The sequence below is a fragment of the Bos indicus x Bos taurus genome, chromosome 25 (genome assembly GCF_003369695.1).
Source record: "Bos indicus x Bos taurus breed Angus x Brahman F1 hybrid chromosome 25, Bos_hybrid_MaternalHap_v2.0, whole genome shotgun sequence".
Taxonomy (NCBI): domain Eukaryota; kingdom Metazoa; phylum Chordata; class Mammalia; order Artiodactyla; family Bovidae; genus Bos; species Bos indicus x Bos taurus.
In genome coordinates, this window is record NC_040100.1 from 500,169 (window position 1) to 632,085 (window position 131,917).

Sequence of the window (131,917 nt, forward strand, 5' to 3'; positions counted from 1 at the left end):
ACCCCCCGCCCCCTTCTCACCCCGCGCCCCCTCCTCCGTCCCCTGCCCCTCCCCACCACCCCCACTCACCAAGTCTGTCCAGGCTGAAGGGCCACCACAGGTCCTTTTGCCCGGCAGCCCCTCCCGCCGCCCCACACGGCCCCTGCCCTCCACACACAGCAGCCCCCTAAGCCGCGGACAGAGCACACCCTGAGGGTTCCAACCCAGCCTGGCTCAGGTTCAGACCTTGACTCTGCCAATTACCGGATGTGAGGCACGTTCCAGACGGAACCCTCCTGTAAAACAGCTTGCTGGGGGCCCTTATCCTAGGGCAGCTATGAGGATTAAAATATAAATCATCTCTCCCAGCGTCAGGATCCTGCAACACAGCCACTGCTTCATTTTCCCTGCAGGCCCCCACTTCAGTCCACGATTGTGAGTGTGTGTGTGTGTGTGTGAGCAATGCCTGACTCTTCCCCTAATGATCAGCTCCACAAAGGCAAATATCCCTGGTGCCCAGCACAGTGACAAGCCCTGGTAGATGCTGAAGAAATATCTATTGGATGGATGGATGGGTGGGTGGTGTTTAGAAGAATAAATGGGTGGGTGGACGTATGGATACGTGGGTGGGTGAGTGGATACGTGGGTGGGTGAGTGGATACGTGGGTGGACAGTGTTGAGGAGAATCAATGGACGGGCGGGTGAGGACACGTGGATTGATCAACGGATTAACTGTGGCCGAGGCCGGTGCTCTCTCCCTTGCTGTGGAACGCGAGCTGACCCGGGAGCCTAGGTGCAGAGCAGGGCTGCAGGGAGAGTGTCTTGGGTCTCCCAAGGGCCGTCCCGCCTCTTCCTGCCCTGTGCCCACTGCTCAGGGGAGGAACACGGGGCACAGGTGTCGGCCCGCAGGGGGCTGGGAGAGTCAGGTGCCCAGTGTAGGGGTGGCCCTGCACCCACTGTATGCTCAGCATGGAGGGTGAGAGCTGGCCGCTCCGTGCAAGGCTTCCTTGTTGACCCCTGCCAGGCCTGCCCAGCGCCTCCCCCGAGTGCCCCCCAGACTGCCTAGCGGCCAGTGCAGATGGAGTCACTGTCCGCTTTTCTCTGAGAAATCCATTTACTGTCTGCATTGCCTGGGAAGTTATCATCTCGAGACTGCAGCTTCCTAAGGCGTTGCCATGGAGACGAATTTTCTGTCATAAATAAAAGTATTCTGGGGTCAGGAGATCTCAAGCATAACTAGGACAGATTTTGAGGGGAAAACGCCAGAATTTTTTAAACACGAGACGATGATTGGGCTGCTTTTTTCCAGAGGGTGTTTCTCAGGCTGTTATGAATTTGGACAGGAGCCCAGCGCCTCGGGAAGCGGGTCTGTCCCCCCATGGTCCCCCCTTCCCCGGTCAGTGCCGGGCCCCCAGCGGCCACGTGCTGCTGGGGGAGGTCGGGGCTCCGAGATGGGGGGTTCCGGGGGCCCCGCAGCCGTGAGAGGAGACTGCGCGCTGCTGCATGTGCCCAGACAGGCTGCTGCTCCTCTCTGGGCCTGGACCAGCCAGCTCGCCCTGAGGGCTCAGCGCACGCCCCATGCCCCTCTAAGGAGCGGAGCCGTGTGACTTCCCAGGAGGCCCCGGCCAGGCCCCACATGCAGCCCGCGGACGTCGGCGTCAGGGAGTTCCTTTGTTCGGGGTCACTGCAGGTCAGCAGTGAGGAGGTGGGGGAGGAAGGTATGCAGGCCGAGGCCCCCGATGGACGCCACCCAGGCCGGAGCCGGAGCCCGGGGCTGTTTGCCAACCCCCCACCATGCTGGGCAAACAGAGCCCTCCGTCCCCAGGGGCCTGAGCTGGGACAGCGGCCCCCTGAGGCCCGCAGCTTGGGAGGGAGCAGGGCTGAGCCCTGGGGGTCTTCCGCAAGTAGGGCAACCCCAGGACCAGATGGAGTCAGTCCACAGTGAATTCTAGCAAACAGTTCTCAAAAGAATTCACATCGATGCTTTACAAACTCTTCCCAAAAACATCAGAGAAAGGAACTCACTCTCCCAGAATCATTACTTTTACATGTTGATACCAAAACCGAGGACGTCACAGAAAAGGAAACACAGACCACTGCCTTTATGCACAGATGTAAAAGCTTCGACAGAACATCAGCAAAACAGATCCAGCAGCGCGTGAAGATGGTGATCGCGCCCCATGACAAGGTAGGTTCATCCCGGGAACACAAGTGTGGTGCAACAAACAAATCCAGTCAGCACGGGGGTGTGTGTGTGTGTATGTGTGTGTGTGTAAATGTGTGTGTATGTGTATGTGTGTAAATGTGTGTGTGTGTGTAAATGTGTGTGTATATGTGTATGTGTGTACATTGTGTGTAACTGTGTATAAGTGTGTGTGTGCGTAAATGTGTGTGTATATGTATGTGTGTGTATATGTATGTGTGTATATGTGTGTATGTGTGTAAGTGTGTGTAAATGTGTTTGTATATGTGTGTGTGTAAGTGTGTGTATATGTATGTGTGTGCATGTGTGTGTATATATATAGTGTATATGTATATGTGTATATGTGTGAATGTGTGTGTATGCCTGCTGCCAAGTCGCTTCAGTCGTGTCTGACTCTGTGCGACCCCATGGACTGCAGCCTACCAGGCTTCTCCGTCCATGGGATTCTCTAGGCAAGACCACTGGAGTGGGTTGCCATTTCCTTCTCCATGTGTGTGTATGTGTGTGTAAATGTGTGTGTATATGTATGTGTGTATATATATGTGTGCATGTGTGTGTGTGTAAATGTATGTATGTGTGTATATATGTGTATATGTATGTGTGTATATGTGCGTAAATGTATGGGTATATGTGTGTGTTTATATGTGCGTATGTACATGTGTGTGTGTGTGTGTAAGTGTGTGTGTGCGTGCATGTGTGTATATGTGTGTGTAAATGTGTGTGTGTGTGTGTATACACACACAATATACATGCATTATGTTCACAGGATAAAAAAAATACAAATGATCTTCTCAATTACTGTGGAAAAAGCATCACCCAGAAAAAATCCAACACCTTTTCATGCTAAACACTCAGAAAACTAGAAACAGGAGGGAACTCCCTTACCCTGGAAGGAACCCACACCTGGCACCATATTTAAGGCAGAAAAAACGTAAAACTTTCCCCCCATCAGGAGCAATGATGTCTGCTCCGCCGGCTTCTCCCCACTATCCCAGAGGTTCTCACCCTGGCGATTAAAGAAGAAAAGAGAAACAGACCGAGAAGAAAGGAGTCAGCTACTCCTATTGGAAGGTGACACAACCTTGTACATGGAAAATGCCAAGAAACCCAGACACACACAGACGTCAGAGCTAAAAACGAGGCCACAGGACTGTGGGACAGTATACAAACACAGCTGCGCGGGTCAACACGCACCAGCAAAGACCCAAACGTTCAATCAAGAAAACAGCTTCACTGACAACAGCCCAGCAACAGGGAGGCCTTGTGAGGTCCCTGAGCTCCTGTCTGATACCTGGGGCAGCCCGGAGGGCGTCTGCGGGGACAGGAATGAACGAAGGAGCACATCTCCAGGGGCCAGTGGCGACGACCACCACCCTCTGCATTTAAACCCGGGCTTTGGCTTTTCCACGACCTGCCCCGAGGAAGTCTGGGTGGTGGGGGACCCGGGCTCCTGGTCTCCACTGTGCTGGGGACTGGGGCAGATGAGGGACGGGGCTCTGGGGTCAGGGGTCCGCGGCGGCCGCGGGCTGAGCTGAGCCTCCGTCTTGACGCGGCAGCAGGCCTCCCCCACAGGTGCCGGCGACCCCGGGAGCGCAGGTCCAGACAAGCCCACAGCCGCCCCTCTCCTTCCGGAAATGCAGCCTCCTCGGAGCAGCTGGCGGCCCGGCGGGCAGGGGGCTCTGCCCGCTCCCCCTCCCTGAGGCCCTGCAGGAAGGACGCCGGGGACACCAGACAGAAAGGCAGGGACCCAGCTCCTAGTACCAGCCAGCCCCAAGGGAGGCCCAGCCCACAAAGCACCCAGGGAGGCACCAGACACCCCGCGCTGCCCAGGTTGACATCCCCCAAGCCCGCGAGGCCTGCACCCTGGAGGGGCAGCAGGAAGAGCGAGGGCCGGGCTGTGAGCCCACCTGCGAGGGCAGAGGGTGTGGCTGCCCAGAGTTTAGAGGTGCAAAGAGGGCAGGCCGGGGCCCAGGGGCCTGCTAGTGACTCCGGGCTCCTCGTCCCCAGACGGGCAGCCTGAGGCCCAGGGGCCGCATGAGGGCTGTGAGTGCCGGGGCTGGGCTGCCTGCCTGGGGCCTGCACTGCGTCCCCACCTGGAGAAGTCTCCGTCCGTCTACCCTGCACACTAGAACCACACGCGGCCTTCGGGACAGCGCAGCGCCTGGTGGAGCCTGAGGTGGCCAGCCCTGCAGAGGCAGGTGCCAGCGCAGGCCGCGGGGCCAGAGTGGTGGGATGGGGTGCTTCACCCACAGAGTGCCAGGCAGGGGCCTCGGCCGGGGGCACAGGGCCAGGGTCTGGTTGGCGGGCCGGGGGCAGACGGCGAACACTCCACATTTTTGGCAGCTGAAGGGCCTGGTCTGAATAGTCGCTTTTCTATTCTGCAGAAGCCACCAGCTTTGCATTGCAGGGCCCTGCAGCAGGCAGGGGTGGATTCCAGCTGATGCTGGAGGGGTGCTGCGGGCACTGTTGGGTGACAGCCAGGCCCCGCCTGTGCTGCAGACCCCCGAGGCCAGGCTGGGTTGGTCTCCAGCCTAGGGGTGACCCTGGGTTCCTCTCTCAAGAGCAGCCCCAGGGACACAGGGACACGCTCTGAGCAAACAGCTTCCTGGCCACTTGACCCTCAGGTCTCCCTTGGGGGCCCAGAAAAGACTCAAACCCTGGCCCTGTCTCCCAGGGACCCAGGCTGGTGAGGAGACACCCAGAAAGGAGCCGTGAGCAGGCAGGCAGCCCCAATGGGAGGAAGCTCCGGGGAGGCCCTGCTCTCATGCTCAGCCCAGCCCCACTGGGGAAGCGGGCCTGGCGGGCCGTCATCAGGGGTCCCGGGGTCCATCGGCCCACAGCCCCAGCAGACGCTCCCCCATCTGAGACTAGCTCCTCTTGCTCCCGTTCAGGGTCGGGAGCCCCATGAGTCCATCTGGAGCGTCCGCTCTGGGACAAGCTCTTACATTCACTACGGAGACCAGCACAGCTGTCCAATCAAGAGCAGGGAAACCACCTGCCAAGGTCACACACAAGGTCACCCAAGGTCACAGGGCCAGGTGGTCCTGGCAGGGAAGAGCCTGGCAGAGCCATATTCCCACACTCCACGCTCAGCGGCCCCCAGCACGTGAGCCGGGGTCTGCAGATGGACCTCTGGGCAAACAGCCCTCCCCAGCCTGGGTAGCGCAGGGCACCAGCTCGCCTATTCAGGCCAGGGGCCCACAGGGGGACAGCTGTCCACCGGGCTCCAAAAATGCTGGCTCCTTCACCTGGGCCGCCCACTTAGCCTGAGCCCCGAGACTCAGCTGTAATTGGTACCCCACGGAATAGACAGAACTGGCGAGGCCAGTGTGAGGGGTCACGAGACCAGGATGGGGGGTCACGAGGCCAGCAGAAAGCACAGAGGTTGGGGGTACTTCCCAGCCAGGTAGGGCCCAAAGCCCACCCCAGGTTTCAGACTGCACTCTCAGAGAGGGCTGGGGTGGGAGGCCGGCAGGCGGCCGCAGTGCCTCCAGGGCTGAGCGTGGCCCTGCACTCCTGCTTTTGCCAGGGCTGCTGTGGGCAGCGCCCAGAGCATCCTCCCGCTGACAAACTCAGAACCACAGTGGGGTCCCCGGCTTCCTGCCCACCTCCCCCAAAGCCAAGAGAAAGGCCCTGAAGGAGCTGTGTTCACAGGTGCACAACCCAGGCAGACGGCTCTGATGGGCACTTCCAAGGCCCCCGGGATGGAGCCCAACTCCCTGCTTCACCATTTGACCCCTGGACGCCCCCTACAACAAGCGTTCTGCTCCCCAGCCCTTCACAGGCTCCGTTTTGGAGGCCCAGCACCCCACTGTATGGCCACATCTTCCTTAGGGGGCCTGTTCTCCCCATTTCTGTCTAGAGCTTCCAGGGAAGTTCACAACAGATGGGGGACAAGGGAGCTAAGCCAGCTGAGCGCGCCACCTGGACCCCTCGGGGGTCGATGACGCGGCCTCCCAGGAGTCCTGGAGCTGGACGGGCACTGGGCAGGGGCCAGCGTTCAGGGCCTAGTGCCTTTATCAGGGAACGGAGAGCAGGCCGAGACCCTCAGTCCCGTGACACGTGGTGGCCGCTCCCCACCAACATCCTCCCGGCTGCCGCTGGGGGCCCCACCCCTTCCTGGGCGTTCCTCTCCCCCAAGAGCACACCAAGCCTTTCTGCGCCATTGCTTTAATGGACAGACCATCAGACGCATTTGCCCAAAGAAAGAATAACTGAGCAGGGTTCTGGGCATCTCACCGGACGTAAATACACAGATCACGTTTGTACATCTCACATCAGACACGTATCCACAGCACAGGATCGCGCAGAGCGCCGCTGCGGGACACCCCTCCTGGGAGGGGCGGTCCCCCATGGGGCGGGGCCACGGCCCGCGACCACGCCCCCATGCGCTAGCTCAAAGGCGTCCTACAGCCGCGCGTGGAGGAAGCTCCTTAACGGACAGGTGAGTCCCGGGACGGGACGCTCCCTGTCACCGGAGACGGCCCCAGGGCAACAGAAGGGTCCCGACGGTCACTCGAGCTCCGAGGCGAGGACAGGGGCGGCAGGCCGCGGGCAATACGGGGCTGACCCAGTTCGCAGGCGCAGCAGACACTGCTGTCCACGCACTCCGAGGGATCAAATCTTCCTCATCCACTTGGCGTCTGACAGGGCGCGCCGCCGCGTCTCTGTGAGGTCACGATGCCGGTGCAGCTGTTCGGCCCAGTCGTCCAGAATCCCGGAGGCAGGCCCAGGACACCGAGACTTCCCGGTCACCACCTGGAGCTCCAGCACCACAGGCCACAGGCCATGTGGCGCTGATGGGCCGCGGCCACAAATGCTTTTCACCGTGAATGCATTTTGGTGGGTTTGTTTTTTTCCTTTTGGTTCAAAAAAAAAAAAAAATACCATGGCAGGCTCTCAGGTATATAAAACTTGGTAATATTAGACAAAAATACAAACTTCACCTTTACAAAAAAAACAAAATCAAACAACAACACACAGAATTTCCGTTGAATACACGTAAAGCGTAACATTTTACCAAAAATAAGAGTTTAGTTTCTGTCCAAACACGGCAGCAGCAGGGAGCAACCCCGGGCTGCAGCTCGGGAAAGCCGGGTCCTCAGGCCCGGCCACGCAGGCAGGAGGCTGGGGAACGGCATGTGATTGCTTCACGCAGTTCTCTCGAAATGGCTTAAATTAAAAGGCGGGTGAGACGGGGCAAGAAGAAACACGTACAGCCAGAAACATTTAGGAAATGATGCACGGGTGGGCATACCACGTTTATTTTAATACAGCTCATTCGCTTGCATCCTGCTAGGAAAGGTACCGTCCCCTGTACTGACTGTCACAGCAGCCTGGTGTTATCGGTGTAAATGTCTTCCAAAGAGATAATTAAAAAAAAAAAAGCTAGGCCAAGAGTAAAAAGGAAAGCTTAATAATCACTTTATGATGTAAAAAAAAAAAATCCACTTAAGGCTCTCAGGGAAGTTTCTGGATAAGACTCAAACACTACGGCAAGGAGATGTGGTTCCCCAGTCTTGGCTCCTGCGTGCGCCTGCAGAGCCCGCGGCCTCCGATCGCAGCCTTCAGAAAGCAGGCTCTGCATCCTCGGCAGAAGCACCTGTGACCACCCTGGACAGAGATCCAGTCCGCTGAGACGTCAGTCCTTCCGTCCCTCGGGGCGTCCCTCCATTCCGGCAACTGTTCAGATATTTCTGTGAGTGAGTTTGTTTGTCGTGTTCCGTGGGTTTGTTTGCTCTCTTTTTTTTTGACAAGGAAGCGTCTTATTGTTTCACCGAGTGCTACAATACTTGCTTTGATGTCACATGAACGACGTATACTGTCTCTTTGTTCTCCAAAGCGTGCATGGAGACAGTTTTCACGGAGGAGAACAAAGACCACGCTGGCAGTAAGCACCGTACATAGTAGGTTCAGGAATGTAACACGCCATGTACATCCGTGTCCCGGGAGAGGGCTGCTGGCTGATCTTCACCTCACATCTGCAGGCAGGAGAGAGACAGACACTGAGAGGCCACGAACTCACAAGAGCCATGACGGCACGCACACGCACGCATACACGCTGCGTGGTAGCTCGCAAGATTTAAAGCCTTTGTTAAATTTTCCAAATCAAATATGCCCCATTACCCTTTCTGTAACATCCTGACCAGAACTGGCACTCGGCTCTTGGGATCTCATAGAACACAGCTTCAGAGCAAGCCCCATTCTCCCATTGTACAGATGGGGAAAACTGAGGCCCAGAAGGGTTCTTCTGCTTTTCTCCTCACCTTTCTCTTTCTTCTGGCCTACAGCTTGGTATGATTTCTGGTGTTCCGGCAGCCATTCTGGGCCATGAGGCAATCCTGTCACCGGATGCCATCAGTGAGACACGGGTCTCTGTGACCAGGCGGGGCACATGGGTCTGAGCATGCAGCAGCTCTTCCCTGCCCTACACTGCCCGTCTGTTGCTCATCCGAACATTCACACCACACGCCCAGAGACCGAATGCTAGCAGGGAGGCAGGGACGGCACTCTCCCTTTAGGGTCTCTGTCATCAGCTGGCCCGTGGAGGCTTAGCCCGGTGGCTGCAGACTGGGAAGCACAGGCAGGTACTGATCAGCCCCTGCACACCCTCAGGACCCGAAGCCAAGGCTCGGCAGCTGGGGGCTGCTTCAGGATCTGTCTACGTGGACCCTTCCTCCCAGAGGAGCCTCCCGAGTGGACCTGGCCCACAGGCCTGAGAAGCTCCTGGCCTGGTCAGGTTCTACAGTTACACATCACTCAGCTGGGCCCTGGGTTCCCAGGCACCTGTCGCCAAGAGTTTCTCTCACAACTGTTTGTCTTGGATGCCATGGGCTCCACATACCCAGGAGCAAGGACCAGGCTCTCCAGAGGCAGACAGTCCAACAGGAAGGACCAGGAAGACTTAGCACTGCCTCCCTCCATGACAACCGCAGTTGCCCACACCCACCTCCCCTGGGAAGCCCCTCGAAAAGACCACTTTTCCCAGGCCCCCTCAGAGTGGAGGGGTGGCCAGTGAGATTAAAGCAAAAGTCACTGGGTCCTTTCACTGTTCTCCCCACCATAACCTTTCTTCCAGCCTGGAGTGTAACACGATTTCTGGAGCTGGGGCAGCCATGTCAGGCCACGAGGCTGAGCACGGACATCACCAATCCTGAAGTGGGTGTCTGATGATACTTTGAGACTGCCGTACCTGCTCTGGTCTCTACCTTATCTTGCCCTTATTTCTGGTGTGTTGTTAGCAGCCAAACACAATTTCCAGTACAGCAACCAACAGCCCTACATGTTTACAAAGCATTTCAGACAGGATCTATCCAGCCTTCAACGTCTCATCTGTGATCCTGGTAAGCCTCAGTTTTTCCATCTGTCGAAGGAGTGGGTAAGCTGTCTGTGTGATCCCAGCAATTAAACACGGGAGCTACTCCACTGCTGCTCAGGGAGCCCAGATCACCCCGCTCCTATGATCTCTGCCTCCCGATCAACGAGGGCCAAAGCCAGAGCGGGCACCCCAGAGCAGGAGGGGCTGGGGCCAGGCGTCCCGAGCGGCAGGAGAAGGGGCGGAGGACAGGAGCGTGGAGACCCGCAGCCCGGCCGGACAGACAGCGGAAGCTCGCGGACGGATCAAGGCCAATCAGGGCGCGTCCTCGCCTGTGGGTGATTCGCCGAGTGAGCGGGCGCTGCGCCTCCCACCCCAGGATGGCGGCGCGGCTGGCGGGTGGCTCCTACCTGGTTGGCCACGTTAGGTGGGTTTTAACCTTTTTCTTTTCCGTTTTTTACCTGACTCCCTACGCCTTCCTGTTGACAGAAGGGCAGGAAGGGTGAGTGGGCCTGAGGGAGGGTGTGGGGTGGAAACTGAAGCAATAAATACCTGGGGTGTTTGTCTTTCTGTAAAACAGCTCGATGGCGCTGGCAGGGAGACACTTCCTGGTCCCATGAGCCGGCCCGGCGCGGCGGTCACGACGCCGGGCTGCTCTGGGCAGAGTCTGGCCGAGAAGGCCAGGTCCCCGATCGCCAACACTGTGGCCAGCACCTGCCACCCGCCAGGGACGGGCCGCATCTCTCCAGCTCACCGCTCGGGCCGGGGCGGGAGACGGGACCCCACGGCGGCCTGACCCCTCCCTCCAGGCGCGTGGCCATGTCCCCGCGATGCTCTCGGGGGCAGCACACCCCCCGCCACAGCAGGTCCCGGGTCGCACGGGCCGCGCAGTGAACGCACAGTGACCGCAGGCCTGAGCCACAGGGCTCCGCCCCCGCCCCCCATGCCCCAGCCGCCCCCCAAGGCCACAGGCGCCGGCCCCGCCCCGCGCCCCTCCCACAGGCCACAGGTGCCGCCCCCCGCCCCGCCGCCGGCCCCGCCCCCCGGCTGGGACTCACCCGCCTCCTCCTCGCGGTGGTCGGGGCTCGGGCTGGCGCTCGTGCACGTGCACTCCAGGTGCTCCTCCAGCCGCACCTGCACCTCTTTTAACTTCGCCTTCTTCCTGAAGTACTCCACCTTGGCCACCTGTCGGGACAGCAGCGCGGCCGTGGACGAGCGGCACACGAGCCTGGGCGCCGGGACGACCCTTGACCCCTGACCTCCTCCCAGTGGGAAAAGCAGGGGCACCAGTGAGGAAGCAGTGAGACCCAGCAGTGAGGTGCAGCGTTTGTGGTTTGGTCCCATTTTAACTTGAGCCCAGAGGCTTGTGCCCGCCAGGAGAGGCCCTGAAGGATGCCCTGGAGGGGGAGGCTCTGGGTGACGAAAGGGGTTTGCTTCCACGCTTCAGGGATACGTGGAACAGCCACAGAGGTCGGCAAAGGTGCGCCTGACCATCAGCAGCCAGGGACCGGGGCTGCTGCTCGAGGCCCGGGACCATCCGCCCTCCGGCCCAACCCCGAGCCGCAAGGAGGAGCAGGAGGCATGGGCCCACCTGGGGCTCCAGACAAGGACCCCTCAGCCACCTGACGTGCAGCCGGCCCCAGCCCTGCAGCCTCACCCAGCTCCCAGAACAGCCCCCAGGGACACTCTCTCCATCCCTCGCTCTTCACCCAGGGACATGGGTGCGGGGCGGGGAGCAGGGCTTGGCCAAGGCCCACCTCCGGCACTTGGAGGCCTTGGGGAAGCCTGGCTCATGGGCCACAGCTGACCAGGGCAAATGGGACCCCAGGCCACAAACAGAAGCCTCCAGCCTGGGGACCCCGGGCAGGGGGTTACCCTGCACTCTGGTGGCCAGGCTGCCCACGTCATAGGCGAGCAGGCCTGGAGGCCCGTCCAGACCTGGAACGGCCACCTGGCCGCGTGAATTAACCAAGCAGAACAGAGCCGGTGGCCTGCCGGCCGTGTGAAGAGGCCGTGGCTCAGACGGGTCAGGAGCTGGGCCGGGTTTGGGGCCAGGCCCAAGGGTTTCCCAAGTCGAGACCTCGAGACCGGGTAGAGAGGAGGCCTCGGGTGGGAGCTCCTGCAGGCCTGGGGCCCGGCTGCCCCTGCCCCTTTCCCCGGGGAGAGTCCGAGAGGTGGGCAGCCAGCCTCCACCTTCCCATCTGTAAAGTGGGGACATAAGTCACATGCACCGGGGGTCACGGTGAAGGACAAACGGCCTCACGCACACATAAGCACCTGGAACTTGGGTCACTGTCCAGAGACCACTGAAGTCGGCACCTTTGCACAGAGCCTATCTAAGGCCCCCATCCAGACAGGCCAGCTTGCCGGCCCAAGCAGCCTTGTCCACTCCCCTGGGGCTCAGGCAGCAGGCACACAGGCCAGCGCCTCACCCCGCCCTGGACCCTGCTCTGAGTGCCCACACGCTTCCCACCACCCTGGCCTCTCCTGGGGGACACAGGCCACCCGAGGGCTTGGCCCTCTGGATGGCACGCCTCTGGCCAGTGGGCGCCTCCCCTGGTATCCTCTGCAGGGCAGGACGAGGACCCAGGCCCCCACGGCCGGCATGGGTGTGGGGGAGGGGGACGCTCGCCAGCCACCAGACAGGCCGCCCGGGGACCAGCGCTGGGCCCAGCAGCGCTGCCCCAGCGGGCCCCTCAGTGAAGGGTGCGCAACAGCGGCCACTTGAGTCTTTAGAGAAAAATCTTGTTTTTCTTATCACAGAAAAACAAACAGGGATTCATAGCCGCACCTGCAAGTATCCGGGCTGGTCCACCACCTCCATCTGGCCAGGAAATGGCTACATTTTTCCCCCAAGAATGCGCTGTGAATATTAAATTCTCAAAAGCGTCCTCCGCCCTAGCCAAGGCCACGATGAAGATGCTGACGTCCTTGGCGCCCCACCCCCTGGCGCCCCACCCCCAGACCTACCTACGCTGCAGCCTCTCGGAGCCCACACCCCATGCTCTCCCCGCCGTTTGTCTCGGCTGCTCCTGAAAAACCAGACACTCGGACTCCCCGCCATGGAGCTGCCCCACCTGCGGGGTCCCAGGCCAGACCCACCCGAGCACACCACCCCATGACGCCATCAGCCTTCTGAGCCAGGCCTTGGGTCCCTGTGCCCGCCAGCCCCCATGAAGCAGGACACCCCCAGGAGGGCCAGGGACAGCCGCGCCCTGCAGGGCCCCCTGACGCAGGTGGGAGGTGGGGTGTGGCATTGCGGAGGCCAGAGGCCCCCCGAGAGGTCCCAGGTCCAGAATAAACAGCAGCATCTCCCGAATCCCACGGGCCAGGCCCATGACTCTCACAGCAGCCTCGAGAGGGCACGACCGTGGCCCGCTTCACAGACTGAGAAACAGGCTGCACGGACAGGGCCTGGTTCACAGGGAGGGGTCCCGGACTTGCAACCAGCAGGGCCCCTGAGCGTGCCTCTCAGCCAGGGGACATCCTGAGTCCGCCAGGCAGGGTCACTGGGGCCCTGCAGCCCCAAGTCCACTCAGAACTGAGTCCGGCTCCCGGGGTCACGATGGACAGACCGACCTGGCTCCCAGGTGGGTGGCGGGAGGCCTTCTCCAGGCTCGGTCTAGAGGCCACAGTGGCCGGAGAAGAGAACCCAGCCCCAGGGCCTGCGGCCGATGGGGTCTGCCCTCCCTGACCGACTAGGGCTCAAGTCGGGCAAGCAACGGGCGCCTCGCTGCACAGGGCAGGGACTCAGGAGCCCGGCACGGAGGCATGCTGCCAGAGCTGCTGCCTCACCCTCACGGCCCGACCTGGCTCCCGGAACAGCAACGGCTGATGCGGCCCTGTGGGGACCCCCACCCAAAGCACAGGGCCCCTGTCCACGAGGGGTGCAGAAGCCCATCCTGGACTTCCCCGGGTAGACACGCCAGGCCCACCTCCCAGAGGCCGGAGGTCTGGCGAAGTCAGACTGCAGTTAACTGCCCAACATGGCCGCAGAGCTGAGCCCGCAGCTGCCCTGAAAGCAGGGCCGCCCCAAACTCCCAGCACCCGTGAGGCTGGAGGCCCACCCGGCGGCGGGGAGCCGCTCCTTCCGCCTGACCCGCCGCCGCCCACGCCCAGCTCCACCTGTCCCGGCCACAGAGGCTCAGGTCTAGGGGCGGGACCCGCATGTCAGCCCGCACCGGGGGGGCAGATGCCAGGCGCTGGCCTTGCTGAGCGGGGTGCCGGGGAGTGGCTGGGACCCCTGCCCACGTGGCAATACGGCAGGTCTGCAGGGGCTCCAGGGTCCACGAGCCGCCCCCAGGGCAGGCCCCGGAGGTCTCAGGCCGCCCTCCATGGAGGTCACAGCAGGGCTCTAGGGGCCAGGCCACCGACCTGGGCGTGTCCTGACCCCGGGCCCGGAGCCCCCTGCAGCTGAGGGTACCTACCTGGTTCAGTCACCCGGGAGACCGTCCCGGCCTCCCCGCCCTCTCCTCCCAATGAGGGGCCTCGGGCTGTGCGTCACCCTATGACCCCCAGCACCCACCCCATGTTCAGTCTGGGCCTTGAGGGCCGCTCTCTGCTCGGCCTCAACCCCAAATGGAACAGGGACGGCCCCTGGCCAGGCTGGGGGGTGGGCATGCTACAATGGGCCTCCTGTTCCCACTGACCTCTGTCTCCTCCCGCCAGGACCCCGGGGTCTGGGGCCGGATGTCTCCTTGCCGACCTCCTGATGGCAGGGCGGGAGGGGCCCTCCCCGGGAGAGGCGGGTGGGCGAAGGCGTGCGGGGTGCCGGATGCGGAGCTGGGTGGTCAGGCCCCCCGCGGCAGGCTGACCCCACTCTGGGCAGATGGAACTCGGCTCTCCCGCTCACTGGTCAGGCCGCTCCGGCAGACGGAGCACCTGCTCTCACCCACTGAGACCCCCGAGGAGCTGTGGACCACCCGCCCACCCTTAGGATGGACCAGGGGAGACAGAGGGTCACTGCCCAGCCTGGGACCAGACATGGCCTTGCCCTCACACCATGGGAAGCAAGAGTGGGAGCCGTGGGGGACCCCAAAGGCTGGAGCCACGGGCAGAGAGCCCGCTCCATTTCCACTCCCCTGTACCTCCAGGCCCCTGCTGCTGGCCCAACAGACAGGCTCCAGCATCCGTAAGCAGGACCATCTAATCTAGGGCACCCCACCCCCAGGCCCAAGAGACAAAGACCTCAGTTCCCTGGACTCCTGGGGCTCCTAAGACCCCTCAACACACCACAAGGAGGGACCCCCAGACCCAACGGAAGCCCAGGAGGCTGGGCTGAGAGCCAGGGCCACCGCTGAGCCCACAGGCAGGCATCAGGCCTGCTTCCTCCTTGAACCAAGGAGGACACAGCAGTGGGGCCCGCGGGGTGCCCAGGGCAGACGACCCCCCACCCGGAGCCTGAGGCCTGAGGCAGGAGCCAGCACGCCGGGCAGGCACTCCAGGGCACCTTGGCCCCAGGGGAGTGTCCACCTGAGACCACAGGCAGCCAGCCGTGGAATCCACTTACTCAATCTCCAAAGCACGCAGAGGACCAAGTCGCGAGGTCAAGTCAAGTCCCAGTTAGAGTCTAAAGTGCTTCTCGCGTGCCAGCTACAGGGTCCTTAACTCCACACCTCACTCTGGGGCCAGAAGCCTGGACTCAGGCTCGCAGGTGATCGGAAATAAATCCCAGTGGAGAAAAGAGTTCTACTGCACCCCCAGAGCAGAAGTCCACATTCCAGGAAAACTGGAGGCCCGGCTGAGTGGGGTGGGGCGGGGGGCGAGGGGGTGGGTGGCAGGGGCTCCTCCATGACACGGTGCCAAGTCCACGCCCAGGGCCACAGGGACCACAACCCACCCGGAGACAGACCTTCCGTGGGGGCAAGCAGTCCCCATGTCCCAGACCCACTCCCCCGAAGAGGCAGGTGCAGCCAGAGGGGAGCAAGCCCAGGCTAAGAAAGGCTTCCAGACATAGGGCCAGAAGCCAGGCCCGAGTTGAGCTGCCCAGTGACCTGAGGATGCAGAATTTCCCCCAGATTCAGAGGACAAGCCCCAGTATGTGTCCTAGGAACCTGCCCTGCTGCAAGACCCCGTGATGCACTTAGCGGTCAAACCAGCCAGCCTCCCGCCTGGGAGAAGGCCTCATAGTGAGCACTGGCCATGTACTGGTTCCCAGGAGCCCAACACGGGAGCAGAGACATCTGACCCAAGCCGCAGGGCCTGTGGTTCTCCACGCAGAGCACACCTTCCTGAAACAGGGGGCAACCTGGCCCCCAAAAGGACCCCCCTGGCTGGCGCCCCATCAACAGCACGTCCAGTGGAGAGGGACTCCCTCCCAGGTTTCACAGGGGCCAGAGGTCTAGCATGACAGGCGGTGCCTGGCCCTGCAGCCTGAGTTCTGAGCCAAGTTCTGAGCCATGGTGGGAGTCAGCCTCCCCACCCAGCCCCAGCCTGGGGCTCCCTTCCAGTCTCGGTGGGGAGAGGCTCTCAGGGGACGCCCAGCCCCCTTGCCACCACCAGAGCCCCCACTAAAGTGCCCAAGAGACCCTTCCAGAGCCTGGAGGAGACACGAGGCAGCTCTCAGCTAAATGGCTGGACACCATGCGAAACCCGTCGGCAAAGCCAACCACTTTTCTTGTGGATCTTAGGATCTCGTCGTCCTAAGACCCACGAGAGGCCCTTGGAGAGGGGACCAGACACCACCCCTAAACTACCCACCAGGACCCAAGCCCCAGTCCCGCCCCCGGGCCTCAGTGTGCCAGTCAGAGAAATGGCCGCATCCTCCGGCTCACCAGCCACAGCTGGCCGCCGCAGGCCAGGGATGCGCAGGCTCACCTTGACGTTCCGGTGGTGGACACGCGACGGCTGGCACTTGACGCTGCTCGTGTTGCAGCAGCCGGTGCAGCGCTTCACCTCCACGCACGGCGGCCAGATTAGGAAGTTAGCGGACGTGGGGTCCACCTGGCTCCGAGGTATCTCGTAAATGACAGTCCTGGTCTTGCAGACCGCTGGGATGGCCTCCTCTGCAGACGTGAGAGGCGGGTGAACGTGCCGGAAGCCCCAGGGCTGCAGCAGCTCCCAGGGGTCCAGGCAGGAGTGACCCACAGCCCATGGCTTCCGCCCACGGGACATGTCACCCAGCCCCTGGTCCAGCACAGGCAGAAAGACCCCCCAGCAGGGCGCCGCTGACTGGCCCGAAGGTGAGCGGTAACCTGAGGGCTGGGAGGGGAGACCCCAGAGGGGCAGGGTGCTGCAGAGAGCCTCCCTTGGGGTGTGGGGGCTGAAAAGGGGCTCACACAGCCCCTGAGGCCAGCTTGGAGCTGGGACACCACCTTCACTCAGGACCGGGGGCGGGGGGGCAGCTCTCACCTGCCCCCCCTCCCAAGGGCCCCGCCTCCCACAAGCACATTTCCAGTGGCCCCCAAATCAAGAGGGCAGGGTGCTGGTGACCCAGCCACCCCAGTGCGGGAGGGGGCCCCACTCACAGTGCCCAACCCAGCGCCCACCAGCAGGAAGGATCTGGGGAATCTAGCCAGGCAGGGCCACAGCCTTCAGTCTAGCCCCAGTTCCGTTCAAGGGCAGGCCCCCGGTTTGGAGCAGGACAGGCCCCCATCAGGCCCGAAGACTCGAGGCAGCACACGTCACCCGGGAGGGCCTGCTGGCCTCAACCAGGAATCGTCTACCCACACACCACGCCCAAAGGCAGAAGCTATAAAATTCATATTCTTGGAAAGACAGCTCAGACAGAGAGAGTCACATGCCCAAGGTCACAAGGAGGACGGACAGCTGTCAGGATCCCCAGGTGGCACGGGACTGGGTGGTCACACCCCCCAACTGCACCCCTGGGGCAAGGTCTCCCCTCAAAGCTGAGCCCAAGGCCCCAGGAGACCTCCATCAGCCAGTCACTCCTGAAGGGGCCAGGCAGACCCCAGATGCTCAGAGTGGGGCCAAGGGGCCAGGCCTGCAGGAGGTGGGGACCCCGGAAAGGGCCCCCCAGGCCCAGCATGGCTGCACCCACCCCTCCGCGGGGCGGCGGGGAGCACTCTGTGCTTGATGTTATGAACTGCAAATTAAACACAACCATCCTCCAGCGAGGCTGCCTCCAGCACAGGCCCCAACAAGACCGGGCACCTCAGGAATTTATGGCGGCTCCCCGCTTCTGGAAACTCTTGGCCCAGGCCAGGCCTGCAGCAGGGAATGGGGAGGGGGGCGCGGGGCCTGCACAGCAGAGAAGAGACGGACCCCGCGTCCTGGTCGGGGGGGAGGACGTGTCCCCGGAGCCCCTCCACAGCCCCCCAGCACAGGGACTCACCGATGCTCCTCTTCCTCCGGATGGGCACTGGCCGCTTCTCCAGGGCATGCTTGGCGCCGTGGCCCCCGTGGGCTCTCAGACTGGTTTCCAAAGGCTCCTCAGCTCCTACAGGAAAAAGAGGAGATGCCAACCGTCTGCCCACACCTGGGCCCCTGGGGCCTGCGCAGCAGCACACCCCACCGCCCTCCTCGTTACAGAGGGGGTCCCTCTGTACCCACAAGGGGGGGCCTCCAGACGTGTGCAGGATGAGACTCCCAATGCGGCCGGCACGAGGCTCCTGCCTGCCCTGCACCCCACCGTGAAGCTGCAGGCCAGTGGGGAAGGGCCTGCAGCCAGCCCGCCCGGGGCGCCTCCTCAGGGAAGCTGGATGAGGGCTGACCCAGGGGAGGTGCCTGAAGCCAGCCCGCCCTGCCCGCAAGGCTGAGCTGACAGGCCTTCTGCTGCTTGCTGGACAGCGCACCTTGGACAGCGGGCTGGACGGCAGACCCGCACAGGCTGCAGCCGCAACTTTTCCACCACCTCTGCTGCCTCCTCTGCTGCCCTCATTGACCCAATCCTGGCTGAGCATCCCGGCCTTGCAGGGGCATCAGGAGCAAGGCCAGACGGGGCCTCGGTCAGACCCCCCTAGTCCCTGAACGTCAGCCTGCCATGATGGCGAGTCCGCTAGAACCGGAGCGGCGCGTCCGGAGCCCAGCGCCCCGTGGGGGACACGGCTCTCAGGAAGGAAAGAGCTTTGAGTGGCCCCAGAGCCAAGGTCACCGCTGGGCCTAGCGCCCCAGGCTGGCTATAGCCCCCTCGGTACACACACCACCACCCGCTCTGCTCCCAGGGCCCCCAGACAGGGCTCGGAAGGGACACACACCTGCCGTCTGGGCGGACCCCGCCCAAGGACAGCACCTGCACCAGGGTAATGGGCCCTCAGACCTGGTGGGGCATCTCCCCGCCTCTCCCCTCCGTCACTGCTTCCCCCACTGTTAACCAGAGGCAGCGGGCTCTGAGAAGGCACGCCTCCAGGGCCACAGCTGCCCAGGGAGCCCGTTCTCACCACCTCCCCTCCCCAAGAAGCTCCAGTGGTATCCCAGCCATGAGCCCAGACCTGAGGACCCCCGTCCCCGATGTGCAGCACACAGAGGCCGTGGAGACTGTCCACATGCCGGCAGTCTGAACCTGCACTCACTAGAAACGAAGTGCAAACACAGAGAACGCAGCGGGAGCACAAGATGCGCCACCGTGCACCCCGCCGTCCAGGGGAACCCAGCTCTTCCCTCAAATGACTCAACGTTCCACTGCCGCTAATTTTTTCTGAGACCCAAAATAAGATCAGAACAGAACTACTCATGCAGTAAGAATTTCCCATCTACCAACTGTTACAAGAAGCATTTTTTCACGAAAAAAGTGACATTATGAGTCACGTCCTGGTGGTGGCCATCTTGCCATCGCCAAGCCCAGGAGCAGGTGGTCAATCCTGAGCTTCTAGGAGACAACGCAACGGCAGCAACGCAGGCCGCACCCCACCCCGCGCTCCAGCCAGGCAACAGCGGCCTTCCGCGACATCGTGGTGCCGTGCACACAGTAGGGGCTGCCGCCTCCCCACCTCAGAAGAAACTGAGGCCAAAGCTCAGAAGAGCAAGCAAGGCCGATGGCCGGCAGGAGGCCCCCGACTGCCTGCCCCACACCCAGGTCTCTTGCCCCTGAAGAAGCAGAGAAGACAAAGCCTCCTCCTGGTCAATCAACTGTTCTGCAACCTGAACCCAGGACTCAATCCCCAGCAAGAGTAGCAAGAGCTCCCAGTCAGACAAGCTCATCCACTACCCTATGGAGACGGGTGGTCCGGAAACTCAGCCCAGACATCGCTGATGGGGAGGCAGCCCTCTGATTCATGTGGGTGGAGATGCAACAGGCAGGGATCCCCTTCCCAAGAGAAGGCCACACATGAATCACACCCGAAAATGGCTCTCAGGACAGTTCATCAACTGGTTTTCCCTTCTGCCTCTTCTGCACAGATGTCCGAAGGATAGAGAGCCGTCTTCCAGCCGTCAGTCCTGGAGGAGCATTAATGGCCTAATGGGATGATATTTATGTATCCTTACTCAATGGCCACGGGCGCCCAGCCAGGCTTCAGAGAACAAAGCTCCCGCGCGGCTGAATGCTCTGCTCTCAGCACGCCCGACACACAGGCCGCAAACTCCATGCTACTGGTCATTAAAAGACCACATGTTGGCCCCTGCACCCAAAGGTCACACGTGAAAAACCAACTGTCCGGTCCGTGAGCGCGCTCGGAGCTCGCGGGCGCGGGCAAGGAATCCACCGCCTGCGGGCCTGGGCGCAGCGACTCACCTGGGAGACGGGAACGGCCCGGCCCTGGAGGCCACGCCCACCTGCCAGTCACGAGGCCCCGCCCTGGGGAGGAGCCACTGCAAACCCGAGTCTCCTTTCCCGCTCCCAGGCGTAAGTCTGCAAGAGCTCCACTCGGAGCTGTAAGAGGAAGGACGGACACCCAGGCTAGCGGGTCTTCTCTGCACCCAGCCGCCCCCTCACTGATCCCACCTCTGGCTGACCCTGCTGGGGAGTCCTGGGCCTGGAGAAGTAACCTCACAGCAGTTTACAACCTTTCCTAGCAGCGGGATCCATTTCTACTCATTTGGGGCAGAAACAGAAGGTGGGGAAAAGACACCCACACCCCCCAGCCCACTCCTTCTGCAAAACAAGCTACAGAAGCAACCAGCTCAGGTCAGAGCTGAGAGGGGGACCACCCAGAGCTCTGATGAAGGAGCCGGCCCGGGGGTCTGTGTCACAAAGGGTCCCGGAGGGACACAGCTACTGAACAAAGGAGACCCTGGGGCCCCTCGAGTGTTCTCAGCCCAAAGCTCACCAGGCACTAGGAGCTCCCTCTCAGACCCCAGCTACCCTAACAGGTGGGGGAGGGAATGAGGCGGTCCACTCTGTCCACTCCCTGGGGCAGGAGGGAGCAGGCTCCCAGGGCTTTTATAAGGGGGCAATTTGAAACCAGCCCGGAGAACCGGCTGCTGCACCCTTGCTTCTTCTGTTTGGACCCTCCAAGGAGGCCATGGACCCAGAAGTCCGCAGGTCAGGAATGCTATCAGCATGACCCCAGAGCTGCAATGCTAAAAGCATTAATGGGGGGGGGGGGGGGGAGGCGGGGCTGCAGAAAACAGAATAAGAATGGTCCCAGCAGAAAGTGAATGGCCCATTTCCCCAACACAACCCAAAGCCGGTACTGCGGGAGGCCCAGCCTTTCCCAGGGAAAAAAACTCTGGGAAGCCAGTCCCCCCCTTGCCCAAGTCCATCAGGGAGCAGCAGAATGCAGGCAAGTGTTCTCCTCGGCTAACCAAAGCCAAACCCTTCTCCCCAGGGTTACACATCAAGGAACCAGATCAAAATCCCCCCCTGGCCCCACTCTGATCTCCAAGTGAAATTCTACCCCCTTCCTGATAAGGATCAGCCAAAGGATTTCCTGGGTCAAGAAACTACAGAAACCATCGCCCTTGCTAGAAAATGGTTTTGGCATGAAATGAAAATAGTTCAGGCCTTTCCACCACCATAATTAGGTACAAATTTCCAAATGACTAGACCATGTGATTTTACTTAATTCCTCCACTGCCCCCCTTTTTAGAGTAGTTTGCAGCGAAAGAAAAATCTTCATTTCACTTAAAATTCTCCCAGCCAACCCCTGGCTAATTTTGGTTGCCCTGTTTGACAAGCTCATCTGGGGCTCCTTTTTGTCCAGTCAACAGTAAGTTTTCTGACATGAGTATCCCCCTAGCTAACTCACAGTGGAGTTCCTGCCACAGAAATGCGGGCCAGAACCCTTGTCCTCTAGGAAGAGCTTCCTCTGGTCCACAGGCAAGCACAGCCACCCAGCACCACCGGCTCCCAGCCAGGCCAATATGGGTCGTCAGCACCTCTGCCCACCTGGGGCCAGTCCAACTCTGCAGCCGACACTCAAGAGCTTCAGAAGTCTGCTTGACACTGTTTCCTAAAGCGGCTCAGCTCCAGAGCCTGAGGGGGAGCCCCAAAATAGTCCCCAAACAGCAGAGTGTCCAAGGCGCGCCTTTTTTATTGGCTCATGAAAACAGAAAAACACAGGACTCACAACCACAAGGCCCAGCCCGGCAGCAGGAGCAGAGCAAATGCGCACCGATGACAAAGGGGCCCTCGGTGGGGCGGTGGGGGGCGGCACCGCGTACCAGCTTGCGCCCAGGTCGGGGCTCAGCGCCCAAGGTCTGGGCTGGCTCCTCCTGGCCGGAGGGCAGGCCCCGGACCGCACACCTGGCCGGGACGCCGGCGCCCTCTATGCGGCTTAACTTTCTGAGACACATTCGGCATTTTCCTTAAAGCAAAAAAACAATCCCTGGGCGAGTGAGCAGCCCCGGCCGCCGCCGGGAGAGAAAGTGGTGATTGGAAGAGAAACTCCTGACTCATCCGCCTGGGCTTTTATGGCCCGGGATTGGATTCTGACCTTTCGGTGCGCTCCTGCGCGGCGCCCGGCCCGGCCCGAACACGGGAGGCGGCACAGGGCGCACATACAGCCTGCCCGCCCGCCCGCGCCCTCCCCGCGCGCCGAGGGAAGGGGCGCGATTTACCTACGGAGTCTATCTCCAGGAGTCGCTGGAGGTCCCGGATGCTGTGGATCTGACTGTGCGCCAGCCTCTCAATGACCTCGCGGGGGATCTCGGCTTCCTGCAAGCATAGCAACACGGTCAGCGCCCGTGGCTGCCCAGAGCGCCTGGTCTCCCACCCGGCCCGCGCGGGCGCCTTGCAGGAAGGCCGCCGGACCCCCAGCCCGGGCCCTGGAGCCTAAGGCCCAGGGTGGGGCTGGATGAGACCCCCAATACAATTCTCCGTCCCCATTCGTGTCTGCCCTTTACAAAAAGAAACGGGTCCCCACGTTTAAATTAAAACACACACACACACACACACACACAAAACCCACGGGGCCCCTCTGCCCAGGGGTGTCCGTTACAGGTCTAGGGGTGGCGAGGGGCCCGGGGAGCTGCTGGTCTAATAGTGAAATCAACATCGAGAAAGATCAAGTTGAAATGCGTCACGGACCGGCGACGAAAGTCACGGCAGCCCTAACACTTTAATCTACCCGAGGTTTAAATTTCACACCCGGAATCCCGACCGAACCTGCGGGGGAGAGGGTCTGCAAACACGCGCGCGCACACTCACACTCGCCCCACCCCGGGCTCCGGCCCAGCTGCGGCCCTAGCGCCGACGAAGACGCCCCAAATCCAGCCGCGACTGGGAGGGGCTGCCAGGGAACGTGAGGGTTAAATATCTATCTCTCGCAGCTCCGGGTCCCAACCCAGACCACCCCCCACCTCTCGGCCTCCCCCTACTCTTTTCAGGTTTTTAAAGGGAGTAGGGGGTCGTGGGGGTCTCAAGCACTAAGTCCCCACGACGGGGGAGTAGAAAGTCATTTATCACAGCACAGCTCACGAGGATTCGAGATTGGGGGTGGGGGTGGGGACGCGGGTGGTGGGAGGGCGAGGGCTCCCGGCCCGGCCCCGGCTCGCCTAGCTCAGCCACCTGTAAGCAGGCCCCGCGCGGGCGGGACTGCGCCGGCCCACCCGCCGCTCCGGGCGTGGGGACCGGGACCCGGGGTCTGCGGCTCTGCGCTGCTCACCCTGCCTTCCGGGGGCTCCCGCTGCAACCGCCCCTACCAGTTTGTCGGGGGCTCTTCCCTCTTCCCCGGCTCCGCGAGCTCACACACACGCACACACACACACACACACACACACACACACCCCCTTCCGCGCTCCCGCACCCCAATGCTGCATTGTCCGCCGCGCCCTAGGTCTCCCTCCTCGGAGAGGAGCCCGCGGCCCCCGAAGTTTCTCCCCACTCGTCCACCCAGCCGCCACTCCGTCCCTCCGCGGCGGAGCGACGCAACACGCTGGAAACTCACCAGACACACTTAGGCATGGCAGAAAATAGAACCCAGTTAGGAAAATTTAAAAACCGACCACCCTAGCAGAAATCAAAACGCGCCCTGCAGAGCCCCGGAGCCCGGGCTCTCGGGCCCGCGGGCGGCCTCAGGGGGCGTGCGCAGGGGGAGTCGGAGAAAGGACAGGGCGCGGGGGTGGCACCCACCTCGGCCAGGGCATTGGCGAGGTACCCGCAGCCGAGGAGCAGCAGACAAGCCCAGGTCCTCATCGCGTCCCGAGGCACCGGTGGCTCGGCGGGGAGGCGAGGCCGCGGGGCGGGCGCTCCAGCCGGGCTCCTGTGACGGCGAAATTCAGTACCATCCCTCAGGGAACGCGGCCCGAAGGAGGGTGGCGCGGAGAGCAGGGAGCCGACGGAGCGCGCCCGGCGCGAGCAGCGAGTGCGGAGAGGCAGGCAGCGCCAGAGAGGAGGAGGAGCAGGGAGTGCGCGCTTGCCGCGCCCGCCGCGCCGGGAGCCTCCTGGGCCGCCGGGTAGGGGGTGGGGACGGAAGGGGCGGAGGGCGGGGGCTGGGCCTCTTCCTTGGTGCGTTCCCGGTGCTGGCCGCCGCCGCGCTCGTTCCCCGGCGCTGGCTCTAGGAGCGACCAGGCCGGTAATTCTGCATATTTGCGGGCGTCAGCCCCGAAAGGGACCCCCGAGCGAGGCTGGAGCCGCTGCCGCCGCACCACCCATCACCTGTCTGGACGCCCGGCCAGGCCCGGCGCGGGCTCGCGCTCTCCCTGCGGGCTGCGGGCGGCCCTGCGCGCCCACCAGCGGCCCCGCGCTCGCCTCCGGCCTCCTCTCGCCGCCGCCGCCGCCGCCCGGCCGGGCACGGCGCGGCCCAGCACGGCGCGGCCCGGCGGCCTGCGTGCGCCCCTCCGCGGCGCGCCCTCGGCTCCGGCGCCGCGCTCCGCCCTCCGCCGGCCCGAGCCGGGCAGCGCCCGCGGCCGCTCCGCCTGGCAGCCGCCGCCCGCCCGGGGCCTCGCCGCGCGGGCCTGAGGGCCGAGCCGGCGCCGCCGCCGCCGCCGGCAGAGAAGGAGGAGGAGGAGGCGGCGCGGGCAGGCCCGGCTCGCCGGAGTTGTGCGGGCTCCGTGGGGCGCGCGTGTGGAGCCGGCCGGCGGCGGGGAGGGGGTTATAGCGCAGCGCAGCGCCCCTCCCCCGCCCCCTCCCCCTCGCCTCCCCCGGATTCCGGGCCCCGGACCCGCACCTCGGAAGCGCGTGGGGGCCGAACGGGCCGGGCAGGGCCCCGCCGCGGCCGCAGTGAGCACACACACGCGCTCGCGCAGGCAGTAAAACCCATCAAGGCCCCGGGCCTGGCCCCGAGCACAGCCGCCGGGGCTCCGCGCGCTGCCCGGGGCTCCCCGGGCGCCCCTCCCTAGAGTTTGCCCACCCCCCAGTGCCAGCTGCAGCCCTGCAGCACCGGACGGGGAGGGGAGGAGGCGGCCGCAGAAGCGCCGCCGTCGCCGGCTCGCCTCTCTCGGGCCCCAGCGGCGGCAGAGGGCAGCGCCCAGAGCTGCTACGCCAAAAAGGGCAAAAGCGAGCCGGCCCCCGCCTCCCGCCCCCCGCCCTGGAGCTCCGGCCTCTGCACGGTTTGGATCCCGGGCCCCCGGCTCCCCCGCCATAAAAGGAGGGGGAGTGAGGCTCTGGTGAGAGGTGGGGCGGGTTTAGGGGCGCGTCTGGGACACTCACCTGGCGGCTGCCACGCGCCCCCGCCCGGAATCCGATGCCTGGGGCGTCTGAACGAGGAACCTCCACCCACATTCCGGGAGACGAGGGCGCCCCGGTCGGAGGAGGGGGCTGCCGCGGACCTCGTCCCCGCCCTGGGGTCCCGCACCCCCAAGTCCCCGCGCCCTCGTGGAAGGCCTGGCGGCGGTCTGAGCCAGAAACTCGAGGGCTGGAAGGGAGGAAAAGAAAAGAGCCGCTCGAGAGGAGCCCGGGCGTCTCAGCCTCCCGCGCCGGGATCCTACAGAGCGCCACCTCCGGCCACGGCGCCGCACAGAGCGATGCGGGGGAGCGACGCGAGGGAGGCCGAGGCCTGAGCGGGGCTGGACGGCGCCCCCGCCACCGAAGGGCGGTGCGCCGAGCTGGGTCCCTCCCGCCTGCCTAGGCAGGTGGGACCGCACCCTGGCGACGGGTCTCTAGAGGGGCGGAGAAGCCCCGGGATCAGGGCTAGATGGGTAACGAGCCAAGTGACCCCGCAGCTAGACGGAAGGCCATTAAAGGCTAGGGACTGCAAGTGGCTGGGTGGGCTGAGGAAACAGAACCCCGCCGGCCCGAGCCCTCCATCCCACACCCCCATCCTCCGGGCTAGGTCCCTGCCCCCACCCTGGCTGCCCTCCGGCCAAAGGCAGTGAAGGCGCAACCCTCCAGGCGTTCTTTCATCCTCGGCTCCTCGGGCTCCAGCATTTCAAAGGCCGAGTCTAGTGGGCCCTCGGTGGGGGGCGGGGGGGCCCTCAGCTTCCCCCAGATTCCGGGGAGGAGGGGTGGGCCCCTCCTGGGATTCCCAGGGGGCAGGGTCTCCCAGCGTTCAGCCCCCCAGCGCACCTGCCTCTCTCCCCTGCTAGCCTCACCTGCAGCCTCCCCCTCCCCCCAAAGCACGCACTCGGGGCTCAGAATGAAGGAGGGCTGAGGCAGAGCTCGGGAAGCCTTGGTACTGTCCGTGTCCACCCAAGTAGACTTTCCATTGCACTGGAGGGAGTCCGCTGGATGGTTTCCAGAAGGCAGCAAAGAGCACACTGCTTGGACTCAGGCTGGACCCCTGGCGGAGCCCAGAGACTTCCTGAGAGTTGACTGCATCACACCTGCTTGAGCATCGAGTTCCTCACAGGCAGAGGGGACCTGAGGACCCCCACGTCTTTGGGGCTGAAGGACTTGGTTTGATAGCCGGTGTTCGAATGAGGAAAGGTCGCATTGTATTGTAAGGGCTGGGGTGGGGGCTCTTCTGGCTCCAACCTCTGTACAGAGGCTCGCTAGTTCCTGGGGAGGGGGGTTCCACCAGCTTTGAGCAAGTGATTCACTCTGTGCCCCATCCCAGCCTGGAAATTCAGTGGCTCCCAGTTTGAGTTTGGGACAGAAATGTGGGTTTGGGGCAGAAGAGAAGAGATCTGGGAACATGGAATGGGGGCATCTTCTACGGGAGCCCAGACCAAAGTTAGAGAGCAGGCGAGATGGGGGTGGGGGGCCCGACGGAGGCATCCTTCTAATCGCTAGCGGCTATTAAAAATAAAACCTCGGCTCGTTGTCATAGCGACCACGACAACAGCCGCTGCCCAGGGTGGCACAAACTTGTGCAGCCGGTGACAGCCGCTTTTGGGGGAGACTCAGGGCAGACTCACACTGGGCCACCAAGGACAGCCCGCCCCCACCCTCCCCCCTCCTCCGGAAAAGCCGGCAGAAGGAGATCCCTAGGCGCTGTTTCCTAGACCTTGAATCGACTTGAGCAAGAATCACCAACCAGGACGGGAACCCACGCGTGCGGGGACTCCCCGGCCCTGGCGCCTCTCTCCAAGGCCCCTTCCCCTTTCAAATCCCGGCGTCTTCATCTCTGGGGAAGGGGCTGAGTGGGGAGGCGGTTTCAGATGGAGGCTCGGCTGCGGGAGAGGGGACCCTGGGTCCCGAAGCCAGGCACGTTGGGGGCTCCGGCACCTGCCCAGCCCGCCTGTCTTGCGATCCTGGCGGCTCAGGTGTGGTCACGTGCTCCTTTCTGCCCAGGAATCGAGTTTCATTTCCAGCCGCTATTAGGCGGTTCACACGGTTCACTGCAAACATTTGATAAAGAGGCTAAATATACATTGGAGTCGGAGGAGGCGTGGGCGGCCTCGCAGAGCGCAAAGGCGGGGCTCCGCGGGGCATCCCCGCCCAGGCCGAGAGTCCGGCTCGACCCCGACCAGTTCCAGGTTCCCGGTGCTCCCACCCCAACCGCCCCCCGACACACACACACAGTTGGGAGCCCAGGCCCAGGACACGCGGCCCTGGCAGGCTGTGGGCGCCCCTTGGCAACCAAAGGCCCCGAGGCGGAAGAAGGGGGCGCTGGGGGGGAGCTCCAGGGAGGGTAAGTGCTGGTGGGAGGTGAAGGCGCACCTGGCAGCCCGGGATGTCCGGTCGCCCCCGGAGCCGGTGCTTCCGGGCTATCTCCAGCGTCCCGGCGGCGCGCCCCGACGTGCAGCGGACCCATAATTAAGGTGAGTCAGGCGCTACAAATAGGTGCAGAGAGGGACTCCCGGTGCAGCTGGGTGACTGCGCGTCTGCCCCTCTCTGGTTCCTCTGGGCACCGCCCATGACCCCCCCCCCCCCCCACCCACGAAGGAGCGGGAAGGGCCTGGCCACTCCTGGAGAGGGGGGCTCCTTTATTAAGGACCTGAGGCCAGCCCAGGACCCTTCACCCCACAGCCCGCCTCGCCACGTGTGCAGTGCTGGCCTGGGGCCTGGCACCCGTTGGCACTCCATTGTTGCTGTCACCCTTTTACCATCCTTTTTTTTTTTTTTGCAGTGGGAGTCATGACTAACGTCCACTGGACACCTCGGTTTCTGAGTGGCCCCTGGGGGAGGAGAGCTGCCCCACCACCCCTCTTATAGATGCCAGGAAGTTGGGCACTGCCCGCAGCCCCAGAGTGCAGCCCCGGACAGCCACTCCTGGGCCAGCTCTCCCAGTGCTGGGGGTGGGCGCCGTCTCAGGCCTTCTGGCCCTGCAGGTTTCAGGGGGGCACGAAGAATGGTGGGGCCTCCTGGCAGTGAGGGCCTCAGGGCTGGAGCCCACACCTGCTCAATCCCCATCCCGAGGGGCGCTAGCTGCCTTCTGCCCCGTGACCTTGGCTTTGCTGGAGCGCTTTGTCCCTGCCCTGCCTTGCATCTGAAGAGTAGGGGCCGGCAACCTTGCTGTGCACGGCTGTCTCCCACCACCCAGCCTCCTGCCCAGGGAGGCGATCCCCACGCACCACCTGCAGGTCCTGGCACCCCAGGCTCGGGCACAGCTGCCTCCTCCTGGGTGGCCAGCTGGGCGTCCAGACCCAGGTCTCTGCCCACTGCCAAAGCAGATCTCAAAACAATTTGTCATGACGAAACACCACATCTCCCTTTATCTCTGGGCAAGGATTTCTTGGTTCAGGGCAATTAATCCAGGAGCGGCCTCAGCTGAGTGGGCAGCTCTCCTTGAAGATCAAAAGTGCCAGGCGGGTGTTAATTAAGTCATCATCTCAGCCGCCCCAGGCCCCGGTTCAGGATCAGGCCTTTCCAGTCTGCCCTCCCTATGCTCAGTGCTGGTTTTAACTCCCTATTAAATATTTTCCTTTTAAACACACAAACCGCAATGAAGTTTTACATAGCATATGGGCCTACAATCATTCTATGAATATTTTGTGAATGAAGACCTCTGGGAAGGGGCACTTGGGGGCTTCAGGAATCGAGGCCAGACCTAGTCTGGCTAGGATGGGAGCCCCCTGCCACGAGAGGCCCCTGGGCATTTGAAACGTGGCTGGTGTGTGCTGTTCATGTAAAATACACACAGCCTCCAAGACTTGGTATGAAGATAAAGAGTGCAAAATTTTTCATTAGTAAGTTTTACATTAGTTACCCGCAGAAATGATAACATTTTTGATATATGAATTCAATAAACTGTATTATTGCAATTAATTTCACACATTTGTTTTTCCTGTGTTTAATGTGGTGGCTAGAAAATTTAAAATACTGTGTGTGGCTTTAGTGACATTTCTACTGGACACAGCTGGTCTGGGCATCTGGAGTTCGTATCTCCTCAGTGGAGCCAAGCCAGTGAGTATGAGTAGGGCAGGGGCGGGGCGGAAGTCCTGCCCTGGGAAGCCCAAAGTCCCCGGAGACCAGAACAGCCCGGGGCCTGCTCTGCCCACCACACGGGCTTGCTTCGTCTGCCGTATGACCCTGAGCAAACTCTTCAGCATCTTGGAGCCTCAGCTCCCGCCTCTGGTCATAGCCAGCCCAGGGGGGCTGCTTTCGGAAATCCTCATTCACACAACAGGTATTTCTGTGCCGGGCACAGGAATGCAGCACTAACACGATGCCCTCACGGAGCCTACAGTCTCTCCAGGGAACAGTAAACGAGTGGCTAGTGTCCACGCTTCCAGGTCAGGAAGGCCTGTTTCTAAAGGAGTCAGTGCTGAGATCAGGATGGAACCTTCTAGGCAAAGCTCACAGCAGCCTACAGCAGCCTGTGCCAAGGCCTGGAAGCAGGAACCGGCTAGGCGTGTTGAGGGCCAGCAGGAGGGCATGAGCTGGGACCGGTGGGCAGTGGGCAGGTCCCACAGACCTCGAGGCCGTGTCAGGGGTGTGCACTTGTTCTAGGGGGACAGAGCCGACTGGTGGGCTATGGATTCGGACACATGCGGGGACAGAAAGAGAAACCGATCCCCCAGGGCCGCCTGCCAACTGGCCAGGCCCCAGTGGCAGACCTCACCCCACAGTTGTCTTCAGGATTTATAGCCGAGTTTGCATCTTAGGTGTGAATTCCAAGGTTCAAGTCTGGTGGGCACCTGGCTTGAGCCCAGAGCCAGTGCACACCTCCTTCCCCGGGGGCTCCCGGCAGGCCCCGTCCCTCTGTCCTGGCTGTGGATGGGGTGAGGGGGGTCGACAGTCTCCCTTGGCCTTCAGATTTGATGGGACTCAGCCTCCAGAGGGAGGCAGGAGTCTGGGGCTCACAGGTTGGTTGGGGAGAGGCATTGCTGGCTTCCCAGGCCTCCCAGAGGAAAGATGGTGAGAGCGTGTCCTCCAGAGAGAGGGACTCACTGGATGGAAAGGCTTCCCATGCAGGGAGGGCAGCACCTCCCTGAGTAAAGGCACAAGCCAGACCAGAGCCCGTGGGGTCAGCAGGGAGGTGACCTTGGCTCACAGGCGGGGGAGGGGGGTGGGGAGGACATCAGAGTGCCCTGAAGAGGCGGGGCTGCAGGGTGAGCACCCACGCTCCCAAAACAAAGAGGTGCACGGGCTCTGAGCGTGAAGAGGAAGGCAGGGTGCTGGGGTCATCAGAACAGCATGGAGCTCGGGACAAATGGGCCAGGACACGCAGAGCCCGGAAAAGCTAAAGGGACTCCAGAGGAGGAAACGAGAGACGTTGAAAGAGTCCTTCACTCAGTGCCACTGGGGCAGGTTAGAGAAACTACCTGATTAAATCCTCACTTCTCCTTGCCGCGAAGTACATTTCAAGGAATAAGAAACTAAGTTGGTAAGCAAACATTTTGGAACAAACTTCACCATGTATGTCTTGGGGGAGGCCCCCGCCCTCCACTGCAGCGTTCTCACCAAAACCATTCTTGAGGAGGGGAGGACACACCCAGGTTCAGAGAGACTCCAGCAGATACCTGCTCCTGACCCCTCGGAAACATCACCGCCGTGAACAGAACACGGAGAGAGCTGGAGGTCACCGCAGCTCCCAGTCCTGGACTGACTCCTCCGTCTAGACCGGCAAGTAGCTCGCGGGACGCAGCTGGGTCCGTGGGACCAACATTAGGTGACTGTATCCAGGAAAAACTCCTGGGTGTGGTGACGGTGTCACAGTGACATGGGCGGACTCTGTTGTCCTTGGAGACCATGGTATTACTGCAGGTGAAAGGTCAGGATGCCAAAGCTGGTTCTCACGTGGCTCGGGGAGTGGGCAGTGTCGCTGGCAGCTGATGGACAGATGCACATGTGCACGCACAGGAGGACGGCACACGCATCCCTGGGTGGAGACCGGGAGATGACAGACGGGTGACGGTGGCTGGCTGGCGGTGCGCACACGGGGAGGCGGGCGGGCGCTGGATGCGGCTGAAGGGCGTCTGGCCGCTCGTTGGACTCTTCTTACCACTTTTCCGAAAGGTCGAAATGTTTCAAAATGAAAGTTATGAAAAACTGCCAATTCCTATTTTCTAGCTTTCCCATGGTTGATCAAACTTCTAGGACACAGAGAACTTTCAGAGCTCTAGAAGACACAGGACAAATTATATTTGCTATGCGTCACATTTTCAGACTTCAAAACAGACTGTCAGATTTAGAAATTGAAAACAAGTAAAAACATTTTAAAACCTGAACAAAGGGAATCCTTTCGTTGTGTGTTATAATCACGTTTCTGCTGTCCCTGTGTATTTTCATCTGCACAGAGTAAGTGTATTAAGCCAACACTTTCAAACATATCTGCCAGGGTCTTTGCTCATGTTTTCTCACGAGAAAACCAGGAAAGATGCACAGAAGCGACATGGGGACACCTCACTGCCAGCCGACACCTCAGACACAGCCCTGGGGGTTTGCTGTTTCCCGTGCAGGGAGGGTGCCAGGCGCCAGCCCGAGAGGGCTGCTTTCTCAGCGGGGGCCAGTCGCAGTCAAAGCCAGTGGCTACTTGGATCAGGAGCCATGAAAGTGGCCACGGCCCCTGACCCCGTCATCCCACGGCTGGGCACTTAGTCCACGAAAATGACCCAGATACAGAACGACCACAGACTAAACGGTTCAGGGCAGCACAACTTGAAATAGCAAACACTGGAAACAACCGAAAAACCCAGGTGTGAACCGACTGTTTCCCTGACCCTTCCCCTGCGGTGGGAAACGGGGGAGGATGGCTTCCTGCCGTGGAAACTCCAGCAATGTGTCCAGCAGTCTCACCTCTGTTTTCTCCACCGGGTTTGGGGCGCCCTGCTCTTCTCAGTGTTGGCAGAGACAGGGCACTGTCCGTGAGGGGCGCTTGCGGGGGGAGGCTTGTCTGGCATCGTTTTCTCTCAGTCCTGCAATGAGTTAATCTTCTTGTTGAAGAAACTCAGTCGCTTCTATTTGGAACGAGCCATGTGAGATCAGAAACCGGGGTTCTGGGCTGGGAGCAGCCGTTCTAACCTCCCTGGGCCTCGAGTTCAGTGAACAGAGCTTCGCCAGCTGGCCCTCCTCCTCCAGGAAGCCATCCCAGGGCTGGCTTCAGACCCAGCCTCTTGCTCACCCTATGACGGGGCAAATCATATCACAGCTCCAAGCCTCAGTTTCCCCATCAGGGAAAACAGGACGCCAGTACCTCGGTTCCAGGACTGCTGTGGAAAGAAAAGGCAGAAGTGATGGAAAGACCCTGAGAGCATCGTGGCCTCCTCCCCGTGGCTGTGTCGTCAACCCGGCACGTTCCCGCCTGCTTGTGACCTGCGTCGGAGGACAGGGCCGTCTTGTGGCAGCGTCGGCAGCCTGGTGGGCTGGCATCTGGGGGAGGCACCAGGCTGGTCTGGGTCAGGGGGGCTCTGTGAATCCTCCTGGGGGCAGGCGTCCTGCCCTCTGGGGCCAAGTAAGGTCCGGGGCACAGGACTTCCTTGTAAAAGAGGCTTCCTCACACCAGCCTGGCCCACTGGGCACACCCCAGGGGACGTGGAAGGCAGCTCTCCTGAGGCCAGAAGGCCTGGGAGGAGAGGAGGGGTAAGGAAGAGGGGTCAGGGGAGCGGGAGAGGAGGACAGAAGCAGAGGAATGAGGGGTGAGGTGACGCGGAGCGGGAGGCAGGACGGAGCACCCTCCCCGCCTTGCCCGCATCTGCGGTCACAGGACGCTCTCCTGCGTCAGCCTGAGCAGGATGGCGGTGCCAGTCACTGTCACGATGGCGTCCCCTCTGCAGGGGGCCCGTGTGTGCCTGTGGGACATGAAGATCCCACCCTTCTCGGCAGCCACACAGGGACACGGCTGCACACATCGGACCCCAATCACAGGGGGCCCCCGAACACCTTCATGCATGAACACCCCCGTGCACGGAGATCCGGCCTGGGGGCTCAGAGGGGAAGGGTGGGTGGGCAGGCTGCCTTTGTCCTTGTCAGTCAAGTCCTGGGTCAGAGAACTGACAGGAGGCCTCCCATTCCCTGTCATCTCCCAGAACGTGACAGCTTCCAGACAGGAAGAGCAGTCAGCCCAGCCCCACAATCCGGTTTTTGGATCAGAACTCTTGTGACAAGGACCCAGCTCACGGTGCCCAAGGAGACAGGGGACGGCTGAGCCAGGGTGAGCGGCGTCAGGTACAGCTGGATCAGGGCCTCGTCTCAAACTCGCTCTGCAGTGGGAGGCAGCGCCCAGCAGCCCAGCCTGACCCCCGTGCAGCCCTGGACTTCTCAGGACTCTGTCTCACTGCCACGCCTGGGGCTGACTGTGTCCGGGGGGTGCGGACCCAGTGCCCAGAACTCCTTGGGTTGCCCTCAGCCCCCAGGTTGATGAGACCACACAGCCCCTCCTTGCACCCAGCCTCCCTGAGAGGCTGCCCTGCCCTGACTGGGCAGCCTCTGATCCCAGCCCCCTGGAGCACCCTGGAATTCGGGGCTCACACCTGTATCCCTGGGGACTCTTAGCTGCCCTTTGGAGGAGTGAGCTGAGGCCCGGGTGTGACTGCCAGAGACAGCCTCTGCCTCCAAGTTGTTTTTCTCAGCAGGAGAGAGCAAAGTGCGTCAGATAGTCTTATCCCTGTCCTGCTGTGACCTGCAGGCACCCCTGGGGCAAGAGAGGCCCTGCAACCTCTGGACACCTCCGCGCGTCCCTGTGGGGGCTCAGGGGCCCACCCCAGCGTGGGCAGGACAGGGCCCGGGCCCGAGGAGCCAGTCCTGGGTTTAAGGGCATTTCCGCTCCCGCCGGTTGTACAGCCTTTAGCAAATGCTTCCTTCACTGGCCTCAAGACAGAGTGGGCAAGGCAGCGGAAGTAGAGTCGTGATGTTTGTAGTAATGCCCGAGAGGTAAGTGCTCAGTGCAGAGCTGGGTATGTGTCTGAATACAGCTGGTGTTCTGTGGCCGGTGACGGACAGGTTGCACAGGGTGCTATCTGCAGAGACGCCAAGCCTGGTAAACAGCAGGTGCTCAGTAACAGCACAGAGTGCCCCACCCCCGGCTCAGCAGCCCTGCGAAAGGAGCCCTGGGCTTGGGGACAGCGGCAGCCTCTTGGTTCCCTCTGGGCTGGGGCCACTGAGCTCACGTTTACCTGGACAGGAGCCCCCTTCCTGTGTCCTCCGGCGGGAGACCAGGCCGGTCCTGGGATGGCCATCCTCCCTGGAGGCCGAGTCTCAGCGTCTGCACGCTGCTGGGTCCACGGCTGTTCCCGTCTCCCCTCCCTGGACGGTCTGCCACCCCCAGCCTTGCAGGCTCCCACATGGCCTCCACGCTGACCATCCTGCAGTGGGGTCTCCAGCCCAGAGCTCCCTTCTGAACCCCAGGGCCCTTCAGGCCAGCACCTCCCCAACCAAGACGAACCCCGAGACCTACCTCTGAGTTCTGGGGACACCATCACCCCACCCCTACTGCTAGGCCCAGGAGTCTCAGAGCCAACCGTGAACTCTCTCTTACTCTGTACCTCTGAGCGGGCAGGAAGCCTTGTCAACTGACTCTCTGAAACTTGACCAGTCTCCAGTCCTCGCCTGCGAGCCAGCCGCAGCCCCACCCCTTCCCTTTATCCCATGCACCCCCAGACTGCACAGTCAGTGATCCTTTCAGAGGCGAATCCGCCCAGGTCACTTCTGCTCCGACGTTACCCTAATAAACTCTGGGCTGGAGAAACCCACCAGGAGATGCTTAAATGACGCCCACCCTCGTGCGAGATGAGAGCAGGGTCAGGCTGCAGGCGAGTCCAGCCTTGATGATGGAGAGAGGGCTCTGCCAGCAGGCTCCCTCACCACCACCAGGGCCCTCCCCGGAACTACAAAGCGCTTTCCCCGGCAGATAACAGGTTATAGATAAGTCTGTACTCCCCACCAGCTCCCTCTGCCAAAGCTGACGGGCAGAGGCAGATGCAGGCCATGAGAAAGCCTCCCCTGGAGTCCAGCAACGTGCTCCATCTGCAGACGTCAGAGTCCGGCCCAGCCTGGCCCCGCTCTGTCTCCCGAGAGACCCCGGGAGTCAGGACCACCCGGATTCTGAAGGCAGCCTGACTTCCCCACCGCACACAGCTCTTCCACACAGCTCAGGGAGCCTCACGCCTTCTGACCACGACTAGGCCGCTGGGCCCCACGTGGCCGGGAAGAGGCCTCCAATGTCACCGAGGGTCTGACTAGGACCCTGAACTCCAGAGCAGCTGTGGGGTCCTGGGCAAGGGCAGCTCAGCCCCCGGGAGACCCTGCCCAAATCCGGCCTGACTCTTCCTAGTGTGTGCGGGGTGTGAGTCAGGTCTCCCCGGCCCTGGTCTCAGTATCCCAGGAGGATAGTCTGCTGTAGCTCCCTATTCCCACAAAGCGAGTGATCCCAAGACAGACAGTGAAGCCACAGCCCAGAGAGGTGAGCTCCTGGAGGTCAGGGCTCTGAGCACCGGGCTGGTGGTTCTGTCCACCAGCCTGACAGGGAGTGGGGGCTCCTTCACCCACCAGCCTGACAGGAAGTGGGGGCTCCTCCCGTCCATCAGCCTGACAGTGAGTAGGGGCTCCTTCATCCATCAGCCTGACAGCAAGTGGGGGCTCCTCCCGTCCATCAGCCTGACAGCGAGTGGGGGCTCTTACTGTCCGTCAGCCTGACAGTGAGTGGGGGCTCCTTCATCCATCAGCCTGACAGGAAGAAGGGGCTCCTCCCGTCCGTCAGCCTGCCAGGAACTGGGGGCTCCTCCTGTCCATCAGCCTGACAGAACTGGGGGCTCCTCCTGTCCATCAGCCTGACAGCGAGTGGGGGCTCCTACTGTCCGTCAGCCTGACAGGAAGTGGGGGCTCCTCCTGTCGGTCAGCCTGACAGGAACTGGGGGCTCCTCCTGTCGGTCAGCCTGACAGGAAGTGGGGGCTCCTTCATCCACCAGCCTGACAGGAAGTCAGGGCTCCTTCTGTCCGTCAGCCTGACAGGAAGTGGGGGCTCCTACTGTCCGTCAGCCTGACAGGAAGTGGGGGCTCCTCCTGTCGGTCAGCCTGACAGGAAGTCGGGGCTCTTCATCCATCAGCCTGAGAGGAACTGGGGGCTCCTCCTGTCCGTCAGCCTGACAGGAAGTCGGGGGTCCTTCATCCACCAGCCTGACAGGAAGTGGGGGCTCCTCCTGTCCGTCGGCCTGACAGCGAGTGGGGGCTCCTTCATCCATCAGCCTGACAGGAAGTGGGGGCTCTGCGGCTGTGAGCTGGAGGCCTCGGTTCCGCTTCCTCCAGAGCGAGTGACCGCAGCTGGGCAGGGCTGAGGCAGCCCCCACGGCTGATCCTGGGAAGTCCCTGCCACTGTTGGCACTGGTGACTCAGGCCAGCCCTACTCCACCCAAAGGGGATCACCAGGCCCCCCTTGACTCAGAGGTGCCCACTGGCTCTGGCACATGGGGGAGCCCCAGCACTGGGCCCCCTCAGCCTCTCAGGAGAAGCACCGGAGTTACAAACACCAGGCCTGAGAAGTGGGCAACTCATCTTCCAGACCAAGGGAAGCAGTGACCAGCAGTCTGGCTGAGGTGGGCAGGCTAATATCCAGAGGGAGAGCTGGCTTATACTCTCCTGAAGTTCCCCCAAGATGCCCACCCACCCACCTCTGATCCCCTGGTTACCTGTAGGTTTGAGGCGGGAGCGGCCCACACATCTGTCCTGCCTGCCATCTGCCTGGGACAGGACTCCTGCAAGGAGGAGACTGAGGGACATGCAAACATCCAAGGGTGTGGGCGGTATGAGTTGGGTGCCGGCAGGCACTGAAATAGCCAGTGCTCCTCAGGCTCTGGGCAGCAGCTCCCAGCCCAGGGTGTCCCCAGGGGCCCCGAAGGCCGTCCTTGACAGTCGACACCCCAGCCAGGCTGCTTCTGGCACTCAGCCACCGTGAGGGCCAGAGAAGAGCAGCCTGCACGTGACCCCGAGCTCCCCACCAGCCCAGGTCTATTAGCAGGAGGATGTAGCCAGGCTCCCCAGGAGCGCCTCTTGATCCAGGGAGCCCAGGATGAATCCAAGAAGGCTTTAAGGAGGAGGTGGCATTTGAGTGGAGCCTTGAAGGATGGCAGCCAGTAGCAGGGCGCCTCTGCCAGGAATTCTGCTTCCAGCCATGCTCCACCCATCTTATCTTCCTCTCAGGGGAGCTGGATCCCAGGGACCTTCCTGTGAAGGGCAGCAGAGCCGCCGCCTCTCTGCCCCACACTGCAGAGCTGTGTGTCACCCGTCTGGAATGTGCTCTCCATTCCTCCGCCTCCCCCGCCCCCTGTGCCGCCTCCCCTCCCCTTCTCCTCAGCTCCCTTTCTCCCCCGGCTCCCCCCTCCCCTCCCCCATCCCCCCACCTGCCCCTCCCCCTCCACCCCCCCATCACCTGACCCAGCCGTGCCAGGGCGGCCACCTGGCCCAGAGACTGGGTCTGGGGGTCTGCAGACCACAGCCCCACCCCAACCAGGTACCGGGCAGAGGGAGGGGCACCTTCCCAGTCAGGGGAGATTTCCCCACAGGCCTCCCTCCAGCCTGAAGGGCAGAGTCAGCACCCTCTATTAGCCTGGGCCCAATGCAAGGCCACTCACTCAGCTCAGCCAGCCAGGCAGAAGACCCCACGGCCCCTGCACCTCCGGTCCTCTTTCTTCATGGGATTCCGGCTCCCATGGAGGAGACTGTACCTGTGGGGGGCTCTTCATGAAGGAGAGGAGACTGTACCTGCAGGGGGTCCTTACAGGGGAGAGGAGACTGTACCTGTGGGGGGTCCTCATGGAGGAGAGGAGACTGTACCTGTGGGGGGTCCTTACAGGGGAGAGGAGACTGTACCTGTGGGGGGTCCTTACAGGGGAGAGGAGACTGTACCTGTGGGGGGTCCTCATGGAGGAGAGGAGACTGTACCTGTGGGGGGTCCTCTCTGGAAGAAGGGTGACCGTACCTGTGGGGGGTCCTCATTGAGGAGGGGTGACTGCACCTCTGGAGGGTTCTCATGGGGAAGAGGTGACTGTACCTGTGGGGGGTCCTCTCTGGAGGAGGGGTGACTGCACCTGCGGGGGGTCCTCATGGAGGAGAGGAGACTGTACCTGTGGGGGGTCCTCACAGGGGAGAGGAGACTGTACCTGTGGGGGGTCCTCATGGGGGAGCCAGGTCGGCAGAGAGGAGGGCTTGCAGGCCTGGGAGGTCCTTGCCTGCTGCCCACTACCACCCAGCCTCCCTGCTCAGCATGTGACCTGCATGGTGGCAAGGGGTTCCCCAAGGGGGCCTGGGCGGCTGTCCTAGGTGGGAGCCGGCCCAGAACAGGATGGTCGGTGACCAGGGGCAGGAAGTTGGAGGGGCACAGGTCCGGATCCCACTTCAGGCTCCTGTGGGGGAGATCACACCTGGGAGGCTCCCCCCGAGCCATCTGACTCCCCAAGGCCTCACCTGGCCCAACAGCTGGTCCCTAGTGGGTCAGCGCTCACTGCTGAGCAGCCGCCCTTACTTCCTTCTCTGAGCGGCTCCCTCGTGTGGGGAGCTGGGGGGTTCAGGGCAGCAGGCAGGGCCTTAGGGGCTCAGCACATGGGCTGCTGCACTCAGGTGGCCATTCTGTGCCGACATTCTGCCCCCTCGAGACCAGACTCCCTGAGAGGAAGGACACTTCTGAGAGGCCCCTGGGCCTGCGGGGCGGAAGTCAGGCAGTGGGAGTGGGGAGCGGTCCACTCCAGAGACCCTCTCAACCCTGGCCAGGCCCTGGGGTGCTCACTAATGGCTGAGAGAGGGGATCGGCTAGTGAGTGAAGCAGTGAAGGCACCAGCCTGCCCTCCCGGTGGCCTCCTGGGAGCTGGGTTCTGACAGGTCCACTGAGCCCCTCAGCGCTAGTCCAAGGGCAACCCTGCCAGGACACAGAGGCAGACGCCTGAGGGGCCCAGAGGGGCCCAGGGCCCCGCACTAGGGCGCTGGCTCCCCATCAGGGGTAATCAGACCCTCCTCCTCGCTGGACCAGGAGTCCAGACCCAGGGTCCCCTGCCCTGGCACCCGCAGCCTGGGTCACGGGGACAGTGCATGTCCAGGACTGGGGCCGGTGACCCTGGCCCCCTCCCAGCACCGCAGACACTCAGTGTCTTCAGGACGGCCCACCTCACGACCTCAGCGTGACCGCCTGTGAAGGTTCTGTGCGGGATGGCGTCCACACCAACAGGCGAGGCATCCGCTTCCAGAAGGCTGTGGGCCCACGGTTCCATTCTGGGCTCTGAGTCCCTGGAGCTCCCTCTGCAGCCCCAGCCGCTAGGACACCATGCAGGAAGCCCCCTGCAGAGGCCACAGAAGCTTGAGACCCGCCCCCCACTCCCACCAGTGGTCCTGGGCTCACCCCCACCAGGAAGGCCCGACACCCCCCACTTTGGGAGGCAGGGATCCAGGGAGCGGGAGGAGCTGGGATTCCCCAGCCTGGGGGTCCAGGACCCGGGAGGCTGCATTGGGCACAGAGGGGCAGGGCTGTAGGCTCCCTGGGGTGGGGCTCTAGGGAGGGAAGCGGGGACCAGGAGACAGCGGGAAGCCAGTGACCAGCGACCACGGGGCCTGGACTCTGGGAGGGCGCAGAGGGGAGAGCAGGGAGGCAGAGCCAGCCAGTCTGGGGCCAGCACCCATGGGGGCCGTGAGCAGAGAGGCCTGGGCTTCTCCGCACAGTGAGAGAGGACATGACCTCCAGAAAACCCCTCTCCAGCCCAGGATGGCCAGACTCTGGCCACTGCTCCCGGGGCCCCACCTCCCAAACAGCCCTCAGGCCAAGTCTCTTGGCCCAGGGCATCCCTGACCCAGACCCCAGGGAGCGGCCGTGGCCTTGGGCGGGGGTGGGGGGACCAGGCTCTGCCCCTGCCCGCGGTGACTCCTCCAGGCAGGTGCTACAGAGACTTGGGCGGGAATCCATGGACTCTGGCTAATTGGAGCATTTACACTGGGATTATCTAAATTCGTGAAGTTTTCCTGTCACGGTTTATTTAGTCTACAGAAAAAATGAAGCAGGAGTTCCTAGGAGTTCCCATGCACACTCAGGGGCTTTTCCTTCTGAAGCATGAAAAATTCAGCTGGAGTGTGTTTGGAAACGATGAAAATCTTACCAAAAGCAAAATAACAAGTTTTCTTCTGACTGGAGCAGCTTGGAGGAGTTGCAGGGGACAGGGGGCCTCCAATCTGGGCTCAGGCCTCCCCACCCAACCTCTGCCTCTGGGTCTCAGTATTGCGACCCCGTCTAAGGTTCCTGGGCTCCCTAGTGAGCAATCCAGTTCATTCTGCTCTTTGCAAGGGCTTTTGTGCAGGTTTAGTTAATCACACCTCCATTCAACAAACGTTTGTGTGCCTGCTGTATGTCTGGGGCTGGGGGACAGCGTGGAACAGAGTCCACAGGGGAGACACACCTCCTGGAGGAGCTGGGCCAGGCCTGGACCAGAAGGGATCCCAGCCAGCAGGACGCAGAGACAAGGTTCATCATCACATGCTCGACCAACGCGAACTGAAGCCTGTTCGGGTGGGGACGGAGTTCTGGAAACTGGGAGATGGCGGCAATTTCACAACAAGGCTGCCAGTTCTCTGATGACTCTCCTGTGGGGTGGTGGGGTCTACATCCCCTCCCTGAGTTCAGGTAGGCTGGTGGAGGTGATCCTGGGTGACTTGGGATGCCAGGTACCAGGAGGGAGCGGCCCGCTCCCGCTTGGTTGGAAGAGCTGCTCCCAGAGGCTTCAGGGCCCTGTAGAGGGTCTTACTGCTGAGGCTACCACTCGGTGCGGAAACCCAGCCACGTGGAGGGACCTGGGCTTCCAGGGAACGTGGCGTGTCAGTGCTGAGCCACTCCCAGCGCTCAGTGTTTGTAGCCGGAGCCCTGGCTCTGGAGCTGGGAGGAGCCCCCTCCCCACCTGCAGGGGCCAGAGCAGTCGTCTCAAGCTCCAGGATTTGGGGTGACTTCACAGAGCAACTGCAAACGGCCCAGGGCAAGCCGCACATGCTGGAGAAGACACGCTCATCGCCTGCACAGAACTGAAGCCCGGCCCCAGGGGCGGGAAGAGGGGGCGCGGGGGCTCACCACCCGCTGGCTTATTGGGGAGGGGGCACTGTAGCTGCCTTGAGGGCAGACGGGGTGGGGTGAGGTGGGTGGGGAAGGAGCCTCCAGCCAAGCGTGGCCAAGAGGGGGCCCAGGTGGAGCCCGAGGACCCCAAGGCGGGGCTTGAGCCCCCCATGTCTGGGCACAGCTGGGGCCTGGCCGTCATCGAGAATGTGGGTGACACGGTGAGACGTCCTGTGTCACAGCAGCTCCAAACCTGACCCCGTGCTGAGGCCTTCACACGCGTGATCCCGTCTCTCGGGCACAGCTAATCCCGGGAAGCGCGCATCGCCAGTCCCACGTTACGGACGAGCCAGCCGAGCCCCGGGGAGCTGAAGGAGCTGCCCGATGCCACAGAGCTCCCACGAAATAGGACCAGTGTTTCGAGTGCCAGCCCCAGGGCGTCACACTGGGGGCGGGCCTGGGATTGCCTGGCTCACTGTCCGCTGCGTTCCTGAAATACTCCAGCCTGATTTATTTTTCCAGCTGCCATAAAAAGGAATGTGTGGCCAGTGAGGTTGGTGAGGGAACTCCAGTCTGCACTGGAAGAGAGGTCTCCACTGGAATGCCACCAGGCTGCGTCCTCGAGGCAGACCTGATACCAAGCTGGAGTGGGCCCCGCTGGGAGCAGCAGAGTGACCCAACGGCCCTCTACATGGCTGAATTCAAGTCCCACGTGTGGGCTGGAAAGCGCACTGCGCACATGTAGGAGCTGCCTTCGCTAGGCAGCACCCATGAAAAGCTCTGAGGCTCTCGGTGGCCCCCACAAGCACCACCGGCCTTGAGTCTCCAGGCCCAGGTTAAGACACTAAGAAGGTCCTCCTGCCGGTGGAGTCCAGTTTGAACAGACCAGATGACCCCTGGAAGAGGGGAGCTGCTCGGCACAACAGGAGGTGGGGCTGCAGCAGAGGCGTGAGTCATCAACTTCCCAGAGCGGTCACAACCCAGGAGGCGAGAGAGGTCCAGAGGGGGGCGAGAGGTCGCTGTGGTCAGTGGCATCGGGACACTCTTCCTGGCAGGACGTGGGCTGTCTTCCCGCACTCGGACGGGAAAAGGCAGACCCCAGGGGCCCATCTGGGTCTGAACCCCTGTGGCCCGCAGGACCCCCTAGCCACCCAGACGCGCTGGCCCCTGCGGAAGGCTGCTCCCAGGGGCCACCCCTCCCCCAGGCCCCACACATTGGACGGGGGTGCCAGGCTCTCCCCAGCCTGGCAGTGGTGGGCTGGGAGGGAAGTACCCGACCCCAAAGTGAGTCATCACCCGCCTGGGTGATTCAGCCACGGAGCAGGGTGAGGCCAGGCCTGGCCATGGCACGGCCATCACTGAAGGCCCAGCTCACCCAGCAGGGTGTGTGGGCTGGACACACCCTGCAGGGCCCCTCTTGACAGCTAGGACCTCATTTCTTGGCACTTTGGGGGAAATTGCCCCCCTTTGACAGACGGGGAGGTCGGGACAGTGCCCAGTCCTGAGACCTGAAGGGCAGAGCTGCACAGGAAGCCTGGGGCAGCCCTGAGTGCTGGCGCCCAACAGCCTCCTGTGGGCTCCTGTCTTCAGGTCCTCCTGCCAGGATTCCCAGCTCTGCAGGAGACAGGCTGGCACCCACCACCGGGATTGCCAGGCACAGGGCACACTGATGCCAAGCAGATGGGCGAGCCTGCTGTCCTCCTGGCCAGGGCAGCCCCCCAGGCCAGCCCTGGCCCCACCTGAGCCCAGGTCAGGGAGGGGCTTTGGGACCACTCTGTCTTCCAGAAACATGGGGAGTACATTCCTAGGGGGTTTAAAGGAGGGGTGGGTGGGGCCCAGAGACGTCAAGGACTTGTCCAAGGCCACACAGCGAGTGGCAGAGCTCTTGCTCTGTGTGGACAAGGGCCGGGGCAGAGCAAGGAGGGGTGCTGGGAGTGGGAAAGCTTGCTGAGGCCTGGGTGCCCCCTCTGCCTGCCTCTCCTATCCCGGGAACACCACCAGGGAAGGGAAGTCCGAAGGTCGCCTTGGCCACTCAGTCCCAGGTCCTCCGACAGCACATATCAGACTCCCCCAGCCCCAAGTTCTGCAGCGGCGCCCCCCAGCCTCCTGGGGGCGCAGACCCCTTCCCACATGCTGCCGCCCCGCCCTCCCCACACCCTCGGACACCCAGGCTCCGTCCCTCCTGAGAGAGGTGCAGCGGGCGGTGGGGGTACCTGCACCCGGCCGCCCCCGCGGTGACGTCTCGTGAGACTCCGGGGTGAGACCGTGAGGCCCTCCCGCCCCCGCCTGAGCCCTGCGTCCTGGGGGTTTGTCACTTCGAGGCTGTTGTGTACCTGGTCACCCCTGGGGGTCGGCGTTTCCTCTCAGCTCCATTCCCTGGAGACCGGCCCAGGCAGCCGCTAAATCCACAGGCTGCTCCTTGTACCCGAGTTGCAGCGGGGTGTGGGGGCCTTGTGCTCAGCCACTCACCCGCTAGCACGTCCAGGCATTTCCAGCTCTGAGGATGAGGCCTCGGGAAGCTCCCTGTGAGGGTGTCCGGGCGAGCAGGTCCACATCTTTCTGGGCTAAGTGCCCAAGCTGTCCTGGCTGCGACCTGCGGAGCTCTCTGTTTACTTCAGGTTTGTGGGGGGTTTTATATCATTTTGTAGCTTGCCTTTTTTTTAATTAAGTAATTTATTTTTGGTGGCAGTGCTGGGTCTTCATTGCCACGTGGACATTCTCTAGTCGTGGTGAGCGCAGGCTTCTCGCTGTGGGGGCTTCTCTTGCCGCAGAGCACAGGCTCTGGGCACACAGGCCTCAGTAGCTGTGGTACACGGGCTTAGCTGCTCCGCGGCATGTGGGGTCTTCCCAGACCAGGGATCGAACCCATGTCCCCTGCGCTGGCAGGCAGATTCCTATCCACTGACCACCAGGGGGGTCCTAGCTCTGTGTCCTTCTTTTCTTGCAGAAACCCAGCCACACGGGCTCGCATCCGCGTCCCCCGCCTCCTCACCAGCACTGGGTGTGGCTGCATTTCCCGCCCCGGCTCCCGGGGTCGCCCCCTCCTCCGCGGTGTGCGTGTCCTCTCCGTGTGTGCTCGCCGCTGAGCTTCATCGTCCCGGTGCAGGCCCCGAGGGGGACATTGTCCCCTCCACCTCGTCTCGGGTCCTTCTCAGGGCAGTGCTCTCAACTGTCAGGACTTCCAGCTGGTTCAGCTCTCCTTTCAGGGCTTGTGCGGGACAGGCTGTCTGGCCCACGAGCCCCAGGATGTCTTCTTCTTTCTCCTGCAAGTTTTATGGTTTTATGTTTGTGTGTGAATCGGTGAGCCATTCTGAGTTCATTTTTGTAGAAAATATGATACTTCGAACAAAGGTTCCGATTTTTTGGCCTGTAGAAGCCAGAGCCTGAATTTCCCCAACCTCCCCTCCAATGATACATACTTTATCCACTTCTATTCATTATTCAAATATTTGCTGCTGCCCACTGGGTGCCCAGTGCCATGGGGTCCTGGGGCCCACAGGTGAGTGTGTGAGACCCCAGCTGCCCTCCAGAGCCCACTGTCGGGCCTCAACTGGCCACAGCCTGACCCTCCCAGATGTGGCCTCGGGACAGAGTGGGGTATCCACGTCAGGCCCCAGAGCGGCCAAGGGGAGCGAGCCACCCGGGGGCTGTCCCTCTGGACCTCATCCTGCTGGCCCCTTCTGCCCCGCGCCCCTGGCACCACCCTGGGGAACGCGACGGGGCAGGAACAATCGCCCGGCTTGTAGTCTCAGGCGGACACAAGCCCGCTTTCACAAGCCCACAGCCCCGGGTTTGTGCCGCCTGGCGCCAGAGGGAGCAGGCCCAGTGCCCAGCTGGGGAAGATACTGCTCCGGCCACCCCCACAGTGGGCGGTGGGCAGAGGCATCCTGCAACCGCCCGCCTGGGTGCCTGCGCCCAGGCGGGCAGGCCACACCCCTCTGCGCCCCAGTCCAGGGAGACCCTGGGCCTTAGGAGCACACCCCAAGGCTGGGGAGGAACCTGCCCTCGCGGTGGCAGAGCTCCAGTCCAGCCCCAGCGGGCCTCGTATGACAGTCCTGCAGGTGCTGTAACAAAATGCCCCAAACTCAGCAGCTCAACCGCTACTTAACCCTACAACCCAGAGGTCGGTCTGAAAGGCTCCCGTGACCTGGCTCCTTCCGGAGGCGCTGGGCAGGGTCCGCTTCCTCCTCTCCCAGCTCCTGGAGGCGCCGTGCTCCGTGGCCCATCCTCGTCCTGAGCTGGTGTCTTCTCCATCCCCAACTGCCTCCTCCCCCGTCCTCTCTCTGACCCGGGGCCCCCACCTCCTCCCAGAGGGTCCTTCATGATGACATCGGGCCCCCCAGGCACGGGCAGCTTAGAACCAGGGGACACAACAGAGAACCCTGCTTGTTTTATATCCGTGAACTGCTTAGAACCAGGAGACAGAACAGAGAACCTGCTTGTTTTATATCCATGAACTGCTTAAACCGGGGGACACAGAGAACCCCGCTTGTTTTATATCCATGAACTGCTTAAACTGGGGGACACAGAACCCCGCCTGTTTTACACGCGTGGCTCACGTGTGATTGTGTGCGGCGCTTTGCGGTGTGTGGTGGTTTTGATTACTCAGTAGACGGCCTTCAAAGGAAACTGAAGGCTGTGCGCATTGACCTCACTCCTGCTGCAGAGAAGCCACGGCCTCTGCCCTCCCTGCGTCCTGGACAGTGCACCCGGCCCTCAGGAGGAGCGGGGGTCTTAGGTGGCTGCTCTCTGTCCTTGGGAAGCATGTGGCGGCAGCAGGACCCCAGAGCAGGACAGCCCCCCGAGCCCCGGGGTCTGGGAGAGCTTCCGGGACCGTGTGGAGTAGGCCCCGAGCTGGCCCTCAGCAAACAGGGCCGTCTACGCGCCGTACACAGTGGACGCCTGGCCACTGGACAGACAGGGCTCATGATAGCTCCCCCAGGGCTTGCTGAGCCAAAGCTCCCATCCTGGCTCCAGGGACCACCGCTCACAGCTCTCGAGACAAGGCCCAGGGCAGGTGCCCACAGGCTGCACGCCTGTCCTCGACCCAGAAGCTGCTGCCTAGTCCAGCAGCAGCAACTCTCTGCGGGTCAAGACCCCGCCCCGGCTCAGATTTCATCCTGGAGCTGTGCCCAACTCTCCCGGGGAGCCTGTCTGGGAGGTCCTGGGCAGTGGGCCCTTCGCACCCTCACAGCAGGAGCCTGAAAGCTGGCCTGAGGGCCCTCTGGGAATGGTGCAGCCGAGGTGCACCCCCACGTGGGAGGGGGGTGGACGGTGGTCTCAAGCTAGCCGTCCTAGGGGAGGCACAGGCCTGCTGCTCCCCGAAGTCTGGACAGGAGGGTCGGGCGGCACATGCTCCCCAGCGTCACCCCCTTCCCGAGCCGCTGCTCAGAAACTTGCCCCCAAGCCGTCAGAGCGCGGTCCCCCAGGGTGGGCCCGGGGCCTGCCTCCTGCCGCATGGCTTCACACCCTGAAAGCTGCCAGCACCCCGCCCCCTGGGGGCCGCAGCCAGCTCGTCAGCTATGACGGTGACAGGCTGAAAGCCCCAGGGACCATCGCCGTCAGTGGGTGAATGGAGACGAGACGTGCTACACACTCACACGGGCTATGATTCAACCTTAAGAAGGAAGGAAATGCTGACCCGGCTCCACCACGCATGAACCTTGAGGACATAGCCATGAAATGAGCCAGACACGGAAGGACAGACAGTGTCTGACCCCAGTTCTGAGGTCCCCGGAGGAGTCAGGGCCACGGTGACAGAGAGGAGGAGGCTGGGCTGGGGGAGGGGCGTCAACGTCCATGGGGACAGGGTCTCAGTCTGGGAAGATGAGAACGTTCTTGAGACGGAGGGTGGCGACGGCTGAGCAACTGTACGAATGCGCTTAACGCCCCTGAAGTTACAGATGGTTAAGACGCTAAGTTTTATGACTATTTGACCACAATAGAGACAAACAAAAGGAAGAAAATCTTCTCTAAAAATTTTAGACCAAAACCCGGAGTCAGGAAGATGCATTTCACTGCACATTTAATAGCGCATGCAGCATTCAGAACATCGTGATAAACAGGTGGGGTCCACACATCACAGAAACACTCAGAGGCAAAGGCAGGGGTCCCCTCAGACCGGGCAGCCTCCCTGGGCCGCACGGGCGGGAGCCAAGCGGGGTAACCACGCTGTTTCGCTGGTACTTCAGGTCACTGGGAGTCCCATGCGCACAGGCCCCAGCCGCTCCAGCTCCGCTGAGAGCAGGCCTGGCGGCACTTCCGGGGGGCAGTCAATCGATGGATGACCTAGGTGTGCGGGCCACGGGCTGGCCTGGCGCACGCTCCTGCTTGGGGAGAGGCTCGGATACCTGCCTTCCTAGGGCGATGCTCCCGATAACGGAGGCCTGTCTGCGGGAGGGTGGCTCACAGCTGCATCCAGAGCATGCTCAGAAGGTCCCTGCACTCCCTCCAAGTCTCCAAGAGGCTGCTTTGTGGAACAGTGGGGGCAAAGGGGCTCCTCCTGACCTAGGGGGCAGGGCTCCCGTGCCCAGGGAAGCCCCAGACTCAAACAGCGGGGCCTTCCCTGCTGGGCATCCCAGCCCAGCGAGGCGGCCCCCACCCTGATGGTCAGGCAAACCAGCCGTTGTGCCGGGCTTTCCAGGAAAGGGGAAGTTCACTGCTCCGCACCCTGCCCCAAGGCCAAGCCTGGCTGAAGCCACCAGAGCATCCCCAGCCCTGGCATCTTGGGGGGCCCGGGGGAGGCACACGTCTGAGGGAGGGGCCTGAGCTTTGCAGCCTCAGCTTCCAGCTCCAAGAACAGGGACGTCATCGCCCCAGACCAACTGCAGCCCAGCGGCATCATGTTACCAGGCCTGGGCTGGGGAGCTGCCTGCGTCCCAGGAGATGGGGGAGTGGGGTGGGCTCCCTGAGAGGGGCCGCGAGGGGAGACCAGGCAGGCAGGCGGGCAGAGGGCTGCCTTCCGGGAGGCACCGCGTTTATTCCCGGAGGGCGGGAGGGCGCTCAGACGGTGAGCGAGATGAAGCTGTTGTAGCGCTGGATGTTCCTCTTGAGGATCTCGGAGCAGGGCCCCAGCACGCGCTCGAAGCGGGGCCGGTCCAGCTTCACGCACTTGAGGGGCCCCCGCGCCACCACCGTGGCCGCCCGGGGCCGATTCAGGAGAAGCGCGATCTCCCCTGAGGGCGAGGGGCGTCAGGGCTGCGGGCATCGGGGTGCCCTCCCCAGGGGGACGGCGCCCAGGCCTCCCGGGACTCCCACGGCCCCGCCCAGGCCCTGCTGGGGCCCCGCAAGCCAGCCACCCCCACCCCGAGGACAGAGCCCCGCACTCACCAAAGTAGTCAGAGGGCCCAAGGCGCCCGACCTCCACGTACTCCTCGCTGGGGGACCGACGCTGCAGGACGGAAGCCGTGCCCTGCGGAAGCCAAGGGCGCGTGAGGGTCCGCCAGCCAGGGCCCAGCAGGCCAGGGCGGGGGTTCCTGGGCTCACCCCTGAGCGTGCTGTCCACACCCTCCTCCTGCCAGCTCCGCACGCCCCGACCTGGAGCAAGGTGCGGGCGCCGGGAGCCGTGCTCGGCACAGGGCACACCCAGGCCACCCCCAGGGCCGGGTGCCGGCAGAATCTAGGGCCATCTCCTGGGCAGCACTCCTCCCAGCCGACCTTGGCCTAAGTCTCAAGGACAGGAGCAGTGTGGCCTGGGGTCGCACTCCCCCCGCTGAGTGATGGGAGCTTCGGCAGCTGCGGCCTCCCCGGGGGCTTCCAAAGGCAGAGACCCTGGCCTGTCACCTGGGGTCGGCGGCTGGAGCCTCGCCCAAACTGGTGTCTTCCCCACGCACCTGAGGAGTCAGAGCGAGGCCTCCCCAGCCGCCCCACCGGCCTGCACAGCCTCCAGCAGCTCTGAGCCACACAGACGGGCACTGCGCCCTCTGTATCCATGCTGGCCCCCAGCAGGGCACGTCCGCATCACAGCCGAGCAGCTGGGGCCCCAGGACAGGGTTCCTGTGGCACCGGGGTCCTCTCGTGCCCACCGGGCCCTCGGCTACCCGCTGCTCATGCGTGTCCCCAGTCTGGACAGCCAGTGCCAACACCCCGGCCACACAGACAAGCGCAGTCTGTCTCCCTGTGGACTTGGCTCACCAGGACCCAGAAACATGCGTGCCGGCCCGGCCGAAGCCGGGTTAACGAGTGAACCCCTCTGCCTGGGCTGCGAGAGACACAATCAGAAGACCCTGCCCACGCCCGCCAGGCCTGGGACCTCCGGCCCTGGGCAGCCCCATGCTGGGCCCCCTCCGACCCTAGGGCCTCTCGGCTCCCAGGTGTCTGGGGTGCTTACAACGCTGGTGAACGGACAGAGGGACCTGGAAGCAGCAGGCTTCTCCACCCACCCGGGAGTGCTCCCTGGGCCAGACGGGCTGAGGGGCAGGGCCTGCAGGACACATGGTCTCGCGCTGATGCCACGGAGAGGAGCAGAGACCCGCTCCCCTGGATGGGAGGGCAGTCAGTGCAGGGCTGACAATCCCACAGGGACTGCAGCGACTCTCTGGAGACAATGCTGCATTTAGCTAATTATCATTTACACTCATGCCTTTTCACTTATACAACTTACGTTCCCATTTTAGACAATTTTCCACTTTACAGCTGGATCATTGTCCTCATCAGGACCCCAGGGATGGATCTGAAGTTTCCTGCTTTACTCAAGGCTTAGAGCACCCAGGAGGCTTCAAGCCCCAAACAAGGAAAACCCAACTCAATGTGTCTGAAGGCTACTAAGGGCAACCGCTGTCCCCAAACCAGAAGATGCAGGAGGGCTTTCAGGGCTGGCCGACTCAGAGGCCCGCAGGCGTGTGTGCACCTAGGCTTGGCCTTGCCTCCTGTTTGGTGGGCTCAGTCGGACCCTCATGGTGCATCCATGGCTGCCACGGTTCCAGGAGTCGCCAAATGCCTCCCCCATGCCATCCATAAGAAACCCTTCTGGAAGCTCCGGGCACCATCCCCTCACACCTCACTGGTCAGAGCAGGTCATGAGTTCACCTGCAGCCAAAGTGATTGGCTCCCCTCCCCACGTTCTGCCCTGCCCACTCGGGACAGGTGTGAGGTCTGGGGCACAGAAAACAGGGATGGGCTCAGCTTGGCCACCGTTCTGTTTCTCAACCGTCTCCCCCCATGCAGCCCCCCAACCTCGTGTGGACCCCTCCCGGATTCCTGTCTTCTCTGGAACCCGCGAGTCCCCCACGGTCACTACAGCATCTCTCCCGGTCATGCATGGACCAGCCCGTCTTATGATCCACGTAGGCTGATGAGACGAAATCGGTTTCCACTGGGACAGATGGACAGAGCTTTCCCACCAGGGCCTTGACGTGGAGGCTCAGAAGACTGAGGTCATAACAGACCCTCCATGCTGGACGGTGTGAGCATGGACACACAGGAGGGCCCTCGGAGGAGCCCTGAACGAGCAGGACCGACAGGGGACAGGCCTGCCCCCACCAGGTCCTCACACGTCCGGGCTGCAGGCACGTGGCCACGGACCGCGTGTCCCCGGCAGGCCGTGCGCTGCACCAACTCTCTTCCCACCGCCGCAGCCCCGCCTCCACCAGGGAATGTCTGCCACAGGTGCCAGGATGGCTGGGCCACGGGACAGGGCCACACGCCCCAGGGTGCCTGTGACGACCCTGGGTCACTGCTTAACGAGGCAGGGAAGCTCCGCAGCAGCCCCGGGGGTCTCCGTTCCAGCAGCCAAGGCTGACCAGCCGCCACCCCCGGGCCCTGATGCAAAGGCAGGCGGTCCCTGTCCTGGGAAGGCACAACCAGCAAGCCGGGGGCGGGAGCGAGGGAAACGCGCAGATGGACTCGGAAAGGGTGGGGCCTCGGCCAGCAGGGCCCGGCGTTCCCACGACATGGGCCCCGGCGTGCCCAGCACACGCCTGGCTCTTCCCACCCCAGAGAGACCATCGCGGGCCCGGAGCAGCCAGCCTGTCCGAGCTCCTTTCCCAGACGGCAGAGAAGGCAGCACAGACGTCCTCCAGGGACTGAGCACCGGAACTACGGGGGCTGGAAAAACATACTTGCCAGGATCCAGATCATATTCCCCAAACTTCTCACTCATTGATTCTAGCCCAGCTCTAAAAATAAACCAGGTCACATAGGAGTCAGCCCGGGAGGACATACGATAAAAATGTCCCTGCCAGAGCCTGGGGGAGATGGGGTTATTATAAGAGACCCGTTTTCCTTAAAACATTTTTCACTTTAAAATTTTTCTACAGAGGCAAAACCCAAATCAACTCTGGTTTCGACAATGGGCACGCATGCCAAGGTTGAGGGGGACGCGCTCGTTGAAGCAGTGCCTCGGGCTTCCCCCTCCCCAAAACTGCCCCCGAGCCCAGCCCAGAGCCCCCAACAGTGCAGGTGATGGCCGTCGGGAGTCGCGGTTCCGGCCGTGGGGGCTGCGCCCAGCGAGGCAGGGAGGGCAGCCTCGCCCCCTGAGGGACCCCCCCATCCTGCAGGCCGTCACCCAGGCTTCTGGCTTATGAGTCGGATACTGCTTAAGGACTAAGAAAACTGATGAGCGAGGGCCGGCAGACACAGGCACCCCCAGAACTCTGGGGCGACAGAGCAGACGGGTCAGTGCCCGAGGCGCAGCCCCAGGGGGTCAGGGTTAGGGGCTGGGCAGACAGCATCCAGGGAGAGAGACGCCCCCGCCCAGGCTCCCAGCCGCTGGGCACAGACCGGAGTCTGTCACAACCCTCGTGCGCGTCCAGCCCGGCGAGGGAAGGGACACACGCTCCTGTCAGTACACAGGGGTGAACCTGAGCCCCGGCCCGCCTTGCAGCGAGCACACGGGCTCAGGGCCCGCTGACACCAAGTTCAGGGAGAGGAAACGCTATTTAAACCAAAAGAAAGTGTGAAAGTGTCAGTCGCTCGGTCGCATCTGATTCTTTATGACCCCATGGACTATAGACTGCCAGGCTCCTCTGTCCCTGGGATTCTCCAGGCCAGAACACTGGAGTGGGTGGCCGTTCCCTTCTCCAGGGGATCTTCCCAACCCAGGGATTGAATCGGGGTCTCTTGCATTGCAAGCGGATTCTTTATCCTCTGAGCCACCAGGGAAACGCACTTATTTCAACAAATATATATTTTAAAAGAAACAACGTCACGGCCATAAACTGGAACCAGCATCACTTCCCATAAATTAAAGAGCAACTGAGAAGGAACATGGGGTGTGGGTACAGGGAGGCGTGATGACGCGCCAGCCCCACCTGAAGTGCCCCCGATGCAGCCTGGGCCAGCTCCGCACGGCTCCCGCGGTTCAGGCCTGGCTCCTCCGCGTGCTGGCCACCGTCTGGGGAGAGCCAGGCACTGCCCAAGCCTCAGTTTCCTCATCTGCAGGACAGGCAGGCTTCCAGCCACTGCCAGACACGGGGAGCCAGGCGCGCAGGCCCAGGGCAGCCTGGCTGAGACTGGGGGGGCAGCCGCCCTCGGGCCGCCCCCCTCCCGGCCAGCGGGCAGCGGCGGGGATGGGGGATGACACTCCCACGGGCTGATTAGCCCGGGACGGCGCGTCTGTGGGATCGTCCTCAGCCAAAACAGGTATCTGTACGGCCATGGTTTGTGCACGCTGCTTATCTCTGCCCTCCCCCCGGTGCCGGGGAGAAAACGGGACCTTGGGATCCACGTCTATGGTCTGGGAACGCCACTGCCTCAAGGACCAGGAAAGTAGAGCCGGGGATGGCTCACAAGGGGATGTGGTCAGGTCATTTGGAGCCTAGGAGTGCCCACGTAGCTGGCACTGGGAGCTGTCCTCCCCAAGGAAAGGGCGACTGAGGTGCACAGGCTAGGGCCTATACAAGGGGGGCCCCCAGAGGACGAGGCCACTGGGCGATGAATTAGGACCCTCGCAGGGGACACCAGAGCCGCCCAAGACGGGGCTGTGCCATCTGGGCGTGAGAGCCCCGCAGACAGTCAGCAGAGGCATGCACGAGCAGCAAGCAGGCACCACACCGGGGGTCCCCACCTCTGAGATTCGGCCATGCGTGGAGCTCCTCGGGATCTACCCAGAGGTGAGGCTTAAGTCATGAGGCCACAAAAATCTGCAGAGATGCTTGGAGCAGCTTCCTTCTTAAGTGTCAAGAGCTGGAAGCAACCAAGATGCCCTTCCGTAGGTGACAGATGCGTAGAGTAGCAAAGGACAGGGGAGCCCGGTGTGCGGCCGTCCGCGGGGTCCAGACTCAGACACAGCTGAGCGACTGAACACCACCGACATCCAGACGGCGACTGTATTCAGAACTAGAAACGAGAGCCGTCCAGCCCTGAAGAGCCCCGGAGGAGACGCGCATGCGATCATGGGGTGAAAGGCACCGGCAGGAGAGGGCCTCAGACCCCGTGATTTCAGCTACAGGACCACCTGGAAAACGGGAGCCGGGGACGCTGAAGAGCTGGGCGCCGGCATGGGAGCGCCGGGGGCAGGGACAGCGTGAGGCCTTTCCCGGCAAGGAGGCCGCTCGTGTGATGCGGTGGCGGCCAATGCAGGCCTGAGTGCCTGGGCTGGGCCGCGGGGCCGCGTGCAGGGAGGCCCACGGCCGGGTAGGGCTGCCTGGTGGGGAGGCCGTGCGTGGCAGACCTCTGTACGTTCCCTCCACTTTGCCGTGAACGGAAGCCACCCTTCAGAGACGCAGAAAGGACACAGCGCAGATGGGAGCCCTCAGGGTGCTGGTGACCGAGCCGGCAGGGAGGACAGTCAGCTGAGTGGGCAGGGCGGGTGGACGCGTGGGCAGACGGCGCTCAGCCCAGCGGGCTTCTGGAAAAGCACTCTCCTGGTTCAGCCCAGAAGCGGAGAGTGTCTTCCTGCTGCCTCTGGACTGAGACAGCCGTGCTCCGACACCAACCTCGGGCTCCGCTCTCTCCCCGGACATGACAGTCTGGCACCGACCGCGGTGGGACCACGCAGATGTGGGCCGCCCTAGGGCACCTCCCCGTGGGGCCCCTGCGGCTGAGCCGCGAAGGACATCACCTGGTGGGGGAGGGCCAGGGCGAGCTGTCAGACAGGCCCATGGTGGGGGGCGGTCCAGGACAGGCAGACCCCCAGGCCGACAGGAGGCCCCTCAGGAGCTAGGAGTCCTGGGCGGGACCACTGTTGTCCAGCTCATAAGAAGCCTGGGCATTGGACACAACGTCCCTGCCCTTACAAGGGGTCTCGGGGGGCATCCAAAGCTCTTGTCTGTAGGGCAGGGGTCTGGTCCGGCCTGCCCCCAACGCCTGCCAGCCATGGCCTTGGGCCCGAGGTTCCTCTGGACATCCCGCCCACCTTCCCCACTTGGAGGACTTCCACTCACACGTCCGCACACAGCCCACCGAAACCTGGGACCCGGCTCCACCCCGGCCTCCCCATCTCCGCTCGGGACCAGGGCGGGTCTGCAGCAAGGCGTACTCGCGCCTCAGTGAACACCCCGCACACAGCCCAGTGGTGGCCATCGCTCCCGCAAGTCCAGTGAGCCTCGGCCCAGAGCACAGTGGGGGCTTTCAGGCGTCTCCCTAAAAGTTCCCGAGATGACGGTAAACGCAGAGACCCCTCCAGAGGTGGCTTCGAAGTGGCCGCTCAGCAGTCTAGTCAACGTCAGGGACGTTCAAAAAAGTGATTTGCAAAGAGAGGAGCCGTGTCCAACCTCAGGTTTCCATGGCAGTGCCTCCTGGCCGCGGGAGCGGGCTGGAGGGAACCGGCTCTGCCCAGCTGCCCACAGGCCCCCAAGGCTCTGCCGCGTGGAGTCACCCACAGGGTGGGCTGTGTCAGGACTGAGGACTGAGACCCAGGCCGGGCCCCACCCTGCGCCCAGAGCCTTCCTGGGGGTAAACTGAGTCTCAGGGCTTTGGGCGGCCCATGTTCCTCACAGGGCCCCGCCTGCCAGACCCCTCCCTGGGCAGCCCCCTGGGCTCTGTCCTGCAGACGCTGCTAGGAGCCCCGCAGCTCCCGCTGTCAGCGGGGGCCAAGACCCCTCGGGCCGCCAGGCACTTCAGGGCTTCGGTGACTAGAGGGTGTCCCAGAGCGGCCGGGCTACCTCGGACGCCACGTTCAGCTGCCGGCCAGGCCCCGGGAGACCCGCTGTGCCTTCTGTCCTCGTGTCCAAGCGGCCCCAGGTTGACGGCCGCATGCCTGCTCTGGCCGCCAGAGAACACACTCCTGGAGCGCTGGGGTCCACCGTCCAAGGGGCTGGCAGGCCCCCAGAGTCTCAGAGACGGCTGGTGTGACACAGACCCCAGAGACAAGGAGTGCCCACCGCAGAGGCCCCAGGGCCCGCTGAGCCCCGGCGGGCACCCAGCAGGCGTTGGTAATGTCGTGTCCAGTGTGTGCAAGGGCCGGTCCTCACGTCTGTGCAGGTGGGGGTCCCTGTCAGCCGCTCACACCTGGGATGCAGCCCCCAAAGCAGCCCACACCCACCCGAAGAGCAGGGGGCAGAAAGAGGCCTGGCGGAAGGTGGGGCTGGGCAGCAGCGGCCCCAGGGGCAGCCTGCACCCGGCACGGCCCCAGGTCCACCCCGAGGGGCAGGGCCCCAACAGTCACACTCCCCGCTCCTTGGGGAGCTGGAGGCCCGGCCTCAAGGTCAGCGGATGTCGGTGTCAACTGTATCAGAGAAACACCTTTGCAGAAACACCTGGAGACCCACATTGGGCCAGGCCCCTGGGTCCAGCAGCCTGGGTCCTTCCCGGCACATCCACAGGGCAAACGTCCTTTCCTGTCTGGCTGTCTGCTTTGTGGGCCAACGCTGCACTGAATCGTATAAACAAGCAAACAGCCTGCATAAGGAATCTACTCAGACGCTCCAGCACATCCTCCAGAGGAATCAGGGCCCCGGGGGGCTCGGGGCAGCGCAGGGCTGGCGTGGGGAGACACCACGCCCCCTCAGAGGTGGCCGGGGCCACAGGCAGGAAACACGGCGTGAGGCTGCGGACGCTCAGCCCGCCTTTCAGCTCTGAGCCCGTGACGCCTGTGAACCCTGAGGCCCCACTGTGACTTCCCCAGTTTGGTGGATCACAGAAGAAAAGCGAAAAATACCCAAGTTGCCAAGGAGACCACTTCAAATACATCGCACAACACCGTGAAAGCCGTGCCTTCCGAGGGGGCTGGGTTACCCTCCGGGGCCAGCACCACCGCGGTTCCTGGGAGTCAGCCCCCCACGCCTCCCCTGACCTCCACCACCCCAGTCAGCAGGGGGGCCCTCAGTCACACAGCCGACCTCCCACAGAGCCCGGAGTCGCTCTCCCAAGGCCCTCTTGGACAGCTTTTGCGCAGGAGGCGTCAGGGCCCCCGGGGATGCCCCTGCCCCACCCCCCGCTGCCCAGAACACAGACCACACCGTGCAGCCAGGTGTGCCCCGGAAGATGACCACGGAACTCGGCTCTCACGGCCTCTAATGGAAGCGCCAAGAAACATCCGGCCCCGGAGCAGCTGAGACAAGCGGTCAGTACCCACCCGCATCTCCAGCTGAAGGGCATCAACCCAAGGGACACCGGGAAACACAGGAAGCAGCGCGCACACTACTCACACTGCTCATTTGCACACACGTGTGCACACACACAACCGCACCCCACAGTGAGGGTCCTGTGCAGTGGAGCCTCTGGGGCCCGCCACCTGCTCTCCACGTGTCCTTGGGGAAGGACGGCCCCTCGTGGGCGAGGTCAGACGGCCTGCCCGTGGGGCGCACCCTGGAAGCCCCCGTTGCCACGGGCCCCGTGGCTCCGTGAGGACCCCTCAGCTCCAGCTGTCACAGCTTTGTGGTTTCTCTACCCGTGGCCTTGGACCCGACAGGCGGCCCTTGGCCCCAGAGAACCGCTCTCATCCCCTCAGCCTCAAGACCATAAGAACCACGGCTGCAAACTCAACGGCTTGCGAGTGGGTGCAGAGCCCAGAGCAAAGCAAGGTGGCGGGCGGGGAGCGGGCGCGGCAAGGAGCACAGCACCCAGGCAGGGACACCGGTCCAGAGCCGGATCCGAGCTCTCACGTGAGACACCTGACTGTGTCGCTCCTCAGTCGCTCGGTCGTGTCTGACTCTGTGACTCCGTGACTGCAGCACGCCAGGCTCGTCTGTCCTTCACTGTCTCTGGGAACTTGCACAAACCCAGCTCCATCAAGTCAGTGATGGCATCCAGCCATCTCATCCTCTGTCGTCCCCTTCTCCTCCTGCCCTCAATCTTTCCCAGCATCAGGGTCTTCTCCAATGAGTCAGCTCTTCGCATCAGGTGGCCAAAGTATTGTAGCTGCAGCATCAGTCCTTCCAATGAACACCCAGGACTGATTTCCTTTAGGATGGACTGGTTGGATCTCCTCACAGTCCAAGGGACTCTCAAGAGTCTTCTCCAACACCACAGTTCAAAACCATCAATTCGTTGGCACTCAGCCTGATTTTTAAATATTGACAATTTAAATGTTTAAAAAAGGAAGCCCATGGTGCAGGCCAGTGCACACCACGCCCTCCTTGGCCATGTTCAGAAACGTGGGCAACTTTCTGCTGGAACATTCTCCAGAAACCACGAGCCAGACCCCCGTGTGTCTGCGGACTTGCAGGAGGATCCAGAGTGGAACAGGGCCCTGCAGGGGCCGCAGCAGCCTGAGTCCTGCGAGGAAGGCCCTGGAAGTGCTCCGAGTGAAGCTGAGGTCTCCAATCGTGGGCTCACCTCTGGCGCCAGCAAGCGGGAGCCTCCTGCGAGGCCACAGCCGGGGCCGGGGCCGACACGCGGGGTGCCACTTCTCGGTCTACGGAGTGGAGACCTCGCTGGCAGGAATCGTATTTTGTTCTGTCTGGGGTTCTTTCCCTTTCTTTCAAGAAACATGATTGTCGAATGAGTCGCCCGCCCCAGGACAGGAAGGCTTCCTGTGGACGGCTCCCCGGCCCGGGGGCTCTGGTGTGCCCGACGCGTGGACCAGGAGGCGGCCGGGGCCCCAGTTCCCAAGTGCACACTGTGAAGCTCGTGTCTGCCCCCTCGAGACCCTCCCATGGTGGTTCTCCTGATCCCTCAGCCTTCCGACGGCTCCCGTGGGAGCAGCCAGGCAGGCAGAAGGAAGAACCATAGGCACTCTCCCAGGAGGGGCTTCTGCAGGAGTCCAGGGCAAGCCCCCCAGGACCCCCCTCGGGCGAGCGTGTGGCCCGAGGCACAGAAGGGGACTGTCCGCGGGAGGACACATGCTCACCCACAGCAGCCGGGGAGGCCCCTTCCGCTGTTTCAAACTGAGACGGTGGCTCCAAGTCCAGGGTGCCAGCCCCCTGTCCCCGGGTTGCGCCTTCTCCGCACTGCCCCCAGGCGGGGCTGGCTCTCCCTGGATGGCTCAGGGACCCTTTTTGACCTCCGTGGTGCTGTGAGCTCCGAGGGCAGTGCGCGGGGCTGGAGCACGTGCTTTCCCGGCGGGCGGGCGACAGAAACGCTTCCCACCAGGAGGCCCGACGCAGCAGGAAGGGAGCCAGACACGCATAGTTTTGGGCCTGCGTCACGGGGAGGGCCCCATGGCCAAGCGCCCCCCCCGCCCCGTCCACGCCGGGGCGGCTGTGGCTCCTCTCCGGGGACCACGGCCGAGCCCAGCCCCAGGTGGGGGAACGCGCAGCCCCGCAGCTGCCCATGCCCGTCAGCGGCAGGCTGAGCGTGGCCGCCACGGATTACGGCGGAGCCAGCTGTCGCCACAGCGGGGGGCTGGGGGGGTGGCAGCGGGCCGGCCGGTGACTCACACGGGCCCAGGTGGGGGAAGGTGGCGCCCACCTCTCACACCAAACTCGACCAGGGACCACGGCCGGTTCACACGGTTGTGAGAAGCCGCGCAGGGAGACCCCCCCTGGGCCCCCAGCTTACACGCTCCCCCCGGGAGGATGCACATGCCCCCCCCGGGTGCTATTTGGGGCAACCCCTCCCCTCCCTCGACCAAGCCTGGCCCTCCAGCTTCACACGCATGGCTGGTGTGTCTGGTCTCTGCAACATCGGCACAGGGTGGGCCCAGGGGCCAGGGGAGACCCCATGGGTCCCAGGGCAAGGACATCGGTCGGGGCCAAGGCCGCTGTCCACACGGCCGATGGAGGCGGCGGGCATGGAGCGCCGGGCTGGGGTGCAGCGGGCCCCACGGGGGGCACGTGCAGACCAGGCCTCACCCCTGACCCCGCAGCGCCCCCCCTTCTGAGGCCCTCGCATGGAGCCCCCCGCCCGCCTGAGCTGGACTCACCTCCGTGATGATGAAGAAGTCGTCCCCGGGCTCCCCCTGGACCACAATCTTCTCTCCGTCTTCAAACTGCACGGGCTCCAGGGCGTCGGCCACCGTCAGACGCTCCCACTTCTCCAGGGATGCTGAGGGGGGACACGGGGGGTCATGGGAGGCCGTGGGGTCCCAGGGAGCAGCGCCCCTCCCCAGACCACCTCAGGAAACGCCCACATGGCCAGGCCTGGGGTGACAAGGCTTTGCTAATTCACAGGGACGAACAAGATAGCACATCTCTGTGCAGGAGGCGCGGGCATCTCCACGAGCACACCGGGCCAGGAGGCGGCTACGGCCCAGCAGGAGGCGCGGGCATCTCCACGAGCACACCGGGCCAGGAGGCGGCTACGGCACAGCAGGAGGCGCGGGCATCTCCACGAGCACACCGGGCCAGGAGGCGGCTATGGCCCAGCAGGAGGCGCGGGCATCTCCACGAGCACACCGGGCCAGGAGGCGGCTACGGCCCAGCAGGAGGCACGGGCATCTCCACGAGCGCGCCGGGCCAGGAGGTGGCCACGGCCCAGCAGGTGGGCGAGGAGGCAGAACCCGGACCGACCCTAGCCCACGTCAACCACAGGCACAATGCAAACACCATGAACACGGGCAGCGGGCACGAGTCCAGCGCAACGTGGGCTGAAATGCTTTTATCTTCGAGAGAACAGAGCTGCCTGGAGTTTTGCAAACAGTATCATTGCAGCTCAGCACTCAGGGGTTTCAATAATTCAGAGGCCGAAGCAACCCGCTGTTTATGGGACACCGTTCAGCGCCCCAGAGAGCACACGACTGAGTTTACGCTGTGAGAGGCGTGGACTACCTTCTGTTATTTGAGGTCAAGGTGCTGCATTCCAGTGGCAAGTTTAACGCTTGCAGGTTCTGTACCTGTCCCCACTCCCTCACGCCTTCCCTCCCCATCATTGTCCCCTCTCAGCCCTCTGGAAGGAAAAGCATAATAACCAGCTCCTCTTATAAGAAATTAATGATCGCCTGATCGGTTCTTTCTTGGTCAAGGAAACTTCTCTGGCCTGTGCTCACCAGACGCACTTACGTATCAGCCGTTAAAACCCAGAGCAGACCACCTATCTTAGGTCTCGCCTAGGAGCAGGATTTCTCGGCTTGAAAACTCCTGCCAGGGCCGTACGTCACAAAGGACAGGCTTCTGACCGAGCCCGGGCTGGAGCGGCTTCTGTGTTGGGGGGGGAGGGAAGGTGGGGAGCCCCTGGCAGCAGGCTGCCCGCCAGCCACCACCCGGGTCAGGACCTGCCCCGCGATCCACACCCCACACCCGCAGGAGGCGGCGGGGCCACCGCATGACCACAGGTGACTCTGGCGGGGATCACGGTTTGTCCCCATGAGGAAACCGGTGCCGGTAAATGCACGACTGGCGCTTGGTCTCCTTCCAAGGCGATGAGAGCCTCTGACTTTACAGCCTCTGGCTCAGGAAGCTCACTTCCTTGTGTTTGATCAGCAGGTTTTTCTATTACGCTTAAGACCTTGAACATCCCGAGGTCGGAGAATCAGGGCTTCTTCCCCGATGATGCAAATCCCAGGAGAGAAGTGTCGGGGGAAGCCGGTGGGCAACTCCTTGGCCCTGACCTCCGAGGTGGACGCTTCAGAGCACTTTTGCTACGCTCAGCTCCCTGGGATCCAGGTGCAGTCAGCCAGCCCACGTCCAAAGTCACCCCAAAGCAACCTTTCTGGGGGAGTCTCAGTGCTGCTGGGGAACATGGTGGAAACCCCACAGGAGACGCCAGAGGTGCCCCAAAGGCACCCCCAGGCGCAGCCAAGCGAGCAGCAGGCACATCTGCTGGGAAGGGACCTGCCGGGGCCATGCTTCAGGAGGACACAGCCCTCCGGCCCCACTTCCGGCTACTGCCCTCCAGCTCTGAGCCTGACCCACTCCCCTCCCAGGAGACCTCACGTTCCTGCCCTGGCCTGCAGTTTGCTTCTTCCCCGGGAAATGGGGTCGGGGCGTCTCTGCTCCCCCCGTGAAGCTCGAGGAGCTGCAGGGCTGCCCCGGGCAGGCCTGCCACCGCCACCCCCGGCAGGGACCCGCCTGCCTCCACCGCTCACAGTGCCCAGGGCCCTGACTCCACAGTCGTGCCCTTCCCATTGTAATGTGGAAAAAATAATCAGAACGTTGGAACGGACGACACAGGCAGCATCTATCCTGAATGGAATCGCAGAACCACTTGGCCGCGATCGCTTCGGAGCTGCTCCTCGCAGACATGCTGGGCACCGACAGGGCCCAGTCCCTCCGGCTCAGCCTGAGTTCGCTCTCCTTCCCCGGAGGCTGCGACTGTGAAGGACTTGGTGGAATTTTTTTTTTAATCTTAAAGGGTTTGGTTGGTTTCTTCCCATCGGTGGTCTCACACCTTTACCGTAATCTGGCTTTGTAAACACGACACAGCATTGCCAAAACTGTGCACGCACACGCGTGTCACCGACCCGTCCCGACACGTGCTGGCGTGCAGAGGCCTCGTCCACGCGCCTCACTGGAGGCAAACCCACACCACAGACGCCCGGGGCGAGTCCCTTCCTGTGGTGGCAGATTTTAGGTTCTTCCCATCTTGTCATCGTGGGAATTGCTGAAAGGACCGTCCCCAGCCATGCCCTTGTTTTTTTATTAACCATTTTTAAAACCGAAGCACAGTTTATTTTTATCCATCTTCCCTGGTAGCTCAGATGGCAAAGAATCTGCCTGCAATGCAGGAGACCTGGGTTTGATCCCTGGGTGGCGAAGATCCCCTGGAAAAGGGAGAGGCTACCCACGCCAGTATTCTTGCCTGGAGAATTCCACGGACTGTATAGTCCATGGGGTCGCAAAGAGTCGGGCACGACTGAGCGACTAACACTCTCCTTTCATACTCGACTTACAAGGCGGTGAGTTTCAGGTGCACAGCAGAGCGATTCAGTTACACCTACGCAGTCTTTTTCAAAACCTTTCCCTCGTAGGTTATTACAAGATACTGAATAGAGTTCCCTGTGTTCTCCAGTAGGACCTGCTGGTTATCTAGTTTATATATAGTGATGTGTATCTGCTAATCCCAAACTCCTAATTTCCCCTCCCACCCCCCCCCCCCCGCTATACCCTCTGGTAACCATAAGTTCGTTTCCTATGTCTGTGAACATCTTTCTGTTTTGCAAGTACGTTCGTTTTTTTAGATTCCACATATAAGTGATATCATATGTTATTTTCCTTTCTCTTTCTGACTTTCTTCACTTGGTATGATAATCTCCAGGTCCGTGAATGTTGCTGCAAATGGCACTATTTCATGCTTTTTATGGCCGAGTAATATTCCATTGTGTGTGTGTGCATTTGTGTGTATACACCACATCTTCTTTATCCATTCATCTGTCGATGGACATGTCTTTGCTCTCGTGACTAATGCTGCTATGAACATAGGGGCAGGCCCATCTTTTCTACTGGAGCTTTGTCTGGATGTACGGCCAGGAGTGAGGTTGCTGATTGTGCGGCAGCTCTATTTGCAGTTCACTGAGGACTCTCGCACTGTTTCCTATAGTGGCTGCAGCGGTGTACAGTCCCACCCGCAGTGTAGGAGGGCTCCCTTCTCACATCCTCCCCTAAATTTATTTGTAGACTTTTGATGACGGCCACCCTGCCCAGCGTGAGGTGGTCCTCCCTGTCATTTCGGTTTGTGTTCTCTAATGATCAGCAAAGTTGCAAGCATCTTCTTCATGTGCCTGTTGGCCATCTCTGTATCTTCTTTGAAGAAACGTCTATTTAGATCTTCTGCCCATTTTTGATTGGGTTGTTTGTTATTTCTTATATTGAGCTCTATGAGCTGTCTGGATATTTTGGAAATTCATCCCTAGTCTATTGCATCATTTACAAATATTTTCTCCCAGTCTGTAGGTTGTCTTTTTATTTTGTTTATGGTCTCCTTTGCTATGCAAAAGCTTTTAAGTTTAATTAGGTCCCATTTGTTCATTCTTGTTTTTATTTCCATTACTCTAGCAGATGAAGCCAAAAAGATATTGCTCAGATTTATGTCAGAGAGTGTTCTGCCTATGTTTTCCTCTAGGAGTTCTATTGTATCTAGTCTGACATGTGGGTCTTCAATCCATTTTGAGGGGTTTGGTAGGTGGTGTTAGAGAATGTTTTGATGTCATTCTTTTTTTAGGACTTGTCTGTTTATGCATCTTTGGCTGGCTGGGTCTTTGCTGCTTTTGCTTGGCTTTTCTTCGCTGCAGCGAGCAGGCTTCTCACTGTAACTCCTCGTTGGGGAGAGCAGGCTCCGGCTCCACAGCTCTCGGGCTTCAGTCCTCCTGGCTGCCGGCTCCGGACACAGGCTCAGTAGCTGTGGCGCACAGACTTGGTTGCCCTGTGGTGTGTGGGATCCTCCCGGATCAGGGATCGAACCTGTGTCTCCTGCATTGGCAGGCGGATGCTTTACCCCTGAGCCGCCAGGGAAGCCCTGACTTCACTCTTTCACGGGCAGCTGTCCACTTTTGCCAGCACCACTTATTGAAGAGACTGCCTTTTCCTCATCGGGTGTCCTTGCCTCCATGCTGCCCTAGCGCCCCAGAATCCGCACCTTCCTCCTCCTCAGCCCACAGGGTCTTAGACAAGGAGGCTGAGCCCCACTTGCCACCTGCACCCACAAGCCCGCGTCCAGCCTGGGGCTTAAGGCTGAGACGTTCCCCTAGGAACTGTTTCTGGATGGTTATTCCCCGTGGTTTCCCAGGTCTCAGCTCTGAGCTGACATCTGCCCAGCAGGTCGCCCTCCTGGCCCTTAACCGGAGCTGCTCGACACACACTCACACCCCGACACGGAATTCCCAAGTGCCCCACACAGGCGTGGAGACTCCGCACTGCTGGGCGCCTGGGCCGGGACGACAGTGCTCCATTCTGAACCTCAGAGCAAGGTCCAAACAGCAAAAACACGCAGCTGGGGGCCTTTGTGACACTCGCCACCGTCAGTGGGGGTGCGGTCGACGTGTCTGTCAGACCCCAGGACGAGAAGAGCGGGGGGAACGCCCACAGAGGAAACCCCAGAGAGGTCAGGAAAGACACTCAACACAGGGGCCCATGCGAGACCTCCAGACAGACCAGCGTGGGGAGAGCGGCTCCGACGGCGGACAGACAGACACACACAGCACGGACGGACAGAGGCAGACACACGACAGTGTGTGTGCGTGTTCACGGGAACCCACACGCCTGCGTGCACAATGAGCATGTGTATGGTGTGGGGTGGCACTGCACGCATGTGAGCACACGTGTGTGTGTACATGCGCGTGAGCACATCTGTGCACGTGTGTGTGAGTACGCGTGTACACATGTGTGAGAGCACGTGTGTGTGCGTGCGCGTGAGCACATCTATGCACTGTGTGCGCACACGTGTGTGCATGTGTGTTAGAGCACGTGTGTGCGCACGTGTGAGCACATCTGTGCACGTGTGTGAGCACATATGTGTGCATGTGTGAGAGCACGTGTGTGTGAGCATGTGTGTGTGCATGTGTGAGAGCAATCGTGTGTGTGTGCACGTGTGTGTGTCCGAGGCGTGCGCGGTGCGTGGGAAGGCACACACCCAGGATGGAGACCTTGCTGAGAAATTCCTCGTACATCCTGCGCTTCCTCAGCGTGCTGCCCTGCGGGGAGGAGACAGAGAAGCAGGTGTTCAGAGGGCTTCACGCCCCAATCCCTCCCACGATCTCCAAATCCCCAAGTGACCCTGAACCCCTGAAAGGAGGCCCTCGGGGTGTTCCATGTCCCGCAAGCCCCTCAAGCGAGCAGGGGTCTGAGGGGCTGCTGCCATGAGGCCCAGACCGCCCGCTCCCCCCAGGGTCTCACACGACGCACAGCCTCACCCAGATTCACGCGGGAAGGGGCACCACGAGGCCGACCCTCAGGGGGCTTCAGAAGGGCTGGGCCCAAAGCCCACCCCTCACTAGATATCTGCACGCCCTGACCAGCTGCCCACCCTGAGCCTTGGTTTCCTCATCTGGACAATGGGTATCCTAATTCCTGTCCCCACAGGACTCCGTGAAGGCTAGGTGAGCAAACATCAGTCAACCGGCCTGGTGGGGGAACCCCAGCCTCCCAGCCCCAGGGCCCCGCCTCCCCGTCAGCTCCCGTGACTCCGTGGTTCGGGGCCAGACCAGCACTGCAAAGGCGGCGTCTCGATTTCAGAATTCTGGAGGTTCCCGGCCTGCCCCCAAGAAGCCCAGAGACTCCCTAGGGCCCCTTCATCCAGCAGAGCCCCCACAGGGCTGGGATCCAATACTCCCTCATAGCTGACCAAGAGGGCAGGGACCAGGCTTCTGAAGTGCTCGGTGGTGGCCATGCAGGGGATACGGCGTCCAGGAGGTCAGCCGCAGAAGCCAGGGCTAGTGGGGCCCGGCGTGCCCATGGCCAGCAGGTCTGGACGCTCACGGGGGCGGCTTGCTCAGCTCAGCACAGCCCCCAGCCGGAGCTGAGCCATCTCAGACCGCGCCGGCCCAGAGAAAGGCGTTTCTTTGAAGGATAATTTATATTCCCGCTGACCTCCCGGCAGCTACGCCCGCCCGCTGGAATGCAGGCGTGTTTGCCCGGCAACTCCAGACATTAAAGCCGCCACAACCGGCCCATCCGTCTCCCGCCGCAGGACGACAGCTGGAGGCGGCCGCCCGGGACCCGCGGATAGGGAGACCCGCCTCCCAGGCTGACCAAGGCGCCTCCCGTTGGAGCTCTCCTCCAGGGTGAGGCGGGGGGCCAGCCAGGACCCACACCTGGGGGCTTGTCTGCCAGCAGTGCAGGGGGCTTCATGTCTGGTGAGATGGCGCTACACGGACCCCCAGCGCCAGGACAGGGCCTGCCCGAGGCCATGTGGGAGATGCCAGCGGGGCCTGGACCCGCATCCTGAGTGCTGCTCACAGGACCCAGGCCATCGGGAGGAGCGGGCCCTGGCCCCTCTCAGCTCTGCCTCCCTGGTACCTGCAGCCTCGGCCTGGTCCCAAGTCTGTGCTGCGGTCCCGTCGGGCCAAGGCCACCTACATCCCCCACCTGGTACCTACCCTGCGCCTCCTCCCGCCCCACCCATCACACGCCCGCCCCCCAGCACAGCCCAGCCGGACCCCCGCTGACCCTGACAGACGGACGGGGGTCAGAACGCGCTTCCTGGCGGCCTGCCCCACTGTCAGCAAGGGGCACGACCCCCCAGCCCCGACCGCCTGGCACAGCCCGAGGCCACCCCGAACCCACTGCCCAGCGAGAGGCTCCTGCTGCTGCACCCCGCGGGCCCAGGAGCAGGCCTGTCCTAAGACGGGAACCTAAAACGTCCATGCAGGCCCCCTGCCCTGTCCCAGCCACACGGTCTGAGCTGGCCCTAAGGATGGGAAGGAGACCCGGGTCCTGGGGGACAGCAGGGCTCTGGTCAAAGCACACACACCCCGGACAGCGCCGCCCGAGGCCCCTGGAGGCTCCCGACCCCCAACCCCTGACACCTGAGTCCCAAGCGTTCACAGCGCTCCTGCCTGCCAGGCACTCGGGGCGCAGCTCGGGGGACGGTGTGGGCCCGCCAGGCTGAGGAGGCGTCTACGGCAGCTAAGGTGACTCTCCAAGCTGGACCGACTGCCCCTAGCACCCTGTCCCCTGTACACAAAGGCCCAGCCAGCCCTGCAGCGCGAAATGAAGCCCCCACCACCTGGCCAGCTCCCACGAGGAGTGGGCCTGAGGCCCCGCCGCCCCACGTCACGGGTGGGAACAGGGGCCGAAGCACGAGGAGTGGACGCCAGGCCCCACCGCCCCACATCACGGATGGGAGCAGGGGCTGAAGCACGAGGAGTGGGCCCCAGGCCCCACCGCCCCACATCACGGATGGGAGCAGGGGCTGAAGCACGAGGAGTGGGCCCCAGGCCCCGCCGCCCCACATCACGGATGGGAGCAGGGGCCGAACCACGAGGAGTGGGGGCTCAGGACACACTTCCAAGGGTCTCGGGTCACCCCAGGCAAGCGGGGCTCTGGAGCCCCTAGCCCAGCCTCTGCAACAGGATTCTACACGCGTCAGCTCCAAGTGGAGGCCTCATGTAAAAGAGTCAGGGTGAACAAACGGTCCTGACACTGGAAGGAGAGAAGGCTGGGGGCTCTGGGCCCTGTCCGGGGCCTCGGGGGGCAGGCCCCACTCTGCTCGAAAGTGGCGGGTGTGGCTGGTCTCACCGAGCTTCATCCATCCGTCTGTACCATGCAGAGCGGGGGCACGTCCCGGATGGGCGTGCTGGGGTTCAGAGGTGGGTGGTCCTCTCCCTGGGGACACCAGCCCCCACCCGGCGTCCCCCACGCGTGTCCAGCTCAGGGTCCATTCATCGCGCAGCAGGCACACCCATGTCCGCCCAGGCCACAGTCTGATGCAGAAGCGGCCACCGTCACGGACACTCCCTTCTGAGTGGGCCGCACTGTCATCGTCCTCCCGAAACACAGGGCTCCGCCGGCTCCGGGCACGGCCGCGGCTATTCTTAGTGCCCAGGGATCCAGAATTAAAACAGAGGAAGCGCCGGCTGCCTTGGTGGTTTGGGAACTTCCCTGAATATAAGGTTCCAGGCACGGAAATCCCACAGCCAAGAACGACTTGGTGTGGACAGCGGTAAAGGAACAATGGCTTATGCAACGGGGCCAGGTGCGCCGGAGCAGCCAGCACGGGGGAGGGTGCCCTCCGGGGGAGGCAGGACCAGGCAGGTTTGAGACTAAAGAGAGGGGGCCGCATTCCACGAGGACGCGCCTCGCTGGGCAGGGCAGGGCAGGGCCTCCGGGCACACGGCGGGCGGCCAGCGGATGACCCCAGAGTGTGTGGATGAGGAGCTGCACGAAACAGAGGCCTCCAGGACTGAACTGGACCCCAGCGCATCACAAAGGACCAGGCGCAACAGTGGGCCCCTCTAGAGGGGCCCCCAGGACAAGACCGCTGTGCAGGCTCAGACGAGACTGAGCGCACAGGGCCTGTCCTGCACATCCCGGAGCTGCCCCAACCACAGCCCCCCGGAAGCTGCAGGGCCCAGCTTGTCTTTGGGAGACGACCGAGGCCTGAGGGCCCGTGGCAAGGGCACGTGAAGCCCCCGGGTCTCCCGGCAACGCATCCCCTCGGTGACCTCCCTCCAGGCCGGCAGGCCCACTGGGGGCTGTCCTCAGCCCAGGCCCTCCAGTGCCACCAGCTCAGAAAAGCACCTGAGCCAGCAGTCACCCCGGGGGAAGATGACAGGCAAGGAGCGTGACTCCCTCGACGAGCCGGTGCTCAGCTCTCAGGGGCCTCAGGCCGGGGACCTGGGCCATGAGGGGACTCCCCGAGACCAGCGCGGCACCCCTCACCCTGCCCGATCCAGAAGGCTCTCCACGCTCACCCGGAAGGCCTGGGAAGGCCCCTGCCACTCCTCTGCCCACACTCCTGCAGGGGCGCCTGGTGCAATGGGAGTCTGAGCCCAGGACCCCTGGGGGCTGAGGGCCCAAGGACCCAGCCCTCCCACCACTGCCCCTTCCCTGAGATCCGGCATCCTGGCCATCTCCCTACTGGTCCACACACAGACCAGCCAGGCCTGCACCCCAGGGCCTCTGCAGCAGCTGCTCCCATTGCCCAGACACTCTCCTCCCGGACAGCCAAGGGCTCCCTGCTGCAGGCCTCTCAACACCACCGTGTCGCGGGGGACCTTGGGGAGGGGGCTTCAGGGCCTTCCGTGAAACAGCGGGCCCTGCCCCCTCCTACCCCTTCTTCTCTGTCTCCCTCTTTGGAAACGTCGCCAGGAGACATGCCTGCTCGGTTGTCTCCTCCACCAGCACGCCAGCCTCCCCGACCCCTGGCGGGTCCCTGCACGAGGGCCAGGCAGTGAGTGTGCAGGATGAACACCGAGTGGGCAGGGGAAGGCCCAGCCGCCTCTGCCTGGGAAGGGCCCCCTCCGCCCAGGAACTCATCTCCAGAGCCCTTGGTGAACACTGGCCCTGTTGTTCCCAACAGCCCCACATGCACAGGCGTGCGCGGCTACACCCAAAACGTGAAGAGAGGAGGTGGCTGCATGTAAGAACACCTAGAACGACTGTCGCCCAGTAAGGAAGCAGAGAGGCCTGCAGCCTGCCCAGGACTGTGGTCCTCCTGCTGCCCCCGCAGACGCTGGGCTCCTCCCGGGAACTCACTCCACCCCCTTGGGGAAAGTTACCTTATGGCACAGAAAGGCAGCTGGAGCTCCAGTCATCACAACCACACTCCAGACTGTTTTAAGGGGAAGGGGAAGGAGAGCAAAGGAGCCTCCCCAGCTGCCTGCCTGTCTTTTGGGTAAATTTCCAGAACCACCCCCCAACACTCGCCCCTCATCTCATCCCACCTCATCCCACCCGGACACAACCAGGGTTCCTATGAGATGCTTGGCAGGTGTCAGACTCAACTGGTGCCCTCCCAGGCCTGGTGGGGCACCCCTGAGGCGCCGCTCACTTGCTCACCATGAGGATACGCCGGTAGCTGTCCCGGTCAATGCCCCAGAGCTTGAGGTCTGTCTTGGCCTTCACGGTCGCTGCCCTGGGGGTGCCATAGATGAGGGCCAGCTCCCCAAAGCTCCCGCCTTCACTGATGCTGGTCACCCACTCTCCGTTCACGTACACCTGCAAGGGTCAGGGGACAGTGTCGGGGGCCTGGGGTCACCCGCCCTCTGTCCACACACACCTGCAGGGCATGGGGACTGGGGGCTGAGGTCACACTGCCACTTGCTGCATGGGGAACCCTCCACAGCACCCCCGGGGGCAGGAGGTCCCTGCACCCCCAATGCCTCACAGGTGGTGGGACTCAGCTGTGCTCTGCCCTGCCCAGGACCAGCCAAGGTGCCCACCTCACGCCCAGGCCCGCCCAGACCAAGGCTGGAGAGGCACAAAGGTGGGGATGCCGTCGGTGCCGACCCCGGCCAGGCCCCAGGGGACGCACCACTCAGGACCCCACCTCCCAGGCCAGGCCGCACTCCGCTCCTCACCAGCCGGAGACGGCCGCCTGCCGGGCCCCGGGCGGGGGCCACCCCACCAGGCATCACCCTGCCGGGATGCTCGCGCCCCACCTAGGCGACCCCTCCAACCCAGCCGCCTCATTCACAAGCTGCCCTCCTGTCCGTAAAGGCTCCATGTAGCAGCTGGGCCCTCACTCACCTCCACCAGCAGGCCCCGCGGCCCAGGAGGAGCCAGGCCCCCAGAGTCCCCCGGGGCCCCCCCGTCCCTCGGGCAGCGCCCAAGCGCCCAGGCCTGCGGTCAATGGGAGTGGAGGCCAGCGCCCAGGGCTGAGCCCAGAGGCGGACAAGGTTCCCTTTCAGCTGGCGAGGGCGGTGGCCTCGTACAGTGTCGCGACTATGCATTGACTGCAGGTCCTCGTCCTGCCAGAATGGCCCGGATTGTTCATTATGTGGATTCGCTTACTATCAGCTAACACAACCTCTGTTCATTGCCTCGGTGTCAATGAGCTTAAAGAATGGCTCCCATTGGCAAAAAGCGTGCGTGTCGGGGAAGAATGGATTGCGACGAATCATGGAAGCAATTCTTATAGACTCAATGACACATTATCTTGACCATGACTGAGGCTCAGAATCGCCCGTCTGTGGGCGCCACGCCGGTGATACTGTGTGCGGTGTGAGCAGGGTGGGGAGAAGGGCCGGCCTGCTGAGCACAGGGCGTCAGGAGGACGATACGACACGCAACCCTTCGGGGAGCCCCCCAGGCGGGGACCTCCTCCCACAAGCACTGGCCCGCCCCGCCGGCCTGCACAGACCCGCCAGGAGCCAGAGGAGACACAGCAGCTCCCACGCGGCGAGGCCCTGGGGCCAGGGCGAGGCCCATCCTCCCACAGGCAGGGCGCGTATCTGCCAGGCTCTGCCCCGAGATGCTCTCCACCAGCACGTCCCCGGAGCCTCCGGTTGTCCCAAAGGGACCAGAGTCCACAGAGGGGCAGGCACGGCGCCGGGGCCTGGCCTGGCCGGCCCTCCACATACGGGGCTCACATGTCCGCGGAGCGTGCGCGGCTCACATGTCGTGTCCGTAAAGCCCACGCGGGGCTCGCTTGTCTGTAGCACCCTTTCTGCCTGGACACGACCCCATGTGTGCAGCGCTGAGCTGTCCCGCCACCCAGGTCAGGCACTGAACATCTCCCGGGGCCAGGATCTCCCAGGGCCCTCCCGCGCTTCGTGCCCGAGGGTGTCCGTGGGGCAGCTGGCCTGGGCCCCCACGCTGCATGCCGAGTGCTGGGTTTGGCCCACAGTTCTCACGGCCGCACCAGCACTACCCGTGGGTGATGGACGCCGCCCAGCCTCAGCTCTGATGCGGCCACGAAGCTCCCCGCAGGTGACTCAATGCCCTCCTCTCTCACGCGTGAGGCAAGGTGGGGACCCCCGGTCCGCTGAGCAGCACCCCCAGTCTGCACCAGCTCACCCTCCCCCTTGGCGCCGGGTCACCACAGCGCCGCAGCCTCGGGGGAAGAGGGAGCCACTGCCTCGGGTGCCTGTGGGGCAGGCCGGCCGCCCCATCACCCCCTGAAGAGACAGGGCCCCGGGAGCAGGGCAGGCGCTCAGCAGCCCCGCTCCCCCATGGTGCCCCGAAGAGCGGGCAGGTGGCCGCCACTGCAGGGCACACCCCAGCGAGGGCAACTTGGCCAGAGCGCGTCCCTGGGGGCCATGAGGACCCCTTTCCTCACTAAGCCCCGACCGCATCCTCAGAGACGTCAGAGAAAAGCATTGTGTAGAACCAAGGAGGGGCCAGGCCGCCCCCCGAGCACAAAGGCCCATCCTTCTCGGGACACTGGCCGCTGTCAGCACGGCCGCGCAGCGCCCGGCCCCACCCAGCTGGCACGCACAGGGGCTCCCTCGGGCTTTGTTTCATTCTTGTTGTTCCTTCTTGTGTAGGGAGGGGCGGGAGGCCGCACTGGCGGCACCCACGCTCCCGGCGCCACTGCAGGGTCTCCAGGCACCCCAGCCGCTGTTCCCGCAGGCTCATTCAGTCACTGGCACCCCGGGTCACCCCAGCGCCCGGGGTGCCCTGCGTGTTCTCACCGCTGGCTTCAGCAGCAGAAAACACGCAGATTCCAGTTCACAGGGACTCACTGACCAGCGGCTCAGCAATGATTATCCAGATGTGATCGTTCTTAAGGGCTCCCCTGGTGGCTCAGCTGGTAAAGAATCCACCCACAATGCGGGAGACCTGGGTTCCATCCCTGGGTTGGGAAGATCCCCTGGAGAAGGGAAAGGCTACCCACTCCACTATTCTGGCCTGGAGAAGTCCACGGACTATAGTCCATGGGGTCGCGAAGAGTCGGACACGACTGAGTGACTTTTTCACTTTCAATTGTCCTTAAAACAAGCTGCAGGCACCGGAGAGAAAGGAGGAAGATGATTCAGGGAAGAGCCACCATACGAGACTTTCGAGGGGCAAACTCAAGCCCAGCCCAAGGGGTCCTGTGCAAAGACCAGGGGTGAAGAGAGTTGGAGGCAGATGGGACAGGACGTGCAAAAAGCCCGAGGCAGGACTGGACTCGGAAGATCCGTATGCAGCAAGACCGTGTGGGGAGGCCACGCAGAGAGGCCACATAGGGGCCACGAGGTGGAGGCCACGAGGGGGAGGCCATATGGGGAGGCCACGAGGGGGCACGTGGGGGCCACGAGGGGAGGCCACGAGGGGCCAAGTGGGGAGGCTACACGGGCCACCAGGGAGAGGTGTGTCTCGGGACCACTGAAGGTTCTGGCAGGGCTGAGGCCAGCTCACAGCCAGGACGCACCCCCTGCTACAGCTGGAGCCCAGCTTGGGGCGCCCAGAGGAGAGCAAGGGTCAGTGAGGGGTGTCCCAGACTTTGACCAGGTTCCTTGACAGGTGGTCTGCAAACCAGGTGCAGAGCATAGCCTGGGAACCTGCCCCCCAACAATGACCGACCGATCCAGAGCCCCGGGGGTGCGGCCCAGGATGTCGGCAGGTGACGCTGATGCCCACCCACCATGGACCAGCTCTTGTTCCAACGTTGGACAGAGGTGGAGGTGGTGACTAAAGACACAGGAATCTGCTTGATGACACCCCCAAAGCAGCACCACGGTCCCAGCCCCACCTATCCAGACAGCCAGAACACATGAGGCTGCCTGCCCGCCTGCTCCTACCCACAAGGACACTTCAGTTCAACATGCGATGCCACAGAAAATAGAAAATCCATTGAAGCAACTGGGTAACTGGAGACAGTCACCGAGTGACCCACTTGCTGGAGGGGGTGTTGTCCCACGACCTCAGACCTGCCCCCTCCTGCAGGTATTTCCCACGTAACCCGGAGCCGCCCGGGCGAGGAAGCAAGCCGGGTGTGCCAGCTGCTGTTGTTTTTGGTTCCACAGGCGATGAGAAAAGTTAATGGCCCAGCTCCTCCGCGTCCCGGGCTCCAGCCACAAAAAGTGGGGGCGTCTGGGCAGGTGAGCCCAGGTCCACAGCCGCTCTTCCAGGGTAAACCGGGTCGCGAGCCTAAGGCCTCTTTAGTCCAAGAGCCTGGAGGGGTTGGGGGGCTGACTGACCCGTTTCGCCTGAGAGCAGCTCCCCCAAGTCTCTCTGCTGGACCCCGTCTGTGGAGCCCGAGCCACGTGGGTGACGACATGGGGTCAGCGTCCTCTCCCCGGTGACCGGCCACCAGCTTGGTCCACTCTGTGGACCCGCCACGCTCTCGGCCCTCCCCGGCAAACCTCACACTCCCCGGGGGTCCACAGGCAGGACCCCATCGGGCCCCTGTCCCGTCTGGAGGGCCACGTGCTCCAGGGTGACCGCGCAGCCTGTCGGGGGCCCAGTGTGGAGTATGCATAGGGGCCGACGCCCTCCCCAAGCTCTCGTCACGTCACCAGCACCACGGGGGGGCTCTGGGTCACCTGTTCCCCCATTCCAGAGCAGCTTCTGGCCACAGTGGGGTCTCCAGGGCCTCCTCAGAGACCCAGGAGGGTGAAGGTTCCCCAGTTGCCCTCTGTGGGTGAGACACTGCAGGAAAGCTTCACAGCCAGTTGGGGGCCACGGCCGCCCTGCACCTAGGAAGTGACCAGCCAGCAGACAGCACCCAGAGCAGGATGCCCAGGTCCCACACGGCCCGTCGTCCACAGCAGCGCTGGTCACAGCGGCAGCCACGTGGCGGGCACGATCGCTGATGAACAAGACAGGGGTCCTTTCCGTGACTCGGCGGACAGGCCCGGAGCTCTGCCACCTGCTGCAGCATGGACCAGCCTTGGGAGGCGACGCTCAGTGGGGTGAGCCCGACCCAGGGCAGACGCCGTGTGGCTCCGCCCCTACGAGGCTCCTGGAGGCATCAGGCTCACAGAGATGATGGAACACAGCGGGCAGGGGCTGGGGAGGACCTGGGGTTAGACTTTAACGCGGACAGAGTCTCAGTTTGGGAAGACGAGATGTCCTGGAGATGGTGGTGGGAGGGCCACGTGACAATGTGAATGTGTTCACGGCCCCGAACTGGACACCTAAAGGTCAAGATGCAGCTTTTATGGTGTGTGTACTTTACCGACCGAAAAATAAAAACCAGAACACCCGGCGAGCAGGCTGACCGGCCGTGACCCACGGAGCCAGACGGCCTGGGGCGCCCTGTCCCCCGAGGCCCCCCCACCTCTGGAGGCTGGACGCGGCTGTGCCCACAGACGTCTGGTGAGGTGGGAGGGGCCCGGGCCAGGGCAGAGCCCGGGTACGGCAGGCTCCCCCCAGGAGGCCCCAAAGCACCAGGTGCCCGGACGGCCTGGCGGGAAGGAAAGTGCTCCTGAGCCACGAAGCTGGCCGTGGAGCACCCTTCCAAGTGGAAATGCTATGTTCCATGAATAAAACAAATTGGGAGATATTTTTATACTTAGGAAGACGGATTATAGCTCTCGGCGGTACACACGCTGCGGCCGGCACTGTCCGCGTCTCCCTGGAAAACCGTAATTTAAACCGAGCTGGTGCTTCTGGCATCCGGTCAGCCAGCCACTGCCCCCAGGGCACTGCTGGCGAGGGGGCAGCTTTCAGAAGGGGGCTCTGGATGGCCACCCCCAAGCCCTCCTGTTAAAGGCAGAGTGGGGCCTCTGAGGGGGGCCCCAGGGTGTCTTGAGGGCTTCAGGGTCACAGTGCAGTGGGCCTGGCCTCTGCTCCCCAGAGGCCCCTACAGAGCCCCCAGGACCCTCACACGCTTCCGGTCCATGGTCCACGGTCACTTCCCCACCCCTGAAGGCAGGGCCAGAAGCACGGCTCCAGACCAGGAGAAGCTGCACTTGCAGACCTGGAGCAGGGACGACAGCCAGGGTCAGGACGCATCCGGCCACTCTGCCCCCGGGTTCCTGATGGAGCACCTCTGGTCCTCTGCACGTGGCCGCCCCCACGGCCCACACCTCAGGCTCCCAGCCACCCCGCACCCACCGGCCACTGGAGGAGCCGCTGAGGCCGACACAGGGACAGCCTTGCAGTCACCACCTTGCCCCATCTGGGCCGACAGCCCGAGCTGGAGACCACAGCCAGGAGGCAGCATCCGCCCACGGGCCTGAGCATCTGGGCTCCAGGAGCCGGGGGTGGGGCTCCATGCTAACCTTCTGGGCTGACATAGAGATGCCGTGGCTCAGGCATGTGGGCCCAGGTCTGTGTGGAGGACGTAGGCAGGGGCGCATGTCTCACGGGACCCTAACACCCTTCAGGTTGCTAGACAGACAAGGACGGGACTCTGCGCCACAGGGAGGCCGTGCCCATGTCTGCTGGCCAGGGAGAACCCAGGCTTGATCATCTCAACTCTCAGGGAGCCCCATGCTCTGGGGGAGCCCAATGGCTCTGCCTGGGTGGGGTCCTAAAGGATGGGTAGGAGTTTGCAAGGCAGAGCAGGGATAAGAACAGGACAGGACGGCCAGAGGCTCACTGGGAACTACCTTCTCAGCCGTCTCCCCCACCCCCACTACCCCGAGGGCAGGGCCATGTCCCCAAGAGTGTATCCTCAGGGCTCTGCAAGTGCCCAGCAGGAGACAAGTGCTCGCTAGACATCTGAGCCAGAAAACGAGGGCCAGATGGAGGGCAAAGGCCTAGGAGCGGGAGAAACTGGCAGAGCTCAGGCCCCGAGTGACTTGGGCCCGGGCCACGAGTCCGCAGCCCTGCGGGGGCCCTGGCGGCCGGGTCCGAGGCGCTGCAGCCCATCTTCCTCTCTGAGGCTGGCTCTGTGACCGGCTGGCAGCCGGGGTCAGCCAGCCTGCGGCCTCCCCCACCGCCTCCCCTGGGGCCCTCCCTCCGGCTCCCGCCTCAGTTTCCTCTGTCGGGGGAGACAGGATGGCCCCTGCCTGAGGACTGCTCCAGGCCTGAGCCCGGGATGAGAGAAACCCCAAGCCTGTGCGGCTCGCCCAGAGGTCCCCACACTGTCACCTCCTGTGGCTCCAGAAGATGAGGGCCACAGCCACGTGGACACAGGCTTGCTGCTGGGGGACATGAGGAGAAAGTGCCCCCCACCTGGGATGCCCGGCTGGCCGCTGCCCTGAGGATGGGCAGGTGGTGGGAGCCAGGGGGCTCCGTCTCATGGAGGCTCGGACGGGGGTGTGGGAGCCACCACCCCAGCACTGGCGCCTGGGACCCAAGTCCAACATAGGGTCCTTGAGGACACGTGCTGACTCTGCGGGACCCGGGACAGACTCGCCCTGCGTGTGGGGGGCAGGGGGCTCCAGAACGTGTGCAGCCAGCCTTAAACAGACACCCCAAGGTCAGGTGTGCAAGCTGGACTGAATCACGGCTACAGGCAGAACCTCAGGGGAGGCGGACGGCTGGCAGCCCACGTGGGGGACACGCTCATCGAGCCGACGGGGAGGCGGGAGGGGGCGCGAGAGGGCAGACAGCAGCACAGGCTGAGTCGCACGCTCGGAGGAGCCCACGTGGGGCCCCGGGGGAGGTCGGGGCTCAGCCTGCAGTCAGGTGATGGAGGAGGTGCTTCTCCAAACAGGGCCTGGGCCCCCCCGCTGGAGACTGGGCAGTAAAGAGAGGACGCGAACAGAATCGGAGGGCACAGCATCCCGGGACGGACACAGCCTGGTTCCACCACAACGCCAGAGCCACGGGGCCCCTGGGCGTCCGAAGCGCGTGAGGTGCGCCAGCCTGTCGGGTCGGGCCCCCAGGGCCGCGGTCGGCTCAGCAGGAACTGACGGCAGGGGCCGTGGCCGGACTGACACCGGCTGCCCTTACCCCACTCTCGCTTGGATGTGCCTGCAGTACCTTTAACGTGAACTCTGTGGCTTCTGGGCTGAAAAACCGGAAACACACCGCCCAGACCGGCCTTCTAGGCCTGAGTGTGGGCACAGACAGGCGCTGCCGTCCAGAGAACGTCGGGGATACTCACGTCCACCTCTCCCTGGTCGATCACGTAGAAGTTGTCCCCTTCGTCCCCTGCGAGGGAAGAAAAACAGACGCGTGATGTGAGGAGGCGGGCTTTCGTCTTTCTGGTAACGAACCATCTTACGACGCTGCTTCCTAGATCTCTGCCAAGCAAGGCCGAGTCTCACCCATCTTTAAAAATACTTAAGTGGAAGCTGTGCGTACGAAGGTGGTGAACACAGTGACCTACTTCACACTCGTCGGGAAACGGTTACCACAGTCAGGCTGGCAGAGCGTCCTCTCCTGACACCACTGCCATCTGAAGTCCACGGCCGTCGAGCCGCCAGGACTCAGTACAGCTCCTCAATTTTTTTAACGATGAGAAGGTTATCCCGTGGCTCAGCTGTAAAAAGAATCCGCCTGCCAATGCAGGAGAGACACAAGCTCGATCCCTGGGTCAGGAAGATCCCCTGGAGGAGGAGATGCCAGCCCACTCCAGTATTTGCCTGGATAATGCCATGGACGGAGGAGCCTGGCAGGCTGCAGCCCGTGGGGTCGTAAAGAATCAGACATGACTGAGTGCCGAGGCTGTCAGACCACATTCACACACGCTAACTTGTGAAGTGGACTGTTACGCAGGCTCATAGTGACCTGTCTCAAGGACAGACAATAAGAGTGTCGTGATAAATACATCCGTAAGTAAATAACCAGCCCTTCGCAGGGGCTCCTGGCGGCGTACCTTGCTGTATGACGGTCTCCCCGGCGATGTGTGTGACGGGGAACATGGCGTCGAATATGTCGCTGCAAAAGAAAGCATGAAGTGTGGGGGCCGGGGGGGCGCTGGGGGCCGCCCTGCCCTCCACACGGCTCCTGCTCCCTGGCTCGGAGCAGGTGAAGACCCCAGGGACCCCTGCCCTGCACAGCCTGAGGATTTATGAAGACGGGATCATTCGGGACAGACTCCACTCACAGAAGACAAAGCATAAGGGGACCATTCCCACGAGGAAACGGCAACCAGTCCTGACTCCATTTCTACCTTTTTCCAGGGAAACCCTTTCCATCTAAGGGAGTTGAGATGCTGGACACAGAAACAGGAAGAAACCAGACTCTCTTAACTGCTCGCTTAACGGGCACAGAGGCTCGAGGCTGGCGCGGGGTGTGCCCACCAGGCAGCCTGGCTGTTTTGTCTCCCGAGTCTGCTGTGAGATGGACCCTCAAGCGGGATGGGGGTGCAGGGAGCTGGGGATGTGGGGGAGCACCCACGTCCGCCGAGGAGCCTTTACCTGCTCTGGACAGCAACCAGGTGCAAACGCCAGGGTCCAGACACTGGAATCCAACCACCAACCACCATCCCTAGGGAGGCCACCAACCCCCGGGCACATGTCTCCCCAGAAGAGAAGTGAGACAGACGCTGGGCCCCTTGGGCAGGGGGTTCTCAGGGGTCTTGGAAACGGGTCAGTGGAGGAGCCCCCAGGAAACAAACACAGGGCCAGAAACCCAACCGGCCTGCGCCCGCCCGCTCCCCGGGCCCAGGAAATATAAACACGTCTGAAAGCCGTTGCTTTCGTCTATTTAAACGCTTCTTTGTCTCCCTGGAGGAGGGGGCGGGGGGAGCAGGTGAGGGAGGGTGGGGTGCGGGAGACCCCAGACCGACCCGCACGGACGCCGTCCTCTGCTTGGCTGAGTCTCACTCCTGCCTCCAGACACACCTCAGCCCCCGAGCCCCGCCTCCCCGACACTGTCGGTGGGGATGCAAATTGGTGCCACCACTATGAGAACAGTATGGAGGTTCCCGAAAAAGAATAAAAATAGAGCTGCCATATGATCCTGCAATCTTACTCCTGAGAGCGGGACTGGAGAAATTTCTGATTCAAAAAGACACGTGCAGCCCAACATTCACAGAAGCAGTGTTTACAACAGCCAGGACGTGGAGGCAACCTCGGTGCCCATCAGCAGAGGGACGATTCACAGAAGCAGTGTTTACAACAGCCAGGACGAGGAGGCAACCTCGGTGCCCATCAGCAGAGGGACGATTCACAGAAGCAGTGTTTACAACAGCCAGGACGAGGAGGCAACCTCGGTGCCCATCAGCAGAGGGACGATTCACAGAAGCAGTGTTTACAACAGCCAGGACAAGGAGGCAACCTCGGTGCCCATCAGCAGAGGGACGATTCACAGAAGCAGTGTTTACAACAGCCAGGACGAGGAGGCAACCTCGGTGCCCATCAGCAGAGGGACGATTCACAGAAGCAGTGTTTACAACAGCCAGGACGAGGAGGCAACCTCGGTGCCCATCAGCAGAGGGACGATTCACAGAAGCAGTGTTTACAACAGCCAGGACGTGGAGGCAACCTCGGTGCCCATCAGCAGAGGGACGATTCACAGAAGCAGTGTTTACAACAGCCAGGACGAGGAGGCAACCTCGGTGCCCATCAGCAGAGGGACGATTCACAGAAGCAGTGTTTACAACAGCCAGGACGAGGAGGCAACCTCGGTGCCCATCAGCAGAGGGACGGATGAGCAAGACGTGGTGCATCTACGCGATGGAGTATTGTTGTTTTTGTCGTTCAGTTGCTCGGTCGTGTCCGACTCTTGGCGACCCCATGCGCTGCAGCATGCCAGGCCTCCCTGTCCTTCACCATCTCCCAGAGCCTGCTCAAACTCATGTCCATTGAATCATTGATGCCATCCAACCCTCTCATCCTCTGTTGTCCCCTTCTCCTCCTGCCTTCAATCTTTCCCAGCATCAGGGTCTTTTCTACCCTGGAATATTACACAGCCATAAAAAAGAATGAAAGCCTGCCATTTGCAGCAACATGGATGGATTTGGAGAGCTTTAGGCTAAGTCAGATAAAAAAAATACCATATAATCTTACTTATATATGGAACCTAGAAAAAAGAACACACTAGTGAATACATCGAGAAAGCAGCACTCAAAGGTACAGAGGGCTAGTGGCTGCCAGTGGGAAGAGGGGGCAGTGCGGGCAGAGAAGAAAGAGGCACAAAGACTCTGTAGAAACTAAATAAGCCACAAGGATGCACGGCACAGGGGAAGCAGCCAGTATTTTGCAGTAACTATAAATGGAAGATCACCTTTAAAAATTACGAATCACCATGCTGTACACCTGGAACACATATTGTAAATCAACTAGAACTCAATTAAATAAACAGCACTGAAGAATCCCAACTCAATACATTTCTGGGAAAAAAAAAGAATCATGCAAACAGAGCCGTTCCATCTTGGGCTTGTTACTCTCAGCCCGAAAGTAGATTAAATGTTCGTCACAGCTAATTCCAACAGCACAGACTGTTTGGCTTTTGCTTATTTTAAATCTAAACCCCACTGCCCAAGCACCATTTTAAAATAAGGCTAATTCTTGACTTGCAACTAAATGTTTAGAGCACATCCTGCTGGTAAGTTACTTGTTTTGACCTTGGAAACCAGACGTCCGAAGCCACTATGGTCAAGCCAGTGGCCAAGGCCACCGAGCAAGGTGCCTGGGAAAACAGTCCTGAGACGAGGCGGGAAGAGGCTGTCTGGGGTCGGGGTGGGCCTCGGCCCTGAGATGCCCCCAGCCTGGGGGGTGGGCACTGGGCGTGCCTAGTCCCAGCTCCCAGAACATCCACCCCCGGGAGGGCCACACCGCGCTGACACCTCCCAGGCCATGAAGGGTTCTCAGCCACCTGCTGTCCCCATCCTGGCAGAAGCCAGACCCTGGCCCTGCAGCCCTGGGGTGAAAGCACTCTGCCATGGAAACCAGGCCTTTCTGGAGGGCCACCTCTGCAGACGAGAAACGTTCTCTCTGATGGTCGGAGAGCCCCCACTCCTGGGGTGAAATATCAGCCAAGTCCTTCCAGCCTCTGTGATCTGACTTCAAACCTGCTCTCAGGACGGCTGGCCTCCCAGATTCGACCACGTGGAGCTGGGGGCTTGGCGTGGCCCCAAACCCCAGGGCCCAGCAGAGGGGTTCTGTGGTGGCCCGGACCAGCCTGGGCGGTGCCGTGGCCCCCACTGCCTCCGACGGGCATGCGAGCACCGCTGGGAGCCACAGGCGTCTTAAAGCCCAGATGCAGATTAGCGGCCCTGAGTTCACAGCAGTGGGGATCGCTCTTGTTGAAGAGTCCTCCCCCTTCTCCCTTCTTCCCTGAGCTCTGGGGCTTGTACTGAGATTTGAGAGGTTTCCTTTGGGTTGTGGGCTTCCCTGATGGCTCAGTTGGTAAAGAAACTGCCTGCAATGCAGGAGACGTGGGTTCGATCCCTGGGTCGGGAAGATCTCCTGGAGAAGGGAATGGCAGCCCACCCCAGTATTCTTGCCTGGAGAATGCGATGGACAGAGGAGGCTGGCAGGCTACAGTCCATGGGGTGGTGAGAGTCAGACACGACTGAGTGACTAGACCACCACCACCACCTTTCCTTTGCACGTTTTCTCTTACAACACGGAACCCGGAGGTGTGTGTGTGCCTCAAACCCCCAGGCGGCATCATGCCACGGAGCCCATCCTGTTTCTTCTGTGTTTTTCAGGAGCACATCTGGCTGCTTCTCACTGTACCCTCACGTGGGCAGGGAGAGAGGCTCTCTGGTGTCTTCTTTAAAGAACGTATATACTTATTTACCTGCTGTGCCGGGTCTTACTTGGATCTTTAGTTGGGAGATGTGGTATCTAGTTTCCTGACAAGGGACTGCACCCAAGCCCCTGCACTGAGAGGGCGGAGTCTCAGCCTCTGGACCACAGGGGAGCCCTCGTGTCTTCTTATCCCATCGTTGGAGTCCCACCTCACCTAAACCCCACCGCCCCCCAAATGCCTCCAGGAAGGCATTACTTCAGCAGGTGAATCCAGGGCACACGGTTGGGTCCAGAGCATCCTCTGCCAGATATTTCCATGAACACATTCAGACCTTCTGTCCATAGGAAGGGGGTCCAGCTTGTTTTCCCCGAGGGTCAGCCGACATTCCCAACAACATCCACTGATCACTCCATCCGGGGTTTACGGCCTGATGGGCGTGCCCCTCCAAACTCATTTGAAATTCACACAATGAGCTGGGCAGCTTTCTCATTCTCTATTTTCTGGAGCCACTTGTAAAAGGATGGACGGTTTGCTGAAGTTTTCACAGAATTCATCCATAAAACCTCTGAGACCTGGGCCTCTTTGTGAAGGGAGGTCACCACTGAAATTTGAGTGCTCTATTGATTGTTCATGGGCCAATGGTGCCCCATTTTCAAAGTTAGCTCCCAATATCTAAAAATTGAGAGATCTATAAATATCATAATTTTTGTGTTTTTTTTGGATGGAAAAAAAAGGAATGTCTAGCAACATGGGGCCTTTGTTCTCATGAAGCAAGAACCAGGCCCCCTCCCCACCTGGTGGGAGAACAGGCTGTGTCTGCACGACCCCGTCTCCGGCCCCGGAGCCCAGCCTCTGTTTGCAGCCCCTGCCCTAGGGGCCCCCTGTGCAGAGCCAATGACAGCTGTACGTGTGGCCTTCACCAGGCGGGGGTCGTCCCTGTGACGAGTGCTCCCTCGATGGCAACCAAGGGGCCTGAAGGGACCCGGGGGCTGAGCGTCCAAGGAGCTGGCCCGCAGGGCATCGGGCACAGCCCTGGGCACCGCAGGAGAGCACCCAAGATGGCAACAGCCCTGTCTGTCCCACCAGGAGCCACCATGGCGATTCCTGCTGGCTCCAAACCCTGCACACACGGGGGCTCCTTCGACCAGTCCCAGGAGGGACGCCAGCGGTGCGCTCCGCCCCTGGAGCTCAGCCAGTCTCGTGATCCGGTTATGGCCTTCTTATTCCCTTTTATTGGCTGACATTTCTGATATACTGCCGAACTGCTGCTGCAGGTGGCCTGACAGGTAAACACCCCCACCCCCAACCCCTGCAAAGAAACCTGTGGAAGCAAACAGGTTGGACCAGTTCTCCGAGCAAGGCCAGAGGCCACCCAGACCGGAGGGAGACGCCCACAGCCAACGGAGCCGCGCCTGCCCCTTCCAAGGCGGACTCGGCAGGTGGGGTGGCGAGAACCCCCCTGCACCCCGCCATGGACCCCAACAATCTGCCCTTCCTCCAGCATTCTGTATACATGGGGAGGGGAATCCCCTGAACCCCAACAATCTGCCCTTCCTCCAGCATTCTGTAAACGTGGGGAGGGGAATCCCGAACCCCCAAAATCTGCCCTTCCTCCAGCATTCTGTATTCATGGGGAGGGGAGTCCCCTGAACCCCAACAATCTGCCCTTCCTCCAGCATTCTGTAAATGTGGGGAGAGGGAATTCTTGTGACTTTGAGCAAGCGCTGTGACAGTGACCACGGGACCACCTCCAGTCCTAAGGGGAAAACCTGCATTAGCAGTTCCGACGTTTCTGTGTCTTTATTTCTTTAAACACTTTATTCTGAAAAATGTCCAACTTTCCGAAGCACGGGGGTGGGGCTGTCAGAGCCAGGATGTGTGTTTCTGCCCCACGCTGCTGAGGTCACAAGAGCAGCGCAGAACCGGGCACGGACGCTCCCGCCACGGGCGCGCACAGGGCGCATGCGTGCGGGACGAGCGCCAGCGCAACGCGAATTGGAAAAGGCCCCGGGTGCAGAAAGCACGTTCGAGGGATAGAGTGTTTTTTCCGACGTCGAAATGATGCCAGAAAGGGGAGGGGCACACCTGACCTGGAGGCCGCGGCTTCCCTGGGCTCACGTCAGCGTCACTCACGCTCCAGGAGCCAGGCCCACAGGCAGAGCCCCGGGGACCGACACCGCGGGACGCCCTGCTTTCTGCCGCCTGTCGCAGCCCCGGGGATGGGGGCTCTTGTCCACTGGAGCCAGCGCCCTGACAGGGTGCCTGGCTTGTGTTTAGGCTTTTCCACTGTTTGGGCTAAACTGACTGCAAGTTTCCAAATAATTCTCTCTAAGCAGCAATAACTCAGGCGTAGCTGTTCACGGCGTGGATACAGGGCTCCTGCTCCCTGCCGGAGGGCCGAGAGCACGGTGTTTATAAAACCCCGGGAGCCTCCGCCTCCGGGGACCGGAGCCACCGTGTCTGTGGCTGCCTCCTCAGCCACGATGCTGGGCACTTCCGAGATGCACACGAAGGCGTGACTGCATGGGGAGCACATTCACGGAGCCCCGGACGACCAGGCGAGTCCCACTGCACCTGGCACACCTGTGCAAATTAACGCAGCGAACCACACCCAGCCCCCCTCAGACCGCAGCGGGCTAAGCTGGAAACCAACAACAGAAAGGTGACCAGGTCCCTAAGTCCCGGAGACGAAGCAGCACGCTTCTAAATAACACACGGTTAAAAGAAGGTTCCGGAGAAACTGAAAACGTATTTAAATGAAAATGAAAAGGCAACTTAACAAAATCTGTGGGAGGCAGCAAGAGCCGCACTTGGAGGGGAACGCGCAGCGCTGCAAGTGCAGGTCTGAAAGGGGGAAAGACCTAAGGACACTTAGTAGAAAAGGAAGAGTGAGCCAACCCCAAAGCAGGCAAAAGAGAGAATTAGAGCAAAGTTTAAAATAGGAAATTAACAGAGGAAATCAACGAAATCAAAGCCGGTTCTCTGGAAAGATCAATAAAGACCTGTAAACCCCTCGCCATGGTAACCAAAAAGGTGGGCAGGACAAATTGAGACAGAGAGAATACACGGATAGCCAACGTCACAAACCAGAGAGAAGGCGTCACTACAGACCCCGTGGACTGACAAGGATCATAAAGGGGGACTACAAACAACTGCGCGTCCACAGACCTGACAGCTTAGAGGAAAGAGACCAGTTCTCTCAAAGATACAACCTGCCAAGACACACCCAAAGGAAGAAACCGAATCAATAAACACGCAACTACCCAGACAGGAAGCAGCAGGCCCAGGCGGACTCACTAGTGAATTCCACCAAACCTTTAAGTTAGAAATTACACCCATTCTCTGCAGTCTCTTCCAGACACAGAAGCAGAGGCAACACTTTCTAACTCATTCTGTGAGGCCAGAATTACCCTCATACCAAAACCAAAGATGCTTCAAGAAAGGAAGATTACAGACCATTGTCTCATGAACGTGGATGTAAAAATGCTCAGCAAAACACAGGAAATCAAACGCAACCCTGTATGAAAACATTTATACACCACAGAGAAGTGGGCTTTATTCCAGGCATGCAAGGTGGGCTCAGTATTCAAAAATCAAAGGTAATGCATCACATACCAGGGGTAAAGAAGAAAAATCATATCAAGAAATGCATAAGGAGCATTTGACAAAACTGAATATCCATTCATGATTCAAAAAAAAATACTCTCAGAAAAATAAGAATATGGAGATGTCCCTCAACTTAACAAAGAGCTCCAGAGACCCTACAGTTCACACCACACCTGGTGCTGAAAACCGGGATGCTTTCCCTCTAGGTGGGGACTCAGGCCAAATATATTTCCCTCACTACTCTTCATTAACGTCACATTGGAAAATCCCTAGCTAATGCAATAAGATAATGGATAAGAAAAGGAAATAAAAGCTATAGAGACTGGAGGGAATTCCCTGGTAGGCCAGTGGTTAGGACTCTGGCTTCCACTGCCAGGGGCCTGGGTTCAATCCCTGGTCAGGGAACTAAAATTCTGCAAGCGGTGTTGTGCAGCGAAGAAAAAAAGCTACAGACTGGAAAGGACGAAATAAAACTGTTTGCAGAAAATATGACTATGTAAAAACATCTTGAAGAACCAACAACAAAACAAAACCTTTGGAATTAATGTCATTACAAGAAGGCTGTGGGATGCAAAGCTACTGTGCAAAAGGCAATCACTTTCCAGTATTTAAAATGGAAAAAAAATTACCACACCATTTACGTTAGCACGCCACAAAAATAAAACACTGAGGTGAAACCCTAACGAAATGTGTACCAGATCTGTATGAGGAACTACCAAACTGACGAACAAAATTGAAAAACTAAACAAGCATCGTGCGGTCCCCCTCCCCGGCCCAGGCAACAGTTCTGGTCAGAGCCAGAGGGAGAAAGCCACCTCCCCTCTCGCCCCTAGCAAAGACCGCGCGGAAAGGCCCCTGCCTCCTGACCGACGGCCATCCTAGGGCTGTGGCCCCCGGAGCCCCGGAGCCAGTGGCCAGAACCCCCGTGGCAGCCATGGTTCTGATGGAGGGAAGATGCACGGAGGCCCCGTCAGGCCTGCGCCCACACTGCAGCTGAGCAGGGCTGCAAACACCACCACCGCCTCTGCACGGCTCAGAACCCAGGGCCCGGGGAGCCCTACACACGGCTCAGAACCCAGGGCCCAGAGGAGCCCCACACCTCACTCAGAACCCAGGACCCGGGGAGCCCCACACGTGGTTCAGAACCCAGGGCCCAGAGGAGCCCCACACGTGGCTCAGAACCCAGTTCCCCTGGGCCCAGGGGAACCCTGCATGCAGCTCCGCCTCTACAAAGCCCCACTCTGCCACATTGGGCGTCACGACGCTTGGGGTCTAGACACTTCCTCGAGGATTTCTTTCCAGAAGAGCTGCAGCCAACGGTCATCCAGCAGGGCCCAAGGCAAGCAGCGGCCCCCAGACCAGCGAGAGGCGCACACGGGAGGGCGCTGGGGCCCATCTGAGGCCCAGGCCGAGGTCACGCAGCCTCCCCACCAGCTGGAGAGAGCCAGGCATGGCCACCCTGCAGGCTGAGAATCCTCAGCTACACAGTGGGGTGTCCTCACCGAGCACCCCAGAGGTGCCCCAAGCTCTGCAGCCTCCGCTGCTTCTCCCCAGCATCCCTGCACCCACCTCTAGGGACCCCCGGCTCCTCCTATCACCTCCCTGGGGTCCCACCCCCTCGGGATGACTCCTGAGGGCCCAGCCGGCCTGCACGGACGCCGCGCCCTGGGAACCCCAGGTCAGCGTGGGCTCCAGGATGCTGTCAGCACAGTGCACTGAGGCCCCACATGAACGCTGACAGCCACGGAGCCCCCTTCCCTACGAGACCCTGCAAGAACACTGACAGCCACGGAGCCCCGTCCCCAGTGAGACCCCGTGTGAACCCTGACAGCCACGAGCCCCATCCCCAACGAGACCCTGCAAGAACGCTGACAGCCACGGAGCCCTGTCCCCAGTGAGACCCCGTGTGGACCCTGACAGCCACGGAGCCCCGTTCCCAACGAGACCCTGCAAGAACGCTGACAGCCACGGAGCCCCGTCCCCAGTGAGACCCCGTGTGGACCCTGACAGCCACGGAGCCCCGTTCCCAACCAGACCCTGCAAGAACGCTGACAGCCACAGAGCCCCGTCCCCAGTGAGACCCCGTGTGGATCCTGACAGCCACGGAGCCCCGTTCCCAACGAGACCCTGCAAGAACGCTGACAGCCACAGAGCCCCATCCCCAGTGAGACCCCGTGTGGACCCTGACAGCCACGGAGCCCCGTTCCCAACGAGACCCTGCAAGAACGCTGACAGCCACGGAGCCCCGTCCCCAGTGAGACCCCGTGTGAACCCTGACAGCCACGAGCGCCATCCCCAGTGAGACTCCACGTGGACCCTGACAGCCACGAAGCCCCGTCCCTAACAAGACCCTGCATGAACGCTGACAGCCACGGAGCTCTGTCCCCAGTGAGACCCCGTGTGAACCCTGACAGCCACAAAGCCCCGTCCCTAACAAGACCCTGCATGAACACTGACAGCCATGGAGCCCCATCCCCAATGAGACCCCGTGTGAACCCTGACAGCCACGAGCCCCATCCCCAGTGAGACTCCATGTAGACCCTGACAGCCACAAACCCCCGTCCCCAACGAGACCCTGCATGAACACTGACAGCCACGAAGCCCTGTCCCCAACGAGACCCCACATGAACGCTGACACCCACGAAGCTCCGTCCCCGGTGAGACCCCGTGTGAACCCTGGCAGCCATGAAGCCCGTCCCTGTGACCCCACCCCGTGCAGGCCACGTCCAAGGTCAGGTGTGGAACACGGGGTCCTGGCTCCCTCCTCCTTCCTCCTCACCTCCCAAGATAGGAAATGTTTTCCAGGATAAGTGGCATCTCGCTTATTAATACAGCAGGCCTGGGCATCAATCACGAGACCCGGGCGGCCCAGGCAACTGCAGCCTCCAGACCAGCTCTGAGCACGTGCGCGGGGGAGGCCGTGGCAGTCCGCCAGCTCCAGGACACCCCCCAGGCCTCATGGGCGGGGGACGCGTGTCCTTTCCACGGCTGCTGAACCAGTCAGGCACGGCCTCAAAAGACCAGACGCAGGCCTGCAGCAGGCACCTCAGACGCCCCTAGCCAGGCTGGCCAGGGGGCAGTGGGGCAGGAACAGTGAGGGTGAAGCTGGCAATCACAGGTGAGCAGCCTGCAGGGCTGGAGGCTGGAGGGCAGAGAGGGCAGAGAACCCAGACGGTCATGGCGCCAGTGGAACCCAAGACAGCACCACACCCAACAGCCACAGAAGCATGGGCCTGCCCTTCGCTGGGGTGCCCTCCACACACGCCCCGGGGCCCAGCACAGAAAGGGCAGGGAGGCTCTGTCACCAACGGAGACAATCCCAGGGACAACCGCAGAGTGAGAGCCACTCATGGGGCAGAGCATGTGGGACCCCTGGCACAGGGTGGAGCCCCAGAGTGGCCTCGTCAGGCAGCAGCCCGCACCCGCCGCAGGCCCGGCCAGCACGCGCCCTGCCACGCACGACGTCATCACAGACCACCGAGTGAGCAGGTGAGCACACAGACGCACCTGGAGCCCCACGTTTGCAAAGGTCCCCTCCCCTCTCCTTCCGGGTGCCGCTCAAGACCCTGTCCCTGCGTGGGCAGCGCCAGCCCCACAGAGACATGGCAGCAGACAAGGCCCAGCCTTATGGCTGCCGCCCATCCCACACCCAGCACCCCGGAGAGGCTGTTTCCATGCCCCGGCTCAAGCCCATCACGGCCACCTGTGTCCACCCGCGCCAACAGCCCCAGGCCCCCAGTGGCCCTGGGATTCAAGGGCCGGGTGCTCAAGGTGAAGCCACCTCGGTCCACGCCAGGTCAGGCCCGGGACACGCCGGCCCCTTCCCTGCCAGAATCTCACCGTGTCCGCCCACACTTGCTTTTCTCCCACAAGGTAATAAGGCCCAGGGCACGGCCGAGTCACGCTGGCTCTCCCGTGAAAGTGCCGGGGCTGGGTTCGCCTGACTCTCCCGGCCCAGCAGCCACGCCTCGGCACGCTCAGCAGCGCCATGAGGACCGGGGCCATCGGGGGCCACGGCCACCCCGTCAGGCTGGGAGCCACAGGCGTCGGCCCTGGGCGGATCTCAAGCTGGACCCTGTGGGCCCCCCGGGGCACGGGCCTGGGCTTGGCGCCACGCTCAGTGCCGCCTTGATGCCCACCCGCCCCAGGCCTGGCCAGCGGCTTTCTCCTCCATGAAAGGGGCCGAGTCGCAACCAAGGAGACAATGTGAGGAGATTTACGTACCCCCCTCCCCACCTACCAACACAGCGCTGGGATGGCCCAAGACCCAGAGCTTTCCAGACCATCTAAAAAGAGCCGCAGCGTGAGCTCCAGGACACATGTCAGACAGAAAGGCGTGTGTGTAAGCAAGGGGCGAGGGCGTGAAGCTGTGCACGTGGACCGACTGGCCCACTCGTCTGCTGCTCCAGCCACAGGCGAATCGGAGCGCAGAGACCCCCTCAGGCCATAGGAAGGAAGCTGAGTGTCCGGTGGGGACATAAGGTAAGTGAGGCTCCAGGACACGCCATGCTGGTGGTGACGACCTTGAAACCATGAACTATGTTAATATTTCACATGGTTCTAAAAGCAAGCCTGAGATTTGAAAAATAATACTTACAAATCCAAGGAAAAGAGAAAAAAGGAAGTGAAAAGCGTGCCCAACTGACAGCACCAGCTTCCAAGCTGCAGACGCCTCAGGGCAAAGTGAGCCAGAATTAAACCTTCGATGCTTCTGCTGACCATACTGGTTGTTATTCGAAGGTCAGGTGTGTGCGTGTGTGTGCACCCCTGTGGTGAAATGAAACAAAGAATTCCTTCGCTTGTATCATGGACAGCTGAGATAGTCAGCATGTGGGAAAAGAGATAAAGACAAAATTAATCACATTACTTTAACAGGAAGGAAGGAAGGAAGGAAGCCACCCTGTAGCCCTGAATTGACATTGGAAGAATCAACATGAACGCATGAAATATTTTATCTTAAAAGCAGTCCTGGTTCTGTCTGCAGAAAAAGCCTAGCAACAAGGACAGAACAAAGCAGTGACTCCCCCCAGAACGTGGTCTCTAAACAGAGCCTCCCACCAAGAGGAAGGAAACACGAGACAAGCCGGCCACCTCACGAAGTACCAGAAAGCAAGGAAAATGACAAAAACGACGCGGTCGCACCAGAGGACGCAGGAGCTTCACGAAGAGGAACAACGGCCACAGAGCGGCTGTTCGGGCGCCGGTCGGATAAAACCTGCAGTGGATGAAACACCTGCGTGGACTCAAGCCGGGGGCCTGGGGAGGGACGGTGAGCAGGGTGGACGCGGCTCCAGGAAACCAGAAGCGATGAGGGTCCGCAAGGGGCAGGGCTCAAGGCGTGCCGCTGACCCGGCCCGGGGTCTGGCCATCCACGCCCCCGCCCGTCACAGCCACAGACCTGCAGACGTGCTGGGTTCCATGCTCTGTATTCCCCACGGTCCATGGCCAGAGATCGTGTGCTGGGTTCCATGGCCCGTGGTTCTTCCTAAGCTGCGCTGAGACCTGAATGTGCTCTTTCCTGAGTGGACAGATCTGCGCCTGGGCACTGTGGGGCCCGTCCTCCCTCGTGGGCTTTGTCCACAAGTCCCTGTGGCCTCTGGATGGCTGCAGGCAAGGAGGGAGCCCAAGGCAGGCGCCCCGGGGCAGGGACAGGATACCCCAGCCCCTCCCAGGCCCCGAGGCTCTCCTCTCCCCACCCCAAGCGCGGCCACACCAGAGTCACCCCACTCAAAGCCCCACCATTTCCACCCACGCCCTGGCCAGGCTCCAAGGCCATCAGCACACAGCATGCAGAGCGGCCAGCTTCTGGCCTCTGCCTCCCGTTTCAAAGGCTTCCTCCTCCCTGACGTTCTCACTCCCACCACAGAGTCACAGTCCACGGAGGGGACAGTCCACAGAGGTGACGGTCCACAGACCACTGAGGCCACAGTCCACAGAGACGACAGTCACAGAGGCCACAGTCCACAGACCACAGAGGCCACGGTCCACAGACCACTGAGGCCACAGTCACGGAGGGGACAGCCCACAGAGGCCACAGTCCACAGATCACAGAGGCCACGGTCCACAGATCACAGAGGCCGCTGTCCACAGACCACTGAGGCCACAGTCCACAGAGATGACAGTCACAGAGGCCACAGTCCACAGACCACTGAGGCCACAGTCCACAGAGACGACAGTCACAGAGGCCACAGTCCACAGATCACAGAGGCCACGGTCCACAGACCACTGAGGCCACGGTCCACAGACCACTGAGGCCACAGTCACGGAGGGGACAGCCCACAGAGGCGACAGTCACAGAGGCCACAGTCCACAGATCACAGAGGCCGCTGTCCACAGACCACTGAGGCCACAGTCCACAGAAGGGACAGTCACACAGGGCATGGTCCACAGACCACTGAGGCCACAGTCCACAGAGACGACAGTCACAGAGGCCACAGATCACAGAGGCCACTGTCCACAGACCACTGAGACCACAGTCCACAGAGACGACAGTCACAGAGGCCACAGTCCACAGATCACAGAGGCCGCTGTCCACAGACCACTGAGGCCACAGTCCACAGAGATGACAGTCACAGAGGCCACAGTCCACAGACCACTGAGACCACAGTCCACAGAGACGACAGTCACAGAGGCCACAGTCCACAGATCACAGAGGCTGCTGTCCACAGACCACTGAGGCCACAGTCACGGAGGGGACAGCCCACAGAGGAGGTGGTGCACAGAGGCCACGGTCCACGGAGGTGCTTGGCCAGACGTGTGTGGACAAACCAGGGGCCCCAATACCCTCAGAGAACAGGGACCCAAGAGGGGCTGCCACACTGAGGACCCGACCCCGCTGCCCCCTGCCCCCTGACCCCGTGGGCTGCTCCCTGGGGCGCTGGGACCCCCCGGGATGCTGTCCTACGAACAGCTTCAGAGAAACAGCCTCTCCCCCACCCCGTGATGGCTGCAGGCACCCTGGGAGCAGGTGGACAGAGGACGAGCAGAAATGGAGGGCCCTCGGTCTTCCGGGCACAGCGAGGCAAGGTGGAAGGCGGACGGGCCTGGGGGCCAGGCAGAGGGTGCACCTCGTGGCTCTCTGACCAGCCAAGGGCCTGGCCAGCCAACCGCTGGGCCTCATCCCATCACCTGCAAACGGGGCAACAGACAGACCTGGAGGCGCCAGCAACGGACCCAGCAGGCGGCACAGCCCCGCCGGCCCTGAGCGCCACGTCCAGCCGCGGGCGGCAGCATGCTCACCAAGGCCCAGGCTCCTCCGGGGGGCTGGGGGTCTGCGGCTGGCCCCCCGACCCCACCTGCAGCAGGTTCTAAGCTGAGCCGACACCCGCCCTCGCCGACGCTGGAGCACAGTGACCCCAGGTGGCCGGCCCTGCCACGGGGACGCCCGTGTGGTGGTCAGCACCTCCCCAAAGCGGGCATCTCGGGGGCCACCCAGGGTGCCAGTGGTGATGCCGTGAAGACCCCCGGGGCCCCACCCAGCCCCTAAGCCCTGGGGGCCACTGTGAGAATGTCACTTAAACAGTGTCCCGCAGGATGGAAGCTCGAGGGCCGGCTTCTCTCCTCAGCAAGCTCCCTGGAGGCTCACCCCGCCCACCGTGTGTGTGAGCAGCTCGTCCCCTCTTCTGGCCGGCCGCTCTCCCACGGCCCGGCGCCCAAGCTTATTTATCCACTCGCCCGCTGAGGGATACCTGGGTTGTTTCCAGTTTCGGGCTTTTACAAAGAAAGCTGCTATGACAACTTAATGTACAGGTTTTCACGTGAACATAATTTTCCATCTCTCTGGGATAAATGCCCAAGAGTGCAATTGCCGGTCACACGGCAGTTACGTGGTTAGTTTTCTAAGAACCTACTCATGTTTTCCAGGCTCTTATGGCTGCCATTCCCAGCAGCAACGGACGAGGGCCCAGCTCCTCCGAGTCCGCACCGGCGGGTTTCACTCTGACCGTCCCGATGGGCGTGGACCGACGGTCCCCTGGGGTTTGCTCTGCATTTCCCTGCTGCCCGAGGAGCTGGGCATCTCCCAGGGCTTGTTCTCTATCCCAGGGTCCTCTGTGGTCGAGCGTCTCTTCGACTCTCTGTCCAATTTCTAACTGGACTCCTTGGTTTTTGTGTTGTTGAATCGACAGAGGTCTTTACATGTTCTGGATACTAGTCCTCGTTTAGACGTGAATCGGCAGCTTGTCCTTCATCCCACGTGCCTCATGCTGGCCCCTCCAGAGGAAAAGGTCACTGGAGACAGTGTATCCGCTGACCCTGCATCGCAGGAAGCACCCAAGTGCATACAGGCCCCAAGCAGACACAGGATAAAAGCCTTGGGGCGGTTATCTCCAGAAAGCCCTGAGTTCCTTGGCGCGGCCCACTTTCATTTAAACTTCACTCCTACGCCCAGATAAAGAGCCCCTGTGTGCTTAGCCGCGAAGGAACTCTTCCCCTAAATAGTCCCAGAGGCACCAGCAGAGGTCGGAGAACACGGCTCACATAACAGAGACCATCTGGAGCTCTTGTCCTGCTCCTTGGGGGGCACACGCTGAGCTATGACCAATAGGCTGTCCCCCAGGGCTCAGGGCTGGCAAGCCCCGGCTTGAAGCCCAGAGTCCTCTGTGCCCCTCTGCCGCAGGGGTGTCCAGGGGCAGGACCCCTGGCCCCTCCTGGCCAGCCCCGCCCTGCCGCCTGCCTCCACTGCCCACCGGAGCCCCCGGGCCTCCACAGCCAGTCCACGCCACTGGGAACCCGGTCTTCTTCGTGAGAGCATGGAAAAGGATGAACACTGCAGGATCCGTTTGCCAAGAGAAGTGAGAGCTTGTCCACCAAGAACTGCAGGAGCCTGCCACGAAGGTGCAGATCCGGAGACACGCTCCTGTCCATCGCTGAGAAGCCTCAATGCCGACAAGATGCCAGTTCTGTGTCAAACCAATCTACAAATCCAACGCGGACTTTCAAAATAGAAAGTTATCTAAAATTCATATGGAAACGCAAAGGCCCTAAAATAGCCCAGACGATTCTGCAAAGGAAGAATGAAGTGAGAGGATTTACATGACCTGATTTCCAAACTCACTGTGGAGCCATGCCCGTCGAGAATGTGGGGCTGGTGTGATGACACGGCACACGGATCGTGGGACAGAACCCAGAGCCCAGAAATGAACCCTCACCCTGATGGCCAGTTGATTATCAACAAGGCGCCAAGACATGTCCATGAGGAAGTAACAGTCTCTTTGGCGAGTGGAGCTGGACACCCGGACATCCACATAACCAACCACGCAGCCTCAGACGCTGACCTCACGGCACACACGGTAACTCAGAGTGGGTCACAGGCCTCAACGGGAGGGCTAAAAAGACAAAACTTTTAGAAGAAAACGTAAGTCTTTGTTAATGTGCTTTAGGCAAAGTTCTTAGATTGAAAACAACAGAAGCTCGATTCTTGAAAGAAAAGACAGATAACTGGACTTTAAAAGACTCGTTGGGCTTCCCCGGTGGCTCAGGGGTAGACTCTGCCTGCCAACACAGGGGACACGGGTTCCAGCCCTGATCCAGGAAGATCCCACAAACATCGGAGCAACCAAGCCTGTGCTCTAGAGCCCGAGCAGCACCGGTGCTGAGCCCACAGGCCGCGACTACTGAAGCCCCTGCGCCCGACAGCTCATGCTCTGCAAAGGGAAGAATCACCGCAGTGAGAAGCCTGAACGACAGAAGCAGAGAAAGCCCCGCTCTCCACAGCTAGAGGGCCAGTGCAGCAGCCTGGCCCAGACACCCCGTCAGGAGTCTACCCAAGAAGGTGGACACGTGTTTGTACACAGACGCGTACACGCGTGTTCACAGGCCCGTGAGCCCCTGCCCAACCCAGCAGCCCTGGGCGCTGTCACCCAGCACAATTGGCCTCGGGTCCGCATGGGGCCGACCAGGGGGGCAGGCGGGGGATGGACCAGGGCGCGGAGATGCTCAACCGGACTGAGACGACGGCTCTGGAGTCCAAGAGAGCCCTGATCTGACAAGGAAGCTCTAAGTCCTGCTCCCGCCGCCAATCCAGGCTCCAATCCAGACTCCGGACTCAACTCCAGGTAGGCACCAGGCCATCTGCGAGCAGACACACATCTAGGGAAGGACAGAATGGGCCAGTGGAGCCCAGGTTCACACTGGACAGACAAGACTGGGGCCCAAGACCTGGCTGAAGGGACCCTTCATTACCACGAGCCCAGCTCACGGGAATGTGAAAGGAATAGTTCCAGTGCTTCCGGACAGATGAGGGGAGAAAATGAGCTTGTGGTGAAGGGCCGCCCCGGTCTCCTGACAGCTCCCCCCGGACACCCAGCAGGCGGGGCCAGTCAAGCTCATGAGGCCAGATCCCACCTGCCCACCAGCACCTGTGCCCTGGAGAACACACCAGCCCAGAGCCTGCAGCCGTCCCCCGCTCCGCACCCCCGCTCCGCCCCCCCCGCTCCGCTCCCCAGTCCATCAGCCCAGCTGGGCCACACCGACGTGCCCACTGTGCCCTCCAGCAGCCGTCCACCGTCCTCCCCGGCGGCCTACCTGACCAGCCACCCCAGCGGCCCCAACCCGGTCCCCTAACGATAAGGTCCTTCAATGCAGCCGCACACGCTGTCCTTAAACATGGGAAACACTTCAAATGTCTCCACAGGGAAGAATTTCTGGCCTACTCTAACGGCTGAAACTGCTGTGTCATTCTTTTAAGCACAGACCGTGAAATAAAAACCCGTAGCTTCAAGTGTGCCGTCTTGTCTGGGCGAAGGGACGCCCACTCCACTGTGAGAGCCGATTTCTAGGCGCATCTGGGACAAGACGGGCGTTTGAATCCAGAAAGCGTGAGATGGGCCTCCCCAGGGAGGGCGGCGCTGCCCCTCGTGGGCCCAGCAGAGGAGAGACGCAGGCCATGGGAGACCCGCGCTCCGCCCGAGCCGCCGTCCACCTTCCTGCCCTCGGACCCCTGCCTCCTGGCTCTCGAGCCTCGGACCGGCTCCCTGCACTCCACGGGTAGACAACGGCACACGGAGCTGCCCAGCCTCCACGACCCCAAGAGCCCCCAGCATAAGCGTCCTCGGACGCGTCTGTGTCCTCCTGGTTCCGTGTCTCTGGGGGAGCCTGGTGTTCCACGCAGACTGCACACCCGCCAGCTCTCTAAACAGGAGACAGACGTGAAAAGCCGTCTTGGCTGGAGCTGCACTGCTCCTCCCCTTGAATGGACATTTCTACTCTTTTCCCTGTGGCTTGCCTTAGTGTAAAAACATCTACGTTTAAAGATGTTTCATCGACCTCCCTGACATGCTATCCTGGGAGAAACACGTGACTCCAAGACTTTAAGTATTAGAATCCTCCTTCAAGATTGAGGGTTTTTTTTTTTAATTATTGGTACGGAGCTGATTAAAAATAAATACATTAGATTATGATAAATATTACATTGAAAAGATAGAACTGTTTCCGAAATGCAGCATTTAAAATATCGGGACGATGCTGGTTCACAGCGCCTCATTACAAGCAACCTGCTTGTCCCGATGTTCGGCAGCCCAAGGCCCCGAGGCACAGTGGAGTCAGGGGAAACCCGGGTTGGGAGCTAGGCGTCCCCTGCCCCCGAATGACAGAGGCTGATCTTGAGGAGGACAGGGAGACACTGGCCCCCCGACAGGCCAGCCCCAGAGCTCGAAGCCAGAGACCAACCCCGTGTCTGAGCAGCCCCAGGAGGCTCGCACAGGGGCCAGCGGGCCAGGACCATGACCCTGACCATCCCTCTGGCCCGTGCACTTTCCAGGTCTGGGTTACGCAGCCCCTCCTCCAAGAGCCCCCCACCGTCCACTGGGCCCTGCAGAGACCACTCCCACCCCACTCAGGCGCATCTCCCGAGCACCCTTCTCCCCTGCCGCCTGCTCACCACCCTAGGACAGCACCAGACACCTGATGGACGGATGGGTGCGTGGGAGTGAGCTCCTGCCTCGCGACCAAGGCTTTCCTGCCTTCAAGGGCTGGCAGAACATTCCTGAAGCTCCAGAGATTACGTCGCTGGCCGGCAAACAACAAGGCCAGGAGAAATCCAAGGTCACCGGGCCCAGCCGTGCTCCCCACCCCTGCTGCCGGAGGTCTTAGCCGCCTCCGGATGGCAGAGCAGCCCTGAGCATCACCACGTGTCTGGGCCAGGAGCTCAGGGGCCGGGGCTCACAGCCCACACAGGCCCTGCTACCTCCCTGGGCTCCTCCCCCAAGCGGCCCCCCTGGACTTGCGTGTGGCCACATTGGGGGTCCCCAGTGGGGAGCGGGGAACAGCCCTGTGGGCCAGCCGGACCCTGGCCTGGCCAAGTAAGGACCACGTGCCGGCTGCTTCAAATCAACACGCACAGGGTCACCATGAGACCTGGACGGAATCGGGGTGGCAGGTACCAGAGGGTGGCGCGAATGAAGGTCTGGCGGACGCAGGGTCAACACCAGCCACATCCCCCTCGCAGGGACCCAAGACACCAAACCCTTTGCAGAGCCCTTGGCTCTGGGGGCCCCTCAGGGGTCCCGCAAACACTCCATAGGAGACCCCTCCAGAGCCCTTGCAGGAGGCACCCCCGCCACACTAAGGTCCCGGCATGGGGCTTGCGGCCCCACCCCCCACCACCTCGAGAGGCTGAGCTGGGGGCCCAGCCGATCCCCTGAGGGGCTCCCAGGGTCGCCCCTAGGCCTGCTCTGCGGCCACCGTGTGCAGCCCTGGCTGTGACGTGGGTCCCGCCCACGGGCCCGGCCGTGTGCCGTGTGCCGTCTGCGCTCAACCAGCCGCCTTTGGGTGGGGCCCCTTCACGGCACTCGAGGGCGAGGCTGGGAACAGCCGGCAGCCCCCATCCCCTGGACAAGCCGCGCTTTCCTCTTGCCCCACTGAGGATCTAGGCTACCTCGCCTGGCTGCATCTTGGGAGGGGACAGCTGGTTCACACGTGTCCTTCAGAAAAAGCAACAGTTGCTAAGAGTCGGGCAAACAAAGAGATGCTGTGACTCCGGGAACAGCTGTGGGGATGCGCACCGTGTCCACCAGCTGCTGGCCCCTGATTTTCACGCCGTCGGAAACGGAGGCTTTAACTCTTTGGCGCCCTGGGGTCTTCCTGCCCGGTAACGTCCTGGGTTCCTTGCAGCTTGACTGTGGACCCACGTCTGTGGACATGGCAAGGCCGAGCCGGCAGGGCCGGGGAGCGGGGGGCAGGGGGTGGGCCAGGCCCGGGGGACAGGAGCTGCCCTCCCCTCCAGGCGCAGGGCTCTGGGGGGCTGCTGTGGGGGTGGGCGGACGTGGCCTCAGAGGGCCTCATGCGCTCGGGACCCTCGCCTCAGGGACGCGGACAGGGCCGTGTGGCCGCACCCACCTGACAAACGGGCAGGCAGTCTGCGCCTGCAGAGGCGGGACGGGCCCCGGGCAGCCGGCGACCCCACAGCCGGCTCAGGTGCTCCCTGTGCAGTGACAGGGCTCAGGAGTGGAGCCAGGGCCCCCGGGGTCCCTAAGTCCAGGGATCCCGTCGTCACTGTGGGGGCGCCGGGGCCAGCTCCCCAGCAGGCACACCCCGCAGGGCCCCTCCTTTCCAGACAGATGGTCCTACTTCCCACTTCTCTGGGCCTTGGGGACCCATGGCTTGCTGGCACTTCAAATCACATTAGGGGGCGACCGTCAGGGGACATCAACAGTGGCCTGGCAGGTGTGCGCAGACCCGTCGGCCGCATCCTGGAGACCTCTCGCCATCGGACTCCAGCAGCTGTCACGACGGCGCCGGGCAAGGGAGACCACGGACGAGGCCAGCAGAAGGCTCAGGGGCCGGCAGTGCGGTCACGGCAGGAAGCAGGTCAGCCCGGTGGTCTCACTGCACCCACGGCCCGAATCACCCCGCCAGGCCGTGGGGGGCCATGGGGGGGTGGGGGGTTGTGGGGGCCATGGGGTTGTGGGGCGTGGGGAGCCATGGGGGGCGTGGGGGCATGGGGGGGCGTGGGGTCGTGGGGGGCCGTGGGCAGCCTGCTTGCCGTCCCCAGGGCCCATATCACTGCCGGCGCGGCCCTTAAAAGATGCGCCCACGAGGCCTGCCACCTGCCGTCTGGCTCGGAGCACCTAGGGACATGGGCGCCAGAGCCCTGGGCCCAGCCCCCACAGAACACAGACCCACGCGCTGGGCCACGCAGCCCGGATGTGCTGCCTGGAGGCGTCCTCGGCCCAGAGCCTGGCCTCGCATGTTAAAGCCGTCAAGCAGCTTCTCAGACGAGGTCCTGCCTCCTCCGAGACGCTAGCGTTGTTTTCCAGTTTTGTCTTTTAAGGTCGCCTGACTGGGAGGCAGTGCAAAGCCCGAGCTGGAGCCAGGCTGGGGGGCGGGGGGCAGAGAAGCAGAGCCCGCCCGGAGCTGCACCGCCTCGCAGCGTGGCCGCGCGTGTTTTTCCCATCACCCGGGGCCGGGCCAGTGTACAGACAAACAAGCTGCAGAGGTGCGCGGGTGGGCGGGGACAGACGGCCGCGTGGCGGGGCACAGGCGGGGGCCGCCGTGATGAGAGCTGCAGAGAGCACACCCTGCCGCCAGCGCAGCCGCCCGCGGTCAGAGGCTCATCTGCCCGTCTGGGGGCTCCAGGGATGAGGAGGCCCCCACCCAGGGCCCAATGCACAGAGGCCGCAGCCAGACCCCTGCCCCCAGCACAAGCACACGGGGCTCCCTGGTTCTTTCTGGTGCTCCCAAGACCTAGCAGGGCGCGGCCAGCTCCCTGCACCCCCAGGGCCCCAGGACAGCAGGCCCCCCCGATCACAGGGCAGCGCCTGGGCCAACACCTTCCTCTCATCACAGGTGCGTGACCCTGTGACCCGTCAACCAGGAGAGGGTGGGACGCGGGCTGCGGAGCCCCCGAGGCGTGCGCCGGGACCCAGCTCTGGCGGGTGCTGTGGTTTGACCAAGAGACACCCTCCTTCTCTTAGACCAAAGCCTGCACACAGCCTCCCCTGCTCTCCCCGCGGGTGGACCTCCACACAAGCTGGAATCGCCGGTGGGAGCCACGACGCCCAGCCCACGACCATGGGGTGGCCTGTGTCACCTCTGAGGTCAGCGGGAGGGCTGCGGAGCAGCAGCATCCCCCCAGGATCTGCCTTCAGGGATGTGCCAGTGGCTCTCCCCCCAGGGAAGAAGAGGGAGCAGCAGGCCGCCTGCTCATCAGGGCTCGCCAGACGCTCCGCGAACTTCAGGGTACAGGTGGCATGTGCCAGGCCACAGGCAAGCAGAGACGGAGCCGTGAAGCCCCACGTCCACCAAGCTGGGAAGAGCAAAGACGCTGGGGCACTGCACGAGGAGCCATCACAGGGAAGGTCAGGAAATGGACCTTTCCCACCCACGCCCCCTGGACCCGCTTCCTGAGCTGTCGACTCATCTCCTTGAGGCCGTGGCCAGAAACGGGGGCCCATGCGGGCTCCGATCTGGAAAGTGAGTTTTCCTCTGAGCAAAACAAAAGATCTGAAGCAGACACACCCTGTGGAAAGCTTTCTTTCCAAGCCAGCCTCGCAAAGAGGAATTTTAATCCAACCATCTGCTTCCTCCACTTCTTGTCCACCTGGCTCTCAGACACAGAAAAGTCAGAGGCAGAGGGAGACTCGCGGCTCTGGAAATTTAGGGTCAAGGGCAAAGGACCCCCCCCACCCAGATGCTTCCCAGACATACACTGCCAGAAACCGCCGGGAGAAGGAGTCCCGCTCAACTGCCTCGGCCCTAAGCTTAAGGCTTTGCTGCACCAGCCGCTGCCTTGGGCTGGCAGGGCTGTGAAAGGGCAGGACCTGCAGAGAAGCCTTGCAATTCTGAGCCCAAACCCTTCTGTTCTGGGCAGAAGACCTGTTCCAGGCTGCAGACCTGCTCAGCAGCTTCCAGGGAAGCCGGTGAACTGAGCCCAGGTGTCAGCAGTTATCAGAGAAATGACGCCCTCCCATCTCAAACGTGGTATCAGGTCATCGCACCCGGGATGCTGGCACTGGGAAGGCTACTCAGCGGAGAGAGAGGGGGTTTGGGGTTGACTGTGAGGTCCACCCCGCATCCACCTTCCACGGGTCTGCTAGGAGCCGCAGAGCAGAGTGAGAGGGCAGCCCACGACTCCAGGCAGGACTGAGTGGGGCGGGCAGTCCCGGGAGGGGGGACTGGCCCCACGGGCGTCTGAAGACCGAGCCTCTCCAATGCCAACCTCCCACCCGCCCTGGGAAGCAGCCTCGTCCCCATGCTGGGGAACAGGAGGGACCAACCCCAAACTCAGGTCTCCTGGACACCCCCACCGCCTTCCTGGGCGACCAGCCAGCACAACGTACCACAAGCCTGAAAACCCAGCCTGGCACCTGGCCAGTGCCGCCACACTCGTCTGGGAGCTGACCCTGCAGAAGACCACTCCTCAGGCTCCACCCCTGACGCAGGAGCGATGGCCCAGCGACCTCGGTCTCCACCGAGGCCCTTAACTCGGAGAGAAGTCCCAGCGACCTTGGTGCGGGCAGTGGCAGACACACCAGCCCACCCCTCAGTGGAGCAGCAGGCCCACAGCCAGAAGGCTCACAGGGGAGCCCCGGCCCGCGCCACAGAGCATCCGTGTGTCCCGTCCGGCTCCACACAACGCGCACACGGGCAGTGGCCTGCAGGGACCACCCCAGGCTGCAGCAGGCAGTCACTGTGGGGAGGGGTTGCAAAGAGGCCTTCTTAGGATTTCCCTGGTGCCACGGTGGATAAGCATCCGCCTGCCGATGCAGGGGACAGGGGTTCAGTCCCTGGTCTGGGAAGAGTCCACGTTCCACGGACAACTGACCCATGGACATAGACCCCAAGCTCCGCACCAGGGAGAGCCACAGCAGTGAGAAGCCCAGACGCTCCGCCCCGAGGACCCCCGCTCTGCGCAACTACAGGAAAACCTGTGCACAGCACGAAGACCCAGTGCAACCAAAGATGAACAAATAAAATCAGTTTTTCAAAAGCTGTCATTATTAAAAAAACAAAGAGGTCTTCTGCATGTCCTAAAAAATGCAGGAGCCAGGGAAGGAAAGCAGCCACGTGACACGGCCCCCGGAGCACGCCTAGCAGAAGCTGTGCGGGCAGATGCTGCTCTCCTCGTGGGTGTGAGGCTCTGCCGGGGCGTCCTTCCACTCTGCACAGGGTCAGCTGTGTGCACGGAGTCAACCCTGAAGGATTGCGCCCAATACCCCAGGGACCCTCTCACCCGGGTGGCAGGGTGAAAAACGTCCCAGCTTTCCCTACTATTTACGTCTTCCCTGGTGGCTCAGAGGTTAAAGCATCTGCCCCCAGTGCGGGAGACCTGGGTTCGATCCCTGGGTCGGGAAGATTCCCTGGAGAATGAAATGGTAACCCACTCCAGTATTCTTGCCTGGAGAATCCCATGGATGGAGAAACCTGGTAAGCTACAGTCCACCGGGTCGCAAAGAGTCAGACACAACTGAGCAACTTCACTTACTTACTTACTTACTCACTCACTTACTTACTTACTCACTCACTTACTCACTTACTCACTTGCTTACCTGGTCTCAATTCTCAAGCAAAGCACCCCAGCGCCGTCAGGACTCGTGGACCACACCCACCCCCTGGGGTCACCTGTACCCCCACACCCACCCCCTGGGGTCACCCGCACCCCACACCCACCCCCTGGGTCACCCGCACCCCCACACCCACCCCCTGGAGTCACCTGTACCCCACACCGACCCCCTGGGGTCACCCACACCCCCACACCCACCCCCTGGGGTCACCTGTACCCCCACACCCACCCCCTGGGTCATCCGCACCCCCACACCCACCCCCTGGGTCACCCACACCCCCACACCCACCCCCCGGGGTCACCCACACCCCCACACCCACCTCCTGGGGTCACCTGTACCCCCACACCCACCCCCTGGGTCACCCACACCCCCACACCCACCCCCTGGGGTCACCTGTACCCCCACACCCAACCCCTGGGTCACCCGCACCCCCACACCCACCACCTGGGGTCACCCACAGCCCCACACCCACCACCTGGGGTCACCCGCACCCCACACCCACCCCCTGGGGTCACCTGTACCCCCACACCCACCCCCTGGGGTCACCTGTACCCCAATATCCACCCCCTGGGTCACCCACACCCCCACACCCACCCCCTGGGTCACCCGCAGCCCCACACCCACCACCTGGGGTCACCCGCACCCCACACCCACCCCCTGGGTCACCCACACCCCCACACCCACTCCCTGGGTCACCTGTACCCCACACCCACCCCCTGGGTCACCCGCACCCTCGCCCCACGTCCGCCCCCTGGGGTCACCCGCACCCTTGCCCCACGTCCGTCCCCGAGGCCCTTCCCGCCAGTGCTGCCCCTCTCCCAGCTCAGTCACACCCTCTCAGGACCCCGTGCCGCATGCACAGACGTGCTTCCGCCCGCGGCCCCAGGAGGCAGTGTGTTTGGCCTCCGCAAGCAGACGAGGTGTCTTTCTGTGACAAGGCTGGCCTGCAGCCACTTCCGATCCTGACCCAGATTTGGGAGGCAGCCCAGGTGCAAACGGCGCTTCGTTTCTGGAGGCCACCCCCACCCGTGAGCCTGTGCTCCCAAAACTGGCATCCCGCCAGCACCCCCAACTCCTACCTCCGCTCGTTGTCGTCCAGGTGAGAGAAGAGCACGTTCTTGGAGATGGCCTTGGCCAGCGCCGTCATGGTCTTGTAGTCCTTGGGGATGACCTGCGGGGAGGCCAGGTGAAGTCAGACGGGCAGCATCCCAGGGCCGAGCCCAGGGCCTGAATCTGCCAGCCTCTGGGTACCCGCTAGACCCCGAGAAATGCTGCTGCCCAGCCTTCAAAATGTGTCTACCAGTGATGGTGGACAGAAAACTTGAAATGCTAGCTGAGTGTCACAACTTTTTGAAATTTAAAAAGTAAAGAAGAGACAAGGGGCTGAGAGCGACTCAAAGTTGGCCTAAGACTGTGAACTCAGGGTCTTGGTGGACAGGCGCTGGCAGCCGTCAGAGCCTCTAAAAGACACTACAGACCTCCAGGCCCCTGGATTATGATGCCTTTTTAAGTTTTCTTTATTTCTTTGGCTTTTTTTCAGGTAATAAGTACTTACTGAAATATTTGAAAACTGGGGGAACAAAAGATAACTTGATCCAAGACTGGCTCCACACTTCCAGGTGGTGATGGAGGGGCCGGGTGGGGGTCTGGACCCAGTTGGCCAAAATGTGAGTAAAAACCCATCCCCACGCCCTCCAGGACCAGCCCGCGGAGCTCACGATGTGTCCCGTTGATGACCAGCACCAGCATCTCCAACGCCAAGGTTCTTCCCTTAAAAGACACCAAGGGGAACTTCCCCGACGGTCCAATTGTTAAGAACCCGCCTCACAATGCAGGGGAAGTGGGTTTGACCCCTGGTCGGGGGATTAACATCCCACAAGCCAAGGAGCAGCTGAATCCTGATGCCACAGCTACTGAGTCCGTGCGTGGCAACTACAACCCAAAGCGGCTCAATAAAGAAACGTTGTCTTTAAAAAGGACACCGAGGGGAGGCTGACTGTGCCGCGACACGGCCCCGCCTCGTGCTCAGCTGCCCTTCAGTCTCTTCCAGGCTGGGGCAGGGGGGACGTCAGGACCCCCAGGTGGGCGCACTATGTCTCCTGAAACCATGGAACCTTTATAAAGAGACCCCTGGGGGGCAGGACGGAGCCTCTGGAAAAGCCGCCCCAGGCCCAACCACCGAAGGCACCTTGCCCCTCCTGTGACACCCGGGGTTGCCCCGGAGCACCCCCCACCACCTGGGACCCGGCCGGTCCCTTCCCAGGAACTGAACTCACACGTCTGTCCCCCCTCCTCAGACCCCACCTGGGCCACACCAGGCCTCACCACCTCTCAGCCCCTCTGGTTGGGGACAGTTCCTTGGAGGAGGGCCGGCCAGTTACTCTGCAGAGCGTCCCTCCCTCTGGGTGTGTCTGGGGAACTCCCCATTAGACAGGAGTCCTGGGCTTTAGGAGAAAGGTCACGAGAGTGAAGTGTCCTGGTGGGCTTCTCAACTGCACTTTCACGGGTTTCACGCCCTGATCATAGGGGAGGGCTGGGGGGTGGGGTGGTCTCGTGTGGACAGGGGTTCAGTTTTGTGAGATGCAAACATCCTGGAGATGGTGGTGACTGTGGCATGATGGTGGCTGAAGTGCTGCGGCCACTCTGTCCCCAGATTCCTATGTCGAAGCCCAAGGACCACGGCCTAGGGACGGTCCCTGGGTTACGGGGTTCGGTGATGGGGCTTTGGGAGAGGTCGTGGGGGCAGGGCCCCCAGGATGTGGTCAGTGCCCTTGTAAGTCGAGACCCCGAGAGCTCACTCCACACACTCCCCGCCAACACGTGAGAACACGTGCGAAGGTGACGACTGTCTGGGGACACGGGAAGAGGGTCCTCACCAGGGTGGCCTGCCGGCACCTTGGTCTGGGACCCTGAGCCCCCAAGTTGTGACAGTACATGTCTGCTGTGTAAGCCCCCAGTCTCTTGTTATAGCGGCCAAAACAGACACAGGCAGTACACCTTATGTTACTCATATTTTCCTATAATTTTTAAAAAAATTTTAATGGCCATAAACTATTTAAAAAAATTTTTTAAAGCAAAGCTGGCTGTAGAAATGCATAAGATGGACTGACAGGTCCGAGGGGGCCTTGGGTGTCACGTGGCCACCAGCACTGGCTCACCAGGCAGGCCCCTGACAAGGCAAAGGGGAGCCCTGCTCCGCTGGTGAGGAAGGGGGGTTGATGGCCAGGGGGGGCGGGCTCCCTCCAGAAGGCTCCGAGGTCGGGGTCTAGCCTCCAGGATGAAGCCAGGAAGCCAGGAAACCGTGGCCACAGACCCGGGGTTCCTCCCCCTACACCCCACAACCTGGGTGACCCACCCTGTCCCCAGCCTATTGGCGTCAAGAACCGCGGGCGGCAGGGGCCCCATGGGAGCTCAGGTAAGTGCAGCGCCAGGCTCAGGCCAGCCTGGACCACAAGGACCCCCCCGGAAGCAGGGAGGTCAGCGGAGTATCGGGCGTGGGCAGGGTGCGGGCGGGGGCAGGGCGCGGCGTGGGCTGGGGCGGGGCGTGGGCCGGGGTGTGGGCGGGGGTGGGGCGGGGGCGCGGCGTGGGTGGGGCGGGGCGGGGCGTGGGCGGGGGTGGGGCGGTGGTGTGGGCGGGGCGGGGCGTGGGCGGGGCTCGGCGTGCGCAGGGGTGTGGGCGGGGGCGGGCGGGGGCGGGGCGCGGCGTGGGCTGGGGCGGGGCGCGGGCCGGGGGTGGGGCGGGGCGCGGCGTGGAGGGGGTGGGGGGAGGTGGGCGTGGGTGCAGCGTGGGCGGGGGTGGGGCGGGGAGCGGCGGGGGTGGGGCGGGGGCGGGGCGCGGGCGGGGCGCGGCCTGGGCCAGGGTGTGGGCGGGGCGGAGCAGGGTGCGGGCCGGGCCGGGCCCACCTTCCGCACGTAGGACACCGCATCCTCCTCCGTGTACACCTCTGCGCTCACACCCCCGCGCCGGTGCCGGGCCTTCACCACGGGATTGGGCGGCAACGGAGACACATCCTCATCCTGCAAGTCCGACTGCGAGGCAGACTTCTGCTGAGCCAGGATCTGTCTGTTTTCTTCCTGGGGGGCAGGGGGGCAACGGGGAGGGGTGAGAGGAGAGGCCGTCCTGGCAGAACCCCAGAGTCGTCCAGGAGGCCATGGGGTCCCGGGAAGGCAGGGGACCCAGCACACCCTGGCCGGGCTCCTGTCCCGGACCCCGCCCCGGCCCGGACTCCCAGCCCACAGCTCTGGCAGCCATAGCACCCTGGCTCCGGGAGGCTGTCTGCTCATTCACACTTTGAGCAACGTGTCCTGGAACCAAATTCGAGTCAACCCAAGCCCCCAGCAAGCACGTGGGGCGCCCCCAGGCCCCAGGCTTCACCTTGAGGGCAGCAGTGCCCGCGCTCTGCTCCCTGAGGCGCAGGAGATGGGAGTTGGGTGCATAACAGGGAGACAGACCCAAAAGCCACTGCTTTTTAAAAACTAGGTTTACACACAGAGGGCCCCAAATCCAAAACGTGCAAAGGGACGTGGAGGTCTCCCGTGGCCGACCCCGCAGCCTCTCAGCCCCAGAGCAACCTGGTGACCAGTGAGTCCCCAGATGGAGATGGGGCTTCCCAGCACATGGCCCAGGGCAGTCACAGCAGCACAGGCTGAGCAGCATGACTGACTCCATACAAGCTCTGCATCTACAGAGACCCAGAGGACAGCCAAAGCAGGACAGATGCTTTACTCATGCTACCGTAAATGGTGTTCATCCAAAACCCAGCGTCTGCAAGGCTGAGCAGCAGCCCCGTGCCTCGTGGGAGAGAGGGGTTCCCCGAAGGGCAGCCATGGACACACCAGCCACCACCGACGGCTCCAGAACTGCCTTCCAAGGTCACGCCTTGCCGCTCTTCTGTTACCATGACGACAGCCATCCCATCCTCCCTGAGACTGGCATCAATCTCTCCCTGGTGCCAGGAGTCCCTGGGTTATATGCCGTTTGCAGTTCACTGGGTGAGAGATGAATGTCAACACACTAGAGTGTGCTGCCGCTCTTTAGTCGCCAGTCATGTGCGACTCAGGCTGCAGCCCGCCAGGCTCCTCTGTCCATGGGATCTCCCAGGCAAGAAAACCGGAGTGGGTTGCCATTTCCTTCTCCAGGGGATCGTTCCAACCCAGGGATCAAACCCAAGTTTCCTGCATTGGCAGGCAGATTCTTTACCACGGAGCCACCAGGGAAATGTCATTTTCCTACTCAACATTAAGATTGTCGGGAAGGGCCTCCCTGGTGGTCCAGTGGTGAAGAACCCACCTGCCAACGCAGGGGACATGGGTTCAATCCCTGGCCTGGGACGATCCCATGTGCCTCGAGGCAACTAAACCCATGCACCGCAGCTACTGAGCCCGTGCTCAGTAGAGAAGCCACAGCTGGAGAGCAGCCCCCACACCCCAATGAGGGAGAGCCCACACACAGCAGCAAAGATGAATTTAAAAAACTGTCGGTAAGGCTGTCCCACTTTTACAGAAATCATTACAAATGAAACCGACTGTTCCTATAAACCATGAATTTTGACTAGAAATGTCAGCTGCATCTCAAGTGAGACACTCTGGGCCTTTGCTCTTAGAAATTATTGAAGACAAGAACAAGGGAATTCCCTGGGGTCCAGTGGTTAGGCCCCCACGCTCCCACTGATGAGGGCCCGGGTTTGATCCCTGGTTGGGGGGACCAAGATCCCACAAGCCACGTGGCCGAAAAGAGAAAACAGTACTACAGGCAGAAGTGAGTCAGTGGGATACTGAAGCGACACCATGGAAAGGCCCCCACACTGCAGTGTAGACCGTCTACAGTGACTCCAGGCTCTGCCAGCATCCAGAAGAGAGGAGCCAGCAGAGGCCCCTGGCCACCGCAGGAGGTCCACAGAGTTAGGCCACGCAGAAGTGACCGGGCTCCGTGGTGGTGGTGACCCGGGGCAGAGAGGCGGGAGCAGGCCAGGAGGAAATGCCCCCGGGGCTTCCCGCAGAAGCAAGGGGCCGGAGAAGTGATTGAGCAAACGAGGGGCCTTTTCCTTCATTGAAGTGAAACTCGCACAACATAAAATTAACAGCCCATCATCTTAAAGTGTGCGGTTCTGTGGTCTTCAGTGCATTCGTAACGTTACACAACCATCACTGGCACCTGGAGCCAGGCATCTCATCACCGCCAAACACCCGGCAGCCCCTGCACCCTCCACCAGGCCTGGCGCCCACCAGCCCACCTGCCACGCCCACGGACGTGCCCCTTCTGGGCGTTTCACAGGAGCAGTCCCACAGTACGTGTCCCTCCATGTCCGTGGACGTGCCCCTTCTGGGCGTTTCACAGGAGCAGTCCCATGGTGCGTGCCAGGCCCCTCCCTCTCCGATGGTCTCCAAGGTGCGTGTGTTGCTGAGGTGCCAGCTCGCCCCTCCTTTCCGTGGCTGAGTCAGACTCCATCCTATCACATCTCGACGGCCCGTTCATGGCTGGTTGACACAGGCTGGGTCCACCCCTCAACCACCGTGGATGTTGAGTGTGTGGGTGTGTGTCTCAGTGCTGTGTGCCATTCCTGGGGACACCCCGGGGCGTCACACTTAGCTCAGTGAAGAACCTCTAAGCTGTGTCCACCAGGCGCCCCGTTCCACGGTCCCAGCAGCCGTGCAATCCCCAGGCACCCTTGCCACTTTCTGTGTGTTTGTTTGGTTTCGATCTGGTTAACCTGAATGGGTTTGGGACACACTGATTTGAGATAATGAGCGACCTGGCCTTGGGGGTGGCCCACAACACTGTGGACAGAGGCTGACTCAGGTCCACGGTCACGGCCAGGACGCGGGGCTCCCCGTGGAAGCCGCGAGAAGCCGCTTTTCTTCCAGGAAGCTGAGGGCCAGCCCTCACTTTCTTGGACCTGTGAGCAGCTCCGGCTGGGCACAGAGATGATTTTTCCATCTTTGGCAGCAAAGAGTCAAATGAAGCAGGATACTGGTGGTTCCAAGCATGGAGCCGCTTCAGGGGGGTTAAGAGGACCCAGGGGTGTTCCCGGGAGCTATGGTCCCCCAGGGCTCTGCCACGCCAGACCGTTATTCCTGGATGACACCCCCCCTACCCGGGAGATTCCAGGAAACCCTCTGGCTCTCGGAGCTCCCCTTCCTGTCTCCCATTTCCGGGCTGATGAGCTGTCTGGGCTGCAGAATGGTGGAGGACTCAGGGTCAGGACAGGCAATCCAGGCCAAAGGCATCTTCATAACCAGAGTGTGGGAACAGCCTTCCCAGAAAGCTGCGGAATCTGCCCCTAACGCAGAGACAGCTCCAGGGACCGTCTGTCCTGCCCCCGGGGCCAGGGGCTCCCTGGGACGCAGCGTGGGCAGCTCATCTTCTGACCGGGTTTTTCCCACACGAGGGGCTGAAGTGCAGGCTTCCAGCCCGAGGGGAGACAATGACGGGGGGTCTAGGGAGATGCTGCATAACTGAGCTGACCCCCCAACACCCCGCACGCCTGGGACCCTGGGACAGTGGAACCCCTCCCCCCACCCCCCACTCACTGGGCGGGAACACCACCCACCCCCTCCCTTGCAGGAGAGTCCCAGGGTAAGGGGCGTGTCCAGGGCACCCGGTCACTCAGCTGCAGGGCAAAAAGAGAAACACAGGGCTTCGATCATTTATTGGGCACCTTCTGTATACGAGGCTTCATACACAAAATGCAACAGGGGAAAAGGGCATGGTTCTGTCATGAAGGAGGTTACTGTCAGAGCTCGAAAAGGACAGACGGTAAGAGGGCTCAGCAAGACGGCGGGTGAGCTCCACTAGAGAGCCCGTACAAGGGGCTGTGCCAGCAGCAGCGGGCTCTTGGACCATCCTCAGCAAGGAGTCAAGGAGGGCTTTCTGGAGGAGGTGCCTTCTGAGTCCACCCCCCACCACCCTCCTCCTCCTCGACCCTGTCCTCCCCTGCGTGTGGCAAATTACAGTGTGTGCAGCCCACAGTGTGGCGGCCCTCTGGGATGCTGGCTTCGCCCGTCTCGTCAGAGTCAGGCTCTGACTTTATTGTCTGCTGCTGTTTCTTCGATTTCTGCTAGACTGACTTCTGCTTTTATCCTTGTTGATTTCCCATGTTTCTGTCTTGCTTTCTTTCTCTCCTCCTGGCTTCTCAGGTAGCACCTGGCAGTGGGTTGAAAGGGCCCTTCAAAAACTCATGCCCATCAAGAACTGCAGAGTGTGGCTTAATTTCGAAATAACTCTTCGCAGAAACAATCAAGTTAAGATGAGGTCATCCTGCATCGGAGTGGCCCTAATCCAGCGACATGCGTCCTTTTAGGAGGAAGTCTGGACACAGACACACAGGGACGAACATGGGACCGTCTGATGATGGGTCTGCCAGTCAAGGGCAGCCCCCAGAAATTGAGGGGGCCCAGGGAGGACCCCCATCACAGCCCTGAGAAGCAGGGGAGACCCAGGATGGACCCCCGTCAGAGCCCCCAGAAGTAACTGCCTTTGCCAAAGCCTTGATTTGGGGTTTCTGGGTTCCACAACTGAGGTAATACATACCTGTTCTAAGCTGCCCAATTTCTTGTCAATTTGCTATGGCACCGGAGGAAACTCAGACACACAGCTCATTAATTTCTCATCTTATTTTTTATTTATCTCATTTTTAATGAGGCTATACATTTCCCTCTAAGTACCAGTTTTGCTAACTCCACATGCTTTGATATGCAATGCTCTCACTGTCACGCAACTGAAATATTCATAACTTTTTTACCACGACAATCTTCTTTTACTGATGAACAGACAAAAGCTCATTACTTATTTTCAAACATATGCAGGGGCTTCTGGCTCCTTCTCTTTTTTCTGGCTTTTTATTAATAATTTGTAACTTGACTGGATTACAGTAAAATAATTTGGTTTCTGAGTCAGAAAAAGACAAACTCGTCCTGGGGTCCCTTGAGATAACAAGTCACACTGGTACTTCACTCTCAAATTCTAAAGTTCTGATTCATGCACATCTTTCTAGGGTCTCTGATGTAATCCGATCGTGGTCTCGAGAGACAGAGACCGGAAAAGGAAACCGAGCTCAGTGACAACGCGAAGCAGGTCCCGTGTCCCCCCGAGTCGCACGCAGCCTCCGTCGCGCACACCCACGTGGAGTCACTGCTTCCCATGGGGCTCACCAGCGCGTCCTCAGCACCTGGGACAGTGCCCGGCGCGTAGAGCTGTTCGATAAAAACTGGCGGAATGAATGAGTGAAACCTTTTGGGAGAAGTGGCTTTATTATCAGTGGGTGCTTCTGAGCTTCCTAATTCTATTTCTTAAAACACATCCTAAGGAAACAGTGAGAGGCGTCAACAAGGTATCTGTGCCAGAACAACCTTGCAGGGCGTAAAAATGTTTCACTTCAACCAACAATAATAAGAGACTGCTTAAATCAAGTTAGAAACATCTATATAATAGAATACACTGCACCATTAAATCATACTTTTAATAAATTTAGTAACTGTGTAAAGTTTGGTTTAAAACGCCGAGAAGCAGGACTCGGAATTATGCACAGTCAGGGAATTCCATGGTGGTGCAGCGGTTAGGACTCTGTGCTTTCACACCAGAGCCTGGGTTCTGCCCCTGGTCAGGGGGCTAAGATCCTGCAAGTCACATGGCGAGGCCAAAGAAAAAAAATTGTATATAATCAAGAGAATGAAAAGACAAGACGTGGACTAGGAGAAAATATTTGCAAAACATATATCTGAGACAGGATTCGTATGCAAAATGTACAAAAAGCTCTGTGCGTGCGTGCAGAGTTGCTTCAGTCCTGTCCGACTCTGTGCGACCCCATGGAGTGCAGCCCACCAGGCTCCTCTGTCCATGGGATTCTCCAGGCAAGAATACTCGAGTGGGTGGACATTTCCTCCCGCAAGGGATCTTGCCAACCCAGGGATCAAACCAGAATCTCTCTCGTCTCTGGCATTGGCCGGCTAGTTCTTTACCACTAGCGCCACCTAGGAAGCTCTTAAAACTCAATAGTAAGAAAACAAACCCGAATGGAAAACAGGCCAAAGATCCGAACAGACCCCTTGTAAGGAAGTTCTGCAGATGGCAACCAAGCACAGGAACGCCGCCTCTCCTCACGTGTCGTCTAGGAAACACAGACCTGCCGCTGCAGGCCCGCGGGGCGACCGGAACCCAGGACGCTGGCAACACCAAACGCCGGCAAGGAGACCGAGCGACAGGAACCCGCACCCACGGCCGCGAAACGCCTGGACGCACAACGGGGCAGCCGCTCTGGAAGACACTCTGGCGTCTGTCTCCACGCAACACAGCAACTGCGCTCCTGGTGTTTATCAAACGAGATAAACCTACATCACATAAGATCCCACACACAGACATTTATAGCAGCTTTCGTTGCAATTGCTAAAACTTGGAAACAGCCATTCAGCCGGTGATGAATAAACTGGGGTCCATCCCGAAAAGAGAATATTATTAGATAATAAAAAAGAAATGGGCTATTAAGTCATGAGAAGACCCAGAGAACGCTTCAGCGCGAATCACTAAGTGAAGGAAGCCGGTCTGAAAGACTATGTGCTGTGACCTTCATGACCTTCTGGAAACTGGAGACCGGGAAAGAACCGGGCCACCAGGGTTGGGGGAGGGTGTGGTGGACAGGTGGAGCACAGGGGTTTCTAGGGCCGTGGCGACTCTGCATGACGCTGTGACGATGGAGGCACTCCACGGGTTTGTCTAAACCCACAGAACGTGCACCATGAGGGAACCTTCAGGTGAACTGTGGGCTCTGGTCAGTAATAATGGAGCAGGACTGCTGGTCACTCCCTTGACCCGCTGGTGCTCCGAGGCCCATCTCAGCCCAGGCACATGGCCACCCAGACACACCTGTGCTGCCAGACACACCTGCACCCCAACCTCAGCCTCCCCCAAAGCCTGCTGCCTCCACCGCCTTCCTCCAGACCTTGGGGCCAGCTATCTGGTGCTAACACGGCCCAGGACCCTCCCACGCCCAGCCAGAAGCCTGGGGACCCAGCCCAGCCCCTCTCCTCCACCTCTAACTGGTCTCCACACCCTCTTTATTCCATCTTCTCAGCCCCACCCCCCCCAAGCCCCTCCACGCAGCCAAGCAGACGTCTCAGCAGAGCAGGGGAGAAATCATTAGGGCCGAAGATATGAGGGCCCCACTTTGTTTTTAATTTCAGAGACTATCTTTTTTTTTAAGCTGTCACAGTTCAGTTCAGTTCAGTCGCTCAGTTGGTATCCGACTCTTTGCGACCCCCATGAGCCACAGCACGCCAGGCCTCCCTGTCCATCACCAACTTGTCACAGGTTCACATCGAACATCACAGGGAGGCACAGAGACCCCCATGCAGGCACAGCCTCCCCCCGACTCTGCAGAACGGAGAGCGTGCTCCCCCACAACGCCCCGGCCGCCCCCAACCAGATGCAGCCACTGTCGGCCCCCAGGCTGCACGTGGACATGCCCCCCACATTGGCTTCCCCGGCGGTCCCCTGCAAGGGAGGGCCTGGAGCATCGATGTGCCAGGGGGTGGACGGCCCCTCCAAGAGGAGTTCAACGCTGGACCAGCTGATGGACACGTCTGTCTGGCGCAGGCAGCATTGGCCACCAGCAAACATAGGGTGAACCTCCCCACAGTCACCAGACGCCTGGGATGCCCAGCACAGACCACGGCCCTCATCTCAGGAACGGCCTTCTGCGCCCGGACAGGATTCACTTCCATAGAAGCCACCGCCGGCTCTCCCGAGCCAGTGTGACTGCTCGTCTCATTAAAGGCACAGAGCGAGCCTGGGTCAGCGGGCATTTGACCAGCGGACCAGAGGGAAGCCACCATCGCCCCAGGATCAGGAGCGGCTGGATGAGGCGTCCAGGCCCGCAAGGCAACGCAGAGCAGTGGCAGCGAGGGCTCGGGAGAGGGTGCGGGCTCTGCCCACAGGCTGACCCGGCCCTCCGGGAGCAGACGGGCAGCCCCGAGTCCTCCCTGATAAGCCTGCTACAAAGCTGCTTATTTCTCTGAAATCATTTCCTGGGCATAAAGGTGCTTTCTGGAGGGGAAAAAAAAAACAACTGAAAGCCATCAAACAGGAAATGCTGGAAAGAAAGTAGAGCAGGGACACACCCACAGGACGGAAGACGGAACCGCGAGAAGCCACCGAGACGCTGCTAATGCGGACGCAGCGGCGCATCCGACGCCGCCGAGACGCTAGCTGAGAAGGGCCAGGACGGTGGATTCTACGTCATGCGTGATTTACCACAATAAAAAGCGCCACTAGGAAGAAAAACATCAGGGCCTTCCGTGGTGGCCGATGGTGAGGGATCCTCCTGCTGGCGCGGGGGACGTGGGTTCGATCCCTGACCCGGAAAGAGTCTACGTGCGCACCGCCTAGAGGGCAGCCTGCCGCCGCCCCCGCAGGAAGCCCGCGCACAAAACAAGGACCCGGCACAGCCAGAAATAAATAAATGACAAGTTTGAAAAAAAAAAGAAAAATCAAACAAAAGTGCACACACACACAATTATCCACATCTGTATGTAAGTGCGTCCTGCAAGCAAGGGAAGTCCCGGGGGAAACGTCGGGTTGGCACACGGGTGCGACTCCACAATCTCTCCTGCTCTATTTAAACGCAACGAATCCCTGAGCGGCTCCGAGGCTGCGCTTTGCTGGGGGATACGGACTATTCTCGGAGAAGGCAATGGCACCCCACTCCAGTACTCTTGCCTGGAAAATCCCATGGGCGGAGGAGCCTGGTGGGCTGCCGTCTGTGGGGTCCCGAAGAGTCGGACACGACTGAGCGACTTCACTTTCACTTTTCACTTTCATGCGTTGGAGAAGGAAATGGCAACCCACGCCAGTGTTCTTGCCTGGAGAATCCCAGGGACGGGGGAGCCTGGTGGGCTGCCGTCTGTGGGGTCTCACAGAGTCGGACACGACTGAAGCAACTTAGCAGCAGCAGTAGCATGGACTATTCTGCTTTCTCAAGATTCCACCTGAGAACAAGTCTGCCTCCTCACTGGCTCCCTCACTGAGGCCTGGGCGCAGGACACCGCACCCCAGCCAGGGCAGCACCCCAGGAGCTAGGCCATCTCCGCCGGCCTGTGTGGACAGCTGCCACCTCTGCGCTTATCAAGGCCATGGACATATGCTTCCGCCTCACCACACGAGGGGAGAAACGTGTTCCTCCCCAGGCTTCCGGCCTGCCGGCCTCCTGCGGAAAGGGCCCGGGACCAGGCCCCAAAGCAAGAGCCTCTCCTGCCCCCCGTCACCCTGGTCTGCAGGTGCAGCAGGGAGTGAGACACTCGTGGGTTTGAGGACACCTCAGGGCGCTTCTCGTTTGGGGATCTCGGGTCCATCTGAGCGCCCACTGCAAATCTTGGGGACTCTCCCCAGGAAAACGTACCCACTTATAAAAGCTCACAGGCGATTTCAGAGACTCCACCCAGTCAGCCTGAAGCCAGGAACCCGGCCTTCAGGTCACCCACCTTCTCCAAACCTCAGTCCTCACCTGTCAAAGGCAGGTAGGAAACTACCCCTCCAGGCGAGAACCATCAATTAATCCTCCTAAACCTCTGTGCCCGCCCTGGCCTCTCCCCCGCAGGCTCTGAACCCACAGTCTCTTTGATGACTCAGACCCTCCAAGGCACTTCTCTTGTCTTTCTGTCCAACACTGCCTCTCCCCACCACTCCCTTCTTGGCGAGAGGCACCCCTTCACTAGGGACTCGGGCCAGTCCTAGGAGTCAGGGGCCAGGCCTCACTCCTCACCCTACCCCCATCCCCCAGCAGGACCGGGAAGGCCCCCCGAGCCTCTCACTCCACGTCCACTCCCCCCAGGGGACAGAAGCACCCCCTCTCCTGCCAGGTGTAACAACCTCAAGCGTCTCCAGCCACTGCAGATGTCCCCTGGGGGCAAGAGGGCACCCCACCCCCCCGCCAGGACCCTCTGTTCAGGTCTCACTCTGAGGCCTCAGGTCTGGCCGGACCCTGCCTCTGGCCTCCAAGCAGGCTGCCTGCGTCCATCCTGCTGAGAGCTCACATCCCATGGGACGTGTCACCTGGCTGGGGTCGTCGTGAACAAGTTGAGTCAAGACGCACTGTCAGCGCCTGACTCTCCCCCCTCACACATGCAGGAAGATGGGCACGGCCCTGGCCCGTCCTCTGGGCACCAGCTGGGCACCGGCTGGACACCAGATGCCTCTCCTACACAGTGATCTTGAAAGGGACCAAAGAAAAACAGATGAAAGCCACATGCCCATGTTCAGCTATCAACTGAAAAACAGCTCTTCACATTAAATCAGCCAAAGCCATGGAGAAGGGCATAGCAACCCACTGCAGTGTTCTCGCCTGGAGAATCCCTCGGACAGAGAAGCCTGGCGGGCTAGAGTCTATGGCGTCAAAAGAGTCGGACACGACTAAGCGACTTTGCTCGCACGCGTGTGCAGGCAGGCAAGCACGGTGAAAGCTGGCTAGAGCGGGTGGCCACAACCACACCATCTGCTGGTGGGTCTTGAACTGATGCTGCCTTTGGAGAGACCCTGACCACCCACACCAACAAGATCTCTGTAACCCGGTAAGTCCACCTGGAATTTCAGTAATTCCACCTCTAAACAATGCTACATGCAGAAAGAAAAAAAAAATCTATGTATGAGTATGTTCATATGGCATTACTTTCCAAAAAAAAAAAAACTGGAAACAACTGTCCAATCGTGAGGAAAATGTTGAGAAAACTGGTGAATCTTCTCCACACAACACTACACAACCATTCACAGAGAGGACTACGAGGAATGTGTAATAAATGCAGAACGTGAAGCTGCGTCCACAACACGATTCCAGCTTTGTTTCAAAACCACAATGGCGGGGGTAGGGATGGGGGGAAGGGCTCCAGGTGATTTCTACTTCTTTCCACTTTTGAACTTTCCAGATTTTCTTTAAAAGGCATGTATTACTTAAAAATGTGCTTTAGCGGGTTGTTTCAAAGGGAAGAAATAAATCCAGCCCCCATCAGAAGTTAAACACTGCGGGGCTCGGGGACACAGAGGTGCTTAAAACAGAGCTGGGCCCCAACTGAGGTCCCGTTCAGTCCCCAAGAGGGGCGGGCAGATCAGGTCCTGACACAGGACCTCAAGGAGGAGCCCGGGGTGACCCCAGAGGGAGTGCCGGGGGCGGGGGGTGGGCGGTGAGGGGGAAGAGACGGGATGAGCAGGGGGGTGAGGGGGAAGAGACAGGGGATGAGCAGGGGGATGAGGGGGAAGAGACGGGATGAGCAGGGGGATGAGGGGGAAGAGACGGGATAGGGGGAAGAAGACAGGGCATGAGCAGGGGGATGAGGGGGAAGAGACGGGGGATGAGGGGGAAGAGACGGGATGAGCAGGGGGATGAGGGGGAAGAGACGGGATGAGCAGGGGGATGAGGGGGAAGAGACGGGATAGGGGGAAGAAGACGGGATGAGCAGGGGGATGAGGGGGAAGAGACGGGGGATGAGGGGGAAGAGACGGGATGAGCAGGGGGATGAGGGGGAAGAGACGGGATGAGGGGGAAGAGACGGGATGAACAGGGGGATGAGGGGGAAGACACGGGATGAGCAGGGGGATGAGGGGGAAGAGACGGGATGAGCAGGGGGATGAGGGGGAAGAGACGGGATGAGGGGGAAGAGACAGGGGATGAGCAGGGGGATGAGGGGGAAGAGACGGGGGATGAGCAGGGGCATGAGGGGGAAGAGACAGGGGATGAGGGGGAAGAGACAGGGGATGAGCAGGGGGATGAGGGGGAAGAGACGGGATGAGCAGGGGGATGAGGGGGAAGAGACGGGATGAGCAGGGGGATGAGGGGGAAGAGACAGGGGATGAGGGGGAAGAGACGGGATGAGCAGGGGGATGAGGGGGAAGAGACGGGATGGGGGGAAGAGACAGGGGATGAGCAGGGGATGAGGGGGAAGAGACGGGATGAGCAGGGGGATGAGGGGGAAGAGACGGGATGAGCAGGGGGATGAGGGGGAAGAGACGGGATGGGGGGAAGAGACAGGGGATGAGCAGGGGGATGAGGGGGAAGAGACGGGATGAGGGGGAAGAGATGGGATGAGCAGGGGGATGAGGGGGAAGAGACGGGATGAGGGGGAAGAGACGGGATGAGCAGGGGCATGAGGGGGAAGAGACAGGGGATGAGCAGGGGGATGAGGGGGAAGAGACGGGGGATGAGCAGGGGGATGAGGGGGAAGAGATGGGATGAGCAGGGGGATGAGGGGGAAGAGACGGGATGAGCAGGGGCATGAGGGGGAAGAGACAGGGGATGAGCAGGGGGATGAGAGGGAAGAGACGGGATGAGGGGGAAGAGACGGGATGAGGGGGAAGAGACAGGGGATGAGCAGGGGGATGAGGGGGAAGAGACAGGGGATGGGGGGAAGAGACGGGATGAGCAGGGGGATGAGGGGGAAGAGACAGGGGATGAGGGGGAAGGTGGGGGGGGATGAGGGGGAAGGTGGGGGGGGATGAGGGGGAAGGTGGGGGGGGATGAGGGGGAAGGTGGGGGGGATGAGGGGTGAGGGTCCTCTGGGGGCTCCTGCCCATCTCCTGCTCCCAGCCCCCGCCCACACCAGGAACCAGGAGGGGTGAGGGGGTCATCCAGGCAGGAGGGAGCGGGGCGGGCAGCCGCGGGTCTGAGGGGCCCGCACCGGCCTGGTCTCAGGACTCAGGCCCCTCCTAAGGGGGACCTTTGCGGCTCCACCATGCTCCTGTAAGCCATTGGCTTCCACCCTGAGGGCAGAGCGCATCTCTGACGGTCCCTGAGTTGAGAACTGCTGGTGACCCCACAAGCGACAGTCACAGCCACCACTTCCCAAACGACCCCAAGCCTTCCAGGGTTGGGAGGCGCTGAGAGCCTGAGCCGCCGGGGCGTGAAGCCGCCCAGCCCGCCCGAGCTGAGCACGCTGGGGTGGAAGGGAGGCCGGGCGGGCGCCCCCCCCTCCCCCGCCACCCCTGCCCGCAGGCACCAGGTGCGCAGCCACTGACCTTCTCCAGCCTCTCGAAGTGCTCGCGCAGGAACCGCATGGGGCGCTCGGGCTTGGCCAAGCAGAGCTGCACGATGCAGTCCTTGAGCACCTGCTGGATGCCGCGCCTCTGCACGTAGAGCTCGCAGGCCCTGAGGCCGTCGTCCTCGTCCAGCTGCTGTGCCCCCGGCGCGGCCATGGCGACGCGCGGCGCGTCCTGCGAGAGAAGCGAGTCCGCGGGCCGCGCGCGTCCAGCAAGCGCCGGGGCCCGACCCGGCCTGGCGACCGGGGCGTCTGTCCTGCCAGAGGCCTCTCGTCCTCGAGGCAAAGCTCACCTCTAGGCAGATACTCGCGGGGGCGCAGGGGGTCCCGCCAGGGCCCGGAAGGAAGCAGGGAAGCGGGGCGAACGGCCTGTGTGCGCAGCCGGCCGGTAAGGGGTCTCACGTGTGACCATCCCTCCCCTCCCGGGACCTTCCTGGCTGGAGGGCCTCCCGCGAGCTCCCGGGGAGATGATGGGGGCGGGGCGCGGTTACACAATCCGCAGGAAAAGGAAGGGAAACGGGAAAGGAACGATGCCTGGAGCCGGGCCTCCCGGGAAGACGAACCCGGAAAACAATGGCAGGGCCGCGCGTCCGGCCCGCGCTCGGCTAGGTCACAATGACAGCTCGGAACCCGCCCGGAACCCGGCCTGCCGGCCCGCGCTGCACGCAGCTCGGCGACCCCGGCCCCCGCGCCCAGACCACCGCGTCACGTCGGCCCGGGTCGGGCTAAGGGGCGGGGGCTCCCCCAGGGCCCACGCTTCCCGGGGCCTCTGGGCAGCCGAGGGCTCCGTCGCCGACCCTTCCCAGCCCCGCGTACCTGGATGCGAGGCGCCTGAGGCCGGAGGCGGCTGCGCGGGGACGCGGGCACGGCGGGCGAGCGGTCCCGCACTGCAGCGGCGCCGCCCTCCGTCCGCCCCCGCGCCGCGCGGTCCACCCTCCTACCGGCCCACCCCCAACCCCCTCTCCCTGCCGCCCAGATCTCCCGCCTGGGCAGACTACCCCTGCCCCCCTCCCCTTCCAGTCCCCGCCTCCTCACCCCCGCCCCAGACGTGCAGGCTGACTAGCCCCACGTTTGACAAACCGACACACATCAGTGCACTGCTGCGCTGCCAGGAGGACCTCCACGACCGCCCCACGCACCCGCCGCACACCTCCACCCCCAGATTGCCCACCTGGCTGGTGGCAGCCCCCTGGGGCCTTGGGGGTGGTGGTGAGGACCCCCCCACACAACCTTCAGACCTGGGTGTCACCTCTGGGCCACTGGGTCTGCACTGGTGGCCACTAGTCAGGGGCACCAGCTTCACCCAGATACCCAGCAGAGGGGGGGAGGTCTTCACAGGATCACCCTAAATTCTTCCCCCAGCCCAGGGGTCCCAGAAGTCAGAGGCCAGCACAGCCCCTAACCTGCCAGCTAGGCTGGCAGCAATGGGAGTCCATTACCCGTGTTTTCCAGTTGCCTGACAGCACGTTTAATGGCACCCACCCCAGTACTCTCACCTGGAAAATCCCAGGGACAGAGGAGCCTGGTGGGCTGCAGTCCACGGGCAGCACGCTTAATGGCACCCACTCCAGTGCTCTTGCCTGGAAAATCCCAGGGACAGAGGAGCCTGGTAGGCTGCAGTCCACGGGTTCGCTAAGAGTCGGACACGACTGAGCGACTTCACTTTCACTTTTCACTTTCATGCATTTGAGAAGGAAATGGCAACCCTCTCCAGTGTTCTTGCCTAGAGAATCCCAGGAATGGGGGAGCCTGGTGGGCTGCCATCTATGGGGTCGCACAGAGTCGGACACGACTGAAGCGACTTAGCAGCAGCAGCAGCAACAGCACGTTTTGGAGATTGAAATAGCAACCCACTCCGTGTTCTTGCCTGGAGAATCCCATGGACAGAGGGGCCTGGCGGGACTCCTGCCAGGGGGTTGCAAGAATTGGACACAACTTAGCAACTAAACCACCACCACCATCACATTTTGCCCCCATTCTGCCTGGGTAGTGGCAGAAACGTCATTTCAGGCAGTTGGGGGGTCCCACCCTTTACCTGGAGGCTTCCCAGATGGTGCTAGTGGTAAAGAACTCTCCTGCCAATGCAGGAGATCTAACAGACGCTGGTTCGATCCCTGGGTTGGCAAGATCCCTTGGAGGAAAGCAGGCAGCCCACTTCAGTATTCTTGCCTGAGAATCCTACGGACGGAGGAGGGTGGCCTGGTGACGAGGGTGACAAAAACGGGGGCCAGGTTTCACGTGACAGACTTCTGGGGGGGAAGTGTACGCTCCAAGGCAGGCTTCTCTTCTCATGGTCTCCTGGGTCTCCTCGAGATCTGTGCGGGGCCCTCCCCCTGCACGGTCCACGAGAGGGGGACCCTCTCTGAGAATGGCCTTTGGATCCCAGCACCCCCCCCCCCCACACACACACCCTTATCTTGCTGGATGCTTTGCCCTAACAGAGAGCCCCCTGGACTGTGGCTGGCAGACAAGGACAGGTCCGGGAGCAGTGGCTGGCAGTCACTGGGTGCCCAGCCCCCCAGAACCTTGCTCCCCGGCCCGTCTCAGTTGGGACTGAATGAGCCCCGTCCTCCAGCCACCACGGGGGCAGCTCCCACCAGCCTTTCCCCTGCAGACCCTTCCAGGCCCTTCGGGCACCTATCTCAGGGTCCCCACGTCCAGGGCCTGCAGGTGGGCCACCCTAAGAACCGCCCCCTCCGGCCACAGTGCAGGGCCAGCCCTCCTGCCCACAGTTCAACCTGCTGGCAAGGCCCCTCATTTCTCCTGGGGCCCCAGCCCCCTTTGCCAGCCGTTTGGGTGGAAGGGAAACGCTTCCCATTCATCCAGGCACTCACTGCTTTGAGGCAGGGAGCCAGGGGCCCTCAAACCAGGCCCAGCCTCCCCGTGTCCAGAACCGGGCGGCACAGACCAGCTGTTGTTGTTTAGAGGCTAAATCATGTCCGACTCTTGCGACCACATGGGCTGTAGCTGGCAGGCCCCTCTGTCCATGGGATTCTCCAGGCAAGAGTACGGAGTGGGGTGCCACTTCCCCCTCAGGGGATCTTCCCAACCCCAGGAACTGAACCCACATCTCCTGAACTTTATTGCTGAGCCACCAGGGCAGCCCAGTTAATGTTCCCATTGATGGCACAGGGGTTCCTGGCAGCTGATCCAAGTGACTCCACCCTGAATTACATGACCTATGCCCCTTTCCCCGAGACGGGGGCTGAGCACAGGGTCCATCAGGGAAGAGTAGACCGAGGGTGGCCAGTGGCCTCACGTGGAGGCACAGCAGGGATGCCCCTCCTGGAGCAGGGTCAGGGAGCTGTGTGGACCAGTGTTGCCATGCACAGCTGGGTCAAGGTCCCTTACCTCGCTGGGCTGGACGGTGACAAGCCCTGGTTGACCAGGCGTCCTGAAGACGTGAGGCGGGGATCATGTTGTCAAGCAAAGGTCCCCTCCACCCACAGGGAAGGGCCCCCCAGCGCAGCCCCCTGCTTTCCCCACAGAGGGGCTGCATGTGCCACAGCCCGGGATCCTCACCCCACCCTGGAACCTGAGTCTCCAAGTCTTGCAAAGGTCCAGCTTCAAAACCACCTTATTTTCCAACCACCCCCTCCCCTGCCCCAGACTCCTGGCGATGCCAAGTCCAGTTCACCAGCCAGGATTCAACAGGGACATTGCTTCTGCAAGGAACCCTCCCTGCCTGGGGCCCTCACACCTACAGGCCAGCTTGGGCCCTTGGGGGTGCCTCCGGGGTCTCCCTGCAGCCCTGGCTCTGTATGAAGCGTGCCAGAGGCCGATTTTTGAACCTGCCCCCTTCTCTGCCCCCTGCTGTGCCAAGCGCCCTGGGAAGCATGGACACTGCGTTAGACCCTGAGGGGCAAGGAGACAGACGTGGGTACCTGCCCAGGCGAGGGAGGTCTCAGCACCGTCCCCCCACGCAAGGGTGCTGAGCTGGGCTCGGCAGGCGGACTCCTAGGTGGGTCCTGCTTCCCAACCAGCAACAGCGTGGGAGCTGGGGGGGCTTCACCTGGAAAACCCTCCAGTCTCCCACCTGTGGGCGTGGAGGTGGGCGTGGCTCCTCGCACCTGCTGACAGGGAACCAAAGGGACCCAGTGACCGAAAGGCTACCAGTTACAGCTCATCCAGCCACGACCCTCCTGGCGGGGCGGCGGGGAGGGCAAGCTAAGCCCCCCGCACAGAGCAGAGCCATCAGGGCCTGTGAGGGTGCAGAAGAGGAGCCCAAGCAGGGGACCCGGCCTGTAGGTCGGGGCGGGACTCCGAGAGGCAGCAGCCCACCCAAGGCGCGGGGCCCCCAGTGGAGGACCTGCCCAGGCCTCCAGGGTTGCCTTCAGGGGACACACCCGAGCCCTGCTGGACTCCTGACCCACTGACGCGAGATGATTGGGAGTGTGAGGCACTGCGTCTGCGGTGACTCCGACAACATCTGCAGAAGACAAAGGCAGTGACGCCCGCGGGCAGCAAGGCTTGCCTGTCCCCAGTGCCCCAGGCCCCGGCCCCATCACCCCTCATCTGCACCAGCTGGGGTCTTTCCTCTCCATCCCCGCCATCCACAGGCTTTCTGCCCTCAGCTTTGTCAGGAGGGGCTGCTGTGGATGCCGGGACCCCGAGCATCCCACGAGAACTGGCTAGAGGAGACAATGAACAGACCGACCAAGCACAGCGGCTCGTGGCAGTTTATTGTGCTGCTGAAATGACACAGTTCACGACGTTCGTCACCAGGACACGGAACGGGGGCTCCTGGAACAGACCTGAAGTCACTCCTTCCCACCCTGGCCGGGTCTCTAAACTCCATTCGGAGGAGGAGGTTCCTTCCTGACTCCTGCCTATACAATTGGGGCAATTCCATCACATTTTGGCTCAAACGTATAGAATTTCAAAGTTCTACCGTTATGTCAACATATATACCCAGTGTCAACTCAGTCACTTTAAGTGTCCAGTGCTCAGGAACAGTCACAACTGCAACCTGATTTAAAGTGTTTCTCCTTGTCCGGCTGGGCCGAGGCCGGGACCGGGCTTTCTTCCTCTTCCTCGAGCAGCCACCCCCCACAAACTTGCCAACTGGGCTTCGCCACCTATCGCATCAGGACAGCCTCTGGTAGCTAGGATGCCCAGCCCCCAGCCACCACGCCAGCCTCAGTGCCTCAGGGAAGCAGGACGCAGACTCACGGCCCCGCGCGAGGGCTCCTCTCACCACGCGGAGCGCGGCTGCGACTCGTGCACACCGGCCGGGGTCGGCGTTGCGCCACGGCGCATGCTCACGCACACGCCTCGGGTGGTGTGTACGCAGCACATCCCAGGCTCACCTTCCGGCCGCTGTGAACAAGGAGGGCAAACCCGAGAGCCCTCCCCTCCTCTCCTTCCCCGCCTTCCCCTTCTCGCACGCGCGTGTGGAACTGGCGGGTCACTTGCGAATCCTGCTTAATTTTTTCAGGAACCACAGGGCTCCTCAGTGGCTGCACCGTCTTACATTCCCACCCGTGAGACTCAGGGTCCTAACTCTCCACGTCCTTCCAAATGTCTACTCACCTGACTCGAGCATTTCTGCTTCTGCCGTCCCCGTCTCTCACGCTCTTTTATGCAGCTTCCTGCTCCTTTCTAGGTGCCGTCTAAGCACTGGTCTCTCTGTCCTACGCTCCTGTTTATTCAGTCTGCAAAGGTGTCTGGGGACAGGGGACAGGAGGCCGGACCCCCCGAGCGCTCACAGAGCCACCACCTCAATCAGGACACTCGGGAGGCTCCCCCGCCACGCCCGTGCGGTCACACCCAGCCCCTCCCCCAGCCCCGGAGACGCTTCCGGGTCCTCCACTCCCATAAATGTCATCTCGGGCTGTCTACAGGGACTCACGCAGTGTCTTGTCACAACTGTCCTTTACTCGGCACAACGCCTGGAGGTGCGCCCGAGTCTCTGCCTGTATCAACAGTCCTTCCCCTTCGTTCCTGAGTAGAACTGAGTTAGCGTCCACGTTTGGAGTGTGTCTTTCTGTTACTGATTTTTATGCTCCAACTTCACTTCCTTCACATTTGTCGAGGTCTGTTTTATGGCCCAGGATACATACGGTCTCTCCTGGCATGTCCCCGGACACCTGTGAACAGCGTGCACTCCACGCCTGTTGGGTGGAGGGTTCCATGAATGTCCACTGATCCCTCCGATCAACACTGTTCCATGTCCTTTCCGAATGTCCAATAGTTTCAGCAGCTGTGAAGAGTGGGAGCTGAGGTCCTCACCTAAAACTGGGGGGTTTGTCTTTCTCATTTCAGCTCCAGCAGTGCTTGCTTTATGTATCTTAAAGATCTGTTTGGGTCATAAACATTTGCGATTGCTATATATCTGCCTGGTGGACTGACCCTTTTATTGTTATACAATCAACCTGTTTTTTCCCCTGGAAATTCCCCTTGCTCTGACGTCTACCTTGGCTGATAGTCATCATCCTACTTTTTCAAAAAGAATGTTTACATGATAGATCTTTTCCCATCCTTTTTCTTTCAGCCTCCCCGTTATCACATTTGAAGTGAGTCTCAGCGTATGACAGAAAACGTAAAGTTGGGTCATGGGTTTCTATCCCTCCTGCAAATCTTTGTCTTCTCACCGGTGTGTACACGCCATTCACATTTGCAGTAACTACGGATGATTAGTGCTCAAGTGGTGCTTGTCCTCTCTCGTGCCACAGTGTCGGGTACCTGGATATCCGTCAGAATCCCACTGGATGGTGTGCTGAGGGCATCGCTGTCGACTTATGTGAGCCGCGCTCTGCACACGCCCGTGTACACATGCAGTAATCAGTCCACGGCACCGACGTTCCGCCACGTCGTGTGGCGCAGAGTCCTCCCTCACCCCTCACTTCTCTCACGCACGCAGAGCCCCCTGCTTTGCTGCAACCATCAGATGTTAAAAAATGTGCCACTTCCTTCTGGCCGCTGTGATTTCCAAGAAGAAATCTCTCATTCACACTCGTGTCCCTCTCGAGGTGACACTGGATCTCTCTCTGTTTTCACTTTTTTTTTTCTGTGATTCTTTTTCAGAGATTTAATCGTGATGTGTCTTGGTGTGGATTTTTAGAGGGCTTAACTCTTCCCTGGTGGCTCAGATGGTAAAGAACCCACCTGCAATGCAGGAGACTCGGGTTCAATCCCTGGGTTGGGAAGATCCCCTGGAGAAGGGAAGAGCTACCCGCTCCAGTATTCTTGCCAGGAGAATCCCATGGATAGAGGAGCCTGGGGGGTTACATCCATGGTGTCACAGGGTTGGACACGACTGAGTGACAAACACGGCACACTGGCCTACACAGGGCTTTGTTAGTCTGTTACATCTACAAGTTTGTCTTTCACCAAATTCAGGAAGTTTTCAGCCATCATTCCTTGCAACACTTTGCAGCCCACGTGCTCCCTCTTGCTCCGGGTCTCTCCTGCAGATCTGAGGCTGTGTGTCTCTTTTCAGTCTCTTCTCTCTCTGTTGCTTAGATTGCGCAGACTCTACCGCTTTATCTGTGCACTTCCTGATTCTCTCCTGTCACCTCCGCTTTGTCATCACGTCCATCCAGTAGTGGGCAGTGATCCCCGTGTCCGGTGATGGACACAATGCTATATGGCTACTGTGTTTTCCAGTTCTATGATTTTCACTTGGCGTTGGGTGGGGGGGTCACGTTGGGAACGTCAGTTTACTGGTGACCCTGCAGGCTGTCATCTAGGGCACGCACTGCAGAGGCTCCTGCCAGTTCAAGGGCCCGCAGGCACCAGCCCACTGAGAACAGATGCCGCCAAGGCAGCGATCCGGCCTCTGGCAGTGGCCGAGCTACTCCTCCCATGGCCTGCCAGCAGGTCTGGGTTACAGCCCCCTCTAGTGCCTGTTCCAGGGACCTGGAAGCCAGAAGAGAAACCCCGGGGTCACCCCACAGCTGTTCTCTAGTGTGGTGTCCCTGGTCAGCTTGCCCCCTTCTTTCCAGCTCAGATCCTTTCCCCATTGTCTGCTGAACTAGCTGCAAGGTGTTCAGTTGTAACTGGGAGGGGGAGTAGCCAGGAAAGTGAGTCTGCCCCACCTCTGGAGCAGGGGAGCCCAGCACCCTCACTTCAGTGCTGACGCTCTCATCTCGATGACAGCCAAGGCCTTCCCAGCAGCCTCACGTGGCGCCTGCCTGGCTCCCTTCCAACCCATTCTCTGACAGCCAGAGTAGTCTCCTACAAACACAAACCTCCTAGTGAAACCCTCCCCCCTCAAACCCTCCCTTGCGTCCCCCACTGGGACCCAGAGGACCCTGCTCCCCCTGGATGCCCTGGCTCCCGTCGCAGGGTCGAACGGTGTCAGGCCCCCTCCCCGTATCTGTTCCTGTGGCTGCAGAAACACAGTACTATAAACCTGGCAGCTTAAACAAGAGAAATTTATCTCAACGTCCTGGAAGCCAAGTCCAAGATCACAGTGTCGGAGCCTGGTTCCCCTGAGAGCTGTGAGGACGTGTGTCCCAGGCCCTCTCCTGGGCCTGCAGACAACCACCCTGCCTTCACGCGCTTCTCCCTGTGTGCTCGTCTGTCTCATTTCCCCTTTTCATAAGGACACAGTCAAACGGATTAGGGCCCACCCTAAAGACGTGGTCCTAACTTGATGAGTCTCTATGGTCCTATACCCTTTTGAGGTCCGGGGCAGGGAGGGAGGATCAGGACTCCATCACATGAACTTTGGGGGGCACAACACAACTGCGCAGCCACACTCCCACCACAGGCCTCTTGCATCTTGTCCCCTCCCTCTGCTTCCCGCCCCTTCACCTAGTTAACTATCGTGTGCTCTGTGCTCAGTCGCTCAGCCGTGTCCAGCTCTTTCTCCCCGTGGACTGTAGTCTGCCAGGCTCCTCTGTCCATGGGATTCTCCAGGCAAGAATACTGGGGTGGGTTGCCATGCCCTTCTCCAGGGGATCTTCCTGACCCAGGGATCGAACTCAGGTCTCCTGCACGGCAGGCGGATTCTTTACCATTTGAGCCACCAGGAAAGTTAACTTTTATGAGAGTTAACTATTATTCACCCCTTATAACACCACCACGGCCGTCACGCCAGGAAGCCTTCCCAGCCTACAGAAAGTTCCTTGCCATTCATCCCTCACGCTGATTAACCTGCCACCCACTAGACCAAGACCCCAGCCGGCAAGACCAGGCTGGCCCGACCCGGGCCTGCAGGAGACGAGGGTCACAGAAGTCACTCGAGAATACGAAAGGGCACGACCACCACGCCTCACCGAACACAGGTCCGCAGCAGCCAGCAGACCTGGACCCCGGCCCTGGCCAGCGTCCCGCCCCGCCCCCGGCCGTGTCCTGCCCACGCCCGAGCTGCCAATAAAGTTGCGCTCGGAGCTGACCGGAAAACGTGCCGTAATCCGCACCGCGGCCGTCGTAAAAGCGCCGGTCTCCCCTAGTGACTAGCAACGCGGGGAAGATGGCGGCGCTAGTAGCGCCTGAGGCCGCGGCGCCCCAGGGCCCGACAGAAGCTGGGGAGACGACCGAGGCGGCGGAACTGAGCCGCTCCCTGAGCCGCCTGCTGCCCGGGCTGGAGGCCGACAGCAAGCTGGGTCGGCGGCGCGCTCTGGAGGCGCTGCAGCGGGTGCTGGAGGCGGCGCAGCCCGAGGCGCCCGACGCCGACCCCGACGCCGCGGCCGCGGCCTTCCAGGGCCCGTGGGTGCACCTGCTGCTGCCGCGCCTGCTGCGCCGCCTGACTGACCCGGCCGAGGGCTGCCGCGCGCTGGCCGTGCACCTGCTGGGGCTGGGCCTGCGGCGCGCCGCGCGGCCCCGCGACGCCCTCCCGCGCCTGCTACCCGCGCTCGCCGCGCGGTTGGCCAGCCCCGAGCCCGCGCGCCGCCCGCCGCCCGAGGCCTGTGAGGAGCTGCGCCTGGCGCTCGTGCAGCTGCTCGGCCTGGCCGTGCGCCTCACCGGCGCCGCATTCGCGCCGCACCTGGACGACGCGGTGCGCGCGCTGCGCTGCACGCTGCTTGACCCCTTCGCCGCCGTGCGCCGCGAGAGCTGCGAGTGCGCCGCCGGCCTGGCGCGCGCCACGCCAGGTGCCAGCCCCCCGTCCCCTCCCCGGTGGCCCCCTCCCCGCGCCCTCCTGCGGCCCCAGCCCGAGCGCAGCGCCTGCCCGCAGCGAGCGCCACATCTCCCGGTCTCAGCGCCGCTCCTGCGCGCCGGGCCTCTCCTCTGGGCTCCCGCACCCTGGGCAGCAGTGAGCCAGAGCCTGCCTTGATCTTAGGACTTGAGCGCTGAGAGAACTCGCTGGAAGTACCACTGAAATAGCGACCTCATACAGGTCTTAAGCAGCGGCAGAACTGCAAAGCCGGAGGGTCCATCTGGGTCCCACGAAGACCCCCCCGGTCCTGACTTTCTGTGAGGCCCGTAGAAGCGGGGTGGCTTTGCCTGAGGCGATGCTGGTGCGGTTTCCCGTGCTGCGTGTCTGGCTCTGCAGGACCTGGGAAGGCGCGGTCTCTCCCCACTCGGCGTCCCTTTCGGGCACCTGTCGCAGCCACTGGCAGCTTCAGGCTCTCCCCTCCCAGCTGCTGTGTTCAGCTGACATGAGGTCCAGCCCCAGTCCTCCGAGAGAGGTGCTGTTTGAGTCGCTCGTCCTGTCCCTGTGCCTCTCCCAGTGCTGAGGGTGCAAAGCTCCCAGCAGAGCCAGGCCAGAGCGGAGGCCCACAGGCTCCCCTGGTGACTGGTGGCCTCCCCGCCCCACAGACCACTTCCACATGCAGTCGGAGTCCCTGATCGGCCCCCTGATGCAGTCCATCTCCCACCAGCACTGGAAGGTGCGCGTGGCCGTCATCGAGGCCACGGGCGCGGCAATCCAGTTTGGCAGCGGGAAGTCAGTGGATGATGTCCTTCCGCACTTTGCTCAGCGGCTATTCGACGACGTTCCCCAGGTAAGGAGAGTTTCCTCCGGTCAGTCCCTTTTCCCACCAGAAGCGTGCCAGTGTGCTATTTGTCACTTACTCACTTTTGTCCTTTATTAAAGATATTATATGTGGCACCAAAATGTCCTTCCATCCTTCCCAGTCACAGGGTGTTCCTGTTTCACATTTTTGAGAGGCTCAGGGAGAACTGGATTGTCTTAGTGGATTTATTATACTTAATTCTGAACAATGGGGACGAGGCCTGTCTGCTTTTAGGGAGAAACTCTGAACTGAGGATCTCCATGGTTTGTAGATATATGTGTAACATGCTGTCCATCAGGTGATTTA

The 131,917-nt window shown here is 61.6% G+C and overlaps 3 protein-coding genes and 1 long non-coding RNA gene across 10 annotated transcripts in view; 2 read left to right on the plus strand and 2 right to left on the minus strand.

Annotated features, from left to right (window-relative positions):
• Positions 1–6,336: 6,336 nt before the first annotated feature.
• Positions 6,337–29,367, minus strand: PDGFA (platelet derived growth factor subunit A). Of its 7 annotated transcripts, none has more exons than XM_027526944.1 (8): positions 25,426–25,443; positions 23,908–24,037; positions 22,395–22,491; positions 17,791–17,895; positions 16,314–16,501; positions 10,556–10,682; positions 9,908–9,976; positions 6,337–8,163 (listed from the first exon to the last, which is right to left on the minus strand). In XM_027526944.1, exons 2-7 carry the CDS (start codon positions 23,968–23,970, stop codon positions 9,921–9,923), a joined length of 636 nt encoding a protein of 211 aa, XP_027382745.1. In that variant the 5' UTR covers positions 23,971–24,037; positions 25,426–25,443; the 3' UTR covers positions 6,337–8,163; positions 9,908–9,920. The 7 variants fall into 7 exon arrangements, with proteins under 7 accessions (XP_027382745.1, XP_027382744.1, XP_027382746.1 ...); XM_027526943.1 differs by lacking the exon at positions 25,426–25,443 and adding an exon at positions 24,944–25,228; XM_027526945.1 differs by lacking the exon at positions 25,426–25,443 and adding an exon at positions 24,433–24,449.
• An 18,189-nt stretch (positions 29,368–47,556) lies between these two features.
• On the minus strand, positions 47,557–121,623 carry PRKAR1B (protein kinase cAMP-dependent type I regulatory subunit beta). Its single transcript, XM_027526473.1, has 11 exons — positions 121,524–121,623; positions 120,688–120,882; positions 107,601–107,771; positions 104,777–104,868; positions 78,764–78,825; positions 78,050–78,096; positions 70,180–70,338; positions 65,312–65,372; positions 59,733–59,854; positions 48,878–48,959; positions 47,557–48,723 (listed from the first exon to the last, which is right to left on the minus strand). The coding sequence occupies exons 2-11, from the start codon at positions 120,862–120,864 to the stop codon at positions 48,551–48,553; spliced, it is 1,146 nt and encodes a 381-aa protein (XP_027382274.1). The 5' UTR covers positions 120,865–120,882; positions 121,524–121,623; the 3' UTR covers positions 47,557–48,550.
• On the plus strand, positions 104,878–105,673 carry LOC113883129. Its single transcript, XR_003508571.1, has 2 exons — positions 104,878–105,316; positions 105,396–105,673. It is a non-coding gene; the product is annotated as an uncharacterized LOC113883129 (long non-coding RNA).
• Positions 121,624–130,084: 8,461 nt separating the features above from the next.
• The window catches only part of DNAAF5 (dynein axonemal assembly factor 5), a 24,080-nt gene continuing 22,247 nt past the window's right edge, over positions 130,085–131,917 (plus strand). Inside the window, exons 1-2 of the mRNA XM_027526726.1 lie at positions 130,085–130,747; positions 131,415–131,599. Coding sequence (XP_027382527.1) covers positions 130,129–130,747; positions 131,415–131,599 — 804 coding nt within the window. The 5' untranslated portion in view covers positions 130,085–130,128. The remainder of the gene's footprint in view (positions 130,748–131,414; positions 131,600–131,917) is intronic.

Excerpts from the sequence above, each read along its gene's own strand:
- PDGFA (XM_027526942.1), bottom strand. The coding sequence starts at position 25,497 with ATGTGGGTGGAGGTTCCTCGTTCAGACGCCCCAGGCATCGGATTCCGG. Across the intron at positions 10,683-16,313 it reads TCCACCACCGGAACGTCAAG|GTGGCCAAGGTGGAGTACTT; the intron begins GTGAGCCTGCGC and ends CTGTCCCGACAG. Across the intron at positions 9,977-10,555 it reads CCACCGCGAGGAGGAGGCGG|GAAGGCGTAGGGAGTCAGGT; the intron begins GTGAGTCCCAGC and ends TTCTGTCAACAG.
- PRKAR1B (XM_027526473.1), bottom strand. The coding sequence starts at position 120,864 with ATGGCCGCGCCGGGGGCACAGCAGCTGGACGAGGACGACGGCCTCAGG. Across the intron at positions 104,869-107,600 it reads CGGTGTCCTACGTGCGGAAG|GTCATCCCCAAGGACTACAA; the intron begins GTGGGCCCGGCC and ends GCCTCCCCGCAG. Across the intron at positions 65,373-70,179 it reads GCTACCGGCGTATCCTCATG|GGCAGCACGCTGAGGAAGCG; the intron begins GTGAGCAAGTGA and ends TCCTCCCCGCAG.